At 43.2% G+C, this 106,627-nt stretch overlaps 2 protein-coding genes across 3 annotated transcripts; both read left to right on the top strand.

Annotated features, from left to right (window-relative positions):
• The first annotated feature begins 1,183 nt into the window (after positions 1-1,183).
• LOC110500593 (arf-GAP domain and FG repeat-containing protein 2) lies at positions 1,184-18,980 on the top strand. The gene is made up of 13 exons (XM_021578011.3): positions 1,184-1,975; positions 5,053-5,146; positions 6,528-6,643; positions 8,495-8,642; positions 13,000-13,126; positions 13,361-13,465; positions 14,240-14,458; positions 15,681-15,753; positions 16,023-16,066; positions 16,466-16,558; positions 16,802-16,921; positions 17,479-17,549; positions 17,998-18,980. Exons 1-13 carry the CDS (start codon positions 1,809-1,811, stop codon positions 18,043-18,045), a joined length of 1,425 nt encoding a protein of 474 aa, XP_021433686.2. The 5' UTR covers positions 1,184-1,808; the 3' UTR covers positions 18,046-18,980.
• Positions 18,981-19,245: 265 nt separating this feature from the next.
• LOC110500592 (insulin receptor substrate 1-B) lies at positions 19,246-100,671 on the top strand. 2 transcript variants are annotated; one of them, XM_021578010.3, is made up of 4 exons: positions 19,246-20,602; positions 52,109-52,413; positions 53,663-56,822; positions 96,926-100,671. In XM_021578010.3, the coding sequence occupies exons 1-4, from the start codon at positions 20,254-20,256 to the stop codon at positions 96,931-96,933; spliced, it is 3,822 nt and encodes a 1,273-aa protein (XP_021433685.3). In that variant the 5' UTR covers positions 19,246-20,253; the 3' UTR covers positions 96,934-100,671. The 2 variants fall into 2 exon arrangements, with proteins under 2 accessions (XP_021433685.3, XP_090070780.1); XM_090214654.1 differs by lacking the exon at positions 96,926-100,671 and having other exon boundaries at positions 53,663-56,833.
• The last annotated feature ends 5,956 nt before the right edge of the window (positions 100,672-106,627 follow it).

Raw genomic sequence — 106,627 nt, 5'->3', positions numbered from 1 at the left:
AAATATGTAAGTTGAAAACGCTGTATGTTGAAAACAAACATCAGGGGAACGTTACAAATCAAATCAAATGTTATTTGTCACGAGCCAAATATAACAGGTGTAGACCTTACAGTTAAATGATTACTTACAAGCCCTTAACCAACAATGCAGTTTTAAGAATTAAAAACAAACAAACAGGTAACATTACAAAATATTTCTTCCCAATGGTTCAGTCTTTTATGTGTATTCCCAATAACCAGACAATTTGTGATTTATTCGTCTAGTGAGAGTGAATGTAGTTTGGTCAATAGGTTTTTATGTGAGATAATTATGCTTGGTAAGGGCCATATACTCCCTTAATCCCATACCAATGTTTAGAAAGAGGTACAATTTGGGTGGTTAGGGTGTGTATTTTTGTTTGGCAACCTCTTGCAATTAATGAAGATACTTGTACTTTGTCTTGCTGAAGCAAGAAACCATCCAATTAACACCAACACAGCTATTTCAAAACAGAATATTAACAAGTCTACATGTCCTTGAGCAACACGAGATTAGCTCTACCTCAACACAACATACAGTTATATGTAACCAGAGAGGTCTGCATGCCACAGTAGCTAGTCTGTGGTTGAGTGGCCTACACAGACCTATCATTACAGTGGCTGATGATCTAGGTCCATAATTTATGTCTCTCTGCATGGCGCAACACACAGGTACATGAATATAGACACACACATAGACTACACACACACACACACACACACTGAAAAGCTGCTAGATAGTATGCATGCATGCCTACAATGTTTACATCCTACACCGCCATCAGAAAAGCTTGTATGATCAAATGACAGGTGTGTAACAATTGCTGCAGGGACTCACCCAGGCCCATACCACCTGACCTGACTGCACATGGCTCTCGTTTGTAACCAAAAGACATCATTACATTACATGCACTGGCTGATATGCTCTGAGTGTAAAATCTGAAACCAATCTCAAGTGTGAAGGAGGGATTTACTTTGCGTAGGCTATCTATCTTGAATCTGTTTAATTACTACATGTGCGTAATGACGCGTGCGTAAACCCTTTGGCACCTGTATAGTAACCTATCATATATTTACTGTTCTAAATGGATAGGGTTTTATCAGAAATCGATGTGAAGAGTTAACAAATTCAAGACAGCTTAAACATTTTTTTCATTTCAGACGTCATAATGCAATGGGCGTGATATAGTCTCCCCATGACAGGCATTAAATGTGTGTTGCTGTTACTGTGAAAATAAACTCACATCAGACAACTCTCATAAAATAATCTAGTCATATAGAATATAATTTCGTAATTATAATGGTTTATTTTTTCTCTTCCCTGTTGGTTATTTTATTTACCGCTCTATGCTATGTGTGATCCTCTGTCCTTTCCTTAGCTGGCAATCTGGGTTCCAAAAATCTGTCACCATTCCAAAGCGATGCGTCTTCGTATGGCGAGCAGAGAGCGGAGAGAGATATTTAGAGCGAGACATATTTATTTCACCACTGCCGAAGAGAATACCGCAGCTATTAATAAATAAATAACGACGTAGTAAAACTGTTTGACTGTATGACAAGATCTCCTCTGACTTCTGCTAAAGACACGAAATAGCCTGACTCAAGCATGTAATATCGGTCTCAAATCACGTTAATGCGAGCTGCATAAATAATGCGGGTGTGAGTAACATATACTGTAAACGAAGCGAGAAATCAGGGAGGATAGCGGAGGGCCAGTGGTAAGCGGCTCACCACTACGAGCCTGTCGTCTGTGCCAGACCAAAGGCGGGGAGAGCGGGCCGAGACAGCACCATGTCGAACCGAAAACATCGGGACAACCAAGAGATATGCGCCCGCAAGGTCCGGGAGTTGGCCCAGGCTGGAGTAAACAAACACTGCTTCGAGTGCAGTCAACCCGGGGTGACTTACATCGATATCACCGTGGGCTGCTTCGTTTGCACGTCGTGCTCTGGAATGCTGTAAGTATGGATAGCTTCTTCTATAACATGCATATTGCGCATAGGCTATTAGGCTACTTATGCCTACAATTATAATAAAACTATAAAACTAAGCCCATTGCATGCCAACCCGGACTCATGGGTAGACGTAACATAGTAAATGTACATTTGGAATTCTCCAATGAGAATGGTGTTCTCCAATGAGAATGGTGTTCATTTGTGTGTGTCCATTATCCATGTGTATGATATGTTAGGAATAGCAATTTCTACAATAAGTTACCAATTTGCAAAACGAATTATATGTTACGAATTCCAATTTGTTGTGGCTATCGCTAATGTTAGCTAGGCTGCAAATGTTAGTTAGGCTAGGGTTTAGGGCAGGGTTTCCCAAACTCGGTCCTCGGGACCCCAATGGGTGCACGTTTATTTTTTTTTGCACTAGCACTATGCAGATGAATCAAATAATCAATTAATCATCAAGCTGTGTAGTGTTCGGGCAATAACCAAAACATCAACCCCTTGGGGTCCTGAGTACAGAGTTTGAGAAATGCTGGGTTAGAGGTTAAGGTTAGGGTTAGGACTTAAGTTAAAGGGCAGAGATAGGTGTTAGCTAACATGCTAAGTAGTTACAAATTAGCTAAAAAGTAGTAAGTAGTTGCAAAGTTGCTAATTAGATAAAACGCTAAAGTTGGCCGTGATGAGATTTCCACACACAACTTTTGGGTTGATAGAAGTTCCCAGTATACGCCCACCCATCCACCCCGACCATTTACCCAACTTAATAGTTTTCCTTAATTAACCTTCTGTCTTATGTAACCATACCAATCGTAACATAATTTGAGTGTCACCGGGGGCACACTGCACCGGGTGCACACTGCCTGCCCTCCAGGACATCTACAGCACCCGATGTCACAGGGAGGCCAAGAAGATCATCAAGGACCTCAGCCACCCGGGCCACAGCCTGATCAACCCGCTACCATCTAGAAGGCGGAGATAGTACAGGTGCATCAAATCTGGGACGAGACTGAAAAACAACTTCTATCTCCAGTAGGAATGCACAATATTTCAGTAAGCATATCGGAATTGGCCGATATTAGTAAAAATGCCAACATCGGATGTCTAGTTTAACGCCGATGTGCATAACCGATGTCAAAGCTGACGTGCATACCTATCTGACATAGGTAGATGGCGTAATGACGCCACGAAAAATGTAGCTCTACACGTGCTACACAGCATTCCTAACCTAGCCCACAATGTCTGCTCTGTGGATAGCGCAGTCAACAAGTCGAGCAGTCATTTGAAAGAGCAAGAACATTTAAGTGAGGCAACTCAAAGGCGAAATCCATTAATGCCAAGATAATGGAATGAATTACCCTTGACAACCAACCGTTCTCTGTCGTAGATGATGTTGGCTTTCGCAGACTGGTCGAGCACCGGTGCACACTACCAACTACCAAGTTGGACTACCGGAGTTACACAGTATTGTTGAAACTCACATCCATGAGCTACTTGCTATGGGTGTCACTGCTATTAGCTTCACAACTGATATTTGGACCAGCGATGTCAGCCCCATGAGCATTATGAGTCTGACAGCACAGTGGGTCCATGAGGATTTCGTACTGAGGAAAGCCGTATTGCATGCTCAAGAATGCCCTGGTTCTCATACCACTGCTGCCATTTCAATGGCATTTGAGAACATGTTGGAAACTTGGAAACAGGAACACTCCTTTCTCCATTCGAACAACTGACTCGAGAAATAAGCTCAACTGCGTCTGCAGCTGATGTGATACCCTGTCATGGCATTGAAATGCCTGCTCAACAAAAATGCCAACACAGACCGTCGCTTAACTTGGAAAAGTACTCTACTAGAGGCTGTGAACAGGCGATTCGGTGGCATTCTCTCTGAGCCTCTAATTTGCCGCCACCATGCTCGATGCTAGGTACAAGGACCGCTACTTCGATGCAGACAAGAAACAGGGTTTACGTGAAATGTTAGACACAGCTGGACAAGATGTAAACAGACACAGTGACAGTGCGCACCGAGGAAGAGAGGCCACGGACAGACAGAGCTGAAACTTCACTGCTTGACATGTATGATGAAATCCTGGTTGAGACTGAAAAAATGTACAACGAAACAGCAAGTAAGTGAAAGAATTAGGTTTTGATTTTGTTTTACTGGTAATGGGGACATACGTAAATGCCAACAAAATAACTTTTTGGTCAGTGTGTGTTGCAACTATTTAACTGTACTAGAATTCTTAAATTCTTGTATTGTCAGGTATTACTGCACTGTTGGAGCTAGGAACATAAGCACCCGCTACATCCGCGCTACACCTGTGATCTGTTAAATATGTGTATGCGACCAATAAAATGTGATCTGATTTGATTACTATGTTACGTCAGGTCTATGAGACCAGGCTGTGCATGCAGAGAATGATTAACCAGTATGTTGCATCTGCAGATTCAATTTTAGGATGCTGTTACATTTGAGTATTGACAAGAAACTGTAACATGTGTCTCTTCCTCCCCTTGGTGTCCTATGCTACAGTTAATCAGACTACTACATCATTTTCAGGCGAGCCCGTAGTCGCGCTCGTGTTAGGTTTCATTTCGGCATGGCTCCAGGTTTGGCATTCTCTTCCGGCTCATGTATTGTGTTCTGCATGCAGAACATAGCTCAGATCCCCAACAGATTATAGGCTGTGGTTGAGGGACATTTCGCAAGGTTTCACTAATTCGCAGCGGTGAGATTTCAGCACAGGTTTAGAGTCTTGGACAGGCTGTCTCACTCCAAAGAACAGTGAATGAGCACAATATTATGTACTGTTGTGTCAGCCTTCTCTACACTGTATACATTTTCACTATGACAATTTTCACCGTAACAATTCATTTCCACTTTTTCTCACAGTCACCTGTCATTGCATCCATTTGTTTGAACAATTGAAATACCCTCTACAGCCCTTTCCTCTTTTAAATGCTGTATCACAATTGTTCGTCTTTAGCGATTTATGTTGTTATAAATGTGGAGTGCCCCCTTTCACATATCTTACATATATCTTTTATCGGTTTCTCTTTTTCCAATCTCTCTCTTCTCTCAGGAGAGGACTCAACCCTCCCCACAGAGTCAAGTCTATCTCCATGACAACCTTCTCCCAACAGGAAGTGGAGTTTCTGCAAAACCATGGCAATGAGGTGAGTGACAGTCAGGTGGGCTTCTAGGTGGGACTTAACAGTATTACACCTGTATTTCACCCACCTCATTTCAATTCTGGGCATAATGTTCAAATCTTAGCTGGATACTTCAAGATTTCAACAGCAGGAAAAGGTGAACAAAACACGAACAAGAGGCATACTTAGACTCCTAACATTCAGTATTAAATATATACATGTCCCAGGATGAATAGAGCAAGAATAGATTATATAGATATTATAAATAGATATCATAAATGATAAATGTACATCCTTGGGCCGAGTCCGCCACCAGGAGAGGGATTGAGGCCACATGAGATGGATGAATCTATCTCTGTGTAAGGAATAGTTTTTTAATGTGAACTAGACTAAATAAGGCCCAGCTAAAATCTCATCCATCTTTATGAGATAGAAGAGGATGCTTGATGCTTCCCTCTCTTGTACCAGTCACACCAATAGAGTGTAGCACTGTTTGGTGGTTACAGGCTTTTTCTGGAGGGATGTAGGTTCTCTGCCCAATTTGTGCAGTGAATCGGATCGAACATTGCAGTTACCGTACACACAAACCACCTCATCACTGTGTGTGTGTGAGAGAAAGCGAGAGTGTGTGTGTGTGTGTGAGGTGAGAGAGCGTGTCTGCAGTGAAAGGGATCAAACTTTACATTTGCACACAATAATACAATTTAGTTAGAAATGAGTTCATGTGTGCATGAGTGTCTGATTCATTGCACAGATATCAGGTAGAAAAGTCTGGATAGTCCGATTTGGTTAGATTAATGTGTTGATGTTGGTGATTCATAATTAGTCAGTGAGCTACAGTAGTGTCGATCAGAGCATGTGACTCTAGCATGTTAACTAATGTGTTGGTAGGCAGATGTGTCTATTGTTCATTTTCTACATGATTAATTTGGTGTGTGTGTGTACAGAAATGTTAACTACATTTGTGGGGTACAGAAGTCCCCACAAGAATAGTAAACAAACGAAGATTGGACCAACTGGGGACATTTTGTTGGTCCCCACAAGGTCAAATGCTATTTCTAGGGCGTTTAGGGTTAAGGATAGAATTAGTGGTAGGGATAGAATTAGGTTTCAGGTTAGAGTTAGGAGCTAGGGTTAGTTTTAGGGTTAGGAGCTAGGGTTAAAGTTAGGTTTTCGGTTTAAGGTTAGGGTAAGGGTGCTGGTTAGGGTGAGATTCAGGATTAGGTTTAGGATTTTAGGGAAAATAGGATTTTGAATGGGACTGAATTGGGTGTCCCCACAAGGTTAGTTGTACAAGACTGTGTGTGTATGTGTGGTGCCTATTGTTGATGTTCTGCATCATTATTTGTGTGTTTGTGTTTTTCTGTGCGCACGTACGTTTGTCTGCGGCTCTGAACGTGTGTAGGTGGGGAGGAGGACCTGGCTGTGTGTCTTTGAGCCAAATACAGATGCATGCTTCAACACAAGGGACTCACAGAAGCTCAAGGAGTTCCTCCAGGACAAATACGAGAAGAAGAAATGGTGAAAAAAATCAATAAAGATATCTCCATAAAGATATCTACAGTTGAAGTCGGAAGTTTACATAAACCTTAGCCAAATACATTTAAACTCAGTTTTTCACAACTCCTGACATTTAATCCTAGTAAAATTTCCCTGTCTTAGGTCAGTTAGGATCACCACTTTATTTTAAGGATGTGAAATGTCAGAATACTAGTAGAGCGAATTATTTCTTTCATCTTTTATTTCTTTTAACACATTCCCAGTGGGTCAGAAGTTTACATACACTCAATTAGTATTTGGTAGCATTGCCTTTGAATTGGTTAACTTGGGTCAAACGTTTTGGGTAGCCTTCCACAAGCTTCCCACAATAAGTTTTGGCCCATTCCTCCTGACAGAGCCGGTGTAACTGAGTCAGGTTTGAAGGCCTCCTTGCTTGCACACGCTTTTTCAGTTCTGCCCACAAATATTCTATAGGATTGCGGTCAGGGCTTTGTGATGGCCACTCCAATACCTCGACTTTGTTGTCCTCAAGCCATTTTGCCACAACTTTGGAAGTATGCTTGGGGTCATTGTCCATTTGGAAGACCCATTTGAGACCAAGCTTTAACTTCCTGACTGATGTCTTGAGATGTTCCTTCAATATATCCACATAATTTTCCATCCTCATGATGCCATCTATTTTGCGAAGTGCACCAGTCCCTCCTGCAGCAAAGCAAACCCACAACATGATGCTGCCACCCCTGTGCTTCACGGTTGGGATGGTGGTCTTCAGTTTGCAAGCATCCCCCTTTTTCCTCCAAACATAACAATGGTCGTTATGGCCAAACAGTTCCATTTTTGTTTCATCAGACCAGAGGATATTTCTCCATGTGCAGTTGCAAAGCGTAGTCTGGCTTTTCTATGGCGGTTTTGGAGCAGAGGCTCCTTCCTTGCAGAGCAGCCTTTCAGGTTATGTTGATATAGGACTCGTTTTACTGTTGATATAGATACTTTTGTACCTGTGTCCTCCAGCATCTTCACAAGGTCCTTTGCTGTTGGTCTGGGATGGATTTGCACTTTTCGCACCAATGTACGTTCATCTCTAGGAGACAGAACGCGTCTCCTTCCTGAGCGGTATGACGGCTGCGTGGTCCCATGGTGTTTATACTTGCGTACTATTGTTTGTAAAGGTGAACGTGGTACCTTCAGACGTTTGGAAATTGCTCCCAAGGATGAACCAGACTTGTGGAGGTCTACTTTTTTTTCTCTCAGGTCGTGGCTGATTTCTTTTGATTTTCCCATGATGTCAAGCAAAGAGGCACTGAGTTTGAAGGTAGGCCTTGAAATACATCCACAGGTATGCCTCCAATTGACTCAAATGATGTCAATTAGCCTATCAGAAGCTTCTAAAGCCATGACATCATTTTCTGGAATTTTCCAAGCTGTTTAAAGGCACAGTCAACTTAGTGTATTTAAACTTCTGACTCCATGGAATCGTGATACAGTGAATTATAAGTGAAATAATCTGTCTGTAAACAATTGTTTAAAAAATTACTTGTGTCATGCACAAAGTAGATGTCCGAACCGACTTGCGAAACCTATAGTTTGTTAACAGGAAATTTGTAGAGGGGTTGAAAAACGAGTTTTAATGACTCCAACATTAGTGTATGTAAACTTCTGACGTCAACTGTGTATGTCAGACGTACCACCTATTTCAAACTCATCCCAACTCAAAGTTGTACACTGAGTTCAATGTGTTAAATGTCCATTTAAATTATTTTTAGCACAATATATTTACTTACATTGGGAAAATGATTTTTTATTTAGTTTAGTCTCATTGAAATAAAATCTCTTCTTCAAATGTAGTCACAGCAACATGGAACTATTTTTCAGGCATTTTTCGAAGAACAAGAGCCGGAGGGAGGTGGAGGGACCCTGGAGCCCGCCGGGGGTGCAGGCCTTACCCTCCTCTCACGGCCCCCCGCCCGCCCAGGCCCCATCCCACGCCATGCCCCCCTCCGCCAGACCCGTACGCACACTGGTGAGATACATAACTCCTCCGATGGATTGAGGAGATGTGATAGAGGCAGAGGGATATTTCATGGATATAAAGCTTTATTAAATTGAAGGAGAAAGTAAAGAGGAAAGGGGGGAGAGAAAGAGTGAAGAGATGGAGGGAGAGAGAGGAAAAAGAAGTGGAGAAAGAGATAGAAAGCAAGAGAGAGAGAGAGAGGTGTTACTGTGGAGAAGAGTAAGAGTTAGTGAGAGTTGTTACTACGGAGAAGAGTAATAGAGTTAGAAGTGTTACTGTGGAGAAGACTAAAAGTTAGAGGTGTTACTGTGGAGAAGACTAATAGAGTTAATGAGAGGTGTTACTGTGGAGAAGACTAATAGAGTTAGAAGTGTTACTGTGGAGAAGAGTAATAGAGTTAGAAGTGTTACTGTGGAGAAGACTAATAGAGTTAGAGGTGTTACTGTGGAGAAGACTAATAGAGTTAGAAGTGTTACTGTGGAGAAGACTAATAGAGTTAGAGGTGTTACTGTGGAGAAGACTAATAGAGTGAGAGGTGTTACTGTGGAGAAGAGTAATAGAGTTAGAAGTGTTACTGTGGAGAAGAGTAATAGAGTTAGTGAGAGGTGTTACTGTGGAGAAGAGTAATAGAGTTAGTGAGAGGTGTTACTGTGGAGAAGACTAATAGAGTTAGAGGTGTTACTGTGGAGAAGACTAATAGAGTGAGAGGTGTTACTGTGGAGAAGAGTAATAGAGTTAATGAGAGGTGTTACTGTGGAGAAGAGTAATAGAGTTCGTGAGAGGTGTTACTGTGGAGAAGACTAATAGAGTTAGTGAGAGGTGTTACTGTGGAGAAGAGTAATAGAGTTAGAAGTGTTACTGTGGAGAAGAGTAATGGAGTTAGTGAGAGGTGTTACTGTGGAGAAGAGTAATAGAGTTCGTGAGAGGTGTTACTGTGGAGAAGACTAATAGAGTTAGAAGTGTTACTGTGGAGAAGACTAATAGAGTTAGAGGTGTTACTGTGGAGAAGAGTAATAGAGTTAGAGGTGTTACTGTGGAGAAGAGTAATAGAGTTAGAAGTGTTACTGTGGAGAAGAGTAATAGAGTTAGAGGTGTTACTGTGGAGAAGACTAATAGAGTTAGAAGTGTTACTGTGGATAAGAGTAATAGAGTTAGAGGTGTTACTGTGGAGAAGACTAATAGAGTTAGAAGTGTTACTGTGGAGAAGAGTAATAGAGTTAGAAGTGTTACTGTGGAGAAGAGTAATAGAGTTAGTGAGAGGTGTTACTGTGGAGAAGAGTAATAGAGTTAGTGAGAGGTGTTACTGTGGAGAAGACTAATAGAGTTAGAAGTGTTACTGTGGAGAAGACTAATAGAGTTAGAGGTGTTACTGTGGAGAAGAGTAATAGAGTTAGAGGTGTTACTGTGGAGAAGACTAATAGTTAGAGGTGTTACTGTGGAGAAGAGTAATAGAGTTAGAAGTGTTACTGTGGAGAAGAGTAATAGAGTTAGAGGTGTTACTGTGGAGAAGACTAATAGAGTTAGAAGTGTTACTGTGGAGAAGAGTAATAGAGTGAGAGGTGTTACTGTGGAGAAGACTAATAGTTAGAGGTGTTACTGTGGAGAAGAGTAATAGAGTTAGAAGTGTTACTGTGGAGAAGAGTAATAGAGTTAGAGGTGTTACTGTGGAGAAGACTAATAGAGTTAGAAGTGTTACTGTGGAGAAGAGTAATAGAGTTAGAGGTGTTACTGTGGAGAAGACTAATAGAGTTAGAAGTGTTACTGTGGAGAAGAGTAATAGAGTGAGAGGTGTTACTGTGGAGAAGACTAATAGAGTTAGTGAGAGGTGTTACTGTGGAGAAGAGTAATAGAGTTAGTGAGAGGTGTTACTGTGGAGAAGAGTAATAGAGTTAGTGAGAGGTGTTACTGTGGAGAAGAGTAATAGAGTTAGAAGTGTTACTGTGGAGAAGACTAATAGAGTTAGAGGTGTTACTGTGGAGAAGACTAATAGAGTTAGAAGTGTTACTGTGGAGAACAGTAATAGAGTTAATGAGAGGTGTTACTGTGGAGAAGAGTAATAGAGTTAGAAGTGTTACTGTGGAGAAGAGTAATAGAGTTAGAAGTGTTACTGTGGAGAAGAGTAATAGAGTTAGTGAGAGGTGTTACTGTGGAGAAGAGTAATAGAGTTAGTGAGAGGTGTTACTGTGGAGAAGACTAATAGAGTTAGAAGTGTTACTGTGGAGAAGACTAATAGAGTTAGAGGTGTTACTGTGGAGAAGAGTAATAGAGTTAGAGGTGTTACTGTGGAGAAGACTAATAGTTAGAGGTGTTACTGTGGAGAAGAGTAATAGAGTTAGAAGTGTTACTGTGGAGAAGAGTAATAGAGTTAGAGGTGTTACTGTGGAGAAGACTAATAGAGTTAGAAGTGTTACTGTGGAGAAGAGTAATAGAGTGAGAGGTGTTACTGTGGAGAAGACTAATAGAGTTAGAAGTGTTACTGTGGATAAGAGTAATAGAGTTAGAGGTGTTACTGTGGAGAAGACTAATAGAGTTAGAAGTGTTACTGTGGAGAAGAGTAATAGAGTGAGAGGTGTTACTGTGGAGAAGACTAATAGAGTTAGTGAGAGGTGTTACTGTGGAGAAGAGTAATAGAGTTAGTGAGAGGTGTTACTGTGGAGAAGAGTAATAGAGTTAGAAGTGTTACTGTGGAGAAGACTAATAGAGTTAGAGGTGTTACTGTGGAGAAGACTAATAGAGTTAGAAGTGTTACTGTGGAGAAGGGTAATAGAGTTAATGAGAGGTGTTACTGTGGAGAAGAGTAATAGAGTTAGTGAGAGGTGTTACTGTGGAGAAGACTAATAGAGTTAGTGAGAGGTGTTACTGTGGAGAAGAGTAATAGAGTTAGAAGTGTTACTGTGTAGAAGAGTAATAGAGTTAGTGAGAGGTGTTACTGTGGAGAAGAGTAATAGAGTTAGAAGTGTTACTGTGGAGAAGAGTAATAGAGTTAGAGGTGTTACTGTGGAGAAGAGTAATAGAGTGAGAGGTGTTACTGTGGAGAAGACTAATAGAGTTAGAGGTGTTACTGTGGAGAAGACTAATAGAGTGAGAGGTGTTACTGTGTAGAAGAGTAATAGAGTTAGAAGCGTTACTGTGGAGAAGACTAATAGAGTTAGTGAGAGGTGTTACTGTGGAGAAGAGTAATAGAGTGAGAGGTGTTACTGTGGAGAAGAGTAATAGAGTTAGTGAGAGGTGTTACTGTGGAGAAGACTAATAGAGTTAGAGGTGTTACTGTGGAGAAGAGTAATAGAGTTAGAAGTGTTACTGTGTAGAAGAGTAATAGAGTTAGTGAGAGGTGTTACTGTGGAGAAGAGTAATAGAGTTAGAAGTGTTACTGTGGAGAAGAGTAATAGAGTTAGAAGTGTTACTGTGGAGAAGAGTAATAGAGTTAGAGGCGTTACTGTGGAGAAGAGTAATAGAGTGAGAGGTGTTACTGTGGAGAAGACTAATAGAGTTAGAGGTGTTACTGTGGAGAAGACTAATAGAGTTAGAAGTGTTACTGTGGAGAAGAGTAATAGAGTTAGAAGTGTTACTGTGTAGAAGAGTAATAGAGTTAGAAGTGTTACTGTGGAGAAGAGTAATAGAGTTAGAGGTGTTACTGTGGAGAAGAGTAATAGAGTTAGAGGTGTTACTGTGGAGAAGACTAATAGAGTGAGAGGTGTTACTGTGTAGAAGAGTAATAGAGTTAGAAGTGTTACTGTGGAGAAGACTAATAGAGTGAGAGGTGTTACTGTGGAGAAGACTAATAGAGTTAGAGGTGTTACTGTGGAGAAGACTAATAGAGTGAGAGGTGTTACTGTGGAGAAGACTAATAGAGTTAGAGGTGTTACTGTGGAGAAGACTAATAGAGTTAGAAGTGTTACTGTGGAGAAGACTAATAGAGTTAGAGGTGTTACTGTGGAGAAGACTAATAGAGTGAGAGGTGTTACTGTGGAGAAGACTAATAGAGTTAGAGGTGTTACTGTGGAGAAGACTAATAGAGTTAGAAGTGTTACTGTGGAGAAGACTAATAGAGTTAGAGGTGTTACTGTGGAGAAGACTAATAGAGTGAGAGGTGTTACTGTGTAGAAGAGTAATTGAGTTAGAAGTGTTACTGTGGAGAAGAGTAATAGAGTTAGAGAGAGGTGAATACTGTAACTGAATACTGTACCGACAGAGATCCAATGACACAGAGAGACATAGACAGATGACCAAAGAGAACCCACACCAGGTCATTTTCACAGCAAAGATAAAGGGGTGAATAACAGATGAAGGGTTAAATGAGGATAATGTAACACAGAGGAGAAATACATCCACCCACTGTTTGCCCCCCGTCTCCCCTCTCCTCCAGTCCCAGTCCCAGCTCTCGTCCTGGGGGGACAGAGTCCCCACCATCTCCCCTGCGGACATGAGGGCTGATGTGTTTACCGCCCGTGCTCCCTCACGCTCCCAGAGCTTTAGAGACCCCTCAATGAAAGGTAGAACTGTTCACATTCTTTTTTGGTACCGTGAGTAATGGAACCTGAGGCAACATTGTTTGATGCCTGTTTCTTCTTTCTCTTTCCACCTCTCTCTATCGTTATGTCTGTTTCTTTCTCTTTCTTTCTGTTTCTCTCCTTGCCAATCTCTCTGTCCTTCTCTCTACCGCTCTCTCTCTCTCTCTCTGTATGTCGCTCACTCACTCTCTCTCACCCTCTCTCTCTCGCTCTCAGAGTCTCTACTGAGAGGTATAGAGAGACAACGTCCAGGCTCTCTGTCTTCAACGATGGGACCCCATAGCCACGCCCCCTCCTTTCCTGCCCTCCCTCGACCCTCAGGTAAAGACCACACCCTCCTCTACTTAAATATCTCTCCTTTTCTCTCTCAACTTTTACCTCGTTAGCCAGTAGCACTTCCAAAAACAACTTCACTTTAGTTTTTTTTTGTACCTTTATTTAACTAGGCAGGTATGGCACTAACCCGTACAGCAATTGATTGTGTCCTGAACGTTTATTCAGAGGTATAGAACAAAACAGAAGAATATAGCCTTGGTGGGAGTGCATACTCGCCAGTAGTCCTGTACCCTTCTGCTATTAATTCTGATTAGTCCGTTTCTCCCTTCAAAGTTTCCAATCGGAGAACTGGCCAGGTCAAGCAGAGACACACTGTACCCTGAGATAGATAGAAAGAGAGAAATAACACGAATAAAACTATTTTTTAGAGAGTGGACAATACCCGATTCAACAGGGGCCCAATGGTATTTCACAGCTCAGAAGTATGCTATGATTCTGTCCAGGACAGATCCCATCTAGGAACACATTCAACTCCTGGCTGCTAATACATGTAGCATGCTATACGTTTGTGCAAAGCTAGGATTTCCCCAATAATCCATTGAGGTTCTATTTGCTATCTTGTTTTATTGAGGCTATTGGATGGTCAAGTCACATGGAAAAACATGCATGGGTTGCGTCTGAAATGGCACCCTATTGCCTATATAGTGCACTACTTTGCAGGCCCTGGTCAAATGCAGTGCACTATATAGGGAATTGGGTGCCATCTCGGACTCACCCCCAGCCTTCCTTATCTCGGCCATCTTTGTTTGGTCCTCTCAGGTCGCACAGTGTCCTCCTCGGGGGGCTTAGCCCCCTTCAGGGCCTTCCCTAAGTCTCTGAGTGTGGATTTTGGGGGGCTCAGCCAGCAGCAGAGTCACAGTGCCCTCAGCATCACCCCCCCAGCCCCCGGCCCAAACACACACACAAACCACCAGGACCGCTACGCTGCCCTGTCCCAACTAAACAGTGTCTTCTCTGACACGTCGCCTGGACCTACAGGTAAGGGTAGAAGGAGTGTGTGTGTGGGGTGGGAGGGGGTGGGTGGTGTGTGTGTGTGTGTGTGTGTGTGTACACATTTTACTATACTCGTGAGTACCAGAAGTCCTCACAAGAATAGTACACCAAAAAAAATTCAGAGAAGTGAGGACATTTTGCCGGTCCTCACTCGTAAAAATGCTATTTTAGGCTTAGGGGTTAGGTTTAGGATTATGGTAAAGTTTAGGGGTTAGGTAATATAGGATTTTGAATCTCCCAAAATACCTCACAAGTATAGTAAGGCATAGTTGTTTGTGTGTGTGTGTGTGACTAAGTGAGTGAGATTATTGTCAGCTACATTGCATAATGCCTTACTCTAAATGTCAAGGTTTTACTAAGTGAATGACCCCATTGTGTTTTCTGCACTCAATACTAAACCGTTGGGTTGTTACAAAACAACCTTGGGAATATGTTCCAGTTTGGATTTAGCAATGCTACTAGCTGCTAACTAATGAGAACATAAATGTGCAGGACCAATGCCTTAGGCATGTTTGAACATATATCATTGTTTTATTTCCATGATTCAATACATAATATCTCTCCCCTGGGCAATAATATACTGTAGGTAGATTTATGTGTAGTTTCTTTTGATTAATATAGCATTGAGCATTGAACTTTTTTCTTTTTTACACTGCACAGTCAATAGTTATATCTTGACCAATCACACACTGAGAGTGGAAATCTTGCACCCTATGTCAAATCAAATCAATTACATGTGATCTCTCAAATTAGCCCCCAGCTGAGCCCTGTGCTTGTAGACTGGGTGGCTGACGACATTAGGAGGCTAATTTGATTCAGAGAGGTCTGATAGCTAGCAACGATGACAAGAAGCTGCCATGTGGGGAATTGTATGTGGCTTGTTTCAGCTCGTTGTAGCTTTTTTTTATTGATACCATGTCTTGTTTTGAGGTGTTGTGACTCATGTCATGTCTATGCTAATATTGGCTAAAATGTTCTAGCTAGCTAACCAACAACTGTAATGATGAATTTGAGGGACAAGTGCTCATTGTGCAAATGTATTTATGTTTTCAATAAACATTTGTAGACAATATATAGTTTACATGTCAACAATCTAAGCCAACCCTGTCTGTTTTTCCCCATAGTTGTGCATGCATCAGTTTTGTTGTTAAGCCTAGAAAACCAACCCGTCTATGGTTCGTCTATTTTTTTGAATGTGTGTTTTCAGCACCCCCCGGTGGACTACCCCAGTATAGCACCCTATTTGGGAACCGCCTGTCCTCCAGTTCCACTCCTGCCAGGTAATGAATGCACTGTCAAGCAAATACACTTAACATTCCTATTTAATGCATCGAAGAAGTGTAGTCTGTTAAAGTGCACCAATCCCGGTACAAATACATCGTTTTATTTGCTCAGGATATCTGCATGCCCTTGGTTTAGTAATTCATGACAGGCCGACATCATAGCTGGAGGCAACTGCAATATTAAATTGACTTGTTTTTAATGTTCATGCATGTAATAATATATAGTTGGTCTTAACTCTTTCCTCTTCTTTTCCGACTTTCTTCAGCTCTCCAGGCGTGGATGCTGTGTCGGGATCTCAAACATTTGCAAGTAGGCAGTGTTACAAAAAATATGAATCAATCATGGAGGCAGGGGCGCAACTTTTGTTTTACAAGTAGGGGGGGACATCTTTTTTTATTTTTTTACCTATCGGTTAAACACTCCAAACAGCCTACCCGACAGCCTACCGGTCCTAAAGCACACCATTGCCTTGTTTTGTATCACATTCGCATGATAAACCTGGCGGGGACAAAAATGCAATTTCAGAACGCCCCCCACCCCCCCCGTCCCCAGTGAAAGTTGCGCCCCTGCATGCAGGTGAATATTTTTCATGAAAGACTTTGAAAGGCTTGAACATATCCATGAACTATTGTCTCTCTCTGTCTCTCTCTCTCTCTCTCTCTCTCTCTCTCGCTATCCTTGTCTCTGTCTCCTACCTCCATGTCTCAGGCTTCCCCAACCCGTTCAACTCCAGTTCCAGCTCTCAGCAGCAGCAGCCTGCCCTGTCCCCCAGTAACCCATTCAACAGGTCCACCTCAGGAGGTAAGCTGCCAGCAGAGCACTGCTTATTCAGCCTGGGGGCAAAGGTCAAGAATGTACAGTAACAGGGGTAACTGTATATAAGTAATTTATAGACAGTCTTCATTAGCTAATAGTTCGTGTAGTTTAGAAATAACTAACAAACAGTTATATTGGATATTTGGGACCCCTGGATTCTTGGTTTATTGTAATATTTCAATGAACTGTGTGTGACTTAACACCCTTATGTTCTGTTTCCCTATGCAGGTGACTCCAGTGGGTTCGTCAGCTCTCCAACCTCAGTGTTCCCTCCGTCCGCCACCTTCCCAACTCCGGCTACCCAGAATGCATTTCCACACAAGCATGCCAACAACCAGGAAGCCAATGGCAAGTATAAGTCTATTATAATTCTCATGCTATTTTTTTATATTCTCGACAAAATAATGTTGAGAATTTTCTCCAACTGTATAGGATAAGAGCACACAAAAAGTGTTTACCATTTGGTGTTATATATATATATATATATATATATATATATATATACAAAGTACAGTACATGCTTTGCCAAGAAACAAAACAGTTCATCACTGCAGTGCTGCGTGGATGTGTTCTCTGGCTGGGCTGCAGCAGCATACCATGTCATCTGTTATGTATGGGGTTTGGCCTGTGATCAAAACCAACACGGCCTCCTCAAACCCTAAGAGGCGCCAACATCATAGCTAATGATGATCACAGCGTCTTCTCCCATGCTTACATAATACCAACTCAGTCCCCAAATATAGAGTTAGAACCCATGGAATTAGAATGAGTGAAACGTCCATGGTCTGAGGGGTGTTGTCTATTCCAGTAATTATTCTATGTTCTATGTTTGTCAGACTAGTATTGGATGTATTAGTCTTCGATCCTAATGTATCTCTGATTTTGGGGTGTTGTTGGGTTTGTAGGTTTTGCCTCTTTCCCTGCATCGGACTCTCAACCCAAAGTTCCTCGTCCAATGTCAGTGAACCCATTCACTGTGAGTACCACACCACACTACAGCAACACTACAATAAGCATTGAGTGTACTTCAATAGATTTGCCCAGTTTGTTGGGGATTTGGACTGCAAGCTGCTTAATTCTTATGCTAATGCTTCATTCAAAGGGCATTGGAGGGCTTTTCTGGTGATGTAGATGTACAGCAGGAACTCACCATCTCCCTCCCTCTCTCTCCATCTCTCCTCACCCTCTCTCTTTCTATCCCTCTCTCTCCATCTCTCCTCACCCTCTCTCTTTCTATCTCTCCCTCTCCATCTCTCCCACCCTCACCCTTTCCCTCTTTCCATATCTCTCCCACCCTCTTTCTTTCCATATCTCCCTTACCCTTTCCCTGTCTTTCCATCTCTCCCACCCTCTCTCTTTCCATATCTCCCTCACCCTTTCCCTGTCTTTCCATCTCTCCCTCCCTCTCTCTTGCCATCTCTCAGGGGAATGTTTACCCGAGTAGAGGAACGTCGCGAAACCCTTTCATCTGATACCGGCGCCCCGGCTACCCCCCAACCACCCCTGGGCACATGAAGACCAGTGAACTTTAGGAGCTGCTGCCATTTCAATGCCTCTAGAGTATTTTCGCCTTCAGAGAGAGGGGAAACATTCATGCAGGCTCCTCTCCCCTCTGTGTGTGTGTGTGTGTGTGTGTGTGTGTGTGTGTACAGTAATGTTGATCCGTTGAAATAACGCGTACAAGTGTGTGTGTGACCATATTAAAGGTGTTTGTATGACAATAGAATCCACCTCAGGGCTCAGTGGGTGCCATCAACAAGACACACACACACACTTCGCTGTTTCTCCCATGTCCCGCTTTTGTGCAACAACAGTCCCCTTCTTAAAACAGTACGCCAAATCATCACATTCGGCTTGCTTTTTGGAGCCACCTCTGAAGACGACCTTCAGAAACTAGCCAGTCCAGTCAGTCAGTGTGTATCAAGTTACAGAAGGCTATGAAAGCTGAACATGATGACGAGCAAAAAATGATGACAAGCAAAGCAGTTTTTTTCCCTTTAGTGATGGTTATGGCAGCCTTAACATAACATCCTCCTAATGCATGTAGATAGGAGGACATTACAGACAAGCCTGTCTTTCCCCCCCATGTGCTGTGTGTATGTATGTGGAAAACACGTTTGTGTCGTTTTATGTCCATTTTTGTCTTGAGTAAATCATTTGTGTTTCAGTCTCAGGCTGCATGCGCTTGGAGGGCTTCAAGAGGAGATGGATACTGTTGAATGTAAAAAGCTATTTTCAAAACAAAACTGTTTTATTTCTCCTTGTAATGGACCAAATATTTGTTATTTTGGGTGAAAATATGGAGATGAAATTGATCTCTTGCAAACAAAAGAAAGAGTTCTATTGAGAAAGTGTTTGTAATGATGTGTCCATGTTCATAAATTCAAAAATTTATTGCGTCTTTAAACAGTGTCTAGTTCTTTATTCAGTGTGTGAGAGAGAAAATATTGCATAATATGTAACTTGTAACAAACTATTTGGATAATCAAATATTTACCCAAGTAATTGCTTCCGTTGGCTTTCAGCCAATTATGGATAGCCTATTTAAAAACTTCCCTATTGACAACTTGATATAGGTCAATTCAACCACTAGGCGGCGTATGTTGCACAGTTTTCTAGCCTTGTCCATGAGGTGGCATATACGCTGAGTGTACAAAAGATTAAGAACACCTGCTCTTTCCATGATATGGACTGACCAGGCGAAAGCTTTGATACCTTATTGATGTCACTTGTTAAATGCACTTCAATCAGTGTAGGCGAAAGGGAGGATACAGGGTAAAGAAGGATTTGTAAGCCTTGAGACATGGATTGTGTATGTGAGCCATTCAAAAGACTTAAGTGCCTTTTCTAGTAAAGGTGCCAGTCGCGCCGGTTTGAGTGTGTCAAGAACTGCATCGATACAGGGGTTTGGTCCACCACCCAAACGACAACTTGACACAGCTGTGGGAAGCATTGATTGAATCACGTAATTATGCCTACACAATGTCAATTTTTTTCCCACTACAATTAAATCGATCGCACTAACCGCTGTAACGGGGTTCAACTGAAAAGTATAAACAAGCCAATGGTACCATCATCGGGGTGCAATTTGATGAGGGTTGCATTTCTGGTTATAAAATGTCTCAATCGTGCAGCACATCAAATGATCTTCAAAATAGCGTTGCAAGTTTCACAATATTGGCTGAAGCGCATAGGCATTCTTATAAGAACGAAACGTCATATGAAATTTGATTCAAGTTCGCACATGAACTCAATGCTCTCTCTCTCTCTCTCTCTGTATACTGTCTCTCGCCCTCTTCTGTCACTACGGACAAGCGTTGACTGACAGCTTTCCACAGTAGCTCCACGCCATAGAGGGGACAGGAGGGGAGAGGGCAGCAGTTGCAGCGAAGTATTCAGTACACTGCTGCCAAGCAATACAGTAAATGGATTAAAGCACTCCGCAAGCTAAATAGTAGTAGCAGACACACTACTGCAAAGAGAAAGGAAAGGTAATATTTAGTATATATTTTAAAATACTGGACTGGACTAGAGGACCTCTCTCCCTTGCATACACGTGTTAAAGGGAGGGAGGGGGACGCGACTGAATTATGTTTGAATTATCTAGCTAGCGAAAATATTTTTGCTGTCATTGAATAGAAGTTTAGGTTGTAGTTGAGAAAAACAAGAACTCGAGCGCGATGGAGTGCCAACCACCCGACCCGCAAAGCTACGAGGACGTTCGAAAGAACGGCTACCTCCGCAAGCAGAAATCCATGCACCGGCGATACTTCGTCCTCCGGACGGCCTCGGAGAGGGGTCCGGCCCGGCTCGAATACTACGAGAGCGAGAAGAAATTCCGCGGAAAAACACCCGTCCCAAAGAAAGCCCTGGTGCTGGAGACGTGTTTCAACATCAATAAGCGGGCTGATGCGAAGAACAAGCACATGATAGTGCTGTACACCCGAGCGGAGAGCTTTGCCATCGCGGCAGAAAACGAGGCGGACCAGGACGAATGGTATCAGGCCATGGTGGAGCTGCAATGCAAAAGTAAGTAAACATATATAGCTAGCAAACTACAGCGAGCTCTGACTGCAACCCGAGCTCTATATGGCTGCCAAACGTTAGCAAAGTGGCCACAGTATTATCTGAACGTGGCAATGTAGCCCACTGCAGCAAATGCTGAAATGCAACTTATAAATTCAACACGTGCTCGTTTTAAAATATGGTTCATAGTTATTATTTTTGAATGACATCCAGGAGTATGTATATGGTTCTCAATGGGAGTAATTTCACATTGCATGTCAGCAGCGAGGGGTTTCCCACTATTTACTACCAGCGCTGTTTTGCAAATGTCGGTCCCGATTTGATCATAATATTTTGAGGCATGCTCTGAAACAGACGGTGGTGTCAAAATATGTTCAAATTACAATGTGCGGTTACTGTATTTAATATGAAATGCTGCCTATGGACCATTTAAATATTATGCAAAATTACAGTTCATACTTCTTTGCATAATAATTATTTGCCAAGGCACACCAAAAACTACACCTCATATTCCAAGTTGCCATGTGTGCTTATCATTGACACCACCCTGAGAACATAGCTACGTTATCATACTTTTCTTACTACCACAGATGGTCTACTTGCTTCAGAAGTTCAGAGGTGGACAAAGAGCTAGTGGTCTGTACAGCGTTTTGAGAAGGGAAAAACAAGTCGTTTAATTAAAATGTTGCCAGTATCAAGAGTAGTCTTAGCTAACAGATTGTAACGTCTAATGTGATGCTCAATTAGCCTTTACAGTTGGGTACTGCAGCGATGTTTCAGCCATTGTAAGCCGGGTCGCCTAAATCCAAACATTGAAACATTAATTTTTTTACTTTGTACGAATGGGATGGAAACACGCTTTCAGCGTAACCAGATATAACGTATGCAAAGAAAATAATGGATGTGTATATATATATATATATCTCTTTTTGAGAACTAACAATTACCAAAATAAAAGCTAGACAGTTGTGGAGAATTAAATTCACAAAACAATTGTTTTAGCAGAATTCATTTTGTTATTATGTTTGAGCAAAAGAACACAGCATTTTCCATAGCAAAAGGCATATCATTGCAGGAAACTAGCTTTAAAACAGCAACATTTTCTCTCAAATCCATTGTAGAATCACAGGAAATTAGCTTTAAAATTGCAACAATTGCTCTCAGCTGCATGGAAAAATGTTTAGAATTGCAGAAATGTAGCTTTAAAACTGTAACATTTGTATCTCAGCTCCATGGAGAAATTTGTTTAAAAAAAAATGCACAATTGTCTCTAGTGTCAGGATGGGGACCTCAATGTAGCCTCATGATGATTGACTGTGCTCATTGCCACGCCCCCCTGCCACTCTCACCACCTAAGCCCCTTTCTGATCCAGAAAAATCCCTGTACTATTTGGCATAGCACAGAGAATTTTTGACCTACCTTCCAAACTTGGAAGACATACAGTGCATTCAGAAAGTATTCACACCCTTGACTTTTTCCACATTTGTTTTGTTACAGCCTTACTCAAAAAAGTATTATTTTTTTTTATAAAAAAAAAGAATTCCTCCAATCTACACACAATACCCCATAATAACAAAGCAAAAATAGTTTTTGGAAATGTTTATAAAAAACAGATATCACATTTACATAAGTATTCAGATCCTATACTCAGTACTTTGGCAATTACTGCCTCAAGTCTTCTTGGGTATGACACGATAAGCTTGGCTTTTGGGGAGTTTCTCCCATTTATCTCTGTAGATCCTCTCAAGCTCTGTCAGGTTCGATGGGGAGCGTTGCTGCATAGCTATTTTCAGGTCTGGGCTCTGGCTGGGCCACTCAAGGACATTCAGAGACTTGTTCCGAAGCCACTCCGGCATTGACTTGGCTGTGTGCTTAGGGTTGTTGTCCTGTTGGAAGGAGAACTTTCTCCCCAGTCTGAGGTCCTGAGCGCTCTGGAGCATGTTTTCATCAAGGATCTCTCAAATAAAATCAAATTTTGTTGTTCACATTCACATGGTTAGCAGATGTAATTGTGAGTGTAGTGAAATGCATGTGTGTTTAGTTCCAGCAGTGCAGCAATATCTAACCAGTAATATCGAACAATTCCACAAGAAATGGAATGAGAATATATAAATATGGATGAGCAATGACAGAGCGGCATAGGCTAAGATGCAAAAGATAGTATATGAGATGAGTAATGCAAGATATGTAAACATTATTAAGGTGGCATTAAATTGACTAGTGTTCCATTTATTAAAGTGGCCAATGATTTTAAGTCTGTATGTAGGCAGCAGCGTCTGTGCTAGTTATAGCTGTTTAACAGTCTGCTGGCCTTTCTTGACATTTCTTCTGTCACAACAATTCATTGATACGTATGCTATGATGCTGGTAAAGTTGACTCGCGCACCTACAGTGCTGATCATAAAAAAAACTAGCTAGCTCCTGGATGCAAACAATGTGCTTCCCCAAAAACATAGCAAAACGACAATCTGTTTCAGTAGCTATAGTTAGCTTGCTAACTATATAGCTAGGTGTCATCATAAAAAATATCCATAATTTATAAGACAGTTCTTATTTGATTAATGGTGGTCAGACCTATCTTAGTGACGCTAGCCACAATGAGGATAAGCCACAATAGTGGACTTTGCGGTTAACCTTCAAAATAAAAGTATGGCATCATTTTACAATGTTGCATTCATTTGCATCATTGTCAGTGACATACTTTTATGTAGAAGGCAAATTGCATTATTCCACTAGTGCCTAATCCTTATTGTGGGTGCCTAATCCTTATTGTGGCTAGCTTCACAACACATAACCCTGTCCGTTCGAGCCTCACTAGCCAGATGAAGCTAGCTGGCTTCTTATAACGTTAGCTTTAGGCAACAGGGTTAAGTAGCTGGCTAGCTATTTATTTTCATGAACTGAAGTTCAATTTCAATAGGCGAACAACAAGTGGCAACCAAGCTAAATCATTGCTAAGAATAATGAAAATGACTGCAGTTTGTACTGGTCATTGTTTTCAGGCTGGTTGTATTGGTGCTAGCTAGGTACCAAGCTAAAGCTAGCTACCCCAGTAGTTGCGGTCGAACAAATTATGCTTTATTACCAACGCGGTATTGTAAACACATCGTTCGTGTCTGGGGTTAGCTTGTTTGCAGACTTTTTTGTACAGCTTGACAGTGCTACTGTATCTTTTTTGACACGAACTAAACGGCATTCCATAGAATATATGTCGTGAAGCTAATAGCAGTGATGCTAATACTGTGTAACTCCGGTAGGGCAACATCGGAAAAATAGCGCACTTGGTAGTGTTAACCGGTGCTCGACCAGTTGGCGAAAGCCAACATCACCCATGACAGAGAACGGTTGATTGTCAAGGGCAATGAATTCCAATCTTTTGGATTTAATGGATTTCACCTTTGAGTTGTTTTGCTGAAATGTTACTCTTTCAAATGATTGCTGGACTTGTTGACTGCTCGATCCACACAGCAGACATTGTGGACTAGTTTAGGAATGCTGTGTTGCATGTATAGCGCATCATTTTGGGTGGTGTCATTACGTCGTGTACCTTCGTTATATAGGTATGCACGTCAGCTTTGACATCGGTTTTGCACATCGGTCTTAAACTAGACATCTGCTGATACTGCTGTTGGCATTTTTAGCTAATATCAGCCGATTCCTATATGTTCACCGATTTTATATTGTGCATCCCTATTTTTAAATGTTTCACTTTTTTTATTTTGTTGACATTCACTGAGGAGGATGGTTCTCTTCCTCCTCTGAGGAGCCTCCACTGGTGGACACCCACCTGTCTCAATCAGTGAAATAATATTTGAAATAGACAAAATGGACATAAATTCAAACAAACCCCCTGCGACTAGACATTGAAGTTTAGAAAACATATACACTACATGGGCAAAAGTATGTGGACACTCCTTCAAATTAGTGGATTCGCCGATTTCAGCCCCACCCATTGCTGACAGGTGTATAAAATCGAGCAGACAGCCTTGCAATCTCCATACAAACATTGGCAGAAGAATGGCCTTACTGAAGAGCTCAGTGACTTTCAACGTGGCACAATCATAGGATGCCACCTTTCCAACAAGTCAGCTCGTCAAATTTCTGCCCTGCTATAGCTGCCCTGGTCAACTGTAAGTGCTGTTATTATTGTGAAATGGAAACGTCTAGGAGCAACAATGGCTCAGCTATGAAGTGGTAGGCCACACAAGCTCACAGAACGGGACCACCAAGTGCGGAAGTGTGTAGCGTGTAAAAATCGTCTGTCCTCGGTTGCAACACTTACTACAGAGTTCCAAACTACCTCTGGATGCAAATTCAGCACAATAACTGTTCGTCGGGAGCTTCATGAAATGGGCTTCCATGGCAGAGCAGCCGCACACAAGCCTATGATCACCATGCGCAATGCCAAGCGTCAGCTCGGGTGGTGTAAAGCTCACTGCCATTGGACTCTGGAGCAGTGAAAATGCGTTCTCTGGAGTGATGAATCCCGCTTCACCATCTGGCTGTCCTACAGACAAATCTGGGTTTGGCGGATGCCAGGAGAATGTTACCTGCTCCAATGCATAGTGCCAACTTTAAAGTTTGGTGGAGGAGGAATAATGGTCTGGGGTTGTTTTTCATGGTTTGGGCTAGGCCCCTTAGTTCCAGTGAAGGGAAATCTTAACGCTACAGCATTCAATGACACTCTAGACGATTCTGTGCTTCCAACTTTGTGACAACAGTTTGGAGAAGGCACTTTCCTGTTTCAGCATGATAATGCCCCCATGCACAAAGCGAGATCCATACTGAAATGTTTTGTCGAGATCGTTTTGGAAGAACTTGACTGGCCTGTACAGAGCCCTAACCAATTCCATCGAACACCTTTGGGATGAATTGAAACGCAGAGTGCAAGCCAGGCCTAATCGCCCAACATCCGTGCCCGATCTCACTAATGCTTTTGTGGCTGAATGTAAGCAAGTACCCGCAGCAATGTTCCAACATCTAGTGGAAAGCCTTTCCCAGAAGAGTGGAGGCTGTTTTAGCAGCAAATGGGTGACCAACTCCATAGTAATGCCCATGATTTTGGAATGAGATGTTAGACAAGCAGGTGTCCACATACTTTTGGCCAAATAATATAAACTCAGCAAAAAAAGAAACGTCCTCTCACTGTCGACTGCGTTTATTTTCAGAAAACTTAACGTGTAAATATTTGTATGAACATAAGATTCAACAACTGAGACATAAACTGAACAAGTTACGCAGACATGTGACTAACAGAAATGGAGTAATGTGTCCCTGGACAAAGGGGGGGTCAAAATCAAAAGTAACAGTCAGTATCTGGTGTGGCCACAAGCTGCATTAAGTACTGCAGTGCATCTCCTCCTCATGGACTGCACCAGATTAGCCCGTTCTTGCTGTGAGATGTTATCCCACTCTTCCACCAAGGCACCTGCAAGTTCCCAGACATTTCTGTGGGGAATGGCCCTGGCCCTCACCCTCCAATCCAACAGGTCCCAGACGTGCTCAATGGAATTGAGATCCGGGCTCTTCACTGGCCATGGCAGAACTAACATTCCTGTCTTGCAGGAAATCACGCACAGAACGAGCAGTATGGCTGGTGGCATTGTCATGCTGGAGGGTCATATCAGGATGAGCCTGCAGAAAGGGTACCACATGAGGGAGGAGGATGTATTCCCTGTAACTCATAGCGTTGATTGCCTGCAATGACAACAAGCTCAGTCCGATGACAATGACACACACCGCCCCAGACCATGACGGACCCTCCACCTCCAAATCAATCCTGCACCAGAGTACAGGCCTCGTTGTAATGCTCATTCTTTAGACGATAAACGCAAATCCGACCATCACCCCTGGTGAGACAAAACCGAAACTCGACAGTGAAGAGCACTTTTTGCCAGTCCTGTCTGGTCCAGCGGCGATGGGTTTGTGCCCATATTGTTGCCGGTGATGTCTTGGCTGATTTTCTTTTGATTTTCCCATGGTGTCGAGCAAAGAGGCATTAAGTTTGAAGGTAGGCCTTGATATACATCCACAGGTACACCTCCAATTGACTCAAATTATGTCAATTGGCTTTAGAAGCTTCTGATAGGCTATGACATAATTTTCTGGAATTTTCCAAGCTGTTTCAAGGCACAGTCTACTTAGTGTATGTAAACTTCTGACCCACTGGAATTGTGACACAGTGAATTATAAGTTAAATAATCTGTCTGTAAACAATTGTTGGAAAAATGACTTGTGTCATGCACAAAGTAGAGGTCCTAACCGACTTGCCAAAACTGTAGTTTGTTAACAAGACATTTGTGGAATGGTTGAAAAACGAGTTTTAATGTGTGTATGTATGTATGTATGTATGTATGTATGTGACAATAAAAAGTATGTGAACCCTTTGGAATTACCTGGACTTCTGCATGAATTGGTCATCAAACGTGATCTAATCTTCATCTAAGTCACAACAATAGACAAACATAGTGTGCTAAACTAATAACTCAAATTATTGTATTTTTGTCTGTATTGAGTACATCATTTAATCATTCAGTCTAGGTTGGGAAAGTATTTGAACCCGAGGTTAATGACTTCTCCAAAAGCTAGTTGGAGTCCAATCAATGGACTCCAACCTGGAGTCCAATCAATGATATGAGATTGGAGAAGTTGGTTAGAGCTGCCTTGCCTTATTAAAAAACACTCACAAAAGGTTTTTAGTTTGCTCTTCACAAGAACCATTGCATAATGTGAACCATGCCTTCAACAAAAGAGATCTCAGATGACTGAAGATTAAGAATGGCTGACTTGCATAAAGCTGGAAAGGGTTACAAAACTATCTCTAAAGGCCTTTATGTTCATCAGTCCACGGTAAGACAACTAGTCTATAAATAAAGTAAAGCAATGTTGCTGTTCTCCCTAGGAGTGGCTGTCCTGCAAAGATGACTGCAAGAGCACAGCGCATAGTACTCAATGAGGTTAAGAAGAATCCTAGAGTGTCAGCTAAAGACTTACAGAAATGTCTGGAACATGCTAACGTCTCTGACGAGTCTACGATACGTAAAACACTCAACAAGAATGGTGTTCATGGGAGGACACCACGGAAGAAGCCACTGTTCTCCAAAAAAAACATTGCTGCACGTCTGAATTTTGCAAAAGTGCACATGAATGTTTCACTGCGCTGCTGGCAAAATATTCTGTGGACAGATGAAACTACAGTTGAGTTGTTTGGAAGGAACACACAACACTATGTGTGGAGAAAAAAGGCGCAGCAAACCAACATCAAAACCTCATCCCAACTGTAAAATATGGTGAAGGGAGCATCATGGTTTGGTGCTGCTTTGCTGCCTCATGGCCTGGACAGCTTGCTATCATCAACGGATAAATGCATTCCTAAATTTATCAAGACATTTTTCAGGAGAATGTTGAGCTTCAATTGACGGACAGCCTAACAGAAGTTGGGTGATGCAACAGGACAACGATGCAAAACACAGCAGTAAATCAACAACAGAAGAAAATACGCCTTCTGGAGTGGCTCAGTCAGCGTCCTAACCTCAACCTGATTGAGATGCAGTGGCATGACCTCGAGCAGTTCACACCTGACATCCCAAGAAGATTTCTGAACTGAAACAGTTTTGTAAAGAGGAATGGTCCAAAAATCCTCCTGACCGTTGTGCAGGTCTGATTCACAACTACAGAAAATGTTTGGTTGTTGTTATTGTTGCCAAAGGAGGGTCAAATCCAAGGGTTCACATACTATTTCCACCCTGTACTGTGAACGTTTACACGGTGTATTCAATAAAGACATAAAAACGTATAATTGCTTGCGTGTAATTAGTTTAAACAGACTGTGTTTGTCTATTGTTGTGACCTAGATGAAGATCAGATCAAATTGTATGACCAATTTATGCAGAAATCCAGCCATTTCCAAAGGGTTCACATACTTTTTCTTGCTTTGCCTATCAGCCAGCTGGAACAGAATACTGGTCAGACTAGATTATATTTTTTATAGCTAGAGTAGGGTATATTAGAGCCAATGTGTCACTTGCCAACCTTCGTCCTGCTCCTTCTTTTCCAAGTCAACCCAGGCCATTGCTGAAACATCCAGATTTCTGTTATGAGCCTGATTCTCTGTTTACTTAGTATTTTCTCTTTTTCTGCTGACATGAAAATATTAGCCCAGACATTCATCAGAGTGGAGAAAACACTCAAAAGTATGAACAAGTTTATACAAGATCCATATATTTGGATACCTGTGCAGTATACACAAATGTCAGTAGGCCTGCTCATTTTCAATAATACTTGTTGGGGGTATTTATGAATATTTGCAATTATGCACACAGCAACAGAATGCATTGATTTCAATGTACACACTTTCAAATCCTTCTTGATATCAGCTGTTGATCAAGCATTTTGTGCAAACACAACTCTCAAGCCAGTGGCTGACTGGCTGCATTCGCCAGGTTTGTTCTGCGGTCTTTCAATGTGAAAGCTCATAGACCCGGCAGTGACTGGGGTGGGGGAGACACACATGACGCAATCTTGGCAAACGAAGGTAAGGGGTCATGGTACTTACAGCTGAGCTGCTGGCCTGCATTATGTAAAAGAGCTGATTTTTAGAATGAGGGCACTAAACTAGGTACCGCAACAAGAGGGAGAGAAACACAGAAACCTCTTACTGTGTAGTTGTCCCAAACATTCTGCACCGGTAACAATGATCAAGAGGTTGAAATAGAAATGAACCTCTTTTAACTTGGTTAAACTGTGCCTTAACTAATGTCGTATGCTGGCATATTACCTCTGCTCCATGCTGTCTCAGGCTTAGTTGGCCCTACGTACAGATCTAGGATCAGTTTTCCTTACTCCAGTCCTAACCGTAATCAACTGGACAGAAAACCACAGCAACAATAGTCTACATAGGCCTAACTGATCCTGGCTCATTGTCAAACGTTTCTTCCCCACTCGCAGCACTACGCTTGGAAGAGACCGCAGCAGAGGAGCTCCTTCAGAGGCCTCCGAGTGGGTATGGGATGTGGTTGCCAGATTGGGGAGGACGGGAGGAGGAGAAGGGGTGTCTCACACTCCAGTTGTCAGCCATAAAACAATCGGCGGCGCTAACTAAGTCAACGACCCTGTCAACTGTTTGTCTCGACAAACATTTTGACTTCTGTCTCTTGGCATTTCTTCTGTCCATTTTGTCACTGTTTTCTCAGCTTTGTGGTGTTGTTGAATGAGCGCGACATTGTTCAGAACTGCTACCCCCCACTCTTCCTGTTTCTTGAGTGTTGAATTATAACGCGTCCATCTCTCCTCTGTCTGGTCTGAGCTAGCTACATCAATCTACATGCATACGGCTCAAATTGCATATAGGGTCTAGGTCATGTGGTTCCAAAATATCCATCTATTTCATGCTAACGTTTGCTGAATTTTTTTTGTTGTTGAGGGGAATGAGGCCAACTTGTGTGCTTTCACACCCAACCTTGGAATTCCAACCTATGTATACAGTAAAAGGGTGTGGCTGAAATGTATGTTATGCTGGGGTTGACGACAAGCTCCTCACATTTTCAAAGATGCCTTTTGTGAAAAGATCTAGGCTAAATGAGCAGAGTTTCTGTGTCAGTGTCCATGCAGTCTTAAGGGTTTTCATCCTGTAAGCTGAAAGTTTATGGGGGTAACGTGAACCCCCCCACTTGTAGGGAGAGCAGAAGAATTCACACCCACCCAGACAAATTGGCTCGGCCCTATAGGACAAATGGGGGGCCAGAGGAGAGATGCCCCATTGCAACCCCATATTTTCCTCTCTGGAAATACCTTTTCAGTCAAGCAAATACTGTGCCACTGCCACTTTCAAGTCTTGTCAGTCTTCTTGGTCCTGTAGGTGTGGAGGAGTGTTTTTTGGCCTGCTACGGCTTATACTACAGTTCTGGGCCTAAGCTTTGAGAAATGTGTTGACAATGAGAGGTAGCTATTATTACCTATATTTGGGAGCAGGGGATACAAAAGGGAGAGAAGTGCATTGTCTCTCTTTACATACACACAGAAAAAGCATAACAGACATCACAGCAGTCAGTCTATGCACCCATAGCCCACTTTCAATAACTGCCCCAGTCTCCGATGCTTTCCGCGCTGCGATCTGGTGAACTCATTCTGGTAAACCCAATTCATAATTTGCGCAAATACAGTCCAGCTGCCGAAAGCGATATGTGTTAAGCTGGGTTCAAGGAGTCCATTTGGCCAGTAAGAACTGTATCAAGCTGTAAGAGAAGCTTATGTACCAAACTATTTATATTCACGGGAGTGTATCAAGGCTGAAGCAGGGTATGTGGGGCATCATCATTTGCCAGACAAAAGTCCTCTGGCTCACTAAGCCACCTGAAGAACTGTTGTTGACCATTGTACACAACAGAGCAGTGCAAACTTGAGGTGAGGAGATTACACAGCGTGTATGTGTGTGTGTAATAAAATATATATATATATATATATATATATATACACACACACAACAAAAGTAATTGTTTATAAATTTGTTTTTACAACTTTTTCGTTACTTTTATACACCATAATTACCGTAAAACTTCAAATAGACGCTAAGTCTCAAATAGCCACCTGTTAGTGTCAGCTCTTTTGTTCACCCACACCTGCCCGCAATTGCTAATAACCCATCTGCAACCGCCTGACTTTACAGTATGTGATAGTGAAAATCTGCGGCCCGAACCTGACTCTAGCCCGCTAATATACAAAATTCACTGTAGGCTGCAGTCCGAGACGGCGGAAAGATTTTTTTGACAGGAGTTGCAGGATTTTTTTGTTGTTGCCTGATTTAGGTGTCTGTTTCTGCTTATAATTTCCAACATTTTGGTAGGCTATTTGTTAGTCAAGTATAATTAGATAATTGCAACTTTTCTTCTGTCATATGTTGCCATAGAACACTAAATAAACATTGGTAAAGTTTTCTGTCATCTCTGCTTCTTGGCAGAGCAAATACATTTAGGGACCGGGAGTTGCTGTGGGGAGAAAATTAAAAAAATTATTTTAAATTAATGTTGTGATGTGTCACCCATTCCTGAACCTGTGACCAGAAACAAACTACATGGGGACAATACCAGAATAAATTCTCTAGTGATTCTGTTTCTTTGCAGCAGAATCTGCAATGCTGAGATTATTGTATGGCCCATATATAAATAAGCCCTTTTAGAGAATTTGGAAGTGTGTTCAACCGGCCTCAACTGCAGACCACGTGTAACCACGCCAGCCCAGGACCTCCACGTCCGGCTTCTTCACCTGCAGGATCGTCTGAGACCAGCCACCCTGACAGCTGATAAAACTGTGGGTTTGCACAACTGAAGAGTTTCTTCACAAACTGTCAGAAACGGTCTCAGGGAAGCTCATCTGCTTGCTTGTAGTCCTCACCAGGGTCTTGACCTACAATGAACACAATTGCATTTTATGGATGGCAATTTGATTGTACAGAGAATCTTGTCACGGTATATGAGGCCCATTGTCATGCCATTCATCCGCTGCCATCGCCTTGTGTTTCAGCATGATAATGCATGACCCAATGTCACAAGGTTCTGTACAGAATTCCTGGAAGCTGAAAATGTCTTCCATGGCCTGCATACTCACCATGTCACAAATTGAGCATGTTTGGGATGCTCTGGATCGACATGTACGACAGCATGTTCCAGTTCCCACTAATATCCAGAAACGTCACACAGCTATTGAAGAGGAGTGGGACAACATTCCACCTGCCTCAAACAACAGCCCGATCAACTATATGCGAAAGAGATGACATGCTGCACACAACATACTGACTGCTTTTCTGATCCACGCCCACACTTTTAAAAAAAAGCTATCAGATGCATATCTGTATTCCCAGTCATGTGAAATCCATAGATTAATTAATTTATTTCAATTGACTAATTTCCTTATGAACTGTAATTAAGTAAAATCTTTGAAACTGTTGCATGTTGCATTTTTTTTGTTCAGTGTGTGTGTGTGTATATACAGTGGAAGTCAGAAGTTTACATACACCTTAGCCAAATACATTTAAACTCAGTTTTTCACAATTCCTGACATTTTAATCCGAGTAAAAATTCTCTGTCTTATGTCAGTTAGGATCACCACTTTATTTAAAGAATGTGAAATGTCAGAATACTAGTAGAGAGAATTTATTTAATCACATTCCCAGTGGGTCAGAAGATTACATACACTCAATTAGTATTTGGTAGCATTGCCTTTTAAATAGTTGTATTTTATTTCACAATTATTGAACCAGGTAGGCTAGTTGAGAACAAGTTCTCATTTGCAACTGCGACCTGGCCAAGATGAAGCACAGCAGTTCGACACACAACAACACAGTTACGCATGGAGTAAACAAACACAGTCAATAATACAGTGGAAAGAAAAGTCAATATACAGTGAGTGCAAATGAGGTAAGATAAGGGAGGTAAGGCAATAAATAGGCCATGGTGGTGAAGTAATTAGAATATAGCAATTAAACACTGGAATGGTAGGTGTGCAGAAGATGAACGTGCAGGTAGAGATGGGGTGCAAAGGAGCAAATAAATAAATACAGTATGGGGATGAGGTAGGTTGATGGGCTGTTTACAGATGGCCTATGTACAGGTGCAGTGATCTGTGAGCTGCTCTGACAGCTGGTGCTTAAAACTAGTGAGGGAGATTCGAGTCTCCAGCTTTAGTGATTTTTGCAGTTCGTTCCAGTCATTGGCAGCAGAGAACTGTAAGGAAAGGCGTCCGAAGGAGGAATTGGCTTTGGGGGTGACCAGTGATATATATACCTACCTACCTGCTGGAGCGCGTGCTACGGGTGGGTGCTGCTATGGTGACCAGTGAGCTGCGATAAGGCGGGGCTTTACCTAGCAGAGACTTGTAGATGATCTGGAGCCAGTGGGTTTGGCGACGAGTATGAAGCGAGGTCCAGCCAACGAGAGCGTACAGGTGGCAGTGGTGGGTAATTATATGGGGCTTTGGTGACAAAACGGATGGCACTGTGATAGGCTGCATCCAATTTGTTGAGTGGAGTGTTGGAGACTATTTTATAAATGTCATCGCCGAAGACGAGGATCGGTAGGATGGTCAGTTTTACGAGGGTATTTTTGGCAGCATAAGTGGAGGATGCTTTGTTGCGAAATAGGAATCCGATTCTAGATTTAATTTTGGATTGGAGATGCTTAATGAGTTTGGAAGGAGAGTTTACAGTCTAGCCAGACACCGAGGTATTTGTAGTTGTCCACATATTCTAAGTCGGAACCATCCAGAGTAGTTATGCTGGACGGGCGGGCAGGTGCGGGCAGTGATCGGTTGAAGAGCATGCATTTAGTTTTACTTGCATTTAAGAGCAGTTGGAGACTATGGAAGGAGAGTTGTATGGCATTGAAGCTCGTCTGGAGGGTTGTTAACACAGTGTCCAAAGAAGGGCCAGAAGTATACAGAACAGTGTCGTCTGCGTAGAGGTGGTTCAGAGAATCACCAGTAGCAAGAGTGACATCATTGATGTGTACAGAGAAAAGAGTCGGCCCGAGAATTGAACCCTGTGGTACCCCCATAGACTGACAGAGGTCCGTACAACAGGCCCTCCGATTTGACACACTGACCTCTATCAGAGAAGTAGTTGGAGATCTAAGTGAGGCAATCATTTTGAGAAACCAAGGCTGTTGAGTCTGCCAATAAGAATACGGTGATTGACAGATTCAAAAGCCTTGGCCAGGTCGATGAATAGGGCTGCACAGTAATGTCTCTTATCGATGGCGGTTATGATGTCATTTAGGAACTTGAGCGTGGCTGATGTGCACCCATGACCAGCTCTGAAACCAGATTGCATAGCGGAGAAGGTACAGTGGGATTCGAAATGGTCGGGAATCTGTTTTGTTAACTTGGCTTTCGAAGAACTAAGAAAGGCAGGGTAGGATAGATATAGGTCTTTAGCAGTTTGGGTCTAGAGTGTCTCTCCTTTTGAAGAGGGGGATGACCGCGGCAGCTTTCCAATCTTTGGGTATCTCAGAAGATACGAAAGAGGTTGAACAGGCTAGTAAACGAGGTTGCAACAATTTCGGCAGATCATTTTTAAAAGAGAGGGTCCAGATTGTCTAGCCCGGCTGATTTGTAGGGATTGAGATTTTGCAGCTCTTTAAGAACATCAGCTATCTGGATTTGGGTGAAGGAGAAATGGGGAGGCTTGGGCGAGTTGCTGTGGGGAGTGCAGGACTGTTGACCGGGGTAGGGGTAGCCAGGTGGAAAGCATGGCCAGCCGTAGAAAAATGCTTATTGAAATTCAAGCACGAGCTCTGAAGATAGATGGGGGGCAATCAGTTCACATATGGTGTCCAGAGCATAGCTGGTGGCAGAGGGTGGTCTATAGCAAGCGGCAACGGGGAGAGACTTGTTTCTGGAAAGGTGGATTTTTAATAGTAGAAGCTCGAATTGTTTGGGTACAGACCTGGATCGTAAGACAGCCTGCAGAGTTCTATCTCTGCAGTAGATTGCAACACCGCCCCTTTGGCAGTTCTATCTTGTCGGAAAATGTTATAGTTAGGGATGGAAATTTCCGTTTTTTTTTTGTGGTGTTCCTGAGCCAGAATTCAGACACGGCTAGGACATCCGGGTTGGCAGAGTGTGCTAGGGCAGTGAATAAAACAAACTTAGGGAGGAGGCTTCTAATGTTAACATGCATGAAACCAAGGCTTTTACGGTTTCAGAAGTCAACAAATGATAGCGCCTGGGGAATGGGAGTGGAGCTAGACACTGCAGGACCTGGATTGACCTCCACATCACCAGAGGAACAGAGGAGGAGGAGTAGGATAAGGGTACGGCTAAAGGCTAAAATAACTGGTCGTCTACTACGTTCAGAACGGAGAGTAAAAGGAGCAGATTTCTGGGCGCGGTAAAAATAGATTCAAGGCATAATGTACAGACAAAGGTATGGTAGGATGTGAATACAGTGAGGGTAAACCTGTGCATAGTGACAATGAAAGAGTGGGTGCTATTACGTCGGCAGACAGATCAGCAGGGCTCCGTGTGGTAAACCAGGCCAATTGGCAAAATAGGCATAGTGGCCAAAGAATTTGGGTTAAACGTTTCGGTTAGCCTTCCACAAGCTTCCCACAATAGGTTGGGTGAATTTTGGCCCATTCTTCCAGACAGAGCCGGTGTAACTGAGTCAAGTTTGTAGGCCTCCTTGCTCGCACATGCTTTTTCAGTTCGGCCCACACATTTTCTATGAGATTGAGGTCAGGGCTTTGTGATGGCCACTCCAGTACCTTGACTTTGTTGTCCTCAAGCCGTTTTGCCATAACTTTGGAAGTATGCTTGGGGTCATTGTCCATTTGGAAGACCTACTTGCGACCAAGCTTTAACTTCCTGACTGATGTCTTGACATGTTGCTTCAATATATCCACATAATTTTCTTTCCTCATGATGCCATCTATTTTGTGAAGTGCAGCAGTCCCTCCTGCAGCAAAGCACCCCCACAACATGATGCTGCCACCCCCATGCTTCATGGTTGGGATGGTGCTCTTCGGCTTGCAAGCCTCCCCCTTTTCCTCCAAACATAACAATGGTCATTATGGGCAAACAGTTCCATTTTTGTTTCATCAGACCAGAGGACATTTCTCCATCTGCATTTGCAGACCGTAGTCTGGATTTTTGTATGGCGGTTTTGGAGCAGTGGCTTCTTCCTTGCTGAGCGGCCTTTCAGGTTATGTCGATATAGGACTCATTTTACTGTGGATATAGATACTTCTGTGCCTGTTTCCTCCAGCATCTTCTCAAGGTCCTTTGCTGTTGTTCTGGGATTGATTTGCACTTTTCGCACCAATGTACTTTCATCTCTAGGAGACAGAACGCGTCTTTTTCCTGAATGGTATGACGGCCACGTGGTCCCATGGTGTTTATACTTGCGTACTATTGTTTGTACAGATGAATATGGTACCTTCAGGCGTTTGGAAATTGCTCCCAAGGATGAACCAGACTTGTGGAGGTCTACAATTTTTTTTGAGGTCTTCGGTGATTTCTTTTGATTTTCCATTGATGTCAAGCCAAGAGGTACTGAGTTTGAAGGTAGTCCTTCAAATACATCCACAGGTACACCTCCAATTGACTCAAATGATGTCAATAAGCCTATCAGAAGCTTCTAAAGCCATGACATTTTCTGGAATTTTTCAAGCTGTGTAAAGTCACAGTCAACTTAGTGTTTGTAAACTTCTGACCCACTGGAATTGTGATACAGTGAAATAATCTGTCTGTAAACAATTGTTGGAAAAATGACTTGTCATGCACAAAGTAGATGTCCTAACCGACTTGCCAAAACTATAGTTTGTTAACAAGACATTTGTGGAGTGTTTGAAAAACAAGTTTTAATGACTCCAACCTAAGTGTATGTAAAACTTCTGACTTCAACTGTATGTGTATGTATGTATGCATGTATGCATGTATGCATGCATGGTACCAGTCAAAGGTTTGGACACCTACTCATTCAAGTGTTTTAAAAAAAAAAATATTTTGACTTTTTTCTACATTTGTAGAATAATAGTGAAGAAATAAATCAATCAAATGTATTTTTAAAGCTGTTTTTCATCAGCAGATGTCTCAAAATGCTACACAGATCCCTAGCCTAAAACCCCAGACAACAAGCAATGCAGATGTAGAAGCACTGTGGCTAGGAAAAACTCCCTAGAAAGGTAGAAACCTAGAGCGGAACCAGGCTCTGAGGGGTGGTGATTATAACAGTACATGGCCAAGATTTTAAAATGTTCATAGATGACCAGCAGGGTCAAATAATAATAATAATAATAATAATAATAATAATAATAATAATAATAATAATAATAATAATAATAATCACAGTGGTTGTAGAGTGTTCAACAGGTCAGCACCTCAGGAGTAAATGTCAGTTGGCTTTTTATAGCCGATCATTCAGAGTTAGAGACAGCAGGTGCGGTAGAGAGAGAGAGTCGAAAACAGAAGGTCCAGGACAAGATGGCACATCCGGTGAACAGGTCAGGGTTTCATAGCCGCAGGAAGAACAGTTGAAACTGGAGCAGCAGCACTACCAGGTGGACTGGGGACAGCAAGTAGTCATCAGGCCAGGTAGTCCTGAGGCATGGTCCTAGGGCTCAGGTCCTCAGAGAGAGAGAGAGAGAGAGAGAGAGAGAGAGAGAGAGAGAATTAGAGGGAGAATACTAAAATTCACACAGGACACCGGATAGGACAGGAGAAATACAGATATAACAGACTGACCCTAGCCCCCCGACACAAACTATTGCAGCATGAATACTGGAGGCTGAGACAGGAGGGGTCAAAACTATGAAATAACACACATGGAATCATGTAGTAATCAAAAAAGTATTAAACAAATAAAAATATATTTGAGATTCTTCAAAGTAGCCACCCTTAGCCTTGATGACAGCTTTGCATACTCTTGGCATTCTCTCAACGAGCTTCACCTGGAATGCTTTTTTACAGACATGAACGACAGCGTGTTCCAGTTCCCACCAATATCCAGAAACTTCACACAGCCATTGAAGAGGAGTGGGACAACTTTCCACAGGCTACAATCAACAGCCTGATCAACTCTATGTGAAGGAGATGTGTTGCACTGCATGGGGCAAATGATGATCACACCAGATACTGACTGGTCTTCTGATCCACGCCCCTACCTTTTCTGTGACCAACAGATTCCTCCTATCTGTATTCTCAGTCATGTGAAATCCATAGATTAGGGCCCAATTCATTTATTTAAATTGACTGATTTCTTCATATGGACTGTAACTTGGAAATTGTTAAGTGTTGAGTTTATTTTTGTTCAGTGTAAATGCCTTTAATGTTCACTTCGAGGAATATAACACTGTGCCTTGTGTGAAAGCCCCTTTTTTTCGGGTGACTCTGATTTCGCTCTCCACGTTTCAACAGATTAACAATCACAAGGCCTCTGGGCCAGACAGGACACCAGGGCGTTTTCTCAAAGCATGCTCAGACCAGCTGGCAAGTGTCTATCCTTGTCCCAGTCTATAATCCCAACATGTTTCAAGTTGACCACCATTCTCTGTTCCCAAGAGCTCCAAGGCAACCTGCCTAAATGACTATTGCCCTATAGCACTCACATCTGTAATTGTGAAGTGCTTTGAAAGGCTGGTCATGACACACATCAACACCATCATCCCAGACGCCCTAGACCCACTTCAATTTGCATACCGCCCCAACAGATTTACAGATGACGAAATCTTAATTGCGCTTCACACTGCCCTCTCCCAACTGGACAAAATGGGAAATAACTATGTGAGCATGCTGTTCATAGACTACAGCTCAGCGTTCAACACCATTGTACCCTCCAAGCTCATCACCAAGCTAGGGACCTTGGGACTGAACCTCTTCCTCTGCAACTGTATGCAGTGGTGAGGGTAGGCAAGAACAGCTCAGCCATGCTGACTCTCAACATGGGGGCCCGTCAGGGGTGTGTGCTTAGTCCCCTCCTGTTCACCCATGACTGTGGCCACTCACGACTCCCAACAACATCATCAAGTTTGCTGACAACACGGTGATGAGTCAGCCTACATGGAGGTCAGAGACTTGTGTGGTGCCAGGACAACCTCCTCCCTCAACGTCAGTAAGACCAAGGAGCTGATTGTGGACTATAGGAGAAAGAGGGGAGAACATGCCACATCAACGGGCTGTTGTGGAGCAGGTCGAGAGTTAAAAGTTCCTTGGCGTACACTTCACTAAGGACCTAACATGGCCCTAACATGGTCCGCACAGTTATGAAGTGGGCACGGCGGTGTCTCCTCCCCCTCAGGAGGCTAAAAACATTTGTCATGGGCCCTCAGATCCTAAAAAGGTTTTACAGCTCCACCATCAAGATCATCTTGACTGGCTGCATCACTGCTTGGTAGTGGCAAATGCACCGGCCCTAACCGCAAAGCGCTACAGAGAGTGGTGCAGACAGCCCAGTACATCACTGGGGCCGAGCTCCTTGCTATCCAGGACCTCTATATCAGGCGGTGTCAGAGGAAGGCCCGAAAAATTGCCAAAGACTTCAGCCACCCAAGCCATAGACTGTTCACTACTGCCGTCTGGCAAACAGTACTGGAGCATCGGCTCTCGGACCAACAGGCTCCAAGACAGTTTCTACCCCCAAGCCATAAGACTGCTAAATAGCCAGACTGCTAAATAGTAAATTAATGGTACCCAAACTGTCTGCACCGACTATCTTGCACTGACTCTACTCACTAGACTATATATACAAACCATATAAACTCAGCAAAAATATAAACGTCCTCTCACTGTCAACTGCGTTTATTTTCAGAAAACTTAACGTGTAAATATTTGTATGAACATAAGATTCAACAACTGAGACATAAACTAAACAGGTTACACAGACATGTGAATAACAGAAATTGAACAATGTGTCCCTGAACAAAGGGGGGGTCAAAATCAAAAGTAACAGTCAGTATCTGGTGTGGCCACCAGCTGCATTAAGTACTGCAGTTCATCTCCTCTTCACGGACTGCACCAGATTTGCCATTTCTTGCTGTGAGATGTTACCCCACTCTTCCACCAGGGCACCTGCAAGTTCCCAGATGTTTCTGGGGGGAATGGCCCCAGCCCTCATCCTCCAATCCAACAGGTCCCAGATGTGCTCAATGGGATTGAGATCCAGGCTCTTCGCTGGCCATGGCAGAACACTGACATTCCCGTCTTGCAGGAAATCATGCACAGAACGAGCTGTATGGCTGGTGGCATTGTCATCCTGGAGAGTCATGTCAGGATGAGCCTGCAGGAAGGGTACCATTGTGCGTTCCTGGTGTAACTCGGGAAGTTGTTGTTGCCATCCTGTACCTGTCCCGCAGGTGTGATGTTCGGATGTACCGATCCTGTGCAGGTGTTACACGTGGTCTGCCACTGCGAGGACGATCAGCTGTCCGTCCTGTCTCCCTATAGCGCTGACTTAGGCGTCTCACAGTACAGACATTGCAATTTATTGCTTTGGCCACATCTGCAGTCCTCATGCCTCCTTGCAGCATGCCTAAGGCACGTTCAGGCAGATGAGCAGGGACCCTGGGCATCTTTCTTTTGGTGTGTTTCAGAGTCATTAGAAAGGTTTTCATAACTGTGACCTTAATTGCCTACCGTCTGTAAGCTGTTAGTGTTTTAACGACCGTTCCATAGGTGTATGTTCATTAATTGTTTATGGTTCATTGAACAAGCATGGGAAACTTTTTACAAATTATCTTTGAAAGACAGGTTCCTGATAAAGGAATGTTTTCTTTTTTTGCTGAGTTTATAGACACACACACACACACACACACTACCTTGACACTCCCACACAAACTCCACAGACATTCACATTCGCACACACACACAGACCGACACAACACACATACACATTACACACACACTTTTACACTCATCATATGCTGCTGCTTCTCTGTTCTTTATTTTACTATTATTATTATCTATCCTGATGCCTAGTCACTTTACCCTGCCTTCGTGTACATGTTTACATCAAGTACCTCGTACCTCTGCACATTGATCTGGTACTGGTACTCCCTGTATATATTTTTAAATTCTGCATTGTTGGGAAGGGCTCATAAGCAAGCATGTCACTGTAAAGTCTACACCGGTGGTATTTGGCCCATGTGACAAATACATTTAGATTTATTTGATTTGAGAATGGCGTTGCAGTAGTCCAGGTGTGATAAAACAAAGGTGTGAATGAGGGTTTCAGTAGTGGGGTCAGTGAGAGAGGGTCTGAGTCGTGAGATTTTCTTTTTAAGGTGGAAGAAGGCCAAGTTGGTTATGTTCTGGATATGGGGTTCAAACCACAGAGTGGAGTCAAATATAACACCAAGGTTCCTGCCTATGAAGTTGGAGTGAATGTTGCAGCTGTCGATTCTCATGTTGAGCTGACCCAGTTTCTTGATGAGGGAGTTCGGGCCCATGAGCATGATCTCTGTTTTGTCGTCATTTAGTTTTAAGAAGTTATTGCTCATTCAAGTTTTCACTTCACGGAGACAGTCAACAACAAAGGGGGGTGCCAGAATGGGTTTTGTGTGGTTGTGGATTTGTGTCATCTGCATAACAGTGAAATCTGACTCCGAATTGACAGATGATCTGACCAAGGGGTAGCATACTAAACAGTAATGGACTTAACACTCAGCCTTGTCGGACATCTGGTGATACAGGGGCTGGGGGAGACCTGTAGTTGCCAAGGGAGACAAACTGTTGTCTATTAGATAGATGGGAGTGGAACCAGGCAAGGTCAGTTAAAATCTTATAACCGACAGTGTCAAATGCTGCAGAGAGGTTTTGTCACACAACACAATGCCACAGATGTTTTGAGGGAGCGTGCAATTGGCATACTGACTGCAGGAATGTCCACCAGAGCTGTTGCCAGATAATTTAATGTTAATTTCTCTACCATAAGCCGCCTCAGTATTTCTGTCTATAATTAAGCCCTTTTGTGGGGAAAAACTCACCCATGGCTGTTTTCCTTGTATAAACTGTAATTCAGTAAAAAACTAACAATTGTTGCGTTTTATATTTTTGTTCAGTATATATTCATTCTGTTTTAGCCCGGTAAAGCCTGATCATCTTATTATATGCTAAGCCCTTACAATTATAACTTAATATACTTATTTCACAACTTACCATAATGAGATACAAGTTTCAAGTATACTTACCATAAATCATGCCTGTAAAAGTATCATGATGATCAAGCTGCTAGACACAGTTGTACATGAAAATTACAATGTGTATATAACTGTCCCTCCCCTAAAAAGTCTCCCCCTATCCTGAGAAAGCTCTATCAACCCCCTCTCCAAATTTCATGTCTTGCACCTTTCATCACTTTCCTAATCACAGAGTGCATCACACGCCAAATGTCCCATACTTAACCACATTATGCCTCCCAGCTTAAACCTAAAGGTCTGAGTTTGGAGGTACATTTACTCTGTGGTCATTATAGCTGAGATATCTATGGTCAAAAGCAACAACAAAAAAACAGGCCAATGACTCAAAAATGGAACAAAATGGAAAAAAAATATATGAAACTGGTAAGAAAATAGACTACAGTGACTACCCTAGCGGCAGGTGTGCGCACACACACACACACACACACACACACACACACACACACACACACTAGGAGGCAAACCGCTCATTAAAGTAGTGTCAAACTTGACCAGCAAGCCACAATCCAGAACAAAGGCCCTTCCAAGTCCGTTACTAAGCTCTGATCTAAAGTGAGTTTTCCGTTTTCGCCTCATAAAACACAGTCATATTAGCTGATGTTTGATACACTAACCTCAAGTCAGCTCTGATCTACAGTCAGTTTTCCCATTTTCACTCCATATAATGGAAATGACTGTTGTCTCATACTCTGACTCCATATCCGTGCAAGTCAAGAGGCCACTTCACCCATGAGGATACACTTGTCTCATGGTTGTAGTGTAGTAGTGTTCCCAGCACCTGTCAGTCAGTCTCCCAGTCATCCAGTCAGGCGGTGGGATCTGGTTCTCACCTGTGGCCGACCGGGCCGGAGAGGCGATTAAACATTAAACCGCTGCTCATCTCCCTAATTAGACAGTAATTATTGTCTCTGAGTCAGCCCGACGTGGCGTTGCCTGACGGGACAACCGGATGGTGTGGGTGTGAACAGCCACTGGAGCTAGCCTAGCGCTATTTTAGCCGCTAAGACCCAGGGGTGGTGTCCCAAATGGAACCCTATCCAGTGCACTACTTTTGACCAGAGCCCTATGGAACCTTGCCAAAGGTAGTGCACTATATAAGGAATGGAGCACCATTTGGAACGCAAACCAAGTGAGCGATGTGAGTTGGATCAGAAGCCAGCCAGCCCCATCTAGCCGGGTGCAGGATCCTCCCTCCCTCCTCCTTTTCCCTTCAACCACAGCCACAGGGCCTCAGCAAGGTCGTTTCCTATGCAGAAAATAGTTTACACCATTAACACCCTGTAATTTCATTTAACATGGGGCTAGACAGTCTTGCTGGGTGGGTAGATCTCCTGTTGCGCAATAGCTCCATGTTCAACAGTCAACTACTGTAAAATATCAACCTTAAGCCGGCTTCATATGCATGTTATATTTGCAACAAGCACAATTTATCCTAAGGATAGTCAATAAGTGGACCCATAATTTGATTTACATGAAGGAAAGGCAGAGAGAAACGCAATCGAGCTAGTCGATGAGTGTCCATATGCCACGCTGAGGTTTATGCGAATAGGAACCTTTTTATGGTGATATTGATTTGCTAGTTGATAGTACATTATATAACCACCAGCTCACCCCTCTGTTGCAGGACCAGGTCAATGGGTTCGTCATAAGGGTTAAAGCCAGGGTCCCCAATTACTCTCAGCCGCTAGATGTTTTTTTTTCTTGAACGGATGGTCGGGTCCGGAATATAGTTGTAGATAATTTGGTACACTGCATAACCAGATATAGTATTTAACAAAAATAAACCTTGATTACACATTGGGAGACAATCACGTACAAAACATTATGAACACATGCTCTTTCCATGACAGACTGACCAAGTGTATCCCTCAAAATGTCACTCGTTTAAATCCACTTCTACATCAGTGTAGATGAAGGGGAGTGAACAGGTTTAAATAAGTATTTTTAAACCTTAAGACAATTAAGACATGGATTGAGTATGTGTGCCATTCAGAGGGTGAATGGGCAAGACAAAATATTGAAGTGCGTTTTTGAATTGGGTATGGTAGTAGGCACTGGTTTGTGTCAAGAACTGCAACGCTACTGGGTTCTTCACACTCAACAGTTTCCCGTGTGTATCAAGAATGGTCCACCAGCCAAAGGACATCCAGCCAACTTGACACAACTGTTTGGAAGCATTGGAGTCAACATGGACCAGCATCCCTGTGAAACGCATTCGACACCTTGAAGAGTCCATGCCCCTACCAATTGAGGCTGTTCTGAGGGCAAAAGAGGCGGGTGCAACTCAATATTAGGAAGGTGTTCTTAATGTTTGGTTTACTCTGTATATACAGTGTATTCAGACTCCTTGACCTTTTCCACATTTTGTTACATTACAGCCTTATTCTAAAATGTTTTTAATAGTTTTTTCCCCCTCATCAATCTACACACAATATCCCATAATGACAAACCAAAAATAGGTTTTTAGATTTTTTTTAGCAAATTTTATAGAAAATGAAAAACAAAAATATCACATTGACATATGTGTTCCGACCCTTTACTCAGTACTTTGTTGAAGCACTTTTGGCAGAGATTACATCCTCGAGCCTTCTTGGGTATGAGAAAAACAGCCCCGTCGCGGACCAGGATGTCTTGGTCCCAGACATACTAAATAACCTTTTTGCTCATTTGAGGACAATACAGTGCCACTGACACGGCCCGCTACCAAAACCTGCGGACTCCTTCACTGCAGCCAACGTTAGTAAAACATTTAAACATGTTAACCCTTGCAAGGGTGCAGGCCCAGACGGCATCCCCAGCCGCGTCCTCAGAGCATGCGCAGACCAGCTGGCTGGTGTGTTTACGGACATATTCAATCAATCCTTATCCCAGTATGCTGTTCCCACATGCTTCAAGAGGGCCACCATTGTTCCTGTTCCCAGGAAAGCTAAGGTAACTGAGCTAAACGACTACCGCCCCGTAGCATTACCTTCCGTCCACAGACGACGCATTCGCAACCACACTTACACTGCCCTAACCCATCTGGACAAGAGGAATACCTATGTGAGAATGCTGTTCATCGACTACAGCTCAGCATTTAACACCATAGTACCCTCCAAACAACAACCACCCGAGCCACTGCCTGTTCACCCTACTACCATCCAGAAGACGAGGTCAGTACAGGTGCATCAAAGCAGGGACCGAGAGACTGAAAAACAGCTTCTATCTCAAGGCCATCAGACTGTTAAACAGCCAACACTAACATTGAGTGGCTGCTGCCAACATACTGACTCAACTCCAGCCACTTTAATAATGGAAATTGATGTAAAAAATGTATCACTAGCCACTTTAAACAATGCCACTTAATATAATGTTTACATACCCTACATTACTCATCTCATATGTATATGTATATACTGTACTCTATATCATCTACTGCATCTTTATGTAATACATGTATCACTAGCCACTTTAAACTATGCCACCTTGTTTACACACCCTACATTACTCATTTCATATGTATATACTGTACTCGATACCATCTACTGCATCTTGCCTATGCCGTTCTGTACCATCACTAATTCATATATCTTTATGTACATATTCTTTATCCCTTTACACTTGTGTATGAGGTAGTAGTTGTGTAATTGTTAGGTTGGATTACTCGTTGGTTATTACTGCATTGTCGGAACTAGAAGCACAAGCATTTCGCTACACTCGCATTAACATCTGCTAACCATGTGTATGTGACAAATAACATTTGATTTGATGATGCTACAAGACAAAATGAGAAAAAAAAATCCAGAAAATCACATTGTAGGATTTTTAACGAATTTATTTGCAAATTATGGTGGAAAATAAGTATAAGTCTCTGTTCTGCCGGTGTATGGAAAATCCCGCTAGCTCTATATTGTCCGTATTGTCGTTCAGCCACGTCTCGGTGAAACATAAGATGTTACGGTTTTTGATTTCCCGTTGGTAGGGTAATCTTAAATCGTAGGTCATCAATTTTATTTTCCAATGATTGCACTTTAGCAAGCAGAACGGATGGCATTGGGAGTTTACTCGCTGTTGTACGGATTCTCAGAAGGTTGGCCGATCTGTGGCCAATTTTCCTGCATCTTTTCTTCACGCAAAAGGCGTGGATCTGGGCCTGTTCCAGTGAAAGCAGGACATCCTTCTCGTCGGACTCGTTAAAGGAAAAAGTTTATTCCAGTCCGCGGTGAGTAATCGCTGTTCTGATGTCCAGAAGTTATTTTTGTTCATAAGAGACGGTAGCAGCAACATTATGTACACAATAAGATATAACATAAGTTATGCAAAAACTGTACAAAATAGCATAATTGATTGTGAGAATGTAAGATGTCAGCCATTTTCTTCGGCGCCATCTTGGTATGCTTTTTGGGGGGACCCAAGGTTTTATTGCCTCTGGGTGGCTTACATAACACACTGGACACAGCTGTCCTGTGTCTCTCCCCACTGGTAACTCAAGCTGGAGTCGAGGGGGTATAGCCAAGCAGGCGAGATAAATAATGGGTCTTTAGGCCTCAGACGTCCAGCTTGTTGTAGCCCCCCCATGGTGCACATTTTGGCTTTTGCCGTAGCACTACACAGCTGTACCTTGTGCTAGGGCACCGTGGGCAACAGCTTGAAACGAGATCTAGTTGGAAAAGGCTATTTTAATGCCAGCTCTAGCTTTCAGTGATTTACTAAGTGCTTCAACTAAGAGAGAGGCAAAGTTTTATCAAATTTGCCATAAACTTCAATTATGTGACTCTCTGATTTACCCTGTTTTGTTTAAGACCCAGAAATGTATCGGGAAGATTTTGCCTAGCACTCACAGAGGTCGTGCCCCGCCATGAATTTGATGAGATTGGAATGTAAACTCCACATAAAGTGAATCCATGAAAGGCAAAAGACGGTAACCCGCTAGCCTGAGAAGTGTTTGATTTCGCCACTCTATCAACAGTAGATTCATCTCGGATCATCTTCAACCATCTCCCCACAGACTGTATACTATGTGCTCTGTCTACTGTGTAAACTAAGCCCACATAATACACATTAAACCCTATAGCCAACCACACACTACATAACAAATATGTCCTACCTTACAAATGTATCCCAACTCATAACTGTTTCCTACTTCATAAATGTTTCACACTTACAATAAGAGGTTTTAATTTAACCTAAAGCTTGTTTCTGGTCAAATAAAACTTCATCCTCACCTTCACTTCATGATGTATTAACACCTACCATACCAACACATATACTCTACTTCACAACTAAGGGCTACTCCATGGTATTTGATTTATTTATCTGTTATTTTACCAGGTAAGTTGACTGAGAACACGTTCTCATTTTCAGCAACGACCTGGGGAATAGTTACAGGGGAGAGGAGGGGGATGAATGAGCCAATTGTAAACTGGGGATGATTAGGTAGCCATGATGGTTTGAGGGCCAGATTGGGAATTTAACCAGGACACCAGGGTTAACACCCCTACTCTTACGATAAGTGCCATGGAATCTTTAATGACCTCAGAGTCAGGACACCCATTTAACGTCCCATCCGAAAGATGGGACCCTACACAGGGCAGTGTCCCGAATCACTGCCCTGGGGCATTGGGATATTTTTTTAGACCAGAGTAAAGAGTGCCTCCTACTGGGCCTCCAACACCACTTCCAGCAGCATCTGGTCTCACATCCAGGGACTGACCAGGACCAACCCTGCTTATCTTGAGAAGAATGCCAGCAGACGTATGTATGCAGGGTGGTATGCTGCTGGCTATCATGTCCATACCGTTGACCTTCATTTAACAGGGTAGCCTAGCCAGTGTGTGATAACAGTTATCACTAGGTCACACTCCGGTCATCGCTAATGGAAAGGGCTCGTCAATATCCCATTAGCCAGCTAGCACACACAGCTAGCAGCCCCGCAGGTTCATGGGCAAAGGACAAGCAGCTGTTATGGCCCCCAATAAAAGCTGACCTGGATAAAGAGGCTGGGAAAATACCGTGGTGCTTTGGCGCCAATGCCCTAAGTCATATCTAATGGCCTGTGGAGAGAGGCCCAGCAAGAGAGATTAGTCTATATGGTAATATTTGTCTCAAGGGGAGGGGACAAAAGGTACAGTAAATAAAGTATGTATGAATAGAGACGTGTGTGTGTGTGTGTGTGTGTGTGCTGGACTTCACACTGCAGTTGGCTGTAGACTTGCCACATGTGAAGCAGAATGTTGTGGTAAGGTTGTAGTTAGGTTATAATAAGGTTGTAATAAATTACTTATCTTGTATGAATAGAGGTCTGTGTGTGTGTGTGTGTGTGTGTGTGTGTGTGTGTGTTTAAAACTGCAGACATTTACAGCCATTAATAACATGTTTGGGATTGGAATGTTGCAGTAAGGTTGAAATACAGTAATGATAGGCTACATGAAGAGTAGAAAGTGTTCTATTCATACTGTGGTTGGCTGTAGCCACTGACTAACCACGTGGAAAAGCCATGTGAAGCTGAATATTGCAATAAAGTTGCCTTATGGTTGTCATGCGAACATGAACCGTCTTACTGTTCACCCAGAGAGGTGCTCCATGTAGTCCAGGTGCACAATGTCACTTTGACTATTATTGCCATAATCTTTTCTTATGAATCATCAAGACTGCTGCTGAGGGCTTAATAAATGATCACTGTGTGTGAGGGCTGAGCTCATTTGCAGTGTTATCTATCCAGGATGGGTGTGAACGTTTTAAACGTTAAGACAACATTGGGACATTAAAAAATCCCTAACCAAAAGCATTTTTTTTCCTTCCACAAAATTAAAATCATAGTGCATTTATCACAAAACTACCACTAACAGGTCCCAATCATCATCATAAAGGGAGCATTTTAAATTAAACAATTAACAAACGCATCAATGCTGTAAGGAGATATGTATCCTTCGTGAAACTAGCCAGCAGCAGGCAAGCTACAACAAGCTAAATCAGCTGATGAAATCACTGGCGACCGATACACATATTTTGTGTAGGAGTAGAGATGCCTTTTTTGTCAACTTTCTTACTGTATCAGAGTATGAGTCTGTCTGCCCCAGTGCCCATGTTTCATAGCGAGCGAGTCATGCACAAGACGGGCAGCGGTACACAATGGCATGCGCGTTTTTGGAATATTGATAAGTGGCAGTTGTGACGTCAAGTACGCATCGTCTCATTGCTCATTTTGGCCAAAACACTTGAAGACTCAAGTGATCACTATTGAACACAACAGCAAGTAGCACTTGATAAACAGCTTAGGGGCCAAGTGTTCGGTTTGAGATGTAGCCTATGAATGAGGAAGGTAGAACTTGATGGAAAGCCGTTTTTGGAAACATTTTCCATTTGTCACCTTAATATCCAGGTGACTTCATGCTGGTGGTCCATCCCTGGTCTGTGTGCTGGACTTGACTGTACGGTTACCTCACTGGCTTTGCATTGCGTGAGCTAAAACCCTGCTCCTTCTCCACCACTGGCTCTGTTAGCACTACTCTGCCAGGGAAAGGTCCCTTGGAGGAAGCACCAGTCACATCTATAATTCACACACTTCTGTGTAATATCAAATCCACCTCCCTCTTATGTAACGTTAGATGGATATAGCCTATTTGGTCACTTTAAGGCTATGAGAATTTCAACAGAAAGGGTACCAGTGCTACTGAGGTTTTCGGCTGCTCTGATTGCTGCAGAAGTTGCACATGGATCCGTGCGTGCGTCTCATTAGCAGGGGAAACGGAGGGGAAACGGTGGCCTTGCGAGACCCAAGATCAAAGAAGGAGTTTGTCGGGTTTTTGAGTGTTGAAGTGGCATTTACGACGCACAGCTGATTTCTAACAATGGTTTCATAACAAACACAGACCTGCTTCACAAATAGCTGAGGAGTTTTCTAGGAGAAAATAAATACTTGGTTGAGCAGAATTTGGCATAGGGATCTGAGGCCTTGTGTGGGAAGGATGGACAGTAGAGTGGAGTGGGATGGTAAGACGGTGACCAGGAGGGAAATGGTAAGGTAGCCTTGATACTGAAAGAAAAGCAGAGAAGAAGTGTAAGGGAAGGAAGGGGATATATTTTTAATTCCATTATTATTGAGTCTTGTTCAATGCCAGTCAGTACCATCCAGAAAGTCTACCTCTTTTCATTCCTCTGATTTCATTCTTTCTTTACATTTTTTTCTCTTCTCCCTTCCTTTTTTCTCAAGGATGTTTTATTTCCTGTCTGCGTTCCCTCATCTTTCTCAGTCCCTTTGCCGCAAAATCTCAAAAGCATCTCTTTCCTTTTAGTAAATCCAAAGGCAGCTGGCAAGACAGGACTACACACACACACACACACACACACACACACACACACACACACACACACACACACACACACACACACACACACAGCGGCCCATTAAATAGTCATGTGTGGCCCAAGCGTGACTCATCTAATGTAGGGGACGTGCCTCATACACAGCCGCTGGTCTACTGTCTAAGCCACTGGCATAGACTCTAACAGAACACAACAGCTATTCTGGTTCATCATTCATTTAGTTGTAAGAGAGCCAGAAGAACAGACAGGCAGGTTCCCCATACTGCGACCGCAACTAAATGTTTTGGAAACGGTTGTGGAAAAGTTAGTCATAACGGAGGTTGAGTATGTCGTTGTGCGTTCGTGCCGAAGGTTTTTGTATATATATGGTTGTGATTGTTGGGTTGAAGAGAAGGCACGGTAGAGGCAGAGGAACAAACACACACACACACACACACACACACACAGAGGGCCAAGTTTCCGTGCACCTAATTGAGTCTCTACTATCCAGAAGACAAGGCAATGCCACTTCATGGAAGTACATGAACACACACAGACATGCACACGCTCAAGTCTGATAATAATGTTGGAGGTTATGGAAGAGTGGAGGTTCTCTTCTATTAAGGTGAAGTTGTCAGAGGTGCCTGTATGAGCTAGTAGTCTAATCGTATAGTTTCAGTGTGTGTGGGTCAGTGAAGGAATCATTGACCCCATTCTTATCTATGAAAGCAGTTATTAAACAGGTGCATACCATTGATATTGACAGAGGACGTCATTGTTCCCTATCAGACCAGGTGAGCTCAGTCTCAATAATTGTGTGGTCTGCTCTATACGGTGAATGACCTGTAAATTAGTGTCTTCATACTGCAACTCAACTCTACAGTAAATTAGCTATAGGGTTCTAATGTATTCAGAATGTCTCAAACCTGCAAACACCAACCAAGTATATTGAAAGAACTCCGCATAAGGGCCCCAGATTTGTGGGATAGATGGTATCTGTTGCAGTGTCAGTTAAATTATTTTCACAAGTTTTCTTTTTTTTCATAGTCATTGTCCTTTTGAAGTGTTTGAATCCTCAACAGTTTGAATTTTCCGTGTGTATGTGTGTGGCCACCGAGTTGGAACATGTAGGTGCAGGGAGAGCGGGACTCGCAAGCCACTGCATGCTCGCCTGAAAAGCGGATTGTTCAGAATTTGCTAAAAAAGCTCGATATCAGCAGAGCTTGCATAATGGCAGAGGCTTGTTCTCGTGGGCTACGTAAATAGTGCTTTCACCTCACATTCCCTCTGGCAACTGATGCACGACGGACATGTTGGTCCTTTACAACGTTGGTGATTTACCACTTTGTTCCTTTGTGAACCTCCTCACAACCCACATTAATAACTGATCTCTCTCTTTCTCTCTTTCCATCCCTCTATCCACCCACCTGTCCCTCATCCTTTATCTTTCTTGTTCCATTTCTCTCTCGCCCTCTCAAACACTTTTCCTTAACTCTCTCTTCTCTCGGTCTTCATACATCTCTTCCCCACTCTCCTCCTTTCCAGGTAAGACGCCTACTACTGACACAGGTGCTGGAGGGGACTACGGCGTGCCCACCCCAGGCCCTGCCTTCAAGGAGGTGTGGCAGGTCAAGGTGTGGCCTAAAGGGCTGGGCCAGGCCAAGAACCTGGTGGGTGTCTACCGGCTGTGCCTGACCGACAAGACGGTCAACTTTGTCAAGCTCAACTCGGATGCGGCCGCCGTGGTCCTGCAGTTGATGAATGTGCGCCGCTGCGGTCACTCCGAAAACTTCTTCTTTGTGGAGGTTGGTCGCTCTGCGGTTACGGGCCCTGGGGAATTCTGGATGCAGGTAAGATGAAATGTAACACAGGCCCAATCTCTGGGGTTACAGCTGTGAATGGCTATGGTGTTTTAATTTAAGTCAAGCCGTGTATTCCTCCTGATGCATGACCATTTGATGTTGGCTAAATTCAAAGGAAAAGTTACAGTAGGGAATTTGTTAAGTTCATTAGAGTCAACTTCACCTCAAATTGCAGCCCAAATAAACGCTTCACAGAGTTCAAGTAACAGACACAACATCAACTGTTCAGTCCTTCATGGTCGAATTGCTGCAAAGAAACCACTACTAAAGGACACCAATAAGAAGAAGAGACTTGCTTGGGCCAAAAAAACACTAGCAATGGACATTAGGCCGGTGGAAATCTGTCCTTCGGTCTGATGAGTCCAAATTTGAGATACTTGGTTACAACCGCCGTGTCTTTGTAAGACGAAGAGTAGGTGAACGGATGATCTCCGCATGTGTGGTTCCCACCGTGAAGCATGGAGGGGAGGAGGAGGTGTGATCGTGTGGGGGTGCTTTGCTGGTGACACTGTCAGTAATTTATTTAGAAATCAAGCACACTTAACCAGCATGGCTTCCATAGCGTTCTGTAGCAATGCATCATCCCGTCTGATTTGCACTTAGTCCCACTATCATTTGTTTTTCAACCAGACAATGAACCAAAACACACCTCCAGGCTGTGTAAGGGCTATTTTACCAAGAATGAAAGTGATTGAGTGCTGCATCAGATGACCTGGCCTCCAAAATCACCCGATCTCATCCCATTTGAAATGGTTTGGGATGAGTTGAACCGCAGAGTGAAGGAAAAGCAGCCAACAAGTGCTCAGCATATGTGTGAATTCCTTCAAGACTGTTGGAAAAGCATTCCTCTTGAAGCTGGTTGAGAGAATGCCAAGAGGTCATCAAGGGTGGCTACTTTGAAGAATCTAAAATCAAAAATATATTTCTTTAACACTTGGTTACTATATGGTTCCATATGCGTTATTTCATAGTTTTGATGTCTTCACTATTATTCTACAATGTAGAAAATAGTAAAAATGAGTAGGTTGAATGAGTAGGTGTGTCCAAATGTCTGACTGGTACTGTATATGTACTTTGGTTTGCTCAGAAAACTTGGGGGTACAAATAAAATCACGTGGGCTGAATTTGGGCCGCCTATTGGGAAACCCTGGGTTAAATGTTAAGATTGTACATTAGTGGTTAGTTAGAACATGTGGTTGTAAATACATAGAGTATGACTGTGTTGTGCCTCATGCAGGTGGATGACTCAGTGGTGGCCCAGAACATGCACGAGACCCTACTGGAAGCCATGAAAGCCCTGAGTGAGGAGTTCCGCCAACGCAGCAAGTCACAGTCCAATTCTGGGCCAGGTGGGGGAGCCACCGCCTCCAACCCCATCAGCGTCCCCTCGCGACGCCACCATCCCAACCCGCCCCCCAGCCAGGTGGGCTTCACCCGTAGGCCTCGCACCGAGCCGCCCGGAGGGTCTGGAACAGGCGGCAACAGCGCAAACGCATCACCCACCCCCCGCCACAGTTTCCCTAGGTCAGGCACAGCCAGTGATGGGGGTAAAGGAGAAGAAGGGGTGGGGGGAGCGTGTGGAGGTGTAGGTCAGAGTTCCAGTCCTACCACCAATGGGTCCTGCTCCACCACACCCATCCTCAGGTCTAAGTTGGCCCGTTCTGCCTCCACCCCAACCAAGAACAACTCCCTGAGCCTGATGCGCTCCATCTCCACCCCAGCTCCCTACCCAGCTCCTAGCTTGTCCTCCAGCTCCAGCCACTGCTCTGAGTTTGGGGTAGTGGTGGGTGCAACCGGAGGAGGTGGAGAAGCAACAGGGACCGGTGCCTACAGCCGCCTCCACTCCCACAACGCCTCCGTGTCGGGCTCCCCCAGCGATTATGGCTCCTCGGATGAGTACGGCTCCAGCCCTGGGGAGCACTCTGCCCCCTCCCCCAACATGCCAGGAGGGTCAGCCAGGTCAGGCCGTTATCAATCCCTGGACGACGAGGCTGCTAACTACATCCTAATGGGCCAGCGTGGTGGTGGTGGAGCTCCAACATCTGGCTCTCTGCCTGCCGGAGCATCCAGCTCAGCCCCTTCTCACCAGCCCCAGACCAGGAGGGTCCTGCGGCGCTCCTCTAGCCGGGAATGTGAAGCCGAGAGGCAGTTGCTGAGCAAGCGGGCGTCCCTGCCTCCCATGGCCCTGGAGCGCCTGGCCCCGCGACCCCACAGGGGGGAGGAGGAGCAGGATGAAGACGTTGCGGACTACGCCATCATGTCCCGCAGCACCAGTGGGGATTCCTTCACCACCTGCGTCTCCTCACAAAGAGACTCTGAGATGAGCCCCGGTGGAGGGGGGGGAGGAGGGGGATACCTGGACGTGGCTGTAGAGTTGGTTGGTAGTGGAGGTATAGTGCGGGATAACGGCTATATGTCCATGCTACCGGGAGGAGTTACCCAACCTCCAGTCTCCCTCACCCACTCGCTTTCCGTCTCTGACTCGGAGTCCAAGCCAGCAGATGACTACATGGCCATGACGCCTAACAACAGCGTGTCCCCCCCGCAGCAGATCCGGCCCCCTCCTGGCTCTGGCGACGGCTACATGATGATGTCACCCAACAGCAGCTGCTCTCCAGACCAGCGTGGCTGCCTGGGAGGTGTGGCCTGGGTGGACAGCAGCAGCGCCGACAGCCGGGCGGGCAGCGACTACATGAACATGTCTCCCATCAGCATCCGCTCGGCTAACAGCAGCCCCCCTCCCCCCGAGCAACCCCCTCAGACAGACCACCACCCCTCACTGCAGGCCCCCAAGATGGTCTACTCCTACTACTCACTGCCCCGCTCCTACAAACACACGCCACCTGGTGGACACTTTGAGGACGGTCCCGGCCGAGGCAGGAGGCCCAATGGGAGCAGTGATGTCAGAGGAGTTGGTAGGGCGGTAGTGGTTCGTCAGGACCCCAATTTGGGTGCAGTCCAAGGTCGCCACCTGTCCCTCTCCTCGTCCTCATACTCCTCCAGCTCTGCCAGCAGTGAGAGCCTAGGGGAGAACGAGGACAGGGCTCTCCAGGGAGCAGGGTCCTCAGGTGGGGGAGCTCACTCTAAAGACATGGGGCTCCTCCAGCAGAGACGGGCAGCCCCCAAGCAGGGCCAGCAGGGGGGACCCAGGACCCGGCCTGTCAGCCTGTTTGTGGACGTGTCCAAAGCAAACACCCTCCCCAGGGTCCGTGAGAACCCCCTCCCCCCGGAGCCCAAGAGCCCAGGGGAGTACGTCAGCATTGAATTCAAGGGAGATCAAAGCGCCAGAGGAGGGCCAGGAGGTGGGGGAGGGAGGGGACTCAGACACGGGATGTCCCTGCCTCACGGCTCCAGCCAGTACCCTTCCCACCGGCCTGCCTCTTGCCTGGGGGGGTTCCTGCCCCTCCCCCGAAGCCCCTCCACCCCCCAGAACCCCATCATGCCCCTCACCCCTCCATCCGCCTCAGAATATGTCAACATGGACCTGCGGCCCTCACCGTCCCCCTCTCCCCTCTCCCTGACACCACTGAGCTTCCCCACCTTCCCCACCCCACCAACGCCCCCTCCAATGATCCTGGTCCCCAAGGCCCACGACGAGTACAGGGTGGCCCTTCAGCAGCAAGGCGGGCCAGAGGGTGCTGAAGCGGGGCCCAGGACAAACAGACAGACTACCCATGTAGTGGTGACTCAATCAGAGTCCCCTACCTCCTGCGGGGACTATACAGAGATGGCCTTCAGCCTGAAAAACAACACCGTCCCCAGCTCCACGTCCAACAACACCTTCCCCAAAGCCCCCTCCCCAGCCAGGCCCGATCCCCCAGTCCCTGTCGTCACCCTGGGCCTGGACTTCCCCCTGCCTAAACCTGGGCCCAACCCGGACCACGGGGCTAAAGTGATCCGGGCCGACCCCCAGGGCCGCAGGCGCCACTGCTCTGAAACCTTCCTCGCCTCCCCCTCTCTCCCTCCCCCCTCCTCCAACTCCTCCTCTTCTGCCTCTCTCTTCCCGGAGCAAGCCCAGGCCGTGGCTCGCCGGCTTGGGTTTGAGGGCATGCTGTGGGGGAATGGAGTGTCGGCCGAGCAACTCCCCTCACAGTTCCTCCACCCTGGGCCTGGCATACCCGCTGCCCAGGCTTTGTCCATGGAGCAAGGCCTTAACTACATAGACTTGGACTTGGCCAACAAAGAGAGCCCTCATTCAGCCTTAGATGGGTCCTCAACCATACAGGCTATCCCCCCTCGCCTCTACTCGTCCGTACTGAATGGGGGGGGCGGGGTGGGGGTGTCCGGGGCAGGCATTGGGGGTAGTGGCGGCTCCAACCTCAACACCTATGCCAGCATTGACTTCTACAAGTCAGAAGAGCTGCGGACGCATCCGAACGGAAACAAAGACGGTACAGGTGAGAGTTAATTTCTACTCCTTATGCCATGTTTGGGGGGAAGGTCTAAATGTCCTCTCTCTGTGATGTTTTGTGTACAGCTTTGGTTGCCCTCCTGCTCCTCTTCCTATGCCACCCCTCTCTTTCTATCACTCTCTCTTTCTCCCCCCCCATCTCTATCTCTCTCCTGTCTCCTGCTGCTACTGTCTACATTTTTCAGATGAAACGGTGGCATTTCAGATTCTGTCCATCTATGCTTATATGCAGGCCCACCTGGTGCTGGATTACCCAGCAGGCAGCACAAACACACACACGCCAATCAGGTCTTTGTTACTGTCTATTTACGCCTAAATGAGAAGAGATATGGTGAGTCTGCTATCTTTAGCTAAGTACATACGGTTTTTATCTTAGTACATATTTATGCAAGTTTATTAGCAGGAAATGGCTTCAAAATGGAAATGTGGAAAAAAGTACATAGTTGGACTCACACTCAATATCACCAGCTGACATGGGAACGGCAGGGTAGCCTAGTGGTTAGAGCATTGTACTAGTAACCGAAAGTTTGCAAGTTCAAATCCCCGAGCTGACAAGGTACAAATCTGTCGTTCTGCCCCTGAACAGGCAGTTAACCCACTGTTCCTAGGCTGTCATTGAAAATAAGAATTTGTTCTTAACTGACTTGCCTAGTTAAATAAATGTAAAATAAATAGATGTAGCTTATAACTCCTTGCACTTAGCTCAATTTCTGACAAACATGTTCTCTGAGTAGGAGACAAATGTTCTCTGAGCGAAGCCACTCTCTTCCCTGACTTAGCCAGAATTGGCTTGTTAGAGAAGTCTGTCTGCTATTTAAATAGACCCCAGTTAAACCCTGAGTGGGGATTTATAAACCAGATTGGGTAGTGAAGTGCTGAGTCGTGCTGGGCTAGCTAGCTTTCAAACAGTGGGCCTTTATGGAGCATGTTAGCACCGTTAGCTAGCCTTCAAACAGTGGGCCTTTATGGAGAACGTTACCACCGTTAGTTAGCCTCCACAGTAGGTATTTTGGGGAAATCTCTGGCTGTGCGTGTTAGCATGGTCGCGTCAGCGAGGCAGCGTGGGGCAGAATGTTACACGTTGGCTGGGAATGTTGAGAGGGGGCCAGTGTTTCACTACCGCAAACTGCTCCCAAATCAAATGCCTCTGTGCAGTGTCCCCTCCTCCCTTCATCCCTCCAGTCTATTCCGCCTCCCCCTTTTTCTTCCTCCAATAAATGACCCTTTTGTTCGGGTGTTTCTGCCGTGGTGTCTCTCTCTCTCTAACTTACACTCTCCTGTCTTTCTCCTCTCTCTCCTGTCTCTCTCTAACTTACTCTCTCACTCAGTCACTCATTCAGTCACTCACTCACACTCTCTCTTTCTCTCTCTCCCTTTCCCTCTAACTTACTCTCCCCTGTCTCTCGCTCTCTATTTCTCTCCTCACTGTCTTTCTTTCCTCTCACAATCTCTTTCTTTCGCTTCTTCCCCCCCCCCCCCATCTCTCTCTCTCCTCTTTTTTCACATTGTCTCGCTCCATCCCAGAATGATGAGTCCCCCTCTTATTGAGAAGAGAGGAAAGAAACTAGGATAGAGAGAATTAATGAAAGAGAGATAGAATGAGAGATGTTGTGGGGTACCCAAAAGTACAGATTGATCCTTAGACTACGGCACGGTTTGGAAGCAATGAATCGTTTCGTCTGTGCATTTATTTAGGCCTAAAAATGTTTGGTCAACTAACTCCATGGTAATTGTGGGGAATTTATTTTCTGGCAAGCTTGTGTGTGTGTGTGTGTGTGTGTGTGTGTGTGTGAGATGCAAACTAGTCACTTTTCAGCGAAATTCACAGTTTTGAATCCAAAATAGATGATTTGTGTAGATCCGATGCGAAAAGTGGGGTGGGGGGGTTGGATCACTACTGGCTGTAACGAACGAGTGATGCGCGTTTGGCGCAATACTGGCTGTATCCAAGGCCCAGCCCATCGTTCACATAACAACAGAATGCAGCATGCATTGGTTTGAATCCAGTGTGGCTAAATGCTTATGCTTCTAGATCCGACAGTGCAGCAGCATCTAACAGGTAATATCTAACAATTCCACAACAAAACCAAATACACACAATCTAGTAAAGGAATGGGATGAGAATATATGAGTATAAAATATATGGATGAGCAGTGACAGAGTGGCTAAGATGCAATATATGGTAAAGAATATATAGTGAAGGATACAGTATATACATATGAGATGAGTAATGTGAGATATGTAAACATTCTTAAAGTGACTAGTGTTCCATTAATTAAAGTGGCCAATGATATCAAGTTGGTAGGTATGCAGCCACCTCTCTGTGCTAGTGGTGGCTGTATAACAATCTGATGGCCTTGAAATATAAGCTGTTTTTCAGTCTCCCGCTCCCAGCTTTGATGCACCTGTACTGACCTCGCCTTCTGGATGGAAGTGGGGTGAACAGGTAGTGGCTTGCGCCTTCTTCACCACACTGTCTGTGTGCGTGGACCATTTCAGTTTGTTGTTGATATGTACACAGAGGAACTTTCCACCTTCTCCACTGATGTCCCGTTGATGTGGATAGGGGCTGCTCCCTCTGCGGTTTCCTGAAGTCCACAATCATCTCTTTTGATTTGCTGACATTGAGAGGTTATTTTCCTGACACCACACTCCGAGGGCCCTCACCTCCTCCTTATTGTGTCGTCTGCAAACTTGAGTTGGAGGCATGCATGGCCACGCAGTCATGGGTGAACAGGGAGTACAGGAGAGGGCTGAGAACGCACCCTTGTGGGGCCCCAGTGTTGAGGATCAGCGAAGTGGAGATGTTTTTTCCTACCTTCACCACTTGGGGGCGGCCCGTCAGGAAGTCCAGGACCCAGTTGCACAGGGCGGGGTCGGGACCCAGGGTCTCAATCTTAATGATGAGTTTGGAGGGCACTATGGTGTTGAATGCTGAGCTGTAGTCAAAGGAAAAGCATTCTTACATAGGTATTCATCTGTTCCAGATGGGATATGGCAGTGTGATGGCGATTGCATTGTCTGTGGATATATTAGGGTGGTAAGCAAATTGGACTGAGTCTAGGGTAACGGGTAGGGTGGAGGTAGGGTGGAGGTGATTTGATGCTTTAGCCTCTCAAAGCACTACATGATGACAGAAGTGAGTGCTATGGTGCGATAGTCATTTAGTTCAGTTAACTTAGCTTTCTTGGGAACAGGAACAATGGTGGCCATCTTAAAGCATGTGGGGACAGCAGAATGGGATAGGGATTGATTGAATATGTCCGTTAACACATCAGACCGCTGGTCTGCGCATGCTCTGAGGACGCGGCTAAGGATGCCGTCTGGGCCTGTGGCCTTGCGAGGGTTAAAACGTTTAAATGTTTTACTCACGTCGGCCATGGAGAAGGAGAGCCTACAGTCTTTGGTAGCGGGCCGTGTAGGTGGCACTATATTGTCCTCAAAGCGCGCAAAGAAGTTGTTTCATTTGTCTGGGAGCAAGACGTCGGTGTCTGCGACGGGGCTACTTTTCTTTTAGTAATCCTTGATTGTCTTTAGACCCTGCCACGTGTCTTGTGTTTGAGCCGTTGAATTGCGACTCCACTTTGTCTCTATACTGAACCTTTGCTTGTTTAATTACCTTACGGCGGGAATAACCACACTGTTTGCATTCGGTCATTTTTCCAGTCGCCTTGCCATGATTAAATGCGGTGGTACATGCTTTCAGTTTTGCGCGAATGCTGCCATCAATCCCCGGTTTCTGGTTAGGGTAGGTTTTAATAGTCTCTGTGAGTACAACATCTCCTATACACTTCCTTATAAACTTGCTCACCGAGTCAGCGTATACGTCAATGTTATTGTCTGAGGCTACCCGGAACATATCCCAGTCCACGCGATCGAAACAACAATCGTGAAGCGTGGAATCCGATTGGTCAGACCAGCGTTGGATAGACCTAAGCATGGGCCCTCCTGTTTTTAGTTTCTGCCTATAAGAGGGGAGCAACAAGATAGAATCATGGTCAGATTTGACAAATGGACGGTGGTCGAGTGGGTTACTCGCTTGTGTACTGCAAACGATATGCTGATAGAATTTAGGTAGCCTTGTTCTCAGATTAGTTTTGTTAAAATCCCCAGCTACAATACATGCAGCCTCATGATATATGGTTTCCAGTTTGCGTAAAGTCCAGTGAAGTTTCTTGATGGCTGTCTTGAAATCCGCTTGTGGGGGGATATACAGTTGAAGTTGGAAGTTTACATACCCCTTAGCCAAAAACATTTAAACGCCGTTTTTCACAATTCCTGACATTTAATCCTAAAAAAAAATCCCTGTCTTATGTCAGTTATGATCACCACTTTATTTTAAGAATGTGAAATGTCAGAATAATAGCAGAGTGATTTTATTTCAGCTTTTATTTCTTTCATCACATTCCCAGTGGGTCAGAATTTTACATACACTCAATTAGTATTTGGTAGCATTGCCTTTTAAATTGTTTAACTTGGGTCAAACGTTTCGGGTAGCCTTCCCACAGCTTCCCACAATAAGTTGGGTGAATTTTGGCCCATTCCTCCTGACAGAGCTGGTGTAACTGAGTCAGGTTTGTAGGCCTCCTTGCTCGCACACACTTTTTCAGTTCTGCCCACACATTTTCTATGGGATTGAGGTCACGGCTTTGTGATGGCCACTCCAATACCTTGACTTTGTTGTCCTTAAAACTTCTTGACGCACCCTATCCCGTTAGCGGGATCATTTTCATAAAAACCCGCTGAATTGCAGCGCGCCATATTCAAATAAAATTACTAAACATATTTAATTTTCATGAAATCACAAGTGCAATAAAGCAAAACACAGTTTAGCTTGTTGTTAATCCACCTGTCGTGTCAGATTTAGAAAATATGCTTTACAGCGAAAGCAATCCAAGCGTTTGTGTGAGTTTATCGATCACTAGACAAAACATTATGAACACCTAGCATCAAAGCAGCTTGGTCACGAAAATCAGAAAAGCAATAAAATTAATCGCTTACCTTTGATCTTCGGATGTTTTCATTGACGAGACTCCCAGTTACACAATAAATGTTCCTTTTATATCCAAAATACCTCCATTTGTTTGGCGCGTTATGTTCAGAAATCCACAGGCTTGAGCGGTCACGACATCGCGCCGAAAATTCCAAATAGTATCCGTAATGCCAACAGAAACATGTCAAACTTTTTTATAATCAATCCTCAGGTTGTTTTTAAAATATATAGTCGATAATATATCAATCGGAACAATCGCTTTTTCAATAGGAGAGGGAGAGACAATGGCTGCCCCACTCTGTTGCGCAAGCAAAACTCATGCGAACACCCAGCTATCCACTGACGCAATGTTATCTTTCTCGCTAATTTTTCAAAATAAAAGCCTGAAACTATGTCTAAAGACTGTTGACACCTTGAGGAAGCAATAGGAAAAGGAATCTGGTTGATATCCCTTTAAATAGAACGAAGGCAGGTTATGGAACATGGAGCTTTCAAAATAGAAGCCACTTCCTGGTTTGATTTTCCTCAGGTTTTCGCCTGCAATATCAGTTCTGTTATACTCACAGACAATATTTTGATCGTTTTGGAAACTTTAGAGTTTTCTATCCTAATCTGACAAGTATATGCATATTCTAGTTTCTTGGCCTGAGAAATAAGCCGTTTCAAATGGGTACGTTTTTCATCCAAAAAATAAAAATACTGCCTCCTACACTCAACAAGTTAAGCCATTTTGCCACAACTTTGGAAGTATGCTTGGCGTCATTGTCCATTTGGAAGACCCATTTGCGACCAACCTTTAACTTCCTGACTGATGTCTTGAGATGTTGCTTCAATATATCCACATAATTTTCCTGCCTCACGATGCTATCTATTTTGTGAAGTGCACCAGTCCCTCCTGCAGCAAATCACCCCCACAACATGATGCTGCCACCCCCGTGCTTCACGGTTGGGATGGTGTTCTTCGGCTTGCAAGCCTCCTCCTTTTTCCTCTTAACATAACGATGGACATTATGGCCAAACAGTTCTATTTTTGTTTCATCAGACCAGAGGACATTTCTCCAGAAAGTACGATCTTTGTCCCCATGTGCAGTTGCAAACTGTAGTCTGGCTTTTTTATGGCGGTTTTGGAGCAGTGGCTTCTTCCTTGCTGAGCAGCCTTTCAGGTTTTGTCGGTATAGGACTCGTTTTACTGTGGATATAGATGCTTTTGTACCGGTTTCCTCCAGCATCTTCACAAGGTCCTTTGCTGTTGTTTTGGGATTGATTTGCACTTTTCGCACTAAAGAAGTGAATCTCTAGGAGACAGAACGCGTCTCCTTCTTGAGTGGGATGATGGCTGCGTGGTCCCATCGTGTTTATACTTCCGTACTATTGTTTGTACAGATGAACGTGGTACCTTCAGACATTTGGAAATTGCTCCCAAGGATGAGCCAGACTTGTGGAGGTCTACATTTGTTTTCTGAGGTATTGGCTGATTTCTTTTGATTTTCCCATGATGTCAAGCGAAGAGGCACTGAGTTTGAAGGTAGGTCTTGAAATGCATCCACAGATACACCTACAATTGATTCAAATGATGTCAATTAGCCCATCAGAAGCTTCTAAAGCCATGACATCATTTTCTGGAATTTTCCAAGCTGTTTAAAGGCACAGTCAACTTTAGTGTATGTAAACTTCTGACCCACTGGAATTGTGATACAGTGAAATAATCTGTCTGTTATCAATTGTTGGAAAAATGACTTGTCATACACAAAGTAGATGTCCTAACTGACTTGCCAAAACTATAGTTTGTTAACAAGACATTTGTGGAGTGGTTTGAAAAACACTTAGGTTGGAGTCATTAAAACTCGTATGTAAACTTCTGACTTCAACTGTACATGGCTGTGACGATAACCGAGGAGAATTGTCTTGGGAGATCATACAGTTTGCATTTGTTTTGAGGAATTCTAGGTCAGGTGAACAAAAGGACTTGAGTTCTTGTATGTTGTTACAATTACACAATGAGTCTTTAATCATGAAAGTGTGTGTGTGTTTTGTGTGTGGTATCTATGCTCTTAGTACAGCCTCAAGGGTTCATTGAGTCCATGGGAGAGCTTCCCAAACTTTAACAGCACATGACTGCAAATTGACACTAGAAAATGCAGGAGACCCCACTTTGAAAAATGATATTCCCGAGTTACCGCTGGGTGTTTGCAACACATAACAACATGAATGTGCATCCTAATAGTAGTTGTAACTAAGAAAGTTCTATTCTATAACCATTTGAAGAGATTACAGATTTTCTCAGGGGACCCCATTTCAACTTTGTGACCCCACATGGGGTTCCGACCCCAGATTTGGGAACCACCGATCTAGAGTGGGATCATATTAAATGTGTTGTTTAATAGGAGCTCATACTGTAAATGATTTTAGATGAGGACGTCACACGTGTCCCTTCTTGAATCAAACAACCGTGTGGTTCCACCTCATGTCTGTGTGTTTCAACTACAGCACTTACTTCAAACTGAGTTGGATGGATGGAATGAGTGCATGTGTTTACCAAGGAGTGAATCACGTTTTTCCCCCCCCCTAAAAAGTCTGATGGAAATCAAATCACCCTGTAGGCCATGCCAACATGTTCCAGTAAGACCTGACTCTATTAACCTTCTCATCACAATGTTGCTACTTGCCCCTCTATCCTTGCTCATTTGAAATAAACTACCAATGCTAAACCGACATCTAGCCCCTACCCACTGTGAGTTGCCCCCAACCACTGACACAGGATCTGATACTTTTCAACCTTTTCATTTCAACAAATCATATTTTACCTCCCTAAAGAGGTGGCACAAAAACTCAGACTAGTGAGACACAAAACAGTGCAAGAAATTAGGTAAAACAGTGCAAGAATTGAGGTCACTGCCCATTTGGTAAAACCTGGTCTAGCCGGTATACATGCCAGTAGCATGTCGCTGCCCAGTAACACTCTGTAACGCTACTCTGCTTCCTGGCAAGCCTGAGGGTGACATGGCATGTTGGCAGCTCCTTTGAAAGCCCCATGCCACGTGTGGAATTCCTGCTTGCTCGGGACACACACACACACACACACAACGGGGTACACACACTTGGGAGGGAGGGGAACAATAAGAACCATTTACCCAAATCTAACTCTCTCTCCCTCACCCTCTCTCTCACTCACTCACTCACACAGAGAGAGAGAGAGATCTGGCCTTGCCTCACTGTGCTGTGGTGGCTGCTCATCCTGTGGTAAGTGCCTCAAGAGATGTGAGGGATAGGGGGAAGTTGAGCCGAGGTAGTTTAGAAGTATTTAATCCATCTCCCCCTCCCTCTGCACCCCCCACCAGAAAGAATGGCTCTCGTTGTTGGAGTTATATTAGATCTGCCACCCAATACACACACACCCTCTCTCTCTCATACACACACGCATAGTGCCCTGACCGTCACCAGCGGAGTTCCATTTAGAGACAGTTTTACATAACAGGACTAGCCCATAACCCATGGTTCCCCTGGATTACAGGACAGAATACTCAGACTAACAGACTGAACAAGTCTACTCTGTCATTTCATCCCTGACCTGTAACCATAGCGATGCTTATTTATATGCTCCCAGTATTTTAACTCTCCTTTTGGACTTGTTGTATGATGACTGCCATCAGTTCTGGCACAGCCAGAAGAGGACTGGCCACCCCACATAGCCTGGTTCCTCTCTAGGTTTCTTCCTAGGTTTTGGCCTTTCTAGGGAGTTTTTCCTAGCCACCGTGCTTCTTCACCTGCATTGCTTGCTGTTTGGGGTTTTAGGCTGGGTTTCTGTACAGCACTTTGAGATATCAGCTGATGTACGAAGGGCTATATAAAATAAATTTGATTGATTGATTGATTGATCAGTGCACAGCATGTGTACTGCGTTTGGTATAAAAAAAATACCCTACTTTTTTACATAGTAGTGTAAGACTTGCAGACTACAGCATCTGACTAGATATGTCATACAATCAGTTTTCCTTTGGTGACATTTTGACACTAAAAACATACAGAGATGTTACCAATACTCAACGTGACACAATTCAAAAGGTATTTCCGAAACGGTCAAATAAAGTGTTACGGGAGGTTTTGAATATTGTACAACTCACCTATTGAATCACATGCATCATGTGATCCTTCTCATGGATCATACCGAAACAGAGATTGTTATGAAATGAATGCTGCCACAGATATTGCGTGACACGATCCGTTTTGATAACGGCTCCACATTCTTCCACTGTCAAATGTTAGGCTAGTTTCTCTAATTTAGTGCATGCGTTCGTTCACATGTAGAATCTAGATTCGACTCTACTTTTGTTTTCTATTTCTAAGGCCAACATTTCCATGTCTATAGCCATGTGAGTGACGTCTGGTCCTGGAGATCCTTGGGGACCAGATCCAGTGGTTGTTACTGGCTCAGAAATGGTTCAAGTCAACAGAAGAGAGATGGAGATTAGACTGTTTGTAATCGTCGGTCTAGTTCTACCCATTTATATCCCGCTGTGATCTACTGTAATGTATTCTCCCCCATGTGCCAGGCCTGTACACCACGCTCAACAGCCCACCGCAGATTATACACAGCCTATATTGGGTCAAATGTGAGCTCTGTAATGGATTTATCTCTAATCTAGATATAGTACTGATTACTGTTGGCAGTGTTGCAGTTCTCTTAAAACAATGAATGTCCTAATCGTGTCTATGGCAGAATTAGCCTGGAAGTTCCACTGTTTTATAAATCTAAAATACAATATAAATACATTACTATATATTTCTAATGTAGCAGAACCGAACCCAGCTCAACCTCTTCCTGTTTTAGTCATGTGTTTTTTCCGGTTAGGGCTTGAACATCTGTCCTATTGCCGTCTACAAATGATACTGGATATTGCTTTCCACAACTCAGTAGCTACCTAGTAGCTACAGCACTCTACTCAAACAGTGATCTCACGGTACAGATACGCATGTTACAGTCTTGTATGAAACAATGTCAAGGATTTTTTAAATGTTTTTATTTAAAGCTCCCTGTTGTTATCCTGTGTTGGTCTGAGTCTCCTGTAAAGTACACAGTGGTGTGCATCCCTATTGGCATCCTATTCCCTATGGGCCCTGGTCAGAAGTAGTGTACTATATAGGGCAGGTATTCCCAAACTGTGGAACGCTTACCCCCAGGGGTACGCGCAATGCCGTTGGGGGTACGCGCAAGACGCCACTTGGGTACACCTCAGCATCCACCGAGAGACTCTTGCTGCCAAGGGAATGCCTGACCGCTTGAAAGATGTTTTGGACACAACCATTTTCACTGTAAACTTTGTTAAAGCAAGGCCACTGAACGCTCGTGCATTTTCTGCATTATGCAATGATATGGACAGCGACCATGTAACGCTTTTACAACATACAGAAGTGCGCTGGTTATCAAGGGGCAAAGTATTGACACGTCTTGTTGAATTGAGAGACGAGCTTATCGTTTTCTATACGGACCATAATTTTCACTTGTCTGACCGCTTGCATGAAGAAGAGTTTCTCACACGACTGGCCTATCTGGGTGATGTTTTTTCTCGCCTGAATGATCTGAATCTAGGATTACAGGGAATCTCCGCAACTATATTCAGTGTGCGGGACAAAATTGAGGTTGAGGTTGGCGCTCGTCGCTGTCTGCATTAACAAGGACAACACACAGGTCTTTCCATCATTGTATGATGTTTTCCGTGCAAATGAACCCAAGTTTACGGACAATGTCGAATGTGATATAGCAAAGCACCTGAGTGAGTTGGGTGCGCAATTACGCAGGTCATCCATTTCGGTAAAGTACATGAAACAACTGGATTCGTTATCCCTTTCATACCCTGCCTCCAGTCCACTTGCCGATATCTGAACAAGAGAGCCTCATCGAAATTACAACAAGAGGTTCTGTGAAAATTTAATTTAATCAGAAGCCACTGCCAGATTTCAGAATTGGACTGCGCTCAGAGTATCCTGTCTTGGCAAATCGCACTGTTAAGACACTGATGCCCTTTGCAACCACATACCTATGTGAGAGTGGATTCTCGCCCCTCACTAGCATGAAAAATAAATGCAGGCACAGACTGTGTGGGGAAATGATTTAAGACTGAGACTCTCTCCAATATAACCCAATATTGCAGAGTTATGTGCATCATTTCAAACACACCCTTCTCATTAACCTGTGGTGAGTTATTCACAATTTTCGATGAACAAATAAAGTTTTATGTGTAAGATGGCTAAATAAAGAGCAAAATTATTGATTATTATTTGTGCCCTGGTCCTATAAGAGCTCTGTCACTTCCCACTCACACTCTCTTATGTTTAATAAATGTATAGTGTGTGTGGCAGGCTTACAATGATGGCAAAAAAACATTTGAGAGTGTGCTGACCCTGGTGCTAGAGGGGGTATGCAGCTGGAGGTTGAATGTTTGAAGGGGTACGGGACTATCGAATGTTGGGGAACCACTGCTATAGGGTATGTGATTACAGTTGGAACGCAGTAGTGTTTGGGTGAGCACCACATTCCATTTAGTGACATCTCTCCAGTTCTCTCATTAAACCACATTGTCAAGAAGTCATGAATCCAGTTGAATGTTAGTGAAGTAGCTCAATGTACCCCTACATGGGTTGCCCACAACCCAAACCAAAATCCCTGGGAGTGGGTGATCTAAACCACAAACAAACAACGCGGTGCTGCAGCTTTCAACATCAGGGCACCATACGGTCCCAGTCCACACTGGAACACAACACAGTAGAGGTCGACCTATTAATCGGAACGGCCGATTTAATTAGGGCCGATTTCAAGTTTTCATAACAAATCGGAAATCTGTATTTTTGGATAATTATTTTTTATTTTTTTTACACCTTTATTTAACCCGGCAAGTCAGTTAAGAACACATTCTTATTTTCAATGACGGCCATGGAATGGTGGGTTAACTGCCATGTTCAGGGGCAGAACGATAGATTTTTACCTTGTCTGCTCAGGGATTCAGTCTTGCAACCTTACGGTTAACTAGTCCAACGCTCTAACCACCTGCCTCACGAGGAGACCGCCTGTTACATGAATGCAGTAAGAAGCCAAGGTAAGTTGCTAGCTAGCATTAAACTTATCTTATAAAAAACAATCAATCATCATCACTAGTTATAACTACACATGGTTGATGATATTACTAGTTTATCTAGCGTGTCCTGCGGTGCGCATTCGTGAAAAAGGACTGTTGTTGCTCCAACATGTACCTAACCATAAACATCAATGCCTTTCTTAAAATCAATACACAGAAGTAAATATTTTTAAACCTGCATATTTAGCTAAAAGAAATCTAGGTTAGCAGGCAATATTAACCAGATGAAATTGTGTCACTTCTCTTGCGTTCATTGCACGCGGAGTCAAGGTATATGCAACAGTTTGGGCCGCCTAGCTCATTGCGAACTAATTTGCCAGAATTTTACGTAATTATGACATAACATTGAAGGTTGTGCAATGTAACAGCAATATTTAGACTTAGGGATGCCATCCGTTAGAGAAAATACTGAACGGTTCCGTATTTCACTGGAAGAATAAACGTTTTGTTTTCGAAATGATCGTTTCCGGATTCGACCATATTAATGACCTAAGGCTCGTATTTCTGTGTGTTATTATGTTATAATTAAGTCTATGATTTGATAGAGCAGTCTGACTGAGCAATGGTAGGCACCAGTAGGCTCGTAAGCATTCATTCAAACAACACTTTCTTGCGTGTATTTTGCCAGCAGCTCTTTGCAATGCTTCAAGCATTGCGCTGTTTATGACTTCAAGCCTATCAACTCCCGAGATTAGACTCGTGTAACCGATGTGAAATGGCAAGCTAGTTAGCGGGGTGCGTGCTAATAGCGTTTCAAACGTCACTCGCTCTGAGACTTGGAGTAGTTGTTCCCCTTGCTCTGCATGGGTAACGCTGCTTCGAGGGTGGCTGTTATCGATGTGTTCCTGGTTCGAGCCCAGGTTGCGGCGAGGAGAGGGATGGAAGCTATTCTGTTACACTGGCAATACTAAAGTGCCTATAAGAACATCCAATAGTCAAAGGTATATGAAATACAAATCGTATAGAGAGAAATAGTCCTGTAATTCCTATAATAACTACAACCTAAAACTTCTTACCTGGGAATATTGAAGACTCATGTTAAAAGGAACCACCAGCTTTCATATGTTCTGAGCAAGGAACTTAAACGTTAGCTTTCTTACATGGCACATATTGCACTTTTACTTTCTTCTCCAACACTTTGTTTTTTCATTATTTAAACCAAATTAAACATGTTTCATTATTTATTTGAGGGTAAAATGATTTTATTGATGTATTGTATTAAGTTAAAATAAGTGTTCATTCAGTATTGTTGTAATTGTCATTATTACAAATAAAAAAAATTAAATCGGTATCGGCTTTTTTTGGTCCTCCAATCGGTATCGGCGTTGAAAAATCATATTTGGTCGACCTCTACAACACAGCTTAGGCAGGGGAGTTTTACCACACACACACACTCAGAGGTTTTTAATCATAGAGCTCAACAGAGTGGATCTTTCCACTATACTGTTGAGAGTAGGAGAGGGACGTGAGACAGCAAAGCACACGGGCCAGCAGAACGGGACAAGTAAAACCAGAAATGACATGTTTGTTCTGTGTCACTGTAATGTCATCTGTGTTCTAAGTTTACCAGTCTAAATGATGTTTTGTGTGTGTGCATTTATGACCTTTAAAGTCCACCTGTTCGTGTGTGTTGCGTCTGTCCCTGAAGTACTGGCTTGCGTGGCCTAATCTCCCATTGCCTAATCTCAGAGAGAGAGGCCGACGCAGCTACCCTAAATGTAGTAAAAACCACTTGTTTCATCATATGCATAATATAATATTCACCATAATTTTGCTTGTCAATTGTAATCTATAATGTTCGGTGATCTTTCTGCTCTATTCTATTCCCTCCTCTATGTTGTAATATTCTACGTCAGTGGTTGATTTTGATGGAATTCGAAAGCCTTTTTGTTGCCTGTTGTGGACAGTCAAGTGTTAGCTTTAGTACACAGGCTGGAGAATGGAGAGCTACACTTGTCATGGTGATACTCCGACTCAGAAGTTGCACAGGAACAAATATTGAGAGAGAATGAGGGAGAGGGAAAGAAAAAGAGGGAAGGAGAAAGAAAGGAGGGAGAGGGAAGGAGGGAGAGAGAGTGGTTTTCTTGGAATTTTTGCCCGCAGGAGAGGAAGTGTGTTTAGTTTAGCGCTGTTTCCTAAGCAATACAAATGAAAGAAGTACAAATAAAGTCTCACTCTGTCCTGCTCTTTATCTCTCCATTTAGTCATTTAGCAAACACTCTTAACCCTAATTGCTCCTGTAAGTCGCTCTGGATAAGTGCCTTACTCAAGGGCACATCAACAGATGTTTAACCTAGTTGGATTTGAACCGGCGACCTTTCAGTAACTGGCTCAACGCTCGTAACCACTAGGCTACCTACCACACAGCCCGTTCACCCTTTCTTTCCTTCTCTCCTTCGGTCTCTGTCTCGCCTTCTCTCCTACATTCTCTCTCTCTCTCTGCCACTATCAGTTAACTCTCCATGTTATCCTATCAGTCTCACCCCCTTATCTCTCCTTCTCTCACTCCACTCTGTCCAATCTCTTCCAACCATCTCCCATCTTCCCATTTGTTTGTCTCCACAGTTCCGTTCTGCAAGCACACACGTACACACACTTGGTGGGAGGTTGCTGATGGTGATGGGAAATTGTGTGTGTGTGTGACCTTGTTGTTCATGGAGGTCATGGTGAAAGACCTGACTAGCTTCATTCCTATGCTCAAGAGAAGGGCAAGGGGGGAGAAAAGAGGAGGAGAGAGAGAGATATGGGGTGATAAGGAGAGCGCAGTGTCACAATAGACCTGTGCTTTTGTGTGTATTGTATGTCTGGGAGGATATACACGGATATCTGGGTGTGTGAATTTGTTGAGTAAATGCAGTAGGCCACTCTTGTTAAGTTCCTGTGTCCTATGGTAACACACCCAGTCCCATCCTTAAGTACACTAGTATATGACGTAAGGCTGGGAATTGCCAGGGACCTCACGATGCGATATTATCACGATACCGATGCAGTGTTTCCCCAAGGATTCTACACATTTTGTCATGGGGCTCAGATAATTTGCAGCATCAAAGTTAATTTCCTGTAGTTCTACACATTTTGCCATGGGGCTGAGAGAACATTTTCAGTTTTGAAGGTCATTTTCGTCAATGAAACACATTTTTCCACGTTCTTATGCCATCTGAGTGACTCAAACATTAAAACAAAATCAATGGGGGCCATGTTGTATTTTGAATTTAGTCTCGTTTTTATTTAGGTGATTGTTAGTTCTCAAAGATGATCTTTTCAAAAAATATATTGCTCCATTATATTTTCTACATATTTTATGTCTGGTTTTAGTCGTTTAAGTTCACACTGAAAACATTTTACCTTCCTGAAACTTCTGCTGCAGAAGGAAAAGAGAGGCATAAGAGAACTAGTTTGGTCAGTCATGGAAATAAAAGTGCTGAAAACAAATTGCCCCACTATTTAAAAAGACAGAGTAGCAGCTATGAAGTAACATTACTGTAGTTTTGGTGCAGGTACAGCCGACTAGTGCAAAAATAATTTTGCGATCTAAACTCAGCAAAAAAGAAACGTCCCTTTTTCTGGACCCTGTCTTTCAAAGATCATTCATAAAAATCTAAATAACTAAACAGATCATTGTAAAGGGTTTAATAACCTCTTTGGGCCGAGATCCCGCTAACGGGATTGATATGACAACAGCCAGTGAAAGTGCAGGACGCCAAATTCAAAACAAACAGAAAACCCATAATTACAATTCCTCAAACATACAAGTATTTTACACCATTTTAAAGATACACTTCTTGTTAATCCCACCAGTGTCCGATTTCAAAAAGGCTTTACAGCGAAAGCAAACCAAACGATTGTTAGGTCAGAGCCAAGTCACAGAAAAACACAGCCATTTTCCAGCCAAAGAGAGGAGTCACAAAAAGCAGAAAGAGAAATTAATCACTTACCTTTGATCTTCATCAGATGACACTCATAGGACTACATGTTACACAATACATGCATGTTTTGTTCGATAGTTCATATTTATATAAAAAAAACTCAGTTTACATTGGCGCATTACGTTTAGTAGTTCCAAAACATCCAGCGATTTTGCAGAGAGCCACATCAATTTACAGAAATACTCATAATAAACATTGATAAAAGATACAACTATTTTGCAGAGAATTATAGATACACTTCTCCTTAATGCAACCGCTGTGTCAGATTTCAAAAAAACTTTACGAAAAAAGCACACCGTGCTATAATCTGAGTACGGTCCTCAGAGACCAAAACAACCCAAACAGATATCCGCCATGTTGTGTAGTCAACAGAAGTCAGAAATAGCATTATAAATATTCACTTACCTTTGATGATCTTCATCAGAATGCACTCACAGGAATCCCAGTTCCACAATAAATGTTTGTTTTGTTCGATAATGTCCATAATTTTTGTCAAAATACCTCCTTTTTTTGGCGCGCGTTTAGCCCAGTAATCCAAATTCATGATGCGCGATCACAAGGAGCAGAAAAAGTCAAAAAGTTCTGTTACAGTCCGTAGAAACATGTCAAGTGATGTATAGAATCAATCTTTAGGATGTTTTTAACATAAATCTTCAGTAATTTTCCAACCGGAGAATTCCTTTGTCTTCAGAAATGCAATGAAACTCAAGCTAACTCTCACGTGAACGCTCGTGTCCAGCTCGTGGCTCTCTGTCAGGCCTCTGACTCATTCCCCTCTCATTCGCCCCCACTTCACAGTAGAAGCATCAAACAAGGTTCTAAAGACTGTTGACATCTAGTGGAAGCCTTAGGAAGTGCAATTTCACCCCATAGACACTGTGTATTTGATAGGCCAAGAGCTGAAAAACTACAAACCTCAGATTTTCCACTTCCTGGTTGGATTTTTCCTCAGGTGTTTGCCTGCCATATGAGTTATGTTATACTCACAAACATCATTCACACAGTTTTAGAAACTGAGTGTTTTCTATCCAAATCTACTATAAATATGCAAATCTTGGCTTCTGGGCCTGAGTAGCAGACAGTTTACTCTGGGCACCTTATTCATCCAAGCTACTCAATACTGCCCCCAGCCTAAAGAAGTTAAACACTGTTTCCCATGCTTGTTCAAGAACCATGAACAATTAAATGAACATGCACCTGTGGAACGGTCGTTAAGACACTAACAGACGGTAGGCAATTAAGTTGCCTTAGGCATGCTGCAAGGAGGCATGAGGACTGCAGATGTGGCCATGGCAATAAATTGCAATAAATTGCAATGTCTGTACTGTGAGACGCCTAAGACAGCGCTACAGGGAGACAGGATGGACAGCTGATCGTCCTCATAGTGGCAGACCACGTGTAACAACACCTGCACAGGATCGGTACATCTGAACATCACACCTGCGGGACAGGTACAGGATGGCAACATCAACCACCCGAGTCACACCAGGAATGCACAATCCCTCCATCAGGGCTCAGACTGTCTACCAGACATCACCGGCAACAATATTGTCTATGGGCAGAAACCCACCGTCGCTGGACCAGACTGGACTGGCAAAAAGTCGTCTTCACTGACGAGTTGCGGTTTTGTCTCACCAGGGGTGATGGTTGGAGTCGCGTTTATCGTCGAAGGAATGAGCGTTCCACCGAGGCCTGTACTCTGGAGCGGGATCGATTTGGAGGTGGAGGGTCCGTCATTGTCTGGGGCGGTGTGTCACAGCATCATCGGACTGGGCTTGTTGTCATTGCAGGCAATCTCAACACTGTGCGTTACATCCACCTCCCTCATGTGGTACCCTTCCTGCAGGCTCATCCTGACATGACCCTCTAGCATGACAACACCACCAGCCATACTACTTGTTCTGTGCGTGATTTCCTGCAAGACAGGAATATCAGTGTTCTGCCATGGTCAGCGAAGAGCTCGGATCTCAATCCCATTGAGCACATCTGAGATCTGTTGGAGCGGAGGGTGAGGGCTAGGGCCATTCCCCCAAGAAATGTCCGGGAACTTGCAGGTGCCTTGGTGGAAGAGATGGGTAACATCTCACAGCAAGAACTAGTCTGGTGCAGTCCATGAAGAGGAGATGCACTGCAGTACTTAATGCAGCTGGTGGCCACACCAGATACTGACTGTTACATTTGATTTTAACACCCCCTTTTGTTCAGGGACATATTGTTCCATTTCTGTTAGTCACATGTCTGTTGAACTTGTTCAGTTTATGTCTCAGTTGTTGAATATTATGTTCATACAAATATTTACATATGTTAAATTTGCTGAAAATAAACGCAGTTGACAGTGAGAGGGCGTTTTTTTTTTTTTGCTGAGTTCATATGGTAAATTATATCCTGATATATGGATTTTTTTCACTCCTCCATCACTAATATCAGGTTCACTCACTGACAGTTAAGAAATTATTCTCTGACACAGACAGGGATGGGCAAAATTTAAAAATACAATTCCAAAATACCATGAAGATGAATGTATCAGATAAACTACAAAACACTTTTTTGAAGTGTATTTAATCAAAATACATTTGCAAGTAGCTGGCCGAACAGCAAGAACATTCTCAGTAATGGCAACCGAAACGTTTTACTTGCTATGGCTGTGATATGTTGTTGTTTATCTAGTTCAGGTATTCCCAAACTGGGGTACATGCAATGCCGTTGGGGGTACGCCAAATGTGATCCAATTATTTTAATTTTTTTGTACTTTCTTTTCACATTTTCCAACAGTACATTTATATTTTCCAATGGGGCTATACATTTGGTTGAAGTTTTTTTTCTCTCGCCGGAGTAGCCTCGTTTCACTGTCAAAAATCAAATTCAACCATCTAGTGTTCAGGGAAATAACAACCCAAAGTCAAATACAGGTAGCCTAGTCAAATAAATAACATCCAATCACATTAACCGTTACTCTCTCACGGGAAACCTTCACTCTTGCACAGACATTTAGAAACGAAACATGACAATTTGAACAATAAGCCACGGGAGTTTTTTGAGCGAGAATAAAGACTATTTTCGAGTAGTTAAACATGTATAAAAGCAACCGATACCATTAATAAGAAGGGGCTAGAAGAGTCTTGTATGGTGAGCTACCGAGTGGCAAGGACAGGGAAGCCACATACTATTGTGGAGGACTTAATTATTTCTGCTGCTGGGGATGTGGCTGGAACAATGCTGGGGGAAAAGGCCCAAAAAACGATACAGACAATGTCTTCATCAAACAACGCTGTTTAACGATGCATCAGTGGACATGGCAGGAGTTGTTTTGAAACAATTACTGCTTCGCTTACAAGCCAGTGAATTCAATGCGTTACAGCTGGATGAGTCAACAGACGTGGCGGGCCTGGCACAGCTCCTGGTATATGTCCGTTACTTTTATGTGGTGTCAATTAAGGAAGACATCCTCTTCTGCAATCCACTGAAAACTAGGACAACATGAGGATATTTTTAAAGTACTGGACAGCTTTGTGACATCAAATTAACTTGGGTGGTCAAGATGTTTTGGTGTCTGTACTGATGGCACAAAAGCCATGACAGGGAGACATAGTGGAGTGGTAATGCGCGTGCAAGCAGTTGCTCCCGATGCCACTTGGGTACACTGCAGCATCCACCGAGAGGTGCCAATGGAATTGGGTGTGTACTTAGTCCCCTCCTGTATTCCCTGTTCACCCACGACTGTGTGGCCAAACACGACTCCAACACTATCATTCAGTTTGCTGACGACACACCAGTGGTGGGCCGATGAGACGGCCTATAGGGAGGAGGTCAGAGAACTGGCAGTGTGGTGCCAGGACAACAACCTCTCCCTCAATGTGAGCAAGACAAATGAGCTGATGTTGGACTACAGGAAAAGGTGGGCCGAACAGGCCCCCATTTAACCTCAACGGGGCTGTAGTGGAGCGGGTTGAAAGTTTCAAGTTCCTTGGTGTCCACATTACCAACAAACTATCATGGTCCAAACATAGCAAGACTGCTGTGAAGAGGGCACGACAAAACCTTTTCCCCCTCAGGAGACTGAAAAGATTTGGCATGGGCCCCCAGATCCTCAAAAGGTTCTACAGCTACCCCATCGAGAGCATCCTGACCGTAAGGCGCTACAGACGGTAGTGCGAATTGCCCAGTACATCACTGGGGCCAAGCTTCCTGTCATCCAGGTCCTACAGGTGAAATCGGAAATGTACATACACCTTAGCCAAATACATTTCAACTCCGTTTTTTACAATTCCTGACATTTAATCCTAGTAAAAATTGCCTGTCAGTTAGGATCACCACTTAATTTTAAGAATGTGAAATGTCAGAATAATAGAGAGAATTATTTATTTCAGCTTTTATTTCTTTCATCACATTCCCAGTGGGTCAGAAGTTTTACTGTAGGACCCATTTTACTGTGGATGTACATGCTTTTGTACCTGTTTCCTCCAGCATCTTCACAAGGACCTTTGCTGTTGTTCTGGGATTGATTTGCACTTTTTGGCACCAAAGTACGTCCATCTCTAGGAGACAGAACGCGTCTCCTTCCTGAGCGGTATGACGGCTGCGTGGTCCCATGGTATTTATACTTGCGTACTATTGTTTGTACAGATGAACGTGATACCTTCAGGAAATTGCTCCCAAGGATGAACCAGACTTGTGGAGGTTTTCAATTTTCTGAGGTCTTGGCTGATTTCTTTTGATTTTCCCATGATGTCAAGCAAAGAGGCACTGATTTTGAAGGTAGGCCTTGAAATGCATCCACAGGTACACATCCATTTGACTCAAAGTATGTCAATTAGCCTATCAGACGCTTCTAAAGCCATGACATCATTTTCTTGGATTTTCCAAGCTGTTTAAAGGCACAGTCAACTTAGTGTTTGTAAACTTCTGACCCACTGGAATTGTGATACAGTGAAATAATCTGTCTGTAAACAATTGTTTGAAAAATGTCTTGTGTCATGCACAAAGTAGATGTCCTAACCGACTTGCCAAAACTATAGTTTGTTAACAAGATATTTGTGGAGTGGTTGAAAAACGAGTTTTAATGACTCGATAAGTGTATGTAAACTTCCGACTTCAACTGTATATAATAGGCGGTGTCAGAGGAAAGCCCATAAAATTGTCAGAGACTCCAGTCACCCAATTTATAGACGCTTTTCTCTGCTACTGCACGGCAAGCGGCACTGGAGCGCCAAGTCTAGGACCAACAGGCTCCTCAACAATTTCTACCCTCAAGCCATTAGACTGCTGAACAATTCATAAAAATCACCACCGGACAATTTACATTGACCCCCCCCCCCCCCCCCCCATTTCACAGTAAAGTCTACACTTGTTGTATTAGACGCATGTAGCAAATAAAGTTTGATTCCATTTTTTGATTTGAATACCTGACCACTTGAAAGATGTTTTGGACACTACAGTGAAAATAGTCAACTTTGTTAAAGCAAGGCCCCTGTACTCTCGTGCATTTTCTGCACTATGCAATGATATGGGCAGCGATCATGTAACGCTTTTACAACATACAGAAGTGCGCTGGTTATCAAGGGGCAAAGTATTGACACGTTTTTTTTTTAATTGAGAGACGAGCTTAACGTTTTCTTTATGGACCATCATTTCACTTGTCTGACCGCTGGCATGATGACAAATTTCTCACACGACTGGCCTATCTGGGTGATGTTTTTTCTCACCTGAATGATCTGAATCTAGGATTACAGGAACTCTCCGCAACTATATTCAATGTGCGTCATTATTGTATGATTATTTTTGTGTGCAATTGAACTCAAGCTTACGGACAATGTCAAATGTGATATAGCAAAGCACCTGATTGAGCTGGGTGCACAAATTCTCAGCTACTTTACCGAAACGGATGACACAAACAACTGGATTCGTTATGCCTTTCATGCCCTGCCTCCAGTCCACTTGCCGATATCTGAACAAGAGAGACTCATCGAAATTGCAACAAGCGGTTCTGTGAAAATGTAATTTAATCAGAAGCCACTGCCAGATTTCAGAATTGGGCTGCGCTCAGAGTATCCTGCCTTGGCAAATCGCACTGTTAAGACACTGATGCCCTTTGCAACCACATACCTATGTGAGAGTGGATTCTCGCCCCTCACTAGCATGAAAAATAAATGCAGCACAGACTGTGTGGGAAAATGATTTAAGACTGAGACTCTCTCCAATACAACCCAACATTGCAGAGTTATGTGCATCATTTCAAGCACACCCTTCTCATTAACCTGTGGTGAGTTATTCACAATTTTCGATGAACAAATAGGTTTTATATGTAAGATGGTTAAATAAAGAGCAAAATTATTGTTATATTATTATTTGTGCCCTGGTCCAACATTTGAGAGTGCGTTGACCCAGGTGCTAGAGGGTGTACTCAGCTGGAGGTTGAATGTTTGAAGGGGTACGGGACTATAAAAAGTTTGGGATCCACTGATCTAGTTGAATGCACTGACTGTAAGTCACTCTGGATAAGAGTGTCTGCTAAATGAGCAATATATATATATGTGAAATGAACATACCAAAATGAATACTGGGTATTATTATTATTATTATTGGCCTCATTTTGGGGTCTAGGTGAGATACAGCTTTACCTACTTTTCCTAAACCTGCTACGAAAAGTCAATTTTGACAAAAGCTGTATCTCTTCTAGACAAAACCTTGTTTCTGGGCGGAGCTCATTAGAATAATACTCAGAATACTTTGCAGTTATCCATTTTTACACAAACATTTATATTTAGTTAATTTAGCAGACACTCTTATCACACCACAGTGCAATCAGACTTCTGATACCAATGTAGGGTGAAAGGGGGCCACAAAATGGTGGACCTCATATAAAAAATGGTATAGAAAAGTGTTTTTGTATTTAGAAAATACAAAATACAGCTGTAGTAACAAAATAATTTCTAAGTGTGTACTTCAGTGTAATGTAATACAAATGACTAAATACTGAGAAATAATTTAAATACATATTTCAAATATATAAATGTAATTCATGTAATCTCTACACAAACACACACACACACGCACACACGTTCTCACACTGTCTGCCAGTCTTGTTGATTCTAATGAGGAGGTATAATGACTCAGTAGGCAAGTCATGTTTTGACTGCTCTTCTGCTTTATTCAAATGCACTGGGGAACACACACACAGTGTTATGGCAACATGTCACTTGGCAGTCAAACCAGTCAATGGGGCACCGGACCATGCCCAAGAGAAGAGGGAGAAATAGTGTGTGTGTTCCTCAAATCAAAGTTGTTGGATGGTAATACACTCTCTGGTTGCTGTGTTTATATACACAGTACAGTCACACACGTGTTTGGGGCTCCTCAATGAGAAAGGCTCAGACTGATCTGGAAGCCAATCAAATCACAGGAAGAAGAGATCGGCGAAAAGCCTCTCGCCTAATGCCCAAAGTCCTCCGCCAGCCTCAAGTCTACTTTCTTGGCAGTACACCCACACACTCTCTCCTTTTCTCTTCCTCTCTCACCACTTTTACTCTCTCTCCCTCTTTCTCCCTCCCTCTCTCTTATTTTCTTCTTATCATGTTCTGTGGATTAAGGAGTTCCGCCGGGGGTGTGTGTATACTAGTACAGTATATAGTTCCTTGATGGTTGTGGCCGCCTGCCAGGAACGTTGTGGAACAGTTTTACAGTAGTACAGAGCAGTGATTGTCTGCTTGGGTTTGTGTGTGTGTGTGTGTGTGTGTGTGTGTGTGTGTGTGTGTGTGTGTTTGTGTGAGCAAGTGCGCTGTGGTGTGTGTGTGTGCTCGTAGTACAGGCTCAGGGGGTCATTGAGTCCATGGAGCACTTCTCTATACACTCTCAATGACACACACCCTCTTTCAGGCATTTCCTGTCTTTCTTTTTCACACTCTCTTTGTTTTTGGCATTTTGTTTGTTTGTTTCATCTATGCTCCGGCTTTCTTGCATTCTCTCCCTCTTCTCTACCACTCTCTCTGTTTTTGCATCCTCTCCTCTTGCTCTAATCAATCTCTCTCTTTCTCCGTTGAACGCGTTCTCCTCGTTGCCTTCTCTCTTTTTATTTTTTATTTTATTTCACCTTTATAGGCCAGTTGAGAACAAGTTCTCATTTACAACTGCGACCTTGCCAAGATAAAGCAAAGCAGTGTGACAAAAACAACAACACAGAGTTACACATAAACAAACGTACAGTCAATAACACAATAGAAAAATCTATGTACAGTGTGTGCAAATCTAGAAGAGTAGGGAGGTAGGCAATAAGTAGTCCCTAGCGACTAAAATAATTATCATTTGCATTAATACTGGAGTGATAGATGTGCAGATGATGAATGTGCAAGTAGAGATACTGGGGTGCAAAAGAGCAAGAGTGTAAGTAATAATGTGGGAATGAGGTAGTCGGTGTGCTATTTACAGATTGGCTGTTTACAGGTACAGTGATCAGTAAACTGCTCTGACATCTGATGCTTGAAGTTAGTGAGGGAGATATGAGATTCCAGCTTCCTGCTTCCAGTCATTGGAAGCAGATAACTGGAAGGAAAGGCAGCCAAAGGAAGATTTTTGGCTTTGGGGATGACCAGTGCAATATACCTGCTGTGGCGCGTGCTACGGGTGGGTGTTGCTATGGTGATCAGTGAGCTGAGATAAGGCGGGGCTTTACCTAGCAAAAACGTATAGACGACCTGGAGACAGTGGGTTTGGCTGCAGATATGTAGTGAGGACCAGCCAACGAGCGCATACAGGTCGCAGTGGTGGGTAGTATATGGGGCTTTGGTGATAAAATGGATGGTACTGTGATAGACTACAACCAGTTTGCTGAGTAGAGCGTTGGAGGCTATTTTGTAAATAACATCACCAAAGTCAAGGATCGGTAGGATAGTCAGTTTTACGAGGGTATGTTTGGCGGCATGAGTGAAGGAAGCTTTGTTGCGAAATAGGAAACGGATTCTAAATTTAATTTTGGATTGGAGATGCTTAATGCGAGTCTGGAAGGAGAGTTTACAGTCTAATCAGACACCTAGGTATTTGTAGTTGTCCACATATTTTAGGTCAGAACCGTCCAGAGTAGTGATGCTTGTCGGGCGGGCGGGTGCGTGCAGCAATCGGTTGAAGAGCATGCACTTTGTTTTACTAGCATTTAAAAGCAGTTGGAGGCCACGGAAAGAGTGTTGTATGGCGTTGAAGCTCATTTGGAGGTTTGTTAGCAGAGTTTCCAAAGAAGGGCCAGATGTATACAGAATGGTGTCGTCTGCATAGAGGTGGATCACCAGCAGCCAGAGCAACATCATTGATATATATACAGAGAAAAGAGTCGGCCCGAGAATTGAACCCTGTGGCACCCCCATAGAGAGTGCCAGAGGTCTGGACAACAGGCCCTCCGATTTGACACACTGAACTCTGAGAAGTAGTTGGTGAACCAGGCGAGGCAGGCATTTGAGAAGCCAAGGCTATTGAGTCTGCCGATAAGAATGCGGTGATTGACAGAGTCGAAAGCCTTGGCCAAGTCGATGAAGACGGCTCCCTTTTCCCCTTCAGTTTTGCAACACCTCCTTCGCTTACTCCTCCTGTTCTCCCGGTGTTGAGTAACTGTTGTCATCAGTACTAATGCTAACCCCAGTGTTCTAGGAGTTACCGTCCCTAGCCCGGCCTCTCTCTCACTGGATTTGTCTGTAAAGAGCTTAACACCGGTGGGCATTTGACAACACTGCTAATGATAATGAGAAGTTCTCACTCAGGGAGGGGAGACTTGTGTGTGCGTGTGTCACAGGCTGGGGTCAATGCTGAGGCAGAGGGTCTCATGGGTCGGTGGGAGAGATAGAAGTGTAAAGGGCACGTAGGGGTCAGGGGTTATAGTGCATGTAGAGGATCAACCCAGAGTGAGAGAGAGAGGGGATGTGGTGTTAGACTGAGTTGAAGGGTCAGGTTAGTGATATTGGATTTGAGGACGACTCACTGACTGCACATACACACACACACAGGCCTATCTTTGTGTAGATCTCGGCGTACACACTGATTATCTCACACACACACACACACTCTGAGACCCCCCCCCTCAGGGCAAACAAAGACTGGTTAAATCATGTAGAGAGGAGAACAATGTGTGCTCCAACTAGAGATAGTTGAATGATGTCACCAATGTGTCAGCGAGGGCAGGCAGAGAGAGGTAATGGACAGCGAGAGTGAAGATGTTTGTTCTGTCCCCCATTATGCTGCCTGGAAATGGTCGTTAACCTTCAAGGTTTCTGCCACTGAAACAGAAATAAAGGTCTCCTGCAGAAATGTCATGGACACTCTGAGGAGTGTGTCACCATGGAGGCTGTATTTTGTGTATGACTCAATATGTTGTCACAGAAATGCCACAGAGGATAGTGTGTGTGTAGCTGAAAGCGTTTATTTGTGTGCATCTGTGTCTGCATCTCTGCAGGGCTTAAGCCTATCTTTATTGGTATGTGTACTGCTTTAATATGTGTGTTTGTCAATTATGTACATCTGTCTCTCTACCATTTTGAAAACGTCCCATCCCTTCCCATTCGGTTTGTGATGCTCAGTGAGCCAGCATCAGTAATTAGCATCCGTCACACAATGTTCTCCCCACCGAAGCATGTAGGACCTAATCTTCGGTGCATTAGGCCTTATAAAAGGATTGACTCACACTCCAGGGATGGGGAGGAAATGGGCACTATACCCCCCCCCCCCCCCCCATTAACACTGGCTTGGTGTGTGTGTGTGTGTGTGTGTGTGTGTGTGGAGGGCTGGCTTACGTCAACAAATGAGTGGAGCGAGGGATGACAGATCAGGAACCCACGTGCCCTCCCTGGCTTTGTCGTTCTTTTTTTCATTTCATATACATTTTTCCTTTACCTAGCCTAGTGGGCTGGAGTGGCGGGGTTAGGCGTGTGTGTGGTCATGGAGTGATCACATGTTTTTGTAGTGAGGTCAACTGCAGATAAATTGAAAAGGATTTTAGAGTACAAATGAATATAAATCATATTACGAACCAAAACACACGTCAAGCGCCACTGCTGTGCGTCATGTCAGGGCTAATTTACATATGTAGTGGTGACTGTGCACCCAGGAGTCGGGCAGAGTGGTAACATTTGCATTATGCATGACTGTGTGTTTGTGTTGTTGAGTGTTGTTGGTTGAGATTGTGTGTGTTTTGTAAAGGGAGAATGTTGTGTGTTTTGTGTGTGTGTGGTCTGTGAAACGTGTGTGTGTGTGTGTGTGTGTGTGTGTGTTGGGGGCATAACCTCCTGGGGTGGTTAAAAACAGCAGCGGTGCAGTGACATGCTTTATGACTAGCTTTCACCACAGACAGCTTCTGTTACCCTGCTGTCCAGCATGACCACTGGATCCTACTGCTCTCCCTTACACACACGCACGCACACTCTCAGACCTATTTCCACCCATACGTAAAACATTTCTGAACGCTTGACTGTAAGTCACTTTGGATAAAAGCATCTGCTAAATGCCATATATATATAATTGATGTATTATATATTTAACCAGCAACACTACCGCCTCAGCACATACACACACGCACACACACACACACAGCCCCATACAGTGTTCAGTCTCTGCCTTGTCTATGCTGTTCAGACCAGGTTATCTGTTCACCACAGAACTCCAAAAAATAACATTTTATTAGGATGAGGAGAGCAAAAACCCACACTGTAAATCTACCAACCTACGTCCATGAGAGGGAGTGATGGAATGAGAGAGAGATGGAGGGAGGGAGGATAGTGAGGGGTCTAGGAAAGAAGAAGATTCTTTCTGGCTTCTCTTTCTTTTTCCACTGGTGGTGAAAAGGGAAGGAGGGAAGGGACCCTACGGGATCGGCCAGCATTCCCCATGCTCATACATAAATATTTGCGGTGCCATGTTGGGCCATGCGTGGCTGTCACCCACACACACATACACACTCGTCCACATACACACATACACGCTCACAAACTCTTACTCTTAGATACTCTCACACACACACACAGACAGTCTCCCCGTGCGTCCTGCTTCACAGAAGTGCGCTTATCTGAATAAAGGTACTAAGGTTACACATGGTAACTCTAAACGCCTCAGGGGGAGGAAGGAGGGAAGGGTTTGGAGGACGGACTGTGAGGGGGACTGGATTGATGGGACACCACTTACAACTCTATTAATGATTACACAATTTACCAGGAGATCTCAGGATGGGGGTATGGACTGGCGACATGGACACAGTGACACACACACACACACGTTTCTCCCTCCTAAGTCATGGGACAATGTTTCTTAATAATAAAGCTTGGTCAGCAGTTTGTTCTCTCTTTGTCGAAATTTCCCAAAAAGTTTGTCAATCAATCCTTTTGGGGTTCTAGACTAGTAGCCAAAAGCTCTGACTTTGCAAAATGCAGATCAAGTGAAACAAAGAAACGGGATGTGAAATAGCCTTTGAGATGGACGTTTTTTTTTTTTTTACCCTCCCCTAACCTCTAACCTTAACCACTCTGCGAGTACACACAAAACTGACCCAAGATCAGTGTCTGGACTCGAGAACCAAAACCTTATTTACTCGACATAGAGCGATTCCACCCCTAAACGGTGCAGAATAGCATTGAATGTTAGCAACAGAGGAGGCGTATAGACTATCTTGTCTTGTGTTCTACTTCAGAAGGGTGAATGAAGTACAGCTTTTTCTGGGAAGGGTATTAGGAAGAACTACAGCAGAGTTGCCGGAGGGCTAGAGCCCGTGCTGCCTTGCCTCTCCTTTATGGTAGTAAATCACCTCTCTGAACTGAACAGTGTTTATTCTGGAACTTTCTCAGAACACTTTGGCAGAAAAGTGGCAGAACTGGTAGAGCGACGGAACAGAGAGGGGGGGAAGAGGGGCTGAGTCAGCAAATGGGCTGGTTGGGGGGGTGTACGGTGTGCGTGGGTGTTATATATAATTATTTAGCAGAATGTTCCCTCCTATAATTTCAATTTCTGTGGATAAATTAAATCACTGTACGATGTATGTCCAAACTGTTGAACATAGGGAATAGATAAAGCAATACTTGAGCCCGGAACTCATGCCCTACAACACAGTTATCCAATGCTAATTTGCATTATGGAACGAACATTCGCGTGTAGCCTACTGCCTTGTGTGCATTGCTGAGGTTATAATGTAAAGAAATAATAGTTGATCAACATTTTATGCTAAACGTTCTAATCTGTTGCATGAGCCTCGTTGCCATTTAACGTTTTTTGGCGATGTAGCCTAGGCCTACTTGTTGTATGAATTGGTTATCTGTCGTCCCACAACTGTCCCAGAGTCTGTCTGGAATAGGCTATTTCTTTCCACACAGAACAACAAGCTGACCAATAGAATAGGTCAACTCTTCTACTATGGGGATAGTAGATTATAGATAGTAGGCTAGTGATTTTTGCTGTTTGTTACTCATCTCATTGGCTGAGGAAAAGTCATGTGGGCAGTTATTCTAACATAGGCGGCACATGAGTTTCAAGCTTGGGAAAGCAATTTTCACCATAAAAAATGCACCTTTATGATAAAGCATTCCTTGCATCCTCTCATTTGCAGACTTATGTAAAATAGCCTAACTTATTTCTAAGTTGATGATTAGATTGGATAGTCATAATTTAGGATAATAATATAGCTTAACTCAATCACTGTTTGCAAAAAAAGACTGTTCAATGCGGAACGTAGTGGCCTAGGCGTAGGCCTAGGCTATATCAAATAGACTAAATTCATTCTCCTTCTGTTGCGCAGGAAAATGTTGACCTTTTTTTATAAATGCATTTCATGCAATTCTACTACACTTTATATGACTGGAGACATTAGCAGAGTCTTTCTTAATATAAGAAAAATGACAGGGGAGCCTACTCTGCTGACACGGACAAACCGATCAATAAAAACGACGTCTGATCCATATATTAGGCCTACGAAAGGGGAGACACAAATACAGTATAACGTCCAGCTAACCTGGAGGTGGAAATGATATGTCCAAAAACAAACAAAAGTGGCACAGATTCACTTCATTGAACAACAGAAATCAAAAGGAAGTTTGTTCGGAAGAGTCTGTCCTGTATCTGAGAGATATAAGAAAGATTAGGAAGCATGTATTTAACCGCTTATTTTCTACTAAGCTACAGTGCATTCGGAAAGTATTCAGACCCCTTGACTTTATCCACATTTTCTTAGGTTAGTCTTACTCTAAAATGGATCCACACACAATACCTCATAAAGACAAAGTGAAAACAGGTTTTTAGAAATTTAGCTGATTTTTTTTTTTTAATTAAAAAATAGAATACTGAAATGTCACATTTACATAAGTATTCAGACCCTTGACTGTTGAAGCACCTTTGGCAGCGATTACAGCCTTGAGTCTTCTTGGGTATGACGCTACAAGTTTTGCACACCTGTATTTGGGGAGTTTCTCCCATTCTTCTCTGCAGATCCTCTCAAGCTCTGCCAGGTTGGATGGGGAGTGTCGCTGCACAGATATTTTCAGGTCTGTCCAGATATGTTAGATCAGGTTCAAGTCCAGGCTCTGGCTGAGCCACTCAAGGACATTCAGAGACTTGTACCGAAGCCACTACTGCGTTGTATTGGCTGTGTGCTTAGCGTTGTTGTCCTGTTGGAAGGTGAACCTTCGTCACATTCTGAGGTCCTGAACACTGAGCAGGTTTTCACCAAGGATATCTCTGTGCTTTGCTCCATTCATCTTTCCCTCGATCCTGACTGGTCTCGCAGTCCCTGATGCTGAAAAACATCCCCACAGCATGATGCTGCCACCACCATGCTTCACCGTAGGGGTGGTGCCAGGTTTCTTCCAGACGTGATGCTTGGCATTCAGGCCAAAGAGTTTAATCTTGGTTTCATCAGACCAGAGATTCTTGTTTGTCATGGGCTGAGAGTCCTTTAACTCCAAGTGGCCTGTCATGTGCCTTTTACTGAGGAGTGGCTTCCGTCTTGCCACTCTACCATAAAGGCCTGATTGGTGGAGTGCTGCAGAGATGGTTGTCCTTCTTGAAGGTTCTCCCATCTCTATAGAGGAACTCTGGAGCTTTGTCAGAGTGACCATCGGGTTCTTGGTCACCTCCCTGACCAAGGCCCTTCTCTCAGGATTGCTCAGTTAGACCAGGCAGCCAGCTCTAGGAAGAGTCTTGGTGATTCCAATCTTCTACCATTGAAGAATGATGGAGGCGACTGTGTTCTTGTGGTTCTAAAATCCTGCAGAAATATTTTTGTACCCTTCCCCAGATCTATGCCTCCACACAATCCTGTCTCAGAGCTCTACGAACAATTCCTTTGGTCTCATGGCTTGTTTTTTTTTTTTTTTGCTCTGGCATGCACTGTCAACTGTGGGACCTGATGTAGACAGGTGTGTGCCTTTCCGAATCATGTGCAATCAATTGAATTTACCACCAAGGATGATCCATGGGAACTGGATGCACCTGAGCTCAATTTTGAGTCTCATTGCAAAGGGTTTGAATACTTATGTAAATATCTGTATTTCTGTTTAGTTTTTTTTTATACATTATACATTTTATACATTATACATTTTATACAAACAATTTAATAACCTGTTTTCGCTTTGCTATTATGGAGAACTGTGTGTAGATTGGTTGAAACATAACAACATGTGGAAAAAGTCAAGGGGTCTGAATACTTTTTGATACTTTTTGAATGCACTGTATATGGATTTTTTTAAATTTTTGTCATACCATTTTACTATTTTATTTTGAATTTTAACACCCCTTGAAGTATTAAAAAATATATATATATTTGATGAAAATATGTTTTGGCCTTACTGCTATTAGCCCACACAAACATATTTAATAATATGTTCACTACATGGAACAACAGATAGTCCCCCCCAAAAAAATCTAAAGGACATTTTTTTCTGAAGTGTCTGTCCTAAATGTTTTTTGTTGTTGTTGTTGTTTTTGAACGTATATTTAACCCTGTATTTTTGGCACTAAACAGTCGCCATATATACAAAACAAATAATTTGTGGAATTTCTTTCCTTAATGCGTTTTGAACAAATCGGTTGTGTTGTGACAAGGTAGGGGTGGTATACAGAAGATAGCCCTATTTGGTAAAATACCAAGTCCATATTATGGCAAGTGTACATTTTATAATTGTTAGATGCATTACTGGAATTGATTTGGCCAAGTGCATCTGCGCTCTGTTCAGTGCGCTACCTGTTTATTAATAAGCAGCAGTCTCTGCTCAGTTTGGCAGCTGCGCGAGTGTGAGAGGGAGATGCCCGCGTTCTTCGCGGTTTACCGGATCTTTCAGTTTTCTTGAAGATCACTCCGCGACACACGCTGCAGCGCTGTCGTTCAGGCAGGAGATGACACGCTGTCAGCCACTGACTTGTCATTCCCACTCGCCATCATTCACTGTTGTCATCCAATGGACTCATGCTAGCCACAAGTTCTGACCGCATTGTCATGAAACGCACATACAGCGATGAGTTTCTCTCTTTCATACGAATTTAGAACGAGGAGCGCCCACAATGTGTTTTGTGTGTGGAAGTGCTTAGTAATGAGACTCGCATAACGAACAAATTAATAAATCGACACATCCTGACCAAACATCCACAGCATGATGGTAAACCCAGGGAGTTCTTTCAGAACAGGGCAGAATGCTTCCGAAAACAGTGCTTCGACAGTGGAAAAGTAAGTCAGCTAGCATGGCATTGTTGTCATTTTATAATAGGTGATGGATGATAAGCAGTAATAAGGGCGTACTAACTCTCGTAGTAGTAGATGTGAGTTTCTCTTTCAAACAATCCCCTGGCCTTGTACACAGCTAATAGCTAACATTCGCCAAAGCGAGCTAGCTACTGATAGTGCAACCCTAAGTAACAGTACAGATGAAGATTACATTATTGTTGAAAATGAGTCTAGGTTGGAACTGTTGCTGTTAAAATACAATAATAATTGTTATTCTTAACTGGAATAAACCGATTGAAGCAAGATGCTTTTTGAGGCAAACACACTCACACAGTTCTGGGTTGCTCATCTACAGCAGGAAGCAGTCGCCTGCCTGGCTGAGAAAGCAGTAGATGTTCTGGTCCAGTTTGGCACCACATACCTATGCGAGTCAGGGTTCTTAACTCTGACATACTTAAAGAACAAGTACAGAAACAGTTTCAAGGCTGAGCATGACCTCAATGTTGTACTGTCAAAAACAGCCCAGAATAGACCTGCTCTCATTAGGACTGTGGTTGTTTTCTGGTCTACAGATGTGATCATTCAGTTTATTCCAGTTCAGAATCAAAAATATGTATTGTATTTAACAGCAACAGTTCCAACCTAGACTTTCTTTCAACAATAATTTCTACAATAAGATGTACAGTAGGCCTGATAATTGTTGTATCTTTACTGTTACTTAGTGCAACCCTATCAAAAAGCCTGTGTGTTCTGTTATTCGTCTGTGTGATGTGATCAATCCGTTTATTCCAGTTCAGAATGAAAATTATGTATTGTATTTTAACAGCAACAGTTCCAACCTAGACAGATATGTAAGAGTGTATTTAATAGGGGAAAATAAACATTAATACATATTTACATGGATATTTAATTTCATTGTTTGTTTTTGTCTATATTGCATTTGTTTTAGGCATAAGGGCAATGAAATGTACCGATATTTATGTATAGTTGCATATTTTCCTAAGCTTGGGTCCCAGAAAAACACAATTTCTCATTTGGGTCCCAGGCTGAAAAAGTTTAAGAACCCTTGCTTTAAAAGATATGAAGGTCAATCTGGAAAATGTAAAGAACTTTGAAAGTTTCTTTAAGAGCAGTCTTTAAAATCATCAAGCGCTATGGTGAAACTGGCTGTCATGAGGACCGCCACAGGAAAGACCCAGAGTTACTTCTGCTGCAGAGGATAAGTTCATTAGAGTTGACTGCACCTCCGATTGCAGCCCTAATAACTGCTTCACAGAGTTCAAGTAACAGACACATCTCATCATCAACTGTTCAGAGGAGACTACGTGAATCAGGCCATTGTCGATTTGCTGTAAAGAAACCACTACTAAAGGACACCAAAAAGAAGAAGAGACTTGCTTGGGCCAAGAAACATGAGCAATGGACATTAGACCAATGAAAATCGGTCTGATGAATCCAAATTTGAGATTTTTGGTTCAACCGCTGTGGCTTTGTGAGACGTGGCTTTGTGAGAGTAGGTAAACAGATGATCTCCGCATGTGTGGTTCCCAACGTGAAGCATGGAGGAGGAGTAATGGTGTGGGGGTGCTTTGCTGGTGACATCTTCAGTAATTTATTTAGAATTCAAGGCACACTTAACCAGCATTTATCTATATCGTCGAAATCAGGATGATCCATACTTCTTCTAAAAAATGTATACCAATTTATTGAACTTACAAGCAACAAATGATCAAATCATTATGGTAGGAGACGCAAGTATAAACACCATGGGACCACGCAGCCGTCATACCGCTCAGATAGCAGATGTTTAAAGTTGGTGAGGGAGGTAAGTCTCCAACTTCAGCTATTTTTGCAATTCGTTCCAGTCACAGGCAGCAGAGAACTGGAAGGAAAGGCGGCCAAATGAGGTGTTGGATTTAGGGATGATCAGTGAGATACACCTGCTGGAGCGCGTGCTACGGGTGGGTGTTGCCATCGTGACCAGTGAACTGCGATCAGGCGGAGCTTTACCTAGCATGGACTTGTAGATGACCTGGAGCCAGTGGGTCTGGCGACGAATATGTAGCGAGGGCCAGCCGACTAGAGCATACAGGTCGCAGTGGTGGGTGGTATAAGGTGCTTTAGTAACAAAACGGATGGCACTGTGATAAACTGCATCCAGTTTGCTGAGTAGAGTATTGGAAGCGATTTTGTATATGACTTCGCCGAAGTCGAGGATCGGTAGGATAGTCAGTTTTACTAGGGTAAGTTTGGCGGCGTGAGTGAAGGAGGCTTTATTGCGGAATAGAAAGCCAACTCTAGATTTGATTTTAGATTGGAGATGTTTGATATGAGTCTGGAAGGAGAGTTTACAGTCTAGCCAGACACCTAGGTACTTATAGATGTCCACATATTCTAGGTCGGAACCATCCAGGGTGGTGATGCTAGTCGGCGTGCGGGTGCAGGCAGCGAACTGTTGAAAAGCATGCATTTGGTTTTACTAGCGTTTAAGAGCAGTTGGAGGCCACGGAAGGAGTGTTGTATGGCATTGAAGCTCGTTTGGAGGTTAGATAGCACAGTGTCCAAGGAAGGGCCAGATGTATACAGAATGGTGTCGTCTGCGTAGAGGTGGATCAGGGAATCGCCCGCAGCAAGAGCAACATCATTGATATATACAGAGAAAAGAGTCGGCCCGAGAATTGAACCCTGTGGCACCCCCATAGACTGCCAGAGGACCGGACAACATGCCCTCCGATTTGACACACTGAACTCTGTCTGCAAAGTAGTTGGTGAACCAGATGAACATCCCAAGACATCAGTCAGGAAGTTAAAGCTTGGTTGCAAATGGGTCTTCCAAATGGTCAATGATCCCAAGCATACCTCCAATGTTGTGGCAAAATGGCTTACGGACAACAAAGTCAAGGTATTGGAGTGGCCATCACAAAGCCCTGACCTCAATCCTATAGAAAATGTGTGGGCAGAACTGAAAAGGCGTGTGCAAGCAAGGATGCCTACAAACCTGACTCAGTTACACCAGCTCTGTCAGGAGGAATGGGCCAAAATTCACCCAACTTATTGTGGGAAGCTTGTGGAAGGCTACCTGAAACATTTGACCTAAGTTAAACAATTTAAAGGCAATGCTACCAAATACTAATTGAGTGGATATAAACGTCTGACCCACTGGGAATGTGATGAAAGAAATAAAAACTTAAATAAATCATTCTCTCTATTATTATTCTGACATTTCACATTTTTTAAATAAAGTGGTGATCCTACCTGATCTAAGACGGGGAATTTTTACTAAGATTAAATGTCATGAATTGTGAAAAACTGAGTTTAAATGTATTTGACTAAGGTGTATGTAAACTTCCGACTTCAACTGTCCATGTAATAGTGCCTGACATGCACACAAACATATACAGATGGCATTGCTGTTATGGTTTTAGTTGTCCTTGATGTCCTTTGTTTTAAATATTTATTTATTATATTTATTTTTATTTTTTATTGTTTGCTTCTTTTTTTCTGTCTTTTTCTTTTTTCTCTTCAGTTCATTCTCTTGGTTGCTGGTGCATGGGGGTGGGTAATGGATTTAATTGTATTTTTTATTTTTCTTCTTGGGGGGGTGGGTGTGGGAGGGGTCTAGAATGGTTGAGGGACAGCTATTGGGGAACTTTGGGGGGGATCTTGGAGGGTTCACGTTTTTTGGCCTGGTGGCACATCTGTCAACGTGCCCTTGAGCAGGGCATTGACCCTGGGTGCTTCTGTGTGTCGCCCTGAATGGGAGTCTGTTGGATGACTGGTATGATGTAGTTGTTGAGCGGTTTCACTGCAAGTGTATTGTATGTTTCGGATATTCAATAAAAAAAACACAAGTAAAAAATAAAAAAAAAACTGCAGCGATAGACCTTCCCATCTGGTTTGCGCTTAGTGGGACTATAATTTGTTTTTCAACAAGACAATGACCCAACACACCTCCAGGCTGTGTAAGGGCAAATTGTCCAAGAAGGAGAGTGATGGAGTGCTGCATCAGATGACCTGGCTTCCACAATCACCCGACCTCAACACAACTGAGAAGGTTTGGGATGAGTTGGACTGCAGAGTGAAGGACAAGCAGCCAACAAGTGCTCAGCATATGTGGGAGCTCCTTCAAGACTGTTGGAAAAGCATTCCAGGTGAAGCTGGAATGAGTGTGCAAAGCTGTCATCAAGGCAAAGGGTGGCTACTTGGAAAAATCTGAAATATTTTTATTTAACACTTTTTTGGTTACTACATGATTCCATATGTGTTATTTCATAGTTTGGATGTCTTCACTATTATTCTACAATGTCGAAAATAGTAAAAAATAAACTTTGAATGAGTAGCTGTGTCCCAACTTTTGACTGGTACTGTATATGTTTTCAAAATGCATACTGCTTCCAGCTCACACTGTAAAGTGTGACCCGCTGAAGACTGCCTACCGTTGAACTTGAAGCGCTCTTCCTTTTCGCCATTCAATTACCAGTTGAGAAATAGAAGTAGTATCGATTTTTAATTGTGGCCACCAAAATGTTTTAACTCACGATTTCATTTAGAATTGTTGCACAATGACTGTGCTTATAAAGCACATTTCACTCCAGCTGCAATAGGAGCTGTAGCAGCCACTCTCGCGCTGTCTGACTGATGTTCCGCTTAAACTAGGCTCTGTATCTGTATGCTGTGCGTGTGTGATAAATAAGAATCATAACAACTAACAAAATAACTAACAATATGTACACTCAAATTAAAAGTATTCAAATGAAGCATGACTGGTCAAATGTATTTAGATCGACTGGTATTTTCATCAATGAATAGGCTAAAAGGCATTGTTTTGCAATTGGCCGGTGGCAATTTTAATTTATCGTCTTCTCATTTATTTTTTGGGGCCAAAATCCGTCTATTACCGGCAAATGTGATCCACAGCACATACATCTCCCAGATGTCACACGCACACAGAGAGAGAGAGAGAGAGAGAGAGAGATCGCCTTACTCTCTCAATCTCTCTCGCTCTGCTCTTTGCACTGATCCCCTCTTCCCTACTGGCTTTCATAACACCCTCTCTTTGCTTGGCAGAGGCCTTCCTATGGTGATGGGCTCTTGGTTAAACAGAATGTTATATAACTTGACAGCTGTGGCTCCTGGAGCATGGAAGTGATTGACGGTGCAAGGGTCAGAGGGGAGAGCGAGTGTATGCGATTTTGTGTGTGTGTGTGTGTGTTAGAGAGATGTGTGCCCACTTGCGCAGTAGCAGTATGTGCTCAGCCAGTGTCAGTCTATTGAGGGACACAACTAAACTAAGTCCAGTGACCCCATCGCAGACAGACAACAACTGACGCAGACAGACAGACACAACTCTGATCAACAGACTAGTGTGTGTCACACACAGAACAAGGCATTGCATCTTATTATCTTATTCATCTTACCTTATCGCAGAGACTGACACACAGACTGACAGATGCTAGGGTGACACACAAATACACTCAAATGAATCTACTTAAAGGCACAGAGGGTGCCTTATCCTTAATAAGCCACTAAAGTGAGCCGTCACAGAACCGGACATTGACAGCCCCAGGCAGACACACACGCATCACATTGACTGCTTCATCCAGTGAGCCATCACTTTGACTGCCCCAGATAGACACATAGACCGACTGACATAGGGACTGATATAGAGAGGGAACATTTTATAGGCCACACATTGGCTGAGATCATAGCCCCATCTGACCTCGGAGTTAGAGCCTACAGAGCGGGACAGTCACGCGTACTCACAGAGGCATCATCACATCGATTAGAGCCCAGAACAGAGAATGACACAAGGAAATGATTGAAATCGATATGTGTGTGTGAGAGAGAGACAGAGAGAGACAGAGAGAGATATTAAAGTAGTTTAGGATAGGAAGTGCTTCCTTTCTGGTTGCGTATGACGGCACTGACGTCAGTAGTTAGGGTTAGGGCAGGGTTTCCCAAACTCGGTTTTGGACCCTGAGGGGTTCTCATTTAGTTTTTTGCCCTAGCACTATACAGCTGATTCAAAAAATCAACTAATCATCAAGCTTTAATAATTTGAATCAGCTGTGTAGTATTAGGGCAAAACGTGCACCCCGTCGGAGTCCTGAGGTCCGAGTTTGGGAAATGGTGGGTTACGGAAAATAGGACTTTGAATGGAAATACGTTTGGTCCCCATGAGGATAGATTTAAAAAATGTGTGTGTTTAGTATGCTCTTATGTGCCATCCATATTTATCCGGTCACTGTCCTCAATGTGTGTGTGTTGGTGTACCAATGCATGCCCTGTCTCCTCCGGTCTCCCTGGGTCCATTGGGCTGATTGTTTGTGTGGCTCTCTCAGGCTGAGCTGCACTAGCTGCTGCTGTTAGCTGGCACCGTCTGTGCCGGGACGCTAAATATAGCACTGCACCAGGAAGAGAAAGAAGGGGGCGGTGGGGGCACCAAAAATATAGAGGAGGCACTTTTTTTCATCGACAATTAGAGAGCAGGGCTGGGTAATTTAGGAAAAGGAACAAAGGACTCCTTTCTCTCAATCAGTCACCATTCGTCATTACTGTTTTGGTTGATTTGATGTTTCCATCATGCAGCCCGCCCGCAACGTTTCCTCAAAATTAAACTGGCCTTTAATGGTGATGTTAATTACATGATTATTGTTATTATTATAGACCTACAGTACATACTCGTCATGTCTGACCGCTAGGTACCCCTAATAAAGGGACATCGACCAATCGAGAGGAAGACGTATGAGAGTCGTGTTATGGTGTACATTTTCAGTCCTTTTCCTCTCCGTAGCATCAATATCCTCTGTCAATCCGTCAGTACGGCCCTCGAAGGCGTTATCAATCGTACAAGAGGTTCCATAACAAAGACAAGTTTGTGTGTGTGTGAATTTGGAGCTCTCAATGGTTCCATGTTATTGCAATAATGAGGACATTTTCTTAATGACATACTTGCTTTAGTTGTGTAATATGACGGGAAAAGTGTAAATTGACCTAAAACTATATGTGCATGCGCACACACACACACACACACCCTGCAGTGGTGGTTGCTCTCTCTTTCCCCTTATTTTTTTTCCGCTCTTTCCCCAAAATGTTTTCGCTCTTTTCCTCTCCCTCTCTCTTTCTCTCTCGCTCTGTGCGGTCTCACTCGCCTCCCTTCCATCCCTCAGTTGAACTTCTCTGTATATGTAATTAAAGGAACACAATGTTCCCATGTGGATAAGCAGACATAGATATCTTATTGTAGATTTGAAAACAAAGTTTGTGATAATGTGTGGTAGTCAGTAGAAAAATGTAGTAATATTTGGTTAATCTTCATATCATATGCTATTGTTTACTGGTCTTCTAACCCAGCCATATTCTCTCTGTTTTCAGAATGCTGATGTCTTTGCCCTTGCCTTGGAATTATGGGAAATAAATAAGAGATCCTGAAGCTCCTCCTCCTCATCCTTGTGTGACAGCCAATGGGAAGACGGGTTGCACTGGTCACACCTCTGAAGCACTTTGGAAGGACTGATGGAAAACCTTTTATTTTTTTGCTTTCAGTTTATTGGTTGTGATGACCAATGGGGATGCGTGCCAATGATATTCTGAAAACCTATTGGTTGCACTTAGCCTGAGAAGGGAGGACTCTAAGCCAATCAGAGAAGAGTATGAAGACTGACTGCTGACTGGGAGCCAATGATATTTTTCGATCATCAGCTTAAATGGAAACCCAATTAACCAATCAAAAATAAGGATTTAATCTAATGGTGGCTGAATATACAAAGTATAAAAACAAAATATATACAAATATATATCTGCTCAAGTGCCTAATTTTTTGATTGTAGACATTCTACAAAGAACTTCAACTTAGCAATGACTAAGGAAGTGAAGAAGTTTCAGTATTTGTGCTTGTTTGAAGTCGCACTATGTTGTGGCAGGTGTAAGAATAATAAGGATAATGATGATGATAAAAATACCAATTAGCTGGCCTTACTGTCTTACTGTGAGAGATGTTGGCAGCATAGCTTCTATTCGCTTTAAGCTCATTGCTTTAAGCTCATGTAACTGACAGATTTCTCCCTATCTCTCTCACTCTCTCTCCCTCAAAATCTCTATCTTTCTCTGCCCATACCTCTCATCCAAGATTGCAGTATTCTATATCACATACCAACCCGCCCACATACTTTACAAAAAGACAGTCACCCTTCACCGGGAATACTGTCTCTGGCGCTGGACAATATGTATTTAACACACAAAGACAAACACTTGGCACTTGTTGCCGGTAAAGACAGGTGCTCTGTTCCAAAATCTACATTAACATACCACTTGGAATGAAGTGATGTGTTGTGGAATGCATGCATTCTGAGCAGTGGTGAAAAAAGTACTCAATTGTCATATTTGAGTAAAAGTAAAGATACCTTAATAGAAAATGACTGAAGTAAAAATGAAAGTCACCAGGTAAAATACTACTTGAGTAAAGGTCAAAGTATTTGATTTTAAATATACTTGCGTATCAAAAGTAAATGGATTTGCTAAAATGTACTTAAGTATTAAGTATCAAAAGTAAAAGTATAAACAATTTAAAATTCCTTAAATTACGCAAACCAGACGGCACAATTTTTTTTATTTTTTATGTATTGGCGGATAGTCAGAGGCACACACTCAGACATCATTTACAAACAAAGGCAGTATTGATGACCAGGGATGTTCTCTTGATAAGTGTCAAAATGTAATTACTTTTGAGTACTTTTGGGTGTCAGAGAAAATGTATGGAGTAAAAAGTACATTATTTTATTTAGGAATGTAGTGAAGTAAAAGTCTGCAAAAATATAAATAGTAAAGTACAGATACCCCAAAAGTAGTATTTTTACTTCAGTACTTTACACCACTGAGTGGTGTAAATGGGCTCCTGTGGATGTTGGAACATAGCCATTCAAAATAGGGGTAAAATGAGCTCAACCACTCAACATACCCCATTCTCCTCTACCTGGGTTGGTCAGATTATTATAGCATTGTGCTAGGTATATGGTAAATCCCTCAGCATTGTGCTAGGTAGATGGTAAATCCCTCAGCATTGTGCTAGGTATATGGTAAATCCCTCAGCATTGTGCTAGGTAGATGGTAAATCCCTCAGCATTGTGCTAGGTAGATGGTAAATCCCTCAGCATTGTGCTAGGTAGATGGTAAACCCCTCAGCATTGTGCTAGGTAGATGGTAAATCCCTCAGCATTGTGCTAGGTAGATGGTAAATCCCTCAGCATTGTGCTAGCTAGGTGGTAAATGGATAGTGTTGCTGATCACAGCTCAGATATAGGTATGACATTATTATCCTACTCAATCCAATTATCAGATAAAACGTTAGCATCTATTATCTCAAGACAGTTGCAGGTATTTTCATCCCCATCGTGTCAGGAGCCTGTTAAGCGATAGGATGGTAGAGTATAGTGTCCATAGAGATAACGGAGGCGCTGACATTAGCTGTGCTAACTATAGCCCTTGCTAAAGTCGTCTTGTCTAACATCTGGATTTGATAACATGGGCCTTGCTAGCTGCGGGGAACATGCTAACTTCAGCCTAGTTAGCAAAGTATTTTGTTAGGGGGCATAGATGGCCACAACCCTCTTTTCTGTTTCTCATTCTCCCTTTTTCTCTTTCTTTTTGTCTCTTACTTTAAACTCTTTCTGCTACTTTAAACTCTTTCTGCTATGCATTAGCACTAAAGTGCCTGTCTGTATGTCTGTTCCTTTCTTCCCCTTTAGCACTATCAGGGCTATCCTCTCAAAATATATATAGTCTATTTTGATGTATATTTTTCTTTTAGCGTATGTACAATATTGTGTAACCTCAAGGTACCCTTCCCTTATTGAGGTTTCAATTATGATGTTCAAGGATGTAGTGACCCATGAAATGACTTGACCAATTGCCCCTGACTTCATCACGTGTTTGTATTGGGTTGGTGCTGGAAAATGTAGGCCCCGAGGAGGACCCCATTGAGGACCTCGTCTATGGATGGCCGTATTAGTGCCAAAACAAAAATACGCTGTGACTCTTTCCGACAATACATTAAAAAGCTACAGTAGCTGCTTTGAATAGCTACTATGAGCTCTCAAGTTCTGACGTTTTATATTTTTCTTGGTTGTTAAATGCTATTATAAACTTGCCTGCTCTCTTGTTGTTTTCTTTACTGCCGTAAAAACAAAAAACCTGTCTTGGATGCTTTGAGACATCTTGCCTCATAGTTTGCCTCTGGGACACTTATGAAATTGTACTAAATTATCAATACTTACTGTAAGTTGCCAATATGAGCAATCACAGAAAGAGAAAAATAGGGTGGGGGGGGGACACCTTTAAACAGAACGAAATGTGTCTGTCCATTTCACTACCACCACATTTGTATATGGGCTGGCTGTCTTATGCACTTCCTTCTCATTTGAGTCACGTTACTTTTGGTAGCATAACAAAGCGGCTTCATTGCTACCAGATTGGGATCTGTGGTCAGGACAATTGGCCATAATGGTTTCCAATGCAGAGGTGGGGTTAGGAAAGTAGTTTGACTCCAACCTCACTGTGCCGGGTTTGTTTCTGTTTACTGCATGGCACAAAGAGGCAGCAACGCACACACACACACACACATTAAACACAAACAGTGTTTTGGAAATGTTATATTTTTCTCATAATGACTCAACAATCTTCCAAATTAAAGCCAGATCCTAGGTTCCAGTAATATGGAGAAAAACACACAAAAACAAACTTAGTGCAAGAGTTCATTCTGAAATCAAAGTTAAATCCAACACTTTATGGCCTCAAAAGTGGACAATGCCCATGAGCTCATTCGCTGTTAAGGTCTAGATGACAAACTTGAATTTTGGAGTGAAGTGTCACTTTAATTCTTAGAGAAGCAAGGTACTTGGAGGCAAGAGTGTCATGTCTCCATTTAACATACCTACAGTGGCAACCCGTCATTCAGGGCAGTTGGGGCAGAGCCCCACCTGTTTTAGCCCCACCTGTTAAGCTAAAAAAATCTATACTTTTTTAGTTTTATCTGTTTTGCATGTTATTTTGGCATTAGTACATGTCACATCAGTTTGCAAACAATGTAAAAGAAAAAGCATTGAGTTAATAAAGCTGCATAAAAACATGGTCTCTTTTTTGCTTTCTTGAGTAAGGCAGCTCCAAAATGCAGGTGTTTCTGCCTAGCTCAGTGCTTTCTGTGGTGGTGTGGCAGCGAGTGGAAAATACGAAGCGTAGGAGTTGGTAATGTTCTCTAGTTGCACCGTGATTGGCTCAGTGTTCTGTTACTCATGGGGACACTATGTCGCCGCAAAATCTACAGCGAAAGCTCGAAAATTCAAGCCCCTTGGGTGCTGGATTGATTTACATTAGAAGTACCAATCGAAGAAGGCTCAAAGGGATTGGCAACAAATAAAATGATGTTAAATCACCTTTATATCTACCATAGCTTTGATTGGACTTATCATGTCAACATCATACTTTCAAAAATCTTGATGACATCAGTCATCATCATGTATTAAGTCGACAATCTACTGGCAAATCCTCCTTTTCAAACCTTGTTATATGAAGAGAAATTATAGATTAAACGTGTCTGCTCATCGGCCATTGGAAATAAACATTACACAAGTTGGCAATCACAAATTCAACAATGAGTGGTTTGGAAGGAATCAGTGGCAAACTGCAAGCGTTACAAAGCAATCACTAGCCTGCTATTCAGTAGAGAGTGTGTGGTCCAAGTCTGTGTTTAAGGGTTTCTTTTCCAAGTTTAAAAGGATAAACATTCACATGCAACACCATTGGCCAGCATGACTTCAGTGAGTTCAAGACAACTGGGAACTGAAAAAAACGAGCTCTGACTAAGAAAATCATCTAACTAACTTGCAATTCCAAGCCGTAAACTTGGCCTCTTCCTGGAGCTCCAACCTGAAGATCACTGACGTCTTGATTCGACCTTGTTTTTTTTTCCGTGTTCCCAGTTGTCTTGAAAGCAACATAAATCCAGAGAATGCCAGAATTTGATGGCAAAGATTGATGACAAAATTTGCCCACGAAGGATCACCGCACCACTTTCCTGTTCAAGTGAGCACAGCACAACAACGTCCAAAAAGTCCGAAAATGTATTGTATGCTGCAGCATTAATTATGTAATATGCCAGGGAGATACAGTTGAAGTTGGAAGTTTACATACAGTTAGGTTGGAGTCAATAAAACTCGTTTTTCAACCACTCCCAAATGTCTTGTTAACAAACTATAGTTTTGGCAAGTCGGTTAGGTCATCTACTTTGTGCATGACAAGTCATTTTTCTAACAATTGTTTACAGACATATTATTTCACTTACAATCCACTGTATCACAATTCCAGTGGGTCAGAAGTTTACATACACTAAGTTGACTGTGCCTTTAAACAGCTTGGAAAATTCCAGAAAATGATGTCATGGCTTTAGAAGCTTCTGATGGGCTAATTGACATAATTTGAATCAATTGGAGGTGTACCTGTGGATGTATTTCAAGGCCTACCTTCAAACTCAGTGACTCTTTGCTTGATATCATGGGAAAATCAAAAGAAATCAGCCAAGACATCAGAAGAAAAGTTGTAGACCTCCACAAGTCTGGTTCATCCTTGGGAGCAATTTCCAAATGCCTGAATGTACCACATGCATCTGTACAAACAATAGTACGCAAGTATAAACACCATAGGACCACGCAGCTGTCATACCGCTCAGGAAGGAAACGTGTTCTGTCTCCTAGAGATGAACGTACTTTGGTGCGAAAAGTGCAAATCAATCCCAGAACAACAGCAAAGGACCTTGTGAAGATGCTGGAGGAAACCGGTACAAAAGTATCTATATCCAAAGTAAAACGAGTCCTGTATCGACATAACCTGGAAGGCCGATCAGCAAGGAAGAAGCCACTGCTTCAAAACGGCCATAAAAAAGCCAGACTTCAGTTTGCAACTGCACATGGGGACAAAGATCGTACTTTTTGGAGAAATGTCTTCTGGTCTGATGAAACAAAAATGGAAATGTTTGGCCACAATGACCATCATTATGTTTGGAGGAAAAAGGGGGAAGCTTGCAAGCCGAAGATCACCATCCCAACCGTGAAGCACGGGGTTGGGAGCATCATGTTGTGGGGGTGATTTTCTGCAGGAGGGACTGGTGCATTTCACAAAATAGATGGCATCATGAGGTAGGAAAATTATGTGGATATATTGAAGCAACTTCTCAAGACATCAGTCAGGAAGTTAAAGCTTGACAATGACCCCAAGCATACTTCCAAAGTTGTTGCAACATGGCTTAAGGACAACAAAGTCAACGTATTGGAGTGGCCATCACAAAGCCCTGACCTCTAACCTATAGAAAATTTGTGGTCAGAACTGAAACAGTGTGTGTGAGCAAGAAGGCCTACAAACCTGACTCAGTTACACCAGCGCTGTCAGGAGGAATGGACCAAAATTCACCCAAATAATTATGGGAAGCTTGTGGAAGGCTACCCGAAATGTTTGACCCAAGTTAAACAATTTAAAGGCAATGCTACCAAATACTAATTGAGTATATGTAAACTTCTGACCCACTGGGAATGTGATGAAAGAAATAAAAGCTGAAATAAATCATTATCTACTATTATTCTGACATTTCACATTCTTAAAATGAAGTGGTGATCATAACTGACCTAAGAAAGGGAATTTTTACTTGGATTAAATGTCATGAATTGTGAAAAACTGAGTTTAAATATATTTGGCTAAGGTGTATGTAAACTTCTGACTTCAACTGTATGTATACTGTAGCTAAAAAAGTAATACTAAGTGTATGTTGTGTAGTAAACTGTTAGTAGCTCTTGTGCCTCACCCTAATAATTTGTCTCTTTCCCTTTTTTCATAGCTTAACCTACTGTTCTGACTTGGGGGTGCACATGTAGCCTATAGCCTGTTTTAATTAAATGTTATCATCGAATATTGTAAGAGCTTTCATTGTCTGCTTATATGTGCCCTTTATTTATCCTACGGTTCTGACTTGGTGTACAGGGAGAATACTGTAAGAACGGCCCCTGTTCTGTATTCTGTCAGCCATATCAGCTATGTTTTTTTAAAAGGCAGTAAATGAGGCTGAATTAACTGTTTCACCGCCAGACAAGGCTCCGCTGATAGCCAGGTGTAGCGATGGTAAGGATTCACTTTATGGAGCTGAAACGAAAGCTCTGCTGTTGGGACAGCTTTATGTAGGCCCTAACAGTTTGTGGGCACCGTTTGTCACCATCATAGTGCAATTACTATATTGTTTAGTGTTGTGTAGTGGCTTTGCTGGCATGCATCTAAAACATTTTTGGGAGTTTGCCCCACCAAGATTTACATGCTAAAATCAGCACTGTATACCGACCACCCTGTTCCAAACAGAGAGCCGAGCCATGTTATGTTAATATGAAATTAATTCATGGTCATAATGATGTCACGAAGTTTAATGTGTCGGATAAGTTGCTGTTCTCTATCACGATAGGGGGTTCTAGATGTTCTACGGAGGAGGGGAGGAAGGGAAAAAGGCAGTTTGGGGTTCTAGATGTTCTACGGAGAAGGGGATGAAGGGAAAAGGCAGTTTGGGGTTCTAGATGTTCTACAGAGGAGGGGATGAAAAGCCAGTTTGGGGTTCTAGAAAGGGAAAAGCCAGATTTGGGTTCTAGATGTTCTAGGTTCAAGAAAGGGAAAAGCCAGTTTGGGGTTCTTGAAAGGGAAAAGACAGATTGGGGTTCTAGATGTTCTAGGTTCAAGAAAGGGAAAAGCCAGTTTGGGGTTCTAGATGTTCAGCGGAGGAGGGGAGGAAGGGAAAGACCGTTTGGGGTTCTAGGAAGGGAAAAGGCAGTTTTACAGTATTTCTTTCTTTCTCTTATTTTCTTTCAGGGATAATTCTGAATGGGAAATTGTGATGATATTTGCCTGTGCTTGAGAGAAAAAAACTAAGCTGCAAGAAAAAAAGGCTAACAAAGAAATGTGCTGTTTTTTTTTCTGAAGATGAAGTTGGAATTGTCCATTTATCAAAATCTCATAAAAATAAGAGTTGTCTGGATGGATGGATGTCCGTGGGGAGGACAGACAGACAGACAGACAGACAGACTGACTGACTGACTGACTGACTGACTCACTCACTCACTCACTCACCACCTCACTCACTCACTCACTCACTCACTCACTCACTCACTCAAACCCATGAAGGTTTTAACAACCACAACTCAGATATGCTGATGACATGTAAAATACAACTGTTTAATTATTTAATTACTGTATACACAATGCCATTGAATTATATTAGTCATCATCTCTCAGTGATAAGATCAATGTGACTCTGTAGTGGCAAGATGCCAACAGGGTTTATAACACATCTGAGTGGAATGATGACCTACTGCTTTTATGTATGTGTGTGTGTGTAATTCTCTCTCTCGTTCACAGTTTCATTGGGCATTAAGATAAGTCAGTATCTCACATCTCCCTCCTGCTTTCCTTTCACTCTTTCTAATACCTAATGAAGTGTGTTGTCTGTCTCCCCCAGATGGCCAGGAACCTGGACCCCAAGTGATCTTTCCACTAAATCCCAGTTGGGCTGAATAGGAATATGCGCGCGTGTGTACACGCACACGCACACGTAGATGCTCTCACTTTCTCTCTGCCCTGCAAGAAATATGTAAGTAAAGTGCACGTCATCACCTGTATGTATGAGGGCAGGGATGGGCAACTGGAAAAATACGTTTTGAACGGTCATCTAACTCGGAATTCCATGTTGGGAACTCTGGCCTCTTTCTAGAGCTCCAACCTGAAGATCACTGACGTCATGATACGATCTTGTTTTTTTCCGTGTTCCAAGATGTCTTGAAAGCACCATAAATCCAGAAAAAGACAGACTTTGATGACAAAGTTTGATGGCAAAAGTTGCCTACAAGAAGGACCGGCGCGCCCCCCTTTTGTAGACCCGAGGATCATTCTGGGTCTCAATTTACTGTTGAGAGTTAGAATAGTACAATACACGAAGTGCAATATCGATATTTGGTTGTGCATCAGCAGTTTTTATCTTGTTCTTTTTGGCTTGTTGGTTCTCTGAGCGCCATCCTCAGATTATTGCATGGTTTGCTTTTTTGAAATCTGACACAGCGGTTGCATTAAGGAGAAGTTTATCTATATTTCCATGTATAACACTTGTATTTTCATCAACATTTATAATGAGTGTTTCTGTAAATTGATGTGGCCCTCTGCAAAATCACCAGATGTTTTTGGAACTACTGAACGTAACGTGCCAATGTATACTGAGATTTTTTTATATAAATATGAACTTTATCGAACAAAACATACATGTATTGTGTAGCATGAAATCCTATGAGTGTCATCTGATGAAGATCATCAAAGGTTAGTATTTAATTCTATCTCTATTTCTGATTTTTCTGACTCCACTCTTTGGCTGGAAAAATGTCTGTTTTTCTGTGAATAGGTGCTGACCTCACATAATCGTTTGTGGTGCTTTCGCTGTAAAGCCTATTTGAAATCAGACACTGGTATAAGATACTTGTATGTTTGAGGAATTTTAATTATGAGATTTCTGTTGTTTTGAATTTGGCTCCCTGCACTTTCACTGGCTGTTGTCATATCGATCCCGTTAACGGGATCTCAGCCCTAAGAAGTTTTAACAAGGCACACCTGTTAATTGAAATGCATTCCAGGTGACCACTTCATGAATCTGGTTGAGAGAATGCCAAGATTGTGAAAAGCTGTCATCAAGGCAAAGGCTGGCTACTTTGAAGTATCTCAAAGGGAGGGACATGTCCCACCCATAAACACACATGGTCACAGAGACTCAAAAATTCCAGAAAGCTTGGCCCTAGGTGAAGTAAATATTGTAGCTAACCGCTAGCTGACCACTAACTACAAACACACTGCTTCCCTCCGTTAGGGCTGCTCGTACATTACAGCGACCATTGTGATCAGCCAGGTGACAGGACAGTAGAGGGAAGTCTTTCAAAGAGTCAAACAGTGAATGAAGGGCCTTTGAGATGGATGGATAGAGAGAGGAAGAGAGGAGAAAAGAAAGGATGAGATGCGGCCCTT

This window comes from Oncorhynchus mykiss, chromosome 21, assembly GCF_057628025.1.
Source record: "Oncorhynchus mykiss isolate SJ-2025 chromosome 21, ASM5762802v1, whole genome shotgun sequence".
NCBI lineage: Eukaryota > Metazoa > Chordata > Actinopteri > Salmoniformes > Salmonidae > Oncorhynchus > Oncorhynchus mykiss.
Note: the sequence above shows the minus strand (reverse complement) of the source record. Positions and strands in the feature narration are given on the sequence as shown.

Excerpts from the sequence above, each read along its gene's own strand:
- LOC110500593 (XM_021578011.3), top strand. The coding sequence starts at position 1,809 with ATGTCGAACCGAAAACATCGGGACAACCAAGAGATATGCGCCCGCAAG. Across the intron at positions 14,459-15,680 it reads CACGTCGCCTGGACCTACAG|CACCCCCCGGTGGACTACCC; the intron begins GTAAGGGTAGAA and ends GTGTGTTTTCAG. Across the intron at positions 16,922-17,478 it reads CAACAACCAGGAAGCCAATG|GTTTTGCCTCTTTCCCTGCA; the intron begins GCAAGTATAAGT and ends TTGGGTTTGTAG.
- LOC110500592 (XM_090214654.1), top strand. The coding sequence starts at position 20,254 with ATGGAGTGCCAACCACCCGACCCGCAAAGCTACGAGGACGTTCGAAAG. Across the intron at positions 20,603-52,108 it reads GGTGGAGCTGCAATGCAAAA|GTAAGACGCCTACTACTGAC; the intron begins GTAAGTAAACAT and ends CCTCCTTTCCAG. Across the intron at positions 52,414-53,662 it reads CTGGGGAATTCTGGATGCAG|GTGGATGACTCAGTGGTGGC; the intron begins GTAAGATGAAAT and ends TGCCTCATGCAG.